We start from the raw sequence: 140,241 nt of genomic DNA on the forward strand, positions 1-140,241 counted from the left end.
CTTGTCTCGTTTGGTCCCTGACTGGTGTGGTGGGACACCCGAAGCTCGTGTGTGGGTGTGTGTATGTGGCGTGCATGATTTTAAGTAAAATTAGTTATTTACCCAGATGTAGAATACATGACAGCAACATGCGTCAGTGTCTGCACTTACGCACATAATATTGTTCTTGACAAACCTCTCCTAAAATACATTTTAAAAAACAAGAATGAATTTGGTTAAAAACTTTATGAGCGGGGCCAGCCTGAGCCTTTTTGAGGCCCGGATGATATTTGGCTTCGGGGTCAACATCTCCATCGCCTCAAACTGGAAACTTTCAAAACATCTCTGTGGCATTGGTCTGGTGTGTGAGTGTGTATTGGAGGGCATTTCTCTCACACAGCTATGTAAAGCCCTACAGTGAAGAAAGCAATGACTATTTCAATTGTCATGGGGGATAAAACTGTTTTTAAAAGGCCCAGGGTGAAAATAACGTGAATTGTCCTTTAAGGTGGTTCTTCAGCAATTTAGCATAATAAAGTTAGGGGACCCGCAAGAGAGACTGATTACGACAAGAATGTTCAAATTTGAAGGAGCAGGGGTGAAGATGTCCTGACTTTAATCCCCAGTGTGGGTCAAGCTCCAAAGATTATGGATCCTACATTTCCCATGATGCAACATGATAGCATCTTTCATGAAACCCTCCCTGTATGGTAAATGCCCACTTCTTTCAAGTTTGTAAGGCAGGGTTTCTGTTTTTGTAGTCTCTCTGCTGAAACTGAAATAACATCATCAGGGTTATTTTTTTCAGACTTTGAAGCAGTGCCTATGTACAAATGTTTTCACAGCTGGATCAAAATAAGGTCAAATGTTATAATTATTAAACACTTGAGTGGGATTCATTATACGCTGGAGGAAGAAACACACTGTACTTTATTTTCTATACTTGTATGTGTCTTACAAAACAGCGTTTACTAAATTGTCCTTTTGAATTTTGAACTCAAAGAATATGTCATGTCTCTTAGTGGCGTTTCCCCTCCTACTCAAGAAGGGCTTGAAGAAAAGCTTTATGTTTATATTTATATATACTTAAAAATGCATAACCACACCGTGCCAGTCCAGACTTCAAGATGAAAAGAAAGCACGTGCACACAGTTTTAGATCTTACTGGAGTTGTTAGTTTCCCTGCATGCCTGTGGAGTTGACTAGTGCCTTTACAAGCTGACAATGATGCAGGCTTTAAAAGACTAGGGAAAAAAAGACCCCTCAAGCTAGAGACCCTGTAGCGGTTCTTGTTCACTTATGCAATGTGCCAGCCCTGTCCGTGTGTACACTTAAATGCTCGATTCATAAATATTCTATATCCTCCTATTTCAGTTGAGGGACACAGTTGGAGGTTGGCTTCTATCCCAGGGCAAACATATTCACTCTCACACCTAAGGAAAAGGCTGTGAGACACTGGAGCACTGGGAAATGCACCAGAACACGGGAGGAACAGTGAGCCGTTCGGATGGTGGCCTTTGAGCTGTGTTTAAGGCCTCGCTCCTTTCTGTGTGGATTTTGCAATAGATGAAAACAAAAACATGTTAAAAACACACACAGTCCAGGACCCAGACTTCTTGCAGTGAGGTGACAGTGGCAATTATTGTTATTGTGATTAGCAGCTACTCATTATTCATTACTGATTCTCACGCCAAAATAAGTATGCAAGATGATATCATCATCCTCTTTATTATGTTTCCTGGTAAAATTGTTTTTTTTTGTTTAACCCTCTTCATTTGAAGGCTCAAAGTTCAAGATCAGCAACAGGAAAGTGGCCTTAGACGGCCTATAGAGTTCGGGTTGAAGTGCAACCAGAGTTGCATGTCACTTTGGCTTTATTTACAACCTTGGAGGAGCGTTGTTGATATTCACAAATATTGGTCAGGCTGCCCCTGACAATATAAATTCTTTAACTGCACGGTATTCCCCTTGAAAACAACAGCTATTCGTCCCAAATTGTTACAAAACTAGGTTGAGAAAGAAATTAAAGTTATGCAACATTGTTTAAAAAAGCCAAACATTTTATGGTTTGGTGGTATCCCTCTGGAAAAGGCAAGATGTCTCGTAAAACAGTACCAAAAAAGACGTTCATTTTCTGATTTAAATTCACAAAGTCTCCTAAAAGCCACCACCTAACCCTTTTTATAGATGACTGCATAAGATTAAAACCAGAGGATGAGTGATTTCTCTTCCATTATTGAATTGTTTACACTCGAAAATCTATCTTGTGCACCGTACAGTCCCAGTTAAATCAGTCTCTAAACCGCCTGTTTTCATGGACACTGGAGAGTGTATTTAGCTTCGTCTGGTACAAGTTAAATGGCCCTTGTCTGTCTGGCACTATTCCTTCCAGTGATATTTTTTTACACCAAAGGGATGGGAGATAATGTTTAAATCTGTTCTTTATTGGTGGGGAAGTGAAAAGTCATGCGTGTTCAGGCAATCCTTGTCAAGACACTTCAGAAATTTCTGAATGAACCAGTGGGATAATAACCACCATTTCAGATAGGAAGCCAATAGAGAGAACACATTCATGGCCACCTGACACAAGACTGTTTAAAGGAAGCATGTAAACAAGCTTGGGAAAATGAGTCAAAAGTACAGCCTAGTCAACAGGAATTAGACGTACCTCAATGGCAAGCTCAGGCACATCAGCTAGTTTATCTAAAGAAGGTGTGCTCAGAGAATTAAACAAGAATGGTGATCAACCTGAGGAGAAGCTGTGTTCGCTTCTGAACAAAAGGGCCATTGCTTAGTATAGAGTCATCCCAGCTTTCACATTTACAGCGATTTTCAAACACAGAGGCAGATATGTTTGGGGAAACAATCCGTTTCAAGGGTGTGATGGGAAGCCAGGCCGCCCTTCATTTATGAAACCTGTCATTTAACCAGCATTTCCTGTTCGCCACAGGATGTGGCTCTCCTTGCTCTGCCATCCCGGGCCTTTGCTGTCCTATATGGTTTTCCGGAAGTCATGTTTGTGCTCTCTGATTTACAGAGTGCAAACTGTGGGTTACCAGCGTGTGAGTACATACTGCAGTGCAAATGGTTATGTAATAGGAAGTTGAGTGATGAGTGCTACTGTTGAGTTTTGGACATGGCATGTGGGCAGAAGCATGATTTACTGTATGTGTATGGAGCTCATTTTCCAGCATTTTTATGGCTGAATTTAAATAAAGGAAGATAGTGAAGGATAGTATGAATGATGTCATGTACTTTAGTTGGTTTTTAGGTTGGGGGTCCAAGTTCAAGCACAAATATGAAAACAATAAGTATATTTCAGGGTCAGTTTGCTGCTGGGATGGTGACCAGCAAGCACATGTTGACGTTCTTTGTTGCTGTTATTGTGAAACAGCCATGACTCAAATGAGTGCTAAACAGCTGGCAGCAATCCAAAAGACATAAAATAAGAAGCGAAATGGACCCAAATTTAAGGCTGTGGCTAAATTCTGTGGTAGTCAGAACACAGAAATGTGATTTTATAACAACAGCAGAAAATCTGCTGGTCATACTTCATCATTTTACCACATTGTGCTCATCCCATTTGTTTTCCACCCTGAGAAAGACAATGTTTTTACAGCGCGCAGGGAGTGGATGATTCCCTAATAAATGTCACAACCACAATCTTGGCCTCCCCCTCAGTTTTTCTTGGTGATATTTTTAGAGGGGCTCGGTCCACAATCCTCAAGGGAAAAGGCGAGGGATTGTTTTTGTTGATGCTCGTCTTACCACTTCAGTGTGGTGACTCGTGATGAGCTGGTGCCTCTTTACGTCACAAGAGGCCAGAGTGAGTGGGAGTCAGGCTCCAGGCACTATTAAGGGGGGAGCCAGTCACCCAGGTTATTGGGCAACTAGTGACGGGGGACCGTCCCGTGGATTTCCACTTGCTGCTATTTTGGGGTAGCAGCAGGTCTGTTTTGAGTTTAGAGAGAAGCCACAATATCCTATTAAGCATTGTTAAAGTAATTGGGCCGTGTTTATTCAGAGGGCCTGCCTGGTTAAACTGAGGCTCCTGAGTCTCTGCAGATGCTACGCAAGACAAATCAAGGCTGTGGATGGATGGATGGATGGATGGATGGATGGATGGAAGGATGGATGGATGGATTTCAGAAAAAAACAAACAGGAGCGACTGTAAGTTAAAATGTATTATTAGGTTGCATTAATGTACACCAGTTGTGTACTTTACACAACTTCATATGTTTATATTTCAAGGCAAAAAATGTTTTTCATCTGTAGTTCCAGAATTGCACCGGAAATGAAGCAGTATGAGAGTTAACCTCTGATTCCTTGCCTGCAGCTGCAAGAGTCCAGCCATGCTGTGGCCTCCTGGCTCACATCCAGCGTCTCCACTTTGTTTAGAGGCTGTCTAAGCCTGGGTGGACTGTGGCTGGGTCAGCTGTGAGGCACAGGCAGGTCAGACCCAACCAAAACTCACCGCTGGTTGACACATAAAGCACAGCTACCCAGTGGCTTGAATTTAGTCCTAAAAAAAAATAGGCCCTCCAAATTATTCTGAAAGAGTGTGCAAGTTTTGATGCGTCACCTATTTTGATTCAATTGGCAAAGTAAATGCTGGTGAAAATAGAATAAAAGCAATCCGTCACATTCCTGCACAATTAATATGTTGATTCCATGTGAGGTGTGTCTGACATTTTAATATTTTGACATTATTTGAGGGGTTTATCACTGGAGACCTGGAAAACATGGCTGCCTTCCTACTGTAATAGAGATGATTAGTCATTACATGTAGAAATAAATAGCTCCTGTCAGTTTTTAGGAAGCTTCACGTGATTTATTTTCAACTAGCAGAGCCATTATACTGACAAAACAGATGACTTTTGGTCAATAGAAGGAAATACATCAGATAAGCTTCAGTCTCTCATCATCATCGTGCACCTCTGTAGACTTTGTCTTTGCTGTATAGGAGGAAATAGATACGACCTTTAGAACTACAAAAACTGAATGAACTCATCACCAGATTTCTTGAACTCAGACTTAGGGAAACACATGACACAGGGTGATGATGGACTCCAAATGGCAGATGTATTGCCAAACAGGTCTGGGAATCTATGATGAAACTCAAGAAGAAGTGGAAAACACACATTATTTTTGGGGAACATTCATAATTTCAGTGATGACTGTTTCTTTGCATTTCCTCTTCTTGACAGTGATAACGTCACAAGAAGTCATTATACTTGTAACCAAGCAACCAACACATTTCATGCTTATATTTTTATACAAACACAATATATTTTCACCCAATAATCTTAGAGACCTAATTTAACTCTTTTGTTATCATTCAAGAGTTATTTGTTTGTTGAGAGGAAACTATATGCACCTTCCGATTGGTGAGTTTTTAACATATATGCACATATAAACAAGTACAATAAATGAAAAAATATAACTGACATTGCATTGGTTATTTACATTGTTTGTTTGAAAGAGGGTGCTCCAAACCAATCCTGAGCCACCTCTGCCATTCCTCCGGCTGGCTGTCGTCCCGCGTGGTTTTCCTCTGACGGGTAATCACAGCTCAGTCTCATTCAGACACCTTCTGGTTCCAGGGCAGTTGAGAAAATGATGCTAAGCCATCTGCTGTCTGAGGAGAAAAAGAGCATCTTTACTGTGTCTGAGGTTTGGAGATGTCAGGTTGAGATTAGAGGCACCAAAAAAAAACAAAAAAACAAAAAAAACGGGCCCAGCAATTACCTTACTAATTCTAAATTGGTTATGCAATCGAAGTGCCTCATGTTGCGTGGGGCAACTAAAATACAGAGTAAACATCATTTACCCTGAGAAGAAGAGAAGAAGGCGAAGGCCAGATCTGTTGAGACTCGTCGTCCATGTAGCATTATAGAAACAAAGAAAGTTCAACATTTTGGGAAATACACTTATTTTCTCTTTTGCCCGGGAGTTAGTAGAGAAGATCAAGACCATTCTCATGTCTGTCCAATAAACATACATCTACAGCCTGTTAGCTTAGCTTAGCATAAAGACCGGCTATTAATGAAGAAGACCCATAAAGCCTTGTTAAAATATTTGCTCAAATATTTTCCTCTCGCACAGATACTTCTTTGCCTCAGGTTGTGCCACCCTGGGTGAATTTAGTGCCCATCCCATCATTCCATTGACTTTGTATGCAGTCGCGCCTCCTGTAAAATTTGTCTCACGTTCTGTTATATATTCTCCTCTAAATTTCAGCAAGAAAGCAAAATACACTTATTTGTGTGTCGAACCATTTCTTTAACATTATGTGAGTAATCAAGCTGAATATTTGGACTTCTTATGAATGACTCCTCAGCAGGTGCCAGGGCAGCAGGGTGATAAATACCTTTGGGCTCATGTCACTCACAGAGGCATGTGAGACAGGTCTGGAGTCTACAGACTGAGGAAACAGGTCTGACACAGACAGATAGTACTCGCACAGTACCTTCCCCATCATATCAAGTAGATGCACATCACAGCAGTCCTGCTGACAGACAGGAAGCAGGTCAGAGTCAAAGGTCAGTCTCAACTACGGAGCGAAGCAGTGACAACAGATTGAGATGGCACTGTGAGGGGAAAAAAGCGGGAGGGAGAGAAGCGGAAGACAGAGCCAAGTTATAATTGCTTGCGTAGGCTGACACCTCTGAATTTACAGGCTGCACTGGAGCTGCGCCACTCATTTAAGATGCTTATTTAAGAGCTGAGAGAGAGAAAAAAAAAGACACAGCAGATATTTTGTTCACTTGTTTCTTAATCTGTTTTAGGCCCCTCCCTTTGCTTTGCTGTTGCTAAATTTGTCCAACCAAATGTAAGAAGCCAAAATGACACCATTATTTTGACTAGACTGTTTTTCCTCCCGGGGAGAGAGTCCAGAGGAAGTGTAGGTGACCTAGACTGGTTAACCACCGCTTCACCACGGGTTGGCTGGGGCACTGCCACCCCCACAGCTGCCCTCTGCATCCACCGCCTGCCAGGTCCACATTACTACTACTACACGCCATGACCACAAGTGGCCTCGCTCCAGTGCCAGCCTCCCCCATCAGGTCCTTGCTGGGTGCCTTCTTTCTCCCCATTGGTGTAAACAGTCTACCGTCTGGCCATCGGCTGACACGGAGCTCATTTGGGTCGTATTCGCAGGCCAAGCGCGTGTATGTTTGTGTATGTTAGCCCGTCTTGGCCTTGTACCAGCAGTTTGCACAGCTCTTGCTCTTCATGTCGTGTGCACGACTCTGCATGTGTATATGTTGTTTTTTTGCTACTTTTTCTCCATGAATTACAACACCTCCAACCTCAAGCTCCTGTCTGGGACCCATCAGCTGAAGGGTCTTGGCTCAGAAGCTGAAATGAAGTTTATTCTAGACGCAACAGGGGAGATATTAAAATCTCTCCTCCGAAAACCCATGCAATATACATATATATGCACATTTACTAACAACCTTTATGGACAACATTTCCAAACACATTTCAAGACAGCACGTGTAGACTTGGTCCTGGTCCTGGGGAGACCACAGCACACAGGGCCCCTTTCGAGAAAAATTCTCACACACCCCTAAAAATGTCCCCCTGCAGCCAAGCGCCAGATGTTGTCTGTCTACTGTTGATTAGAAAATGCAAACACACCCAGCCACAGAGATTCAAGCATGTCAGCTACGTGAGTAAAAACAGAATGGTAAGTCTCTTTCTCTCCCAGTGTTTGGGCCCCGGGTATTATTTGGGACAAAAAGGTGTACTGTAAACACTGTGCTACAGTCACACACACATACACACACCGCCCACCGCACTGGTTGTGGTACACTGCCTGAGGTGTTTCAGACCATTTCTTGGTGGTAGCAACACTCCACTCAGGCTGTGGGGCTGAGACATAACACAACAGTCGGTCAGACCATGGGTATCTTTTTTGTTTAGATCTGTCTGACGGCTACATTAGGCTTTCCACACTAATTCATTTTCTCTTAATCTTCCGTCGGTTAACGCTGAAGCCAGCAGGATAAACTTTGGGGACAGCCAGAGGTCATTTGGAACTTTCTGACCTTCTGACCGCACCTCATAACAAAGCCCACCCAACACACACCAGTTCAAAATATTTATTTGACCAATATTTTTTACCACAATTATAGTTCCAGTTTCCTGTCTTAATGTCACCTCCGATTGCGCCACAAAACAGCACGCTCAAATCCAACTTTTGAAAGAGTTTCACATTCGAATGAACTCACGTGTCATGTTACATAATTCTCACCATTTTGCACCAGGAGCAAGCTGAAGCGCTGAATAAAAAAGCACTCGCTGGAGGAGCCAGGAGGAGCAACATAAAGTGATGACTCATTTTTAAAAGAATAATAATCTCATATTTGCACATGGCGAGACACAGGACCTGGTGGTGGTCTGCCTCTCTGCCGAACTTTCCATGTTTCTTCTCTGCGGCGATGATGGAGGTGGTGGTGTTAGTCCCAGTCGAGACGGTGTCATACTTTCCTGCACAGCTGCTGTGCTGAAGTTTTCCCCTGTGTACTTGACCAGAGTGACCATCATCGCGCCATTCGCTGATGCCTTTCAGCAGACTACAAAGAGCTTTAAGGGCACACACTCTTGTTTTTGTGTGCTTATACAGTGTGTGAATATGTGTAAAGACAGATTATGCTGTGTTTTTTAATTCAATGAGACACGTATGTGTAAACTGTAGACTGTGTACACATGCCCTTACACACATAAACAGCACTGATAACGTACTGTTAATGTCACTGTACTCCATCTTCAGCTCAATAATGATAAAAGTCCCTTCACTAACAAAATGGCCACAGAGTTTAAAACTTAACCCCTCTCTAATTCAACATGGCACTTTGTGACAAAGTTCCGGGATGATTTCACATTTTCCACTGACTGTGCAAGTTTCAGCCCAATAAGATGACTAATTAACTAAAAACATTCTCTTTTTTTCCTGTGTCAGCAAGTTTGCTGCCATACTTGGGGAAATGCATGTGATGCTTTGCGCCGTGGAGTTGGCTCTACATTTTTATATATACATAAATATACATGCATCTTTAATGAATAACATAATTTTGTGCGTTATAAGCTAGTGCTCGTGTCCACTTGCAAAGGGGTATCCACACATACATGCTAATTTGCTCAGCTTTGCACGACACTGGTGATACATATGAATAGATGTCACACAGCAGTGACTAGGGTTGCTAATATCTGGGATTAGAGTATAGCGAGGGTCTTAAAATCATGAGTGTTGCTGGTCTCAGTTTAAAAGATATGTCTGTGCACAAACAGACAGTGTGTGGTCAGACGACTGGTGGTTTGGGATGTGGGAGAAGGGGGGTGGGTGAGAAAGGAGGTAAGGGGCAGTGAGTGAAAGTGGGAGGAGTGTGTCTGGGTGTGGGACTGTCATCCCATTGAGGGGAGTAGCTGTGGTGTTTTGATCGAAATCCAGCAGATGTGGGAGAGAAGAGAGGGGTGTGAGTGTAAAGAGAGAGAGAGAGAGAGAGAGAGAGAGAGAGAGAGAGAGAGAGAGAGAGAGAGAGAGAGATATTTCCACCCACCCAACAAGGAGACACACTCATAAACAGCAGGCAGACAGAGTGAGAGTCAGAAAGACACAGGAACTCAGGGTAGCAGCAGTTCAAACGGCAAGGCAGACAGAAACAGAGTTTCATTGAGAGAAGATGTTTTATTAACAGGGAGGAAAAGTCACACAGACGCACTCAAACGCACACACACACTATTAAACGCAGAGTGTGCCACCCAGACAGACAGGCAGGAACCGGCTAAACACAAGATATACTTCCATTAGCTAGAAAGGGAAAATCTAATAAGGACACACATACTAAAGTCTTTCTCCCACACACATACACACACTCTGAGTGTGTGCTACCCAGCGTGAGGAGCAGGGCTGATCGACCCCAACGAGTGGAGCATCAGGGAGGAAGGAGCAAGCGAGTGGATGGATGCCTTTTGCAGACTCAGTGGCCTGGACCCTCTGTGGGTGAGTTTGTGATGTGTTCACTGACCCCGAACTCACATTTATTTATTGTGTTAGTGTGTGTGTTTGTCATAATAATATCAATAATGTAGAATCATAGTAGAAAGCAAGGCAAGTTTTATTGTCACAAAATTCATTCTCATTTGATATAAGCCGATGTCAATTAATACATATTTATGTACAAGTTTAATAATGAATAATGAGAATACACTGCTGTTTATGTATATTTATGCAAAGATATCTTTTGCTTACTTCCTGACCATTGATGTGATTTAGTGATTCATTCCATTAGCTTTAGCCACATTAGCATACTGTTCGTGGGTCCTTGGCCATTAACTATGCTGCTCATTAGCATTAGACAATTTTTTTTACTGTCCATTAATGAATAATAGAATGAAATATATAATAATAATATGCTTCTGTGTAGAAGAGGAAGAGGGCAGACGGGTTAACCTAAAGTGTTAGCTGGCAGCACTCAGCAGTACAGACAGAAAATCACCACAGCAAACACTGACTTTCACAGTTTGCAGCCTGCACGCGTGTGAGTGCATTAGAAATCGAATCTAAAGCAAGCCTGAAAGGGAGAATTTACCTTTGATGTGAGTCAGAGTTGATTTACTGTCACTCTGCTCTGTGATTAAGCACAGTGAGATGCTGAGAGGTGGAGATGCGTCACACTGAGGGAGCTGCTGTTGCTGGAAAGGCTTATATTGTATATTAGCAAACCTCCACATTCTGAATCCCGGCTCGAAGCAGAAGAATGGCCGCGATCCAGCTGGAATGCCAAAATCACTTTCCCCCTCTTCCTGTCTCTACCTCTACGTTCCTGTTTCTCATTACGTCTCTTTCTCTGTTTTTGCTCCTGCAAAACCTCAAAACAATGACCATCAAACTTCAGTTATTAATTGTAGTAATCAACCTTTCACATTTTTTTGGAACAGCGTCATTACTCACCCATTGGTCATAGCCCTGGGGTAGCATTGGGGGTTTATGTGGCTTTAATATTGAACTGAACATGCACAATCCAGCGCAGCAGAAGGTTGATCCAGAAACAGATGCAAGCTTTTTAGGGTGGACAAATCTGAAAAGGCTCAAGTTAGGAGGTAGCAGTGTATTTAGTTTCTTTCTCTTTAAATCAAGCCGTCCTGTAATTTGAAAAACAGAACAAAGTCTAGGTGAAACTTTAGGGAAAGTGATCTGTGCCTTCTAAAATTACAGAGTCCTTAGTTCATATACGCCGCACTGTTTTGCTCACAACCCAGTGCAAGATTTCAATTGTTTAACTTGTTATTAGGCACTGAATTGCTCTATCAAGTCTGGAGAATTTAAAAAAAAGGGACACTCAGCAGATTTGCAGCACAGTTAAAAGTCTCTACTACTTTCACATCACTGTGTTTGTCAGGTAAAAATAGACACCTTGTGGCACCCAAGCTGTTGGCTAGTTTACTGCAACCACTTCAGCCGAGGGTGAGAAACAGGATAAGTACTGAGCAAAATGCACAAGAAATTTCTTGGAGAGGGTTTGACATGTTGGACTCACATTTTTACATAAAAGTGCTCTTTTCATCCACCTGCCATTGACCGCAGAAGTCAGAAGGGTCTGTGAAAGAAGCCTCCCACTCACATGCCTCTCAGAAGATTTATCACTTAAATGGATTTTGGTACATCAGTGCTCACAGAGACCACTAGTATAAAGTATACGTGCAAAATAGTGCATCCATTACATAACCTAAACCACCTATGTTATGAAGATTTATGTGGGATTGTTTTTTTGGGACCCTGTGGCGAGGCAGGTAAAGATGTGTGCGAGCTCTGATTTGAACAGGTCGCCTACAGTCAGACCATGATTCAGACCCTTGTGGCTCCAGAGGTGGCAAACAGTAGCGATTGATGGTAAACTTGAATTAATCACCATTCATGCTGAGACATGGAGCAGCAGCATCCATCTGCATATCTCACCTTGCTGTGGTTCACTGGCAGGGCTGTTGGTGGACAATCATTACATAATGATCCTGCAGCTGCCACCAATTGTGGCCTCTCTCCCTTATCCCAGTTGGGAGTCTACCAGCAGGGCCAGACTGTTCCGCCATGCGAGAAGCTTTAAACCACTTCCTGTGGTGACTCCGCAGGGCAGCCTCGTTAGCCCAGCCAGACACCCTGCCCCTCATTAGGCCAGTGAGGTGATAAACAAGGGCAGCAAGACAACAACAAGCCACTTAGCTCCTGGTGTTTCTTTTTTAAACGAAAGACAACCCATCCTGCTTCTGCTGCTGTTGTGTAATCTCAAGCTTTTGGCAGCATTTGCCAAACACACCTCGTCTGCATGGACTTATGTTGTTTATAAGCGTCATTATTAGTACAATCCTTGACCTCACATTTTAATGTGTTGACAGCTCACATTGTCCTACTGAAATTAGGAGACAAGCCAGAGACGTGGTCAGAAAAATTCCAAAACGGACTCTGCTTTTTAGCAAAAAAAGGGCCTCTTCCAACTCACACTCACAGGATTGGGCACAGACACATTTTCTGTTGACTTGCTGTGGTTTCGCTCTCCACTGCCTTGATGGATGAAACGCAGGACCTGCACCAAGTCTGGATTCTCTGGACTTGGCCCTCGCCTGCTCTGTCTCTCAGATGATGGATCTAATCTCACAGTTCTACCTTTTCTGACTCTTACCCATATTGTCTTGATCTGAACTTTGGACTGTCTTACTTTCTCTCTGTTTTAGGACTGGAACCGTACATGGTACACAGCCAACCCAGACCTGACCCAGTGTTTCCAGAATACAGTGCTGGTGTGGGTCCCCTGTATCTATCTGTGGTTGCTGGCCCCTTTCTACTGCCTTCACCTCTACTGCCATGACCGTGGACGCATTCGAATGTCCTGCCTGTGCACCGCCAAGATGGTGAGACTTTCGCCAGTCTGTTAGTTTGTTGTTCAAGGTTTTTCACATGATTGAAAGCGGATACAAATTGATATGAACAGAAATATGCTGGCAAATGTGACTGTAGATCCAGAAAGTTTCTCCAATCCGTCTCCCATTACCTTCCTGTCCTGTTCAGGTGTTGGGTTTCCTGCTGGCCTCCTTTGGATTTGTGGAGTTCTTCTACATCCTGCTGGAGAGGAGCCAGGAGATCCAGCAGCACATGGTCTTCCTACTCAGCCCCATCATACGCAGTATGACTGTGGTAAATACTGTGGCTCTTTCCTAATTTTATGATTTTTTGAGCTGTAAAAGCTTAGGGCCTTCTATGACACACATCAGTGCATCAAGTGATGAATCTATAAATCAAGGTCCGTCTTCAACATGGATATTGTCTTGAGTCAGTTTGTGGACTCAGAAACATTGTAATTTGTGACTTGTACGTGTACAGACAAAAGTGCATTTGCTACATTTGCAACAGTGAAATCTAATAGTGATCTAGAAATCTAGTGTATGAATTGTTAAACCCATAGATGGTGTAAAACGACTGACGGTCCCTAAATTGAAATTGTTCGCTGTTTCAAAGCAATTTGACAAGTCTAGTGATAAGCAAATGAGATGTCAAGTTTTAAGGCGTAATGAAATCAGAGTGTGCAAGCACAATACACGGTGAATGCCAAGGAATCGTGTAATTGTGTTAGTTTTACAGTCCCAGTGCACCCATGGTTTGTGTGTGGAAAAAGCTTTAACTACAGAGCTATGCCGCTGATTTGTAGCTCAAATCGCACATCTGACTTCCCTCCTGCACTGCTCGGGGTAACAGAGAGATTTGGGGAATATTTCAGCCTGCGTCCTGCTGACTCACATGTCAAAGTGCAGACAAATGGAAGAATATATAGTCTATGTTCAGTATGTTGGCCAGACACTGAAGTGCAAAGATGCACAACCAGGGAAAGATTTATAGTGTTGCAGGCTGTACAAATATTACAGAACCCTGCAAACACAGCCTGTATTTGACCATCACTCATCAGTGTGCAGAGCACATATGTAATGACATCAGGTGCTGTTTGATGTGGAATCAAAGTACGTACATATGTGGAAAGTTTCAGTGCAATGAAAAATGTGATTGGTAGGTGCTGTGCAATTTAGAGACCATATGTCAAAGGAAAAAAATGTATATAAACCAAATATATTATTAGAGGCCCACTCTTTTCCAAAGTATTTACTATATAGTTTTCCCCACATCACCGGAGGTTACTGGCTGATCGGTTACAAACTGTGAGGTGGACAGTTAGTGTTATTGTTTAAATCAAGTTCATATGAATCTCTTCCAACCTTTTGGTTTGTCTTTAAAAACACAAAACCGCCGAATACAAAGGTGATGATACACAATTGTAGCCTATGTAAAACCTAATTACATAGGAAGGTTCAGTCTTTATATAGGCTACAGGTGTGCTGTTGGACTGGACGTTTTGACGCCAGTTCCTTCTTTGAGCGCCATTGTTCTGACCAAAACTGTATTTAAGGTGCAACGTGTTTAATTGCAATGCCTCTGCAGAACGGAAGAAAAGATAAAGGACGAAACATTCATCCAATTTACGTCGGAATAAGAACCTGAGGTTTTGAATAACCAAAACCCAAAACCATACCCCAGATCCATAGTATGCACATTGATTTGCTCAGGTCTGAAGGGAAACAGCTCAAATGTTGATCCAAATCAGTGCAAGATCTGTGCAGATGTATGCAGGCTAGATGAGATCTTTAATCTTTACGAATGTTGTTTGCCTCTTCTCCCTCCAAACACCCCCCCTCGCTTGGACCAGGGTGGCATGTAGGGTGGGTTACAGAACATTATTTATAGAGGATAAGGGCTGGTGTGCAATCAGACAAATGTTTTCCGTGGCTTGTGTTGATGGAAACAGCCCTGAATGTTTCTCAGAACATTGATCCCCCTCATTTTCGGCAGATTTTAAATGATACTCAGTGCGGAAGCAAACAGAAGAGGGGTGCAGCTCACAACATGGGTGGCATGGCAAGCTTAAAATGCTGTTTATCCTCAGCAGGACTGGTGTAAGAATTACAATGCAGTACATGCAGGGCACCGAGTCCAGATAGGAAGGGAGCCTCTAAAGCTGACCCACAGAGCCGTATAGCTTTACTCACAAAGCCTCCTCTCTCTGCAGCCTCATACAGGTCCTGCACAGTCTCACTCTCTCCAAGTCAGACAGCCTTTCCCACCTGCGGTCTTTACAGACTCCTGAGCAAATACCAGCACGTGTTTGGGTAAAAGTACACTGAGACGTCTCTTGTATCGAGGGATGCATTTCAAAAAAGTGTATTTATTTTGAGCATATGATTTATCACACTGGGGGTTACAGACAACAAACTGCTGCTAAATCATATTAAGAGCTTGTCAGCAATCTTTTAATCTATTTGCCAGACCTATCTTTATTAAAGGATATAATTTTCTTGATGATTGTAGCCACCCACCACCGGCCGTTCCCTGGGTGCAGGCCTGGAACACTGTGCTCTTGTCGCTCTGACCAACTTGTTGCCCTTCAACTCAAGTCAATGTATGGGAACCAACAGTTTGGCCCGAGTCAGTCAGCCCACGAATGAATCGTGGTCACTACTGAAAAGTACACACACGACACTGACTAAAATCAGCATTACCATGACGTAAAACTCCTATTCCTTCCCCAGCACTGCACACTTCCCATGTAATTATAAGGTAGGGTTTTGATTCGGGGCTAAGTGATGAACTTAGTTCCACCCACTGACTTGTACAAACAGATGGGATGATGGTTTGCAGCAGTATGGCGAGTCAGAGCGGAAGGCTCGGAATAGGACGGTCCTTGCCCTCAGATGCTGACCCAAGTTCAGCTTTACGTTTTCCTCACTTTTGTGAAGGTTTGGATTGAGGCTGATGCAGCCTCAACCTCATACGTTTAGGACTTAAAGTACCAGCAGTCGCGGCGATAAAGTTCTTACCATGGGCTTGTTACTACTAAATGTAGGAGATATGTGGTCCCATAAATGACGTTAGAGCTTTCCCTTGAGTTGATCTAAAGTAGGGGGAAAAATTAAGATGCAGTATTGGAACATAGAATTAGCTTGTAAAAGCTGTATTTTAGTATCATAAAGTGCTTAATATATTTAAATATTATTTAAAGTAATCAATATTTTCAAATCAACAATGACTATATGTAATGCGTGAGGTTGCTCATTGTGATGAACCCACAGAGTATTATCACCCGACGCTGCAGTTCCCCTCGGCTCTATTGAATGTTCTCAGCATCTTTCAGCTCATTGTGTTGGTTTTACGGTCCGCAACTTCGCTGGTTTTGGTTTCGCCGCCGTCGTCAACCTCGTTTCCAGACTCAGTGGCAGCTGTTTTTAGAGAATGAAAATAAAAGCTCTAACAAATCCACTGTGCGCCTCCTGCTCAGCACCAAACAGCAGGCAGACAAAGTTAGCAACTCGCTGGTGGACGTAGTGGAGCATTTCGCAGCTAAATATTTCCCTCGGGAGCTAGTGGAGACCAAGTTAGTGCTAAAAGGAGAGTGATTATTGGACTTTACATTCGTCGGGTGGACACAAACACATGTCAGCTGGATGTGTAAATACGCAACTGTTTGACAGCGTGTTTGCAATATCAACTTTATAAGGTGATAATAAGGCAATATTTTGTTTACAGCTTGTTGCACTGCCCCCAAGTGGCCAAAAATCAATTCATTCAGCTTGTATTGAAAACTAGTCAAGTAAAAGTATGAAGGTAAAAGGCAACTCAGTTCCTAACTAGAGCACTTATAATCAGGACATTTTCAACCCTAAAGCACATCAAATTCTTGGACGTTCATGTGCTTGGAGTTCGCGAGTTGTACCTGTGTTTACATCCCCTCTATAGGTGTACCTTTGGCTCCAACATCCCAAAGACATTCAAGTCAGGTAAATTCCCCATAGTTTGTAGGGAAAATTAATGAACAAAGAATAAATAATCAGTGTGCCACCACAGCAGAACCCCAGATGTTGTTTATATCAACCAGAACACATAAAGATGTTCCCCCTCTTGGCCACCACACAGATGTCTGTACACATAAAGTGTATCAGGTTGTTGATGTGAAAAACGTATATAATTAGCAGACCACTGTAGTTTATACCAGGACAGTGCTGTGGCTCATCCCAAAGAAACCAAATGTGGTACTCATTATGGAACCTAAACCCGCTTTCTCCCCACTTGGTGATGAGCTGGCATGAAAAAGTGACGTCTCACTTGGCCAACCACTCAGAGAGGGACCAATTACAGTGCTTCAACTGCAGATGCGTGACTCCTCTGAGGACAGACAGACAGCTGTGTCCAAACACTGAATCCGTCCCATTTTTGAGAAAACATCACGGTATAGAGTTTTGTTTTGTTTCTTTTAAGTATATAATAACACTAAGCAATGTGTGCAGGGCATGCGGCATACCATACATGTGTCATCTTTTACAGGCGGAAGTCAGCCAGATCCCATCTGCGACTGCGGCCAGGGAAATCCCAGAAGTTCTTTCTCAAAACCACCAGCGGCTGCATTAGATCAGACTAAATCTGATTATACCCTCTATGCTCGGTTGAAAACATTGGCAGTGACCGTGGCAGCTAATGCGGGAGGGATAGTGGTTTATTTCCTTCAACAACAACAAAATTCACCACAAAAAGAAAATAGTTTGGTTTGTTACGAACAGATTAGAACTGATAGTAACTATAATACAAAGCTCATTGGTATATAAATACGTTTTGTTTGAGTTCAAAAAGTCAATTCATTCGCTCCAGGCTGTTCATAAATGTTGAGTTTTCGCTGGTTTCTGCCTCTGGGATACAGTTGTTTCCTCTCCTGCGCTGTCACACATGTGAAGTCTTTCTGTGTGTGTCTCCCTCTAGATCTTGGCCTTATGCATCATCCAGCTGGAAAGAGTAAGAGGCTGTCGTTCCTCTGTATTCCTCTTCCTGTTCTGGGTCTTGGCTGTTGTCTGTTCCCTGGTGCCTCTCAGAGCTAAGATCCAGCTGGCCATGGATGAGGTATGTCTTTAGCCTATTCATTAATATGGAATATTAGCACTACACCATACCTATTAATAGAAATCATCACCATGTCCTACTGTTTGTATTAACACATGATGCTGTATAAGACTCTCAATAATACTCTGTATGTTGAAAATAAGGAGTAATTCAGAGCTAAAGAGACTGTGTTTGTCAGGTTTGAACTCGGTGAACCTGCAGTTTCAAAACACTGTGCAGGGATATCTAATCAGGTCTAATCCTACCCATAGTCTAGACACAAGACTCCAGCAGCACAGCGTGAGATATACCCTGTGTCAGCAAAGAGTTTCTATTTCATCCCCCAATTTCAACCAAGGTAACCTAAAGTTAACCAAGTGTTGGAGGAAGACACTGCCAATTCTGGTCAAGCCTGTGTGTGTTTAAGTTTTCCTTTTTCTTCCTGTGTCTCCTGTCAGACACTGCAATCATTGTTGTATGGGCAAGTTTCTATTTAAGCGCATGCAGCCGTGGGGCAGTCGCATTTGCATTTCTATAAAAACACACAAACACACACACACATACACACACATCCATATTTCTGTTTTATCGTCCTCGGTGTGACATTCCCACACTGCTTGGGGGAGAGTAATGATGGCCCTGGGATAAATGCTGGTGAGACATGGCAGCCCAGGGTCAGACCAGAGGAACGTCAGCGCTGTGTTTATGGGCCTACACTGTTGTAAACACAACCAGATGGAAATCTATGCATCCGCACATAATGCAAGGCCATTTATAATGCAGACACAGATGTTTTCATTTCATACAACCACACGCGTGCACATAGGATACACACGTGACCACCCATATATTTCTCCACCATATCGTATATCTACATCTTGATGAGCCAAATTCATATGCCCAGATTCTGTTCATCAATTTCTCTAAAGATTTTACGACCATCCAGTGTATTTTTCTTGGTCATGCAAGTTAATGGTAGCCTACCATGCGTTAGGTAGATCACTTTTAAAGACTGAAATTGAATGGTATGCTGCAGAGTCACACAGTCAAAACTGGACTGGAGATAATGACGACAACTACAAAAACGAACAACCTCTTATGATGGAGCAAGGGCCGCTCACCACACCCTAAAACCCGCAAAACAAAGTTAACTTTCACTCAAAAGCCAATGATGTGACTCCTGATAGGAACAACATTTGGGGGAAATATGCTTATTCACTTTCTCGCTGAGAGTTGGGTGAAAAGAATGATACCACTCTCATGAAACAGCGGGAAATAGCTAGCCCGGCTCTGTCCAAAGGTAACAAAATCTGCCTACCAGCACCGTTAATCATTTGTTCAATCAAAAATGTGTACAAAGATGAAGTGTAAAAAGAACACTTTGTGGTTTTACATAAGGTTGTGTGTCTGTCTAGTTTTCGGCCAGGTGCATTAATGTGTCATTTCTTTCACTTTTATTTGTACGAATTGAACAACCAAGACTTAATGTGTTAATTTTGGACAGAGCCAGGCTAGCCGTTTCCTCCTGTTTCCAGCCTTTGTACCAAGCTATGTGAAAAAGTATTCTTTTCTTGGGATGGATGAAACAGGTGAAAAAGCGTTTTCCCCTGTCTACTGTGTCAGCCCACATTTACATATTGTACTGACACATTTTCTAAATATTTATAAAGAAAGTGTCTAATTCACATTGCAGTGTTGATGGCTCGAGTTGACAGAGTTCATGTTTGTGGACCCTTGGCCATTCTTAGTCACTTGACCTACATTTTTCCCACCCACGCTCCGGCCATCCTCACCCTGTTTTTCACTGTGTGGCCGGATCCGTTTGGTCCCTTCATATCTCCTTTCTGGGCACAGCACCACAATTTTCAGAGAAAATCGTTACTGTTTACCATGGCTCTGACTCTCATGCATCCATACTGCTGCACAACAGACTGGCTGTGGCAGTGGCATTGACCCAGTAGTAAACAATGCCTCTGCCAAAACCCACAATTTCTGTACGTCAAGAATAACATGCGAGTCCTACATTTCACAAAAGTCTCTGAGTGGTTAATATCACAGCTGCTCCCTTGATTGAAAGTAAGGGTGCTGGTTTGTAAGACCACAATCTCCCTATTTACAGATACAGGCTCTTAGCGTGACTGAGAGGCAGCTTTAACTATCGCTTCATTTATATAAAGTACACCATTAAAGACTTATGGTTTTCACCCCGATTTAGCTTAAAGGTCCAAAATACTCTTTATTGTGTCTGTGATCTTGGTGTATAAACCATTTCCTCTGCTGTACAATGTGTAAGCATGGGAAAAGCTATGTAATGATTTTTTTTTTGTTATTGTGAAACTACACACTAAACCACAGTATACCACAGGATGTTGTGTGATTTGCTAAGTAATGTCGAAAGACATGAAACAACCAAAGCACATTTTGATCCTGTTGGAAACCTTACGTCTCGATGTAAGGACAACGTTGTTTTTCTGCGGCATGTGCTCGGCCACAAAGCCAATTAATTGTGTCCCTGGTTCAAAATAAAAGTCTAACTTGTGCAACTTGTCTGGAATAGCTTAAAACAAATAAACTGCAGGAGCTCTAACTAAAAGATTCTGGTGTTTTCAGCCCTGTGGCAGCTTTTTAATATGTGTTTTCTCATTCCACAGGGCATTGCCTCTGATATTGTGCGATACCTCGCCTTCTTCTCCTATTTCACAATCCAACTGGCCCAGCTCTTCCTGTGCTGTTTTGCTGACCAGCCTCCAGAGGGAAAACCCGTCTTGGAAAAGGTAGGCAGAGGACGATGTATCCCACCTCCGTCAAAAACATCCACTATGATCTGGTACCCAGGAAGGAAAATGCCTGAGCAGCTATCTTGTGGTTTTCAACTTCTGTTGTCAAGACACTTTTACCCTTTTGGAGGAAATGATGTGATTCACCTCCTTCCCTCCCTCCCTCCTTTCCCACTCTCACTTCACCACTTTGGCTTCCTATGAGGAGAGTGCATGAGTGTGTCTGTGTGTTTGTCATTGTTGTCCTGCATACCACCAACACGACTCACTCACTTCAGCGTTGGATAACATCAAGACCGCTGCTTAGAGTCTGCGGCCACACAACACACAGGCATTACTTAATACGGCTCTCACTATCCCGTCAAACACGAGCCTGACAACATTTTTCAAGCTCAGAATAGCATGTTGTTGTCAGGACAGCTGGCAGGTGAATGAGAATGAGCTTCTAATCAATCAAACAGACAGCGTGATGTAATATTTCCCCGGTGACAAACAATCAAAATAGCTGGAAAAGTCCCTAACAAGCTCTTGGCCGGCGGTGAGGAGGCTGAGGGTGCAGAAGCCGCAGTCTGGCGTGGGGGACACACCCATTGGTCGCTCCTTGGTGTGTCCTCCTCTTCTTCCTCCACCTCCTCCTCCTCTCCACCCCACGCTCTGGTTAGAGTTACTCACAGGAAGAGAGGAAGCGAGGGGATGAAAAGCAAGAGTGCTGGTAATGAAGAGAGCAAACAGCCTGGTGAGGGGGTGGCAGGGTGGAGAGATGCCATGAAGAATGCGTGAGAGGACAAACTTTGTGTGTGTGTGTGTGTGTGTGTGTGTGTGTGTGTGTGTGTGTGTGTGTGTGTTTGTGTATCCACTTGTTGGACATTTTGTGATGACACATTTCCGCTCTGTCTGCGCTAGACTTCAAAACGTCATCTACACCCTGTGCTAACACTGAACTCTATTTATTCTGTCCTGTGGGAGTTCATGGCCTCTGCTCTCCACAATGGACCACCTGACTGTACAGCGCTGTTTACACACATTCACATTCTTAAACACACTCCTCACAAGTGCACCATTCAACCATCAACGAACTGCCTCTGTGAAGCCATGCACGTCTCGAAAGCCTTTAAGCACTGAGAGATTTACTGCGAAAACAACAGTGAGTCTGGTCTTTAATCTCTTGCAGAATCCCTGTCCAGTCAAAGATGCCTCTTTCCTGTCAAAGATTCTCTTCTGGTGGTTCACTGGGTAAGATGGTTCTTCAAAACCCCTTCATTTCTAGGCTTCGGCTGACTCACTACAGCAACAGTTTGTACTTGTTTACAATAATTTGTGTGTTGTGCTGACGATTATGTGTGTGTGAATCATCTCTGCGCTCCCCCCTCAGGCTTGTTGTGAAAGGATATCGCACCCCACTGGCAGCAGAGGACCTGTGGACCCTGAGGGAGGAGGACACGTCACAAAAGATCATCTCTGAGCTGCAACAGGACTGGACGGCTGAATGTGCCAAACTTCAAAAGTGAGAACTCCTGATAATTGATATCTGGCAGTTTACAGGGGTATCCCAGCAATGTAGTATTGCACTTTCATAAAGTCTCACAAGAGACAGATTAAAGACTTTACTAAGAGTCTATAGCCGTGCAAGTTGCTCTGTGACGTTGTCACAACGCTGCTTTGGTGCTTTTTAAATGGTACCATGCTTATAATGACAATGCTAACATGCTGGTGTTAAATACGTATAAGGTTGACCATGTTCATTATCCTGGTTTAGCGTATTAACATGCTAATATTAGTTAATAATCTAATTATGGGACTGCCATTAGTTTTGCAGGTAGTTGGTCATAAAATTAAGTATTGGACAAATTTTAATTTTGACCTGATGATGGTGCTAGAAGTTGTCGAGACATTCTACTCAAAACCGCAAATGTCAACCTCATGGTGGCGCTAGAGACAAAAATCAGTCACTAATCACTAAAGTCAATAGAAGTCATCATCTGGGGACCATGAATGTTTGTATCCATCCAATAATTGTTTCGATATTTCAGTCTGGACCAAAGTGGTGGATGTCTCTGGCATGGCTAAAAATAATGGTCAAAATTGATGAAGCAGAGGTCGAGACATCCTGGCTTTCAGTCCCTCTTATGGGTCAAGCTGCAAAAACACTCAGTCCTACATTTCCCACAATGCAACCAATGGCATGATTTCATTTTGACCCTCCCAGCCTGATTAACACACTCATCTTTCAAACTCCAGTTTGTTATGTAGACTTTGTGTTGTGAATTTTATGAATATCCAAGCCCAAGCCAAGATGACCCTCATGACATCATGACCCTAATAACACCCTCTGGGTTATTTTAGTAGAAAGCTCCATCTAGAGCCACAGAAGACATTTTAAGGAGAAGCACTCATACTGACTTTAATGCATAAAGTCTGTGTGCCCCTTCAGAGAGCCTTGTGATTGGCAGGACATGCACATGTTGTCTTTCATGTTTCCTCTGGCTCGTATGGCTTTCTCTTTTGACGCAGGCCTGTGATCTACCATGCAGCTCTCACTATTGTCACAGCTTAACAGCCAATTCCATTTTATTGCAATGTGGCCAAACGTCAGCATGGTGTTGGTTGAATTAACGACCCAAGTAGAGCATGACTTAGCCATGATTGCGGTAAATTGAAATTCGGGACGTCTCATCACCAGCATTTTGGAGCCAAAAATAAGTCCAAAGTAGTCCCTTGAGGACATACAGTACCATAATTTCAAGAAAAGAGCCCTGTGTCGTTTTCAAAGCTTGTTAAAATGATCCAGCGCTTTGAAGAGGCGTCGTTAAGTCCAATAATTATGTCAGTGAATAATGCTTTTGACTGCTGCTGGTGAATTCTTGAGTCCATCAGTGATGGTACGAATAACAACAGGTTTTATTTTTTTTCGTCTCTGACACAGCTGTCTTGTCTAACTGCGTTTTCTCCCCCTGGCAGGCAGGAGAAGGCCTTGGCGTCGAGTGTGGCGCTGGGGAGTAGACTGCCAGACCAGGCGCAGCTCCTCAGGAAGCTGCAGAAGGAGCAGAGCTCTGGCTTCTTCCTGCTCAGGACGCTGGCACGCAAGTTTGGTCCATACTTTCTGACCGGCACCCTGTGTATCATATGCCACGATGCTTTCATGTTCGCCATCCCCCAGGTGCTCAGGTGAGACTTCAAGGAAGAGTGCACTAAAACCTAAACCTGCTCTCACCATGAGTGCAATCTGGCAATAAATAGTTCTGGTGTGATTTGCCAATGTTTGGAGACATTAGCTGTGTCTCAACCCAATAAGCTCAGGGGTATTTGGTTTGTGGTGCAGGCAGCTCCCCAAAATAACAAGATAATCCGCAAAATGTTCTCATGTGTAGTTTGCTCATTCGGCATGAAGGTGGAAATCAGGCAGTTGTTCTTTGATAACAAGAAGTTCCCAATGAAACTGCTCATAAGAAGGTTACTATCACAAGTAACCGTGTCATTAACTTTGGAAAGAGATGTTGTTGTTGAGTTTTTCAGATATAACTTTTTCAGTGCTTGGACTCCCACAAACCAAATGGCATTGAGCGCACTGTATTAAGGAAAGCTGCAGCCAGTATTTCCAATCCTCAGCTCAGACTGAAATTACCTGGATGGACTGCAACCCAGGCTAGAGTAAAAAATTGCTTTTATTGTGTTTTTTGGGGTGAATCGTCCAATTCAACTTGGAGATTTAAGTGAAAGAAGTGAATATTTTAGCAAAATAACACAGGCTAGATAGATAGATATTACTGCATAAACAACTCCTTGGCTATCATCTCAGATATCACTTTCATTGTGCTATTTTCAATGATTTGGGACACCGACAACCAAACAACAACAGAAGCTGGCAGCAGTGAAAACAGGTCATGGCTGACCCGCCACCCGCCGCACCATCCCACTAGCCAGACTGGAATGTTGTTGTTGATGCACAGCACAGAATCAGTGGAAGTGTTAATTACGGTCACGGAGCTGTGAGCGGGAAAAGTAGACGAGACCACAGGCCTCTGTGCTCCAGCAAGGAGGACAGGCAGAGAGGGAGAAGAGGCTCTAAATGGCAGAAATGTCGTCGGACCACAATAAGGGAGCCGCTGGCCAAGTGTGAGGGCAGCCCGGCCACAAGCTGAGCACTGTTGTGCAACCCGAGCTACTTTGTGTGGACCAGTCAGCCAGCAGCCACAGCAGAGCTCAAGGCCATTGGTTTAAGGCACACAATGAAAGTCAAATAATACCGTACTGAATGAAAAAACACAGTAAAAAAGAATCATGTTGACAGAGTAAAAACCTGTCTGCTTTGATTTGTATAATTCACTACTTTCCAGGGAAAATCATACATGGAAGTATGGTTTTGATGCAGTATAGCCATGGTGCCTATTAAGTAGCCTGATTAAGTAATAATCTTCTACTTCTCCTCCTCCACAGTCTTCTTCTGGGTTTCATGAGAGACGAAGATGCGCCGCTGTGGAAAGGCTACTTCTATGCCACTCTGATGTTCCTGCTGTCCTGTCTCCAGTCCCTCTTCAACCATCAGTACATGTACACTTGCTTCACAGTGGGGATGAGGGTGAAGACAGCTGTTATGGGCTTGGTTTATAGGAAGGTGGGTAAATCTGTATCCCTGGACATGTAGCCGCTAACCTCTAGACACGACAAAAATTGCGTCGCAAATGGCAAAAACAACAGCTCCCTCTCCTTCCAGACAAGGAAACAGTACACAGCGTATGATGAACAGCTTTTACCCCGAGATGAATGATTGTCTGAAATCTTTACGAGGGTGTAAATTTATGTCATACACAGTGCACTGAGGGCTAAAATGTCTTTGTCTCTTTTGTTGTCAATCCAGTCTTTGGTGATAAACAGCGCTGCCAGGAGGACTTGCACTGTGGGCGAGATTGTGAATCTGGTTTCGGCAGACACTCAGAAGCTCATGGACTTTGTGGTGTACTTCAACGCTGTCTGGCTGGCTCCTATTGAAATTGCTCTTTGTCTCTTCTTCCTCTGGCAGGTTTGTCAAAATGTCATTTTTCAGTTTTTCACAATGCCGCTCATTCATGCACAACTGCCCATGACACCATTGTATTCTCTGTTTTATTCAGCATCTTGGCCCATCGGCTTTGGCAGGGATCGCCACTGTCATTCTCATTTTTCCACTCAACGGATTCATAGCAAAGAAAAGAAGCAAGCTACAGGTAAAAGCTGTTACAGGAATCCTTCACGCTTTCACTCCAGTAGCCCCGACATCTGGCATGTTACTGTAGGTCAGGGATGCCACAGCTGGTTTAGATAGTGGCTGAAGAGCCGTGTGGGTGTTTGGCCTGGATGGTACATTCTCTCTTGTCCTTTTGATGTCTGCCCCATATAACGTGTTTGAAAAACAATGAAAGGAAAGGGTGGGCAGTAGGAGGACATAATTTTTCATTTCTTTGGAAAAACAACAGAGGGCTCTGTAAATTTGGATGCCAATTTAATCGAACTTAGTCTTGAATGCTGTGACCGCATCCCTGGCCCTTTGTTGTTTCCTTGTCATAAAAATCACTAAAATGTAACAAGCAATAAATTCTTTCAGAATTAAACAAGTTCCATGATGTTCAGGAAAACTACAGCTGTAACAAGAGCAGACAAACCCATGTTCACAAATGCATGTATCTGCTTTGGTCTGGTAACTGTCACTGTGCCCCAGTTTCAGCTTAGGGCAGTTAATAATAAAACTTAAAAACGTCTTTGTCTGGTTGACAGGAGATTCAAATGAAGTTCATGGACGGCCGCATCAGACTGATGAATGAGATCCTGAATGGAATAAAGATCCTGAAGTTCTATGCCTGGGAGAAGGCCTTCCTGGAGCAGGTTTTAGGCCACAGAGAGAAGGAGCTCAAAGCCCTGAAGAAGTCTCAGATCCTTTATTCCATCTCCATTGCATCCTTCAACTCCTCTTCTTTCCTGGTAAGAGCATTAAACTGAAAGAGCTACAAATAAAAAAAAGTCACAAACCAAAGTATTGGACGAATTTAAAATTTGACCTGTTGGTGGTGCTATATTAAAAGTTAAGGAATCACCAAAGTTTTAGAGGTCATCCCGAGGGGACCATGAACCAAATTTCATGGTAATCCATCCAGTTGTTGTCAAGACATTTCACTGAAAACCACAAATGCGAACCTCGTGTTGGCGCTGGAGGAAAAGTCGGGATCACCGAAGTCATTAGGATTCATCCTCTTGGCACCATGAATGAATTTCATCTTAATCTATCCAATAGCTGATGAGATATTTTGTGTCTGGACCAAACCGTCGGACCAACACGACAGACCAGCATTGCCATGCTGCTAGCGTTATATACTTGTTTTTAAAGACTCATGTCTTCAGTGCCACAGACAGGTCGGGGAAATCAGAGAGTACTGAGAGACATTGCTGTTGGTTTTGGACTTTTCATGGGATATATTGTCAATTAGAGAAATAAAGAATACCACCAGCCTTATCCTTTAAATTGTGTCCCCAATGATCACCCATCACACATGTTTGTGCCTGTAAAGGTAACATTTAGCATCTTTTTCCCCCAAGATTGCCTTTGCCATGTTTGGAGTCTATGTGACACTCGATGACAGGAACGTCCTGGATGCACAGAAAGTTTTTGTATCAATGGCTCTGATCAACATCCTGAAGACTCCACTCAGTCAGCTTCCATTTGCGATAAGCACGACTATGCAGGTAGGTGACGTTTTAATTTAATACTCATGATTGCTCTGAGCTGTTTTCTCCATCTATGGTGCCTGATGAGGAATATTTTCATGGTACTATATGATGGATATCGGTCAGTTAACTAACCACTGACTCTGTTTCAGGCTATGGTTTCACTGAGACGTCTGGGAAAGTACCTGTGCTCCGAGGAACTGAAAGTGGACAATGTCTCAAAGGCTCCATTGAGTTCTGGTAAGAACCCCACCCATGTATAAACTATTACATTGAATGAATAAGCGACTGTACTACTATACCATTTCCACAATTTGTTCCCCATACTGTCTGAAATCATAGGCTGTCATAATCAATACAGGCAGCCCACAAGATTTTGTTGTTTATATCTGTGGAGTACCACAGCCTTGTATGGATCATGTGCACTGTCACTTCCTGGGTCCCGGGCTGACTGGTAGACAGGGTAATTATAGGATGTTCCCATTTAGTGGTTGAACATAAATCACAGCATGAATTCAGACATATGATTCAGAGAGGAATAAAAAAAAATACTGCACTCCTCTGTCTGTAATCTGTCAACACTTCCTAAGACAGCTTGTGAAAAAGCAACAGCTCTGTAATTTGTATGATTAAGTAAATTCACTTGTAATTACGCCCAGGCTGCACTCTGACGAGTAACTTCAAGAGGGAATTTTGTTTTGAAAGTTTGTTTGTCGCTCAGGTTGAAAGAACATGTCCTGTCTTCAGTGTTTATTGCAGGTTTGATTCATTTTGCTCAATCTTTCTTTCTTGTTTAGATGGGGAAGACGTGGCGATAGAAAACGGCACTTTCAGCTGGTCTGCAGAAGGCCCTCCATGTCTTAAAAGGTATTAATTATGCAAAAAAATAAAAAGAATGCTAAATCTACATTGAAAACAAAGGGAGACTTACAGAATAATTACTTTCTTTGTTGACAGGATCAACGTCCATGTGCCACGAGGTTCCCTCGTTGCTGTGGTCGGACATGTGGGCAGTGGAAAGTCCTCTTTGTTGTCCGCCATGCTTGGTGAAACAGAGAAAAGAAGCGGCCGTGTCGCTGTTAAGGTACTGAGCTTATGTTCCATCTGTAAGCTCTATTCTTAGTTGTGGGTTTCATTTAATAAATACTGACAGTCTCTCTTTTGACATCTGTCTCTGCAGGGCTCTGTGGCGTATGTGCCCCAGCAGGCCTGGATCCAGAACGCCACAGTCCAAGACAACATCATATTTGGCCGTGAGAAACTGAAAACATGGTACCACCGAGTGCTGGAGGCCTGCGCACTGCTGCCCGACCTGGACATCCTACCTGCAGGAGATGCTACAGAAATTGGAGAGAAGGTATGGAAATGGAGATTATATGACGTGTTTTCTCGCCTCGCCCTCTGAGTTTTATCTAAACTACTAATTGCCTCCATGCAGGGATTGAACCTCTCAGGCGGGCAGAAGCAGAGGGTTAGCCTGGCCAGGGCTGTCTACAGAAAGGCTGATGTATACCTCCTGGATGATCCACTGTCTGCTGTTGATGCACATGTGGGTCAACACATCTTTGACAAAGTCATTGGACCAAAAGGAGTGCTTAGAGATAAGGTAATACACGTAACAAAACCCGTGCAACTCCGCCTGTTCAATTCAGCTGCAAAGAGCCAAAACATGGTTTCACAACACCTAAACCACTTACAGGCACGTGACCTGCGCTATTGTTATCATAATATGGAAACCACCACTTTGCTGACATTTTTTGTTTTCAAGAAAGCCTCAATTTAGTGTTGGATTGTGCTTACATCCTATTTTTTGGACTTGTGTGGCTTGCTATACAGACCCGCATCCTGGTGACCCATGGGATGAGCTTCCTGCCGCAGGCTGACCATATCCTGGTCCTGGTAGATGGAGAAATCACAGAGAGCGGTTCCTACCAGGAGCTCCTCAGCCGCCACGGCGCCTTTGCTGACTTCATCCACACCTTCGCCAGCACAGAGAGAAAAGAGAGCGCTATACAGAGAGGTGAGGAGACATTTCAGCAATAATGTTCCTCTTTATTTGGGTTCTTGTCAGTTCTTATTTTTTAATCATTCTATTAAAAAAATGACCAACCCAATACATTTCAGTGTGTGCAGTAAGGAGGACTAATATGTAATAAACATCAGTCTGAAAATGAATAATGACAATTACAAACCAAAAAACTGTCCTTTTCTTATAGCTGGTTCCAGGAGGTCCAATGCTCGCCTGAGCATGGTCGACTTCATGCCATTCTCCAGAGACCTGTCACAGGAGCAGCTCATTGGGTGCGTTAACAAACATGTAGATTGTAAAACTCTCAAAAGGATGTTTGGCATCCCGAGCATCTTTTCTACGAAACTGACCTCTGGTCTCTGATTATTCTCCAGGGGTGACACCACTAATACCAACCTGCAGAATATGGAGCCCGTGTCTGAAACAGACCAGGAACAAGTACCAGAGGACTTGGGCAAACTGACTGAAGTTGACAAGGCCCGCACTGGAAGGGTGAGTCTGGAAATTGCTCATTACTTCACTTCAGTTAACGACTAGCTGGTGAACACAGTAGAGCGTTTAGCAGCTAGAGAGCCAGATGTTTCCTTCAGAAGTTGGTGGAGAGCAAAACCAGAGCTAAAAGGAGAGTACATTCTTGACTTAGCAAACTGATGCTAATGTTGCTCCATATATGTTTGATGTCTAACTAGGAAAATAGTTTGCCAAATCAACTTAAAAGGTAATAATATCGCATATTGCAGCCTGTATCCAAGGGCCAAAAAAGTCAGTTACTGCAGGTTAAATGAACATAGTTGATAGAAAGACAAACCAAGTTATCTAATTCCTTGGGATCGAATGGTATATTTTGTGTTTTCCTACACAGGTGAGGTTGGAGATGTACAAGAAGTACTTCAAGACCATCGGCTTGGCCATCATCATTCCCATCGTCTTCCTGTATGCCTTTCAGCAGGGCGCTTCACTGGCCTACAACTACTGGCTCAGCATGTGGGCTGACGATCCTGTTGTTAACGGCACTCAGATCGATGCAGACCTCAAACTGACCGTGTTTGGCGCACTGGGCTTTGTGCAAGGTCAGTTAGCATTATAGCATGAGAAAAAAGATAAAACACAAGGGATTTAGGAAGCTCTGTTTGACTGAAATGCTGATATTTATTTGTGGTTTTCTTCTACAAGATCGGACAATTGAGAGCATTGAGTGATCCTCAGCTCTGATTTAATCAAACATCTGTCCCCTCTCTTCAGGTGTCGCCATCTTTGGTACAACAGTCGGCATCTCCATCTGCGGCATCATCGCCTCCCGCCACTTGCACATGGACCTGCTGATCAACGTGCTGCGCTCTCCGATGTCTTTCTTTGAGTGCACGCCCAGTGGCAACCTACTCAACCGCTTTGCCAAAGAGATCGACGCCATTGACTGCATGGTCCCCGATGGCCTGAAGATGATGCTGAGCTACGTCTTTAAACTCATGGAGGTCTGCATCATTGTTCTGATGGCGACGCCTTTTGCAGCCGTGATCATCCTGCCCCTCGCTTTCCTTTACGCCTTTGTCCAGGTACATTTTTTCCCCCCAACATTTAAACTCACCTCTAATGATTCTTTCTGTGAGAGCATTATGTTAAAGGCGCCGTGAGCTGGGTTCCATTACGGGGTGTTATTGCAAAAGCTCTGGGCTCCAAAACCAACGCTGCTGATTTTGCTGTTCACTTGTGTTTGATTCCCCACCTGCTGACATAGATATTACACACACTCACTATGAATTATGGGAAAGCCCTCAGTGCTCCCTCTTGGTTTCACTCATTAAAGCTGGCGTTTTACTTTTCCACTGTGGGCTGCAGAGCTTCTACGTCGCCACATCCTGTCAGCTGCGGAGGCTGGAAGCTGTGAGCCGCTCGCCCATCTACACCCACTTCAACGAGACAGTGCAGGGCGCCAGCGTCATCCGGGCCTTTGGCGAGCAGCCCAGGTTCATTCTGCAGGCCAATGAGAGAGTCGACTTCAATCAGACCTCCTACTTCCCCCGATTTGTGGCCACCCGGTGAGATGATACGTGATGATTATAATGGGCTTTAATTTCATTTATACATCAATTTGCTCAGTTTCACTTCATGAGAGATGGTGATGATTCACAGCACCACGGTTAAACAAAATGACTTCTGGCTTTAGTGATGAGGACACATTTTGGAACTTGCCGGCCCACAGCTAAATCAATGTTCTATCTACAGGTGGTTGGCAGTCAATCTGGAGTTTGTTGGTAATGGTGTGGTCTTAGCTGCTGCCATTCTCTCTGTGATGGGAAGAAACACTCTGAGCCCAGGCATCGTCGGTTTGGCTGTGTCACACTCCCTCCAGGTAAGAGGCTCTGGGAGGTGTCCCAATACCCGACTTATTAAAATTCAAGACAGCCAATTTCATACACCACACAGCATTTTGGGACTTCACTCCAGTTGCATGCTGCATGTGGCAATTAGAGGTTAAGCTGGGAAAAAGTGAAATAGAAATGCTCAGTCAGCAGATGCCTTTTCAGTGCAGGAAAGAAAAGGCTTTAAAGTAAACCTCATTGCATTGGATATTTCAGGTGACTGGGATCCTGAGCTGGATCGTGAGATCCTGGACTGACGTAGAAAACAACATTGTTTCTGTGGAGAGAGTCAATGAGTATGCTGATACTGCTAAAGAGGTCAGTGTTCCCACCACACACACATACACGATACGTTTTAGTTTAGTCACTGCTCAGGACATTAAATCCAACGCTGTGCAACAAGAGGGCTTTTTCTGTTCTCTACTCACCCTTTTGTTATTGTCTCACTCAGGCCAGTTGGAGTATCGAGGGCAGCTCCTTGCCCCTGGCCTGGCCCCAGAGAGGTACTATAGAGTTCCAGGACTACGGGCTGCAGTACCGTAAAGGCCTTGAGTTGGCTCTGAGGGGCATAACCTTGCAAATTCATGAAAGAGAGAGGGTGAGTCATTGTTTACTGTTTGTCATTGCAATCTTTACCAGCCTTGATCCTGGATCACCTAAGTTGCAGAATTATGTCTTACATAAATTCTGACTAAAAACCTCTTTTCCAGGTTGGAATTGTGGGTAGGACAGGAGCCGGGAAGTCCTCACTCGCCCTGGGAATCTTCAGGATCTTAGAGGCAGCAAAGGGAAAGATCTTTATAGATGGAGTCAACATCGCCGACATCGGACTCCATGACCTCAGATCCCGCATTACTATCATTCCTCAGGTGCGACAGTAGTAATAACAGAAACTGAGGCCTGGCTTTCATCACATAAACTGTTTGCAGTAGCTGCAGTCCGCATACAATGTAAAATAAGCCGTTCTTGGGTTGTAAAAATCCTGTAACCAATCGGGACACTTTGGTGATGAATAACATCTGCTGTCCTCTCTCCCAGGACCCTGTGCTGTTCTCAGGCTCCCTCCGGATGAACCTTGACCCCTTTGACACCTACACTGATGAGGAGATGTGGCGTTCACTGGAGCTCGCTCACCTCAAAAACTTTGTCTCTAATCTGCCCGACAAACTCAACCATGAATGCTCAGAGGGAGGAGAAAACCTCAGGTACACACTGATACGACACATTGCAATGCAGATAAACTACTAGCCATTGTTTTGCCCTGTCAGTCATCGATATATTATTACAGGGACATCCACACAAAGCTGCAAGATGCATACAGGATAGAGTCTAACATGTGATTCTGTCCCTCTCTCTCCAACTCTCCTTTGTCTGTGTAGTCTGGGTCAGCGCCAGCTAGTGTGCCTGGCCAGGGCCTTGCTGAGGAAAACCAAGATCCTGGTTTTGGACGAGGCGACAGCTGCTGTGGACCTGGAGACAGACACACTCATCCAGTCAACAATCCGCACACAGTTTGAAGACTGCACTGTCCTGACCATTGCTCACCGCCTTAACACCATCATGGACTATACTAGGTACATTACAGTCCACTAAGGAGACGTTATTTTTAAGTAATTTATCAAGTAAAATACCAAATATTTGATGGTTATAGCTTCTCAAAGCTGAGGGTTTACTGCTTTTAACTGCGTCATCACTGTGACCTAAATACTTTTTCTTTTTCTTTTTACTGTTGGTCAGACACAATAAGCCATGGAAAGACATTACTTTGGACGCATTTGTCATTATTTCTGACATGTTATAGACAAAACAATTATTATTTTCTAAAGAAAATGATTTCTTAGTTGCAGCCCTCCAATCCACTTAATGTATTTGACCAGATGCTACTTACATGCTCAACTAAAGGCCTGGACACCCCAAAATCCACAGCTTTATATTTACACATGTATATGTTAGATCAGGTGTAATAAAGAATGCTGGGTCTAAAACCTGTCTTCCTCCTCTGTTGCTGCTCCACAGAGTGATCGTCATGGACAGAGGCCACATTTCTGAGATGGACTCTCCAGCCAATCTCATCGCACAGCGGGGACAGTTCTACCGAATGTGTCGGGAAGCAGGGCTGGTCTAGGTCTTCATTAGACTTCGTACCATGGAGCTGGTGCCCTGGTGTACAGATGTGGCACCTTATTTATGTGGCTCTCCAACACACGTTAAACCGGGCCACTCCAAGCTTTGTGGCAGCTCAGAACGCCTCTCCACGAGGGCATTGTCAATGAATCTCTAGAGCAGCTGCTGACGCAGCCCCCATATGTTGGTTTTTAAACACACAGACACGCTGTCCTAAGTCAGGAAAAGACATTGTTAACCTCAGATGATGAACATTCAAAAGAAAGCTACAGTGGATTGCTCAGAGTCTCCAAGCTATAAATATTGTATGTAGGGTAGTGGAGTCCGTTTATTCCATGAAAGGATTAAGCCAAGAGCTGGAATGAAAGAGTACCACAAATCTTAAGGATTTTCGTTCTCGTTTTGAATGGGAGCTATATTATTTTTGTAGTTTTTGTAAGTGTTATAAAGCACATGACATATTTTCTGATGTTGTCTCAGGCTGAAACGTTGATGTTTACTCACATTTTTTTAGCCTTGTATACCAAAAAAAGAGGCAGTTTTGTAATTGTAAATTGATAGAAATCTATTTTGTCTTCTTGTCCCAGAAACTGGGACAGGAAACACTCTGACACACTAACCTTCAAAAGGTTCACCCTGGCAAACGCAGGGGAAGTGAGGTTTTCTCAACCCTCAAAATCTGAGCTGGAAGCAGCCAATTTGGACTTTTTATATGTCAGAGAAAAAGAGGAAAACATTGAAGTGAGCCAAGACGTTAGCTATCGTCCAACTATGTTGTGGCTGTTGTTTATTTCTGTCAAAGTAAACACATAAAGTCAATAGAGACCTTGCTGGTCAGATTTAACCTGACGCCGGTAGTGAAAACCACCATGAATGAAGAAAATGCTTCTTCAAAACAATGGTGATAAATCTCTGAGTGATTGTCTCTCTGCCTCCACCACACAACTCAGGCCATACGCAGAGAAAAAAAGAATCAGTATTGTTCTTCTGGTGCTGACATGACAGACTGTAAATAGTCCACGTTGACCTTTACTCTCGATTCAAAGAAAGAACCCTATGAACTTTTCAAAGAGAAGAGGCATTTACTGTTTTTGTCTTACTGGTTTAGACAATATATTTGTAAGAGAAACCCTATAGTTTATTTATGTCATATGACAAAATGTATTAAGTGTCCTTAAAATTCTGAGGATTGTATTATATTTATACTTTTGATAACAAGCTTGTTCATTTTTCACTGACCATTTACTGTTAATGTACTGTCTTGATCCATACATCATGCTGGATAATAAAATGTATTTGAATTTACAAGGCCGTTATGCTTGAATTCATATCCTTGTAAATGAGTCTGGGGACAAAACTGATAAACATAAATATTTTCAGTCAGCCCTTTCAAAGCACTTTTAAATAAATATAAAGAGTTATCAGAAAGATGTGCTCCAGAAGGACCAAGTTCAAATGACAGCTGACAACTGTAATGATAATTGAGCTGTATGCATTAACATCAGATCTTGACATTGGGACATTGACATCAAGTCTCAAGTCAAATCTGCTGGAGGGAGTCTCAAGTCTTCATAATCAAAATAAAATACAAAAAATAAAAAATTAGCTCAGCTGAGACCAAGTCCTAACCATGCATATGCCTAATAATTAAATATTCAAAGTGTGAGACAAGGTAAATAAAAGTATGAATGGCCATATTTTGATGCACACAACCAGGGATGTGATTGACTCTGAACCCACATACATTCAGCTTGACTGTCTTCTAACAATCATAATCATATACGATAAAAACAGTGCTGATGCTCATTATTAAGGGACGTATACAGTAAATCTTTAAATATTAATGCATACTACACTGATCCAGTTTGTAGTATCAACGTGGTGGAAGATGCATTGTGTAAGGACAAAGAAGTGAAATATCAAAACAGTGGATGTGATGTTTGGGGTCTCATGAACAAGTTGGTTGTAGTTACACAACTCCGTCACTAGATGGCAGAAGTCTATGATATGAACTGTGGCAGACAGTCATTTGTTTACACTCGTTGCAATGGCGACCATCACTGAACTGAAGTGCGGTAAGCGCTCTCTATCATTCGTAATTTTGTCTACTTATTATATTCTTAAATCAAGCGAGAGATCATTTTACTACACGCGTTAATCAAATTGCACATAGCACTGACTAGCTAAGTTAACGTTAGCTTAACCACAACAACATGACGTCCTTGTGTGTATGTGTCTCCATTCAAAAATCAAACAATTTTGATAGCTAAGTGACCCTAGTTGTCAACAAATTGACACATTAAAGTGGCTCAATGCTTTCTTAAATACTAAAATCTACATTTCAGTTCGGCTTATATAGACTCAACCTATGTACCTTATAATTCTAAGTTTTCACACTGCTCGTCAACCTTACAGTAACCTAGCCTAGTTAACATTAGCAAGCTAGCTAGCTAGGTTAGTTTTGACCGAAGATGATTGTTGGAATAAATGGTAAAGTACATTTATTGAAATCCAGACAGTTTGAATAACCGATTTAAAGAGGGTTAGGGTTGGTTCTGCTACGATATTGAGTCATATTTGAAGAGGTCTATATCTTTGTCAACAAGTATGGAAACATTAAACTCGCAAATTAATGTGGTGTACGGCAAATATTAGGAAAAAAACGCCAGTTTGGGCAAACGTTAACTTAAGTAATTAGCTGAATATACTAAGATACCACAACGCTACGTAAGCTCCCAGTCATATGGTCGAACAGTCAGTTAACAAACCTAATACCTGACTTCATTTTAATGCATTAAAACCTGAACATTTTAGCCGTGAGGGAAACGCTGGAGTCCCGTGGTGTGCTGGGCCAGCTGAAGGCTCGTATCCGGGCAGAGGTGTTCAGCGCCCTGGATGACCAGCGTGAACCTCGTCCTCCGCTGTCCCACGAAAACCTGCTCATCAACGAGCTCATCCGGGAGTACCTGGAGTTCAACAAGTACAGATACACAGCCTCAGTACTGACAGCAGGTGGGTGTAAAGATACCACAGATATCGTGATGCACTCATGTACCACATTTACTGTGTCACGCAAATGATTTGCGTTTTGGGAATATGCCCTTCAGAAGCGTATTGGACTGAACATTTTATGGTCAATGAGTAAAAACAATAGCAATTTTTTTTAAAGTAGAGAAATGTTTTCATGCGAAAGCAGGAGTATTATACTCTTGGTTGGATTTCAGATTCCAGCTGCAAGTGCACAGCTTCTAAACTCAGCTCTGTTTGTTTTCTCAGAGTCGGGCCAACCTGAAGTTCCCTTGGACAGACAGTTCCTGGCGAATGAGCTGAAAGTCACAGAGGATATGAGCTCCAAGTCTGTGTAAGTTCAGTACGCTCTGCTATCCAACACAATGTTCAAATATTTACTGAACTCTCTGGGGCTGTGATCAGTTACGGGATAATAATTTCAAAAGCTCTGTGAATCACCACCATCATCATACTACCATCTTGAAATACCTAAAATTTCATCATTTCAGCTTGTTCCCTCCGCTGCTCTGGAAAAACATGACTGTGTTGTGAAATACAACATTTCTCTAGGGGGTCTTAGTTGAGCACACATGGCTCAGCAGATGAATCTTTTCCTATTACATATCTCTGTGTACCATCAGGGAAAACATAAAAAGACATCATTAAAATAATTATTGGTGAGTCATTTGGATAGAGCATGTACCAATGTGACCATAATGACCTGGGTTTGATTATCTGGTCCAGGACTTTATCAGTCAACCCATTTTCTCTCAGTCACACTCCAAAAAAATGTTAATCACTGAATATATTTTTTCACATTTTACTTTCCAGACCTCTTCTCTATGGGTTGGTGTGCCACTTTGTGAACAGCAGTGATAATGGTGGAAAGGTGTTTCTCCGGGGTGCCTCTCTGCCAGCTGGCATGAGTGCCAGCAACACAGTACCTGGACCTGATGCCTAAAAGTTAGCTGACACAGCATGGACTTAAAAGACGCTTTTACACTCCAATAGATGATCTGATTGTTGTTGGATTTTAGTGACATACTCTTCTCCATAGTTTTTCACTGTGTTCTCACCTGAGTGTAACCTATAGGCATTACAGCATTTGAATTGCTTTGTACTGCAAGTTGCCAATGATCCCAGATGGCCTTGTTTTGTTTAAGTTTTTAATATCTGGCTTTACCAATAAGTTTATCATCAGTCATGGTGGTACTGCCAGCAATAATCCATATTGCTTGTTCTCGCAATAATTCAAGGAAAAAGTTGAAATAACATTCATTATTTAAATTCACAAATGTTTGATACTTTTATATTGTCTTTTAGCTGTTGAAAAATAAATGTTTTATATTTATACGCTACATTGAATCAGTTATTTGTTGAAGTGCGATTTTACTGGCTACCACATGGTGGCAGCCTCACCAAAGATAAAGCTTGAGACTGCTGCTGCCAGAGGACTGAATAGTGAGTTTGTTGTAACCTGCTGAAACCTCATAGTGCATAAAAACAGGGTACTCTAATTTCATATATTGTGCTTACAGTGATCTTACTGCTTACATTGTCAGTTCAACAGTATGAGCATATGGAGTTAACTTTTTATGTGAAACTTTTGTAAACTTAAAAGTGTATTGCCTGCAATCAGAACTGTATTTGTAAGTGCAGCACATACTTTTGAGCATTTGCTTTATGCAGTTTTCATCACCATACAGTTAAAATAGTGCTGAATAACCTGCGCCTGAAGGATTTCTAAATTGACATTCAGTTGCTTTCCTGTGATTGTTTTAACATTTTGGCACTCATTGTGTTGGTCTGTGCAGCCAAACCCACCCATGTTGCCCCTGCACCCTTGCCTTTGAGTTGGTCTAAGATATATTTTCCTATCCTACTTGACCCTTGTGTGTCTGTAATAGTCAGATACCTCGTGGTTATTAAGACGTTTTATCTTGATCTCACATCCCTGATAAACCATTTTTATGCTGAGTTGAATGGGACATCCTCCAGATTTATTTATGTAGCTTATTCACCTCTTTTGCAGCTTAGGAACCTTATGACCTCCTTAATGCCTATGATAACAATATTAAAGTTATATTAACTGTGCAGCAAAGGAAAGAGGGTCCTTCCTTTGATTTTGGCAAGTCATACAAGTTACACCAACACCTTCATTCAACTGAAATATATACACAATAAAGAAACAACAAGACAAACAAAGAACAACCACAATATGTAGACTCCCACACGCAAACATCTACTGCAACAAGCCCAAACTCTGCATTTCACTTCCTTTCTCACCATTTAAGGGAACTTGACGTTCTTATCTCACACGGCTTAAAGCCCCGACTTTCTGGAACTGATTATTTACGGGGGCCAGCCATTTATTTCTCAGCCTGATTACTGATGCTGGACACTGAGCTGCACCTCTTCTACCATCTGTAACGTAATGTCTAATTCATTAAATAAGTCATATTTTTAGGTTTTAGAAGTGTATTTACTCTGTCTCCTCTGCCAAATCTGCATCTCTCATTCTTCATTGTAGAGGCTTTGATAGATGAGATCATAATTCTGAAATTAGTTTGTTGAAAGAATGAGGTCAAAATATGTGGCACACGGTGTATTTTGCTGAATTTACCTGTGCCTGTGATGGAGCGAGTAGCTATAAAGATGAAATGTAAACATTTACAATCAGCTCAGATTGTAAAGTACACTTAACATTATGCTGTGTCATAATTTATTGCTTCTTATTCCCATTACACACGATAATGTGTTGAAAAGAGTCACAGCAAGCCTCATCTGGGACATTGGGAGTCGTTTTCTTGGAGCAAACCTTTCTTGCCCTTAAAGGCTGTGGCCCTGAGGCTCCCAGTTTATTGGCACCACATATGAGTGTTCCTCTTGAAAATGGCTATATAAGCGGAGGAAGTTGAACAATGGCACATGATTGTTCAATTGGCAGTTTGCCCTATAATAGGTAACATTTCTCCTCCACTGTATAAATGAGTTGTGTGTAAAAGAGACAGCTGTATAAATACTATTGGATCCAGTGGTCTTTTGACTGCAGCAGAGTGAACTGATGTTTGCCCCTGGGCTCAAATTAGAATGCAATTGCATTCCACGAGGGTCAAACATATCCATAAACATATTTTCTCTCCAATAGACGGCCATCTATGGACATGAGGGTGGAGAAAAACATTAAACATACTGTATGTAAGAGACCTCTGCATTACAGTTCATGTTTTTATTGTATAGTTATTTTACAACATTGTGTTTAAGTACAGTCCACATATATGCTGTTTTTGTCATTGTGGCTGGTTTGGTCGTGAGTGGTGAACTGTATAAATGTGAGTCATGCAACTTAAGTCATTTGTTGCAAACATGTAGTTGCAATTTCTTTTAATATAATGCCTCCTCCCCTCCTCATCTCTGCCGACTTTTCATAGGTTTATTTATTGCTCTGAGGGATCACTTAGAGATTATTCTCCATCTCAGACAGACCAGAGGGAGGACGAATGTTTTGGCCAAAGTTTAGGCTCGACTCACTTTGTCAGCACACGGTGCCCCCATACTTCCACTTCAAGTTTTTTAGGTTCCTGTCCTCCCTCCTCCTGGCATGGATCACCGTACATTGCATTAAAGAGAAATATAGATGTGACCTTTTCTCTGACAGCGGTGAAAGAGTAACGATCTTGTAATATACCTGTGGGGATCAGCATAGACTGCAACGTAGGGACACAAAGTTCAAAAACCATCTGACTGTGTCTGTATTTAATCAGATCAAGAGCAGGAAATATTTCATACTTCAACAAGAGAAACATCTTACTTATTATAAATATTAATATACTGTGTAGTCTTCCTCTTGGACTGACAGCATATTCCCTTGTTGCCTTGGTGTACTGTAAACCATGAACCATTTGTCTGTCACAGCTAACTACAGGTAAAGAAACAACTTTGTTTGTTTGAACAATGCTATTGCTGCTGGACCATATTTAGTCACTGGGGCTCGGGGTGCTTGCTTGTGCTTGACTTTGAAAGTAACACAGAAAGCTGCCGAGATTCCATACAGACCCCACTGTCCTTATATGGCACACACTGCAACCTCTCTGTTCAGTGTATCTGCTGCTTCGTCTCCCGCTCTCCTCCTCCTCCTCCTCCTCCTCCTCCCCGTCTCGTTCTCCATCCCTCCCTTTGCCTTGTGTCTCTCCCTGTCTCTCCATGAGTTTTTCATCCCTAGTTTCTCCTTCGTTAACGCCACCCCGCCTCCTTGATGTTGGCCAGAGGAAGCCCTGAGGTCCTCCATGTTGGTCTTTGGTCTGTCATCAGATTTCACACACACACACACACACACACACCAGTGCAGTGCTGTGGCTGTCTGGCACAAAACAGGCCCCGGCTATCAACCAGCAGCTTGATTTATTGGAGCAAATAGATCGGTGTCCTTATATAGGAAGTTCCATTGGATAGAAGCTGGAAACAGGAGGGATGGAGGGGGGTAGGGCTGTTTGTGAAAGTGGAATGCGATGTGCGTAAGATAGAGGACACATGTGTGGGATGTACACACACACACACACAGAAAGCCTCACATTCATTATGTGAATTATGAGTTATGTATTGGGGGGGAATCTCTTGGAGTGGTTTCAGTAAAGGGGGATTCCTGTGCTGGGAACAGCTTGCCTTATGAGGAGTGGGAGCAGATTGCATAATCTGTAAACCTTACAGGGTGCGGGACTGTTGGGACTTTATTTTTAGTGGTTGTGTCTCCATCATATAATTGTGATGCCTTTTTAGTTTTTTTTTTACTGAATATTTTGCCTGAGATGTTGTATACTGTATGATGCTGAGCACAGCAAAAAAAAAAAAGACTATAGACACTAACACTGAAAGTACAGTATGCACCGTGATTCACAGTTTTTGATGAGATATACTTTCAACTCAACAGGGAAAAATGTACAACCTCACCTGTGAGGGGAAAAAAATACTCATTAGGCCTTTTCCCCAGAAGACATTTTGGCATCAGAAAAAGCACAGGTGTAAATAATAACATTAACGATGGCTGGATTCCATTCTGCATGCTGTCACACTGTGGCTTACTGGGGCACTTAAATACAACAGAGTCCTCGTTAATGTTATTAGTAACACCTGTGCTCTTCCTACCATGAAAAATCTAAATGTCTGCCGTGAAGAAACTACTACTATTTCAAGTAAAAGTCCTGCATTCAAAATGCTACACAAGTAAAAGTGGGAAAGTATTAGCAGCAAAATGTATCAAATGTACCAACAGTTCCCATTAAACAGCAGAGTGAACCCCGCTGTGTAATGTTAGTTATATATTTGATTATTTGATTATTATTACTGATGCATTAACATGTAAGCAGCATTTTAATGTTGTAGTGGCTCATGGTGAAGCTTATTTTAATAACTGCTACACACAAAAACACATTATATTTCATGGTTTTATGATACACTTTGCAAGTCAAATATTAATCTAGGAGGTAATAACTTTGGCATATGTAGTAGCATAAAATGGAAAATAAAGTGCAAATACCTCAACTTTCTTTTTTTCAGTTGGTACATTCTACAGCTGCCATACGGAATTGACATTGTTTCCTCTTTAATAGTATTGACTTTTTCCATTGTTATCAACATTTTATCAGCAGCACTCTCTACTCCATTCACATCCCCTTTATTCACATCCTGCGACTCTTGAAGCCGCAGTGCGCATGTCCTCTGCCTCCTGCCCCGCTCATGGATGCTGCCTGCAGCTGGACGATGCTGGAAGAGGAGGAGGGCCAGCTCGTGCAGCTCCACCCTCGCGCTACAGTGCGTAGTTGAAATGGTAAGGCTCTTAATTTGACGGGGGTCATTTGGACTGTTGGTTTTTTGGAGTACCTCGTCAACGCCGGCAGCTCCAAACGATAACTTTCCAAACCCGAAGCTCCCATCAACGCATATTTCTTCACATCATGTAAGTATTATATTTAGTGTAGACTCGTTTTACGACTGCTGATGCTGTAAGTTGGTGCACTTGTCATCCCTCTCACACTTTGCTGATGGAACTTTAATGTTACTTTACATGAAAAATAAATATAAAACTATAAAAAGGACTAGCTTTAGCTCATTAGTTAGCTTACATTTTTGACAGTGTGCCTTTGTTTGCATTTGCATCGATTCTTTTAGGTACTCATTGAAGACCATTTGGGTCCCAGACAGGTGCTCGGGTCTACAGTACTGTATGTACTGAGTTTATTAGTACTTGTCATTTGTACAGAACTACATTTGTGTATTTAATATAGTGTATTAGACAGTGAACTGGTTGTTAAACACTGTCAAAATCATGCTGCTTTCAGGGCACCGCGCTGCAGAATGTAGTAAGGAAGTGAGGGGAAGTTCAGTCTGAATATCTCAGTAAAGAAACAGGCAGGACTCTAACCATGGAGTTTCCTGTTCCCCAAATATGGTTGTATAAAGCTGCTTGTCTGTCAGACTGTTGTGGCTGAAGATGCAGACACTATAGTGAGAAGTGAGTCCTGACGGTTTTCTCACACGTCACCAATGAAATCTCTCAGTGATGGTTTTGAAGGAGTTTTTTTTTTACCTTTCTTGATAGACTGATTTCATTTCATTGTTTGTCCTCTCCACATGGACATTAACGACTAGTTCAGTGATATCCACATTCATGTCGCCCAGTCTGCATATGAAATGTTCATTTTCCCAAAGAAACACTAGCATTATCCTCATTTAACTTCATTACACTGACAAGGACTTCTACTACCCAGAAAGCACACTGACAGGGTTGCTCACCAGACCATGATAAACTGATTCAGGCACAGATGCCCACAGTGTGCCAAAATGCCTTGATAAAGAATGTTTGTGCTGTAAGCTGAACGCCTTAGACTTCATCATTTTTAACATCAAGGCATCTCTGAAAGAGGAGGAAGTTGTGTGATGAGAGTTTATTTGGCTGCCACATTTGTATTTAAATGGACAGTTCTGCAGAGACCAAGTAGGACCTTTTCTCTAACGGGACAAAACAAGAGTCATCATTAGTCTATTTTAGTCCCCATGATTGAATTATTTTCATGCTGTAATCCTCATCATCGTACAAAGGCATGGAAATGTGTCAGGGTTTTATTAACAAGATGATAGCAGGGAGAATGTTTGTGAAACAGCCAAGAGAGGAAATGAGTAAAATCATTCACAGGCCCTGCAGGTCGACCTCCTTCACTGACAAATAGAAAGGTCACTTAGTCTCCTGGGTGACATTTCCACTTGTTTATTATTATTCTAAATTGAGACTCTAAAATAAAGTAATTGTTATTGGACACATCATAGGTTTGCATAGGTTTTTTTTCTTCTCAGCGTTGCTGTGATATGTGTAAGAACTGTGGCCAACATCTAGTGATAGTGACGGAGTTGATCATCTTAACAGAAATGTGATACTGCTTTGAGTTGATGATTTGCTCTGAACTAAGTAGGTCATTGAGTCTGCGTGCTGCATAGGGTGTTCCTGTGTTACTGTGAGTTAAAATTGAAGTGATCTTTTCAGTAATTTATGGTATGACTGTGAACACATGAATTATAATGGAGAATGGGTCGCTTAGTCTCATGGCAAATGATGCATGTGGTGACACACAGAGCCTTGCGATGGCTGTGAGCCCTTGTCATCCTTTGAATTCCCAGTAAGTCTTAATCAACCGGTTATCTTGTCGACCCCACTTCAGACAGCTGTCTTCAAGATACACTGGGTGGGTACAAAGCTGTGTTGACACAACAGAGAGAGAGAGAGAGAGAGAGAGAGAGAGAGAGAGAGAAGGAAAGGTATTAAGCCACAGTGGTGAGGGAAGTTAAAGGGGGTGAGAAGGAGGACCTTCATTGGCTGCGTACATAGCAAACAGGAGGGGGAGTGTCAGGAAAAGTCTGTTTACTTTTATCTGCAGAAATAGCTGATCATCAAAGCATCAGCTGGTCCCTTCCTTGTTTCCTCAGAACTATGCGCGGCTCACTGGACTTATCCGCCGGCTCTGCAATTTCTGACAAATAGGAAGTGTCTCTCTGTGTCTCCAGTTAATATTTATGCAATAACTTTCAGTAGTTTCTGGGTGGTTTGGTTTGGCTGGTCCCTGGGGTACATTTATAGGCTTTCTCAGGAGGCTCAGTGGCTTTTTTACATAGTTCCCACTCAATTAAAGTGTGTGCCAGTCTCAGTGTGCAGAGGGATGGAGAGGGGGTGCAGTGACAGCCTGTGCATAGGAGTGACTCATTGTCTGTGATTCAGGAACCAGTAAGTTTAATGCTCTGTAGTTCAGAGGCCAATCTAATTTGCCACATCATGATAGGGTTTAAGTGTGTTGGACTCACTGGACCAATTTAGTTTGGTGGCAGATTCAGACATAATAGTGCAGAACAAGTTAGGTTCAGGTTTTCTGCACCTATTCCTGTTTGCATTTCACAGTGCCTCCCACTGCAGGTACTACTCCCAGACATGGCTGAGTTCCACACACTTGTTCATAATTGAGCCACTGCCCATTGCATTTAAAAATGTATGCCGCTAGGGGCCCATTTGTAGCATGATTGTTAAAACCCCGGGCCCCCCTCAGACTCTCTGCCTCGCTGTTATCATTTTGGAGTAAACGACAAGGCCAGCAAGAGACATACTATTCCCTATATGGGCTTTGTTTGGGAGTTCACTTGCCTTGCTGTTTAGGTCCGCAGAAAAAAGTCCTGCTCCAAAGAAGGGGCCCATATATGGTCATCACAGCACGAGACTGAAGCCTCCTCGCAGAGAGACAGGGAGGGAGAGAGGGAGAGACGGAGGGGGAAAGACATGGAAAAAATGGATGTTGTCAATTAAGCACTGATTTAATGATTGAGTATGAGTAAATGCCGGTGAGCATTAATGGTTTTTAGATATTTCAGATAAAGCTGTTGACAAAATGTACCGGCCTTTGTTATATATTTGAGTTAATTAGTATCAATTTCCCAGCCTCAATCTTTTCTATCTAAATTAGGGAGGGGAATTGTTTGTGCGTCTCCCTTGTGGCGTGTGTGAAAGTGTGGGGTCGAGGGGGGGTGGGGTGGAGGTCTGTGAGAATGACTGCACTCTGGAACTCCCCGATGGATGAAGCATGTTAACTCTTTGAGTTACAATCACAGGCAGGAGGCATCTTTAGTCGTACTCATCACTTACTGCAGCGTTGAGTTAACCCTGTGCAAAAAGCGATTACTAGCTGCAGGGTTTTTTATTTATCAGTGATGTGTATTATAAAGTTTGAGTTGTGAAATGTTTCTCTACAATATTGTAATGTTGACATTCTGTTGAAACCTAATGTCTTTCTCTCTCATGTTTATTTATTTCCTGCCTTGCTTTGTTCCCTCTTGCCTCTGTTCTTTCCTTCATTAGTTCCTTCCTTCCTTACTTACTTTCCACCTCCCTTCTGTCTTGGCTTCCTTTATCGTTGGCTCTTTTCTGACGTTTATTTGTTCCCCCCAACAGTTGGCCCTCCACCCTAAACCAAGATGTCCAAGAAGGCCCCAAGCGAGGACGAGAAGTTCCTCTTTGTTGACAAAGACTTCCTGAACAGCCCCATGGCTCAGGCTGACTGGTCGGCCAAGAAGCTGGTGTGGATCCCGTCGGAGAGGCATGGCTTCGAGGCGGCCAGTGTCAAGGAGGAGCACGGCGACGAGGTGCTGGTGGAGCTGGCTGACAATGGCAAGAAGGTGACGGTGAACAAGGATGACATCCAGAAGATGAACCCGCCCAAGTTCAGCAAGGTGGAGGACATGGCTGAGCTCACCTGCCTGAACGAGGCCTCCGTGTTGCACAATATCCGCGAGAGGTACTTCTCTGGCCTTATTTATGTAAGTATACAGTAAAAACATGTAAATATATCCACAATCCTTTACTGACACCCTACCAACGTGTAACTACACACAGATGTTTGTATTTATATATTTGAGTACTTTCTTTCAACTTGATTCCCTAACCAATAATCCTAATTTGAACCTAATCTTCTAATCCTAACTACAATATAGGAATAAATATTTATTTAAATACTGTCTCTAATAAACCTCTTTTTTGCGGATTTTTACAGTATTTTATTATTATTATTATTGCTTTCTATCCCTGACTTGTTGAAGTCCTCCCAATTATAGAAATACAAGAAAACACACTTTTTTCCCACACTTGCTCGTCTTCCTCGTTGTCTTTTCTCTCAGACGTACTCTGGCCTGTTCTGTGTGGTGGTGAACCCCTATAAAATGCTGCCCATTTACTCGGAGAAGATCATTGACATGTACAAAGGGAAGAAACGACATGAAGTCCCCCCTCATATCTACTCCATCACTGATAACGCCTACAGAAACATGATGCAAGGTAGGATGTTTCCGCTTTGTGGCGGTCCTTCTTTGTGGAGTTCCTGATATCCCAGTGTTTGAAATATAAGGTTTCAAATTAAATATATGAATGATATCAAACTGAGGCAAGTGATTTCTGACTAACTGAAGCATGTGCTGGTAGCTTTAAAAGCTTGAGCTGTGATATCGACTGTCTTGCTTTTTGATGGCAGCTGGCAACATCTAGCTCTGTCATGTTGCGGTTAATAAAAACTGGCCAGTGCTCTCAGGCTGATAGTTTCAAATGCAGAACTGTGTTTATTTTTATGTACAGTCCAAAATCAACCTCGTAGCTCCACCTGTCTGCTGTAAGTTCATTACAAAGTTGGTAATGAACTTGGTTACAGAGTATAAAAAAATAATCAAATCTAGAAGGGTGTGTTTTATGGCCTATTTGAGAGTCAGCGTCTTGTAGAGGTGACGATAGTGTCCTTGTCAGAGTCGTGCTTACAGTAAATGGCTTTTGGATAACCCTGCAGTGGCACGACTTCAGAGCAGCTGGTTTCCCACAGAATCTGTTTTGCGTGCTTCCAGGGGGTCGTGCCCACTGGACTCCATGTTGACGTGAGGATGTTCTCTCAGAGGAGTTGACATCTGGATTGAGAGATGGGTGGAGGGCAGTAAAACATTTCCTGTTTCAGCAGCCTCTGCTTCCTCATTCAAATCTTCTAAATGTGTTTCCCCCCCCCCCCTTTTGGTCAGTGTAAATACAGAATTCGAATCCGAATCAGAAATACTTTATTGATCCCGGATACAATTATACAAATACCAAAAACTATGTCTTGTGTGAGAAAGGAGAGTTTAAAGGTCCTATTAAACGGGTTTGAGATTGTACTTCTCTCCTTTGGTTTGATGAGTTTCCCAGTGAAGCAGGATGTTTTGACAGGACTTACAGTAAAGTTAGGAAGTAATTGTTTAGAGAGTTCGCAAAAAAAGTGAGATTATCCAGTCTTCCAAAACCATACCACCCAACCTCTCTGTCTGCACAGAAAGCTGCCAAAACTAATAGTGTAGTAGTTGCAGACGTCAAATACACACCTCAAACTGATGATAATGCTGCTAATTCCAGCTAGCCAGCTAATAACGGACATGACAGACGAGATTGGATTGATCACTCCAAAATCAATGGTCAGATTCTCCTGAATGTAATTTTTGGATTGATTGATTTACACTACACAAGAAGAGATTGGGATAATTAGATGTAGAAGTATCTTAAAAAATGTTTACCATATATATGGCACACATCCTTATAGATATAGCAAAAGAAACGGTCCAGGGATATAAGATAACAACGGGGAAAAGGCTTCGACTCATGGGGCTTTTATTGAGAATGTAAAGACAGCATAAAGAAGAACAAACTCTTAAGTGCTTCTCAGGTCACTTATCTTTCCATCACATGCCCATGATTTCATTTTTACATAAAATAGCCACATAACAAACACTCAAGTTTGCTATTTGGTCAATTTGGCATCCATGATAACTCATGTAATCACAGATGGATACTTTTACTACCTACCTACCTACTGTGAGCCTCATGCTGCCTCTCTAGTCAAATGGACAGTACTAGTGGAAATGCTCATGAGCACTGAAACTGATATAACTGCTCACTCATTTATGTCACTCAGTCAGAATAATATGACCAGAAGAAAAACATAAACTCACTTTTTCAATATACTATATCAATATACTTCGTCAACTCAGTTCTCTCTAGTATTTCACCGTCAAATGAATGCACATTCCTAGTTTGAGAAAAACACATTATTATGCACTCCACACTGATCATTGATCTAATACACTGGAATATGTTGTTGCTACCTACTGTACTGATGTTGGCACTTCCCGGTCATCTTAAGTATTTTAGCTACATCACACAAGCTATGCAGGTGCCTCTAGAAACACTATGAAAGCTAACTTTTGAGCCTCAAGTTCTATTTTTAGGTGGTCTCTTAAGTTAATGTCTCTGTATTTTAAGGGAATTGATACCTTAACTGGTGCTAACATCTGGAAACTCCTAGAAATGACTGATTGATGATGAGTGATCAGATTGAATGTTGAAGATTGTGTTAAATTTGCTGAATTATTTTGCCATTATAAATATCCTAAATCTCTTCTGATTTTAACAATGCAGCTGTCACTAATGTATGTGTACATTGGAGGATTTTAAGTTCCACCAGACCGGTACACAGGAAATTATTGTATTTACCGCTACAGCTATGGTGTGTAAACATGGTGTCACAAGTAAACAAGAAGGGGCAGGATTGATGTGTTTGTGTGGGTGTTTGGATTACACTCCTTTAGCTCATCCCTCCAGAACAACCTGTGCAGCTGCAACTTGGAGACCATTTTCAGATTATGGGAGAATTACACACTTGTTACCACCCAGGACACCATGTGTGCATAAAAAAATAGTGTGTTTTGATTTGCCGCATTTATTTCAGACTAAACAAATCAGACGTTTGCGTAGGCTCATGATATTTGAAATGACAACTGACATTTAAGATCGTGGACCACCCATTCAGTTTTAAAATGTAAAACAAGGCTTTAAAAAAGTTAGTCTTACTGCAGTATACATGTTTTTATGAGTTCTCAAATACCAAGAGGGCGAGACTAAAACTGTACATCTATGAATCCCATTTGAGCCTTTATTGTATAATATTGTGGCATGCAGGGAGTTGTTATTGTTGATGCATTAGTGGGATTTCCCATGAAGTCATGTCTAATGATGTGCGTTAGTATGAACAGTTCACATGCTAGAGTGGAAGTGGTGCATAACTACAGCAAATCCAGATAACTCTCTCTAAGCTTTGAAACATTCTTCCTGCAGTCTTGGCTGAAATCCCATTTCTCCAAAATCGTGCCTCAGCCTTTTGATGTCCAGCAGATAAAAATGTGAAATTCCCGCAGGGAGTTTACTGTCCCCTGAAATGTCTCACTGCAGAAGATGACTGATGTGTTGTCTTCTGTGCACACAGTGTATTTGTAGTGATAGGCGCAAAGACATTGACATTCCCATGTAATCAGATTTTGGGTTTTACTTTACATGACTGAATCAGTGTCACAAAAATATTCCTGATATTTTGCAGTGGCAACAAAAACTCTGTCTTTGCTCTTGTTTTTGGATCTTTTACAAAAGCTCACAACTCTGGCCACCTTTCTCTCTCCATCTGCCTTAATTAGGAAGTGCAGAGAGGGAACAGGCTGCATTTTGTGTGTGTATGTAAGGAGTGGAACCAGTGGAACAGCAGCCAAAGTCAAACAGAGAAACAGCATCCGTGCTAGTTTACAGTTCACTGTAACTGTGTGTGTGTGTGTGTGTGTGTGTGTGTGTGTGTGATTGTCCTGCACACACACACACACACACACACACACAGTGATAAATCACAGTATGAAAACGATGACGCTGCTCATGAATGATGCTCTTCACTGTATGAAGATGAAGAATTGTTGGTAAACGGTCTGTGTTGTGTCTTTTTCCCACATTTTTGCAGTAGAGCTTCGGGGTGTCATTTACTAAAAGGTTTCATGTCGAAAACTGACAGCAAAGTTATCTTTTCTTTCTGCAGTAAGGGAGTACCACTCCCCCAGGGGTGGTTTGTATTGAAGGATACAGTTACAGAATAGCCTTACATGGACTCTCCCAGCAGTATTTTTAGAGACATTATAATGACTCATTGCTCAGCACATTCAGAGTTGATTTTCATGGTTAAAAATCAAAGTATTTGTGGGAGTTACATGTTTCTTTAGGCACGAGGGGGCCTCTGCAGATCACACAGCCTCCTCTAAGGTTTGAACTGAGTCCCAGCTGGTGTCTTAAGTTCAGCACGAGATTGATCTTTGTTCCTGGAGAAAGGCTTGTGGTTTCACATGTGGTATGTACAGTAGTGTGCTGAGCTATTGTGCATGACTGTACACATATCCTCAGGGCGGATGTAGAGCTTGTAATACATAATAACAGTTACATATTTGTACTTTGGTTATTGCAGATTCCTTTGGTTTACCACATCATTTTTATGCCTAAGTGATCCAGACACTCACATACTGTATATTTGTGAATGAGCCATAAAATGTGTCTAACAATATAAACTTTCTTTGTTTCTGCAGATCGTGAGGACCAGTCCATTCTCTGCACGTAAGTCAAAATCTGTCACCTCCAAACTCATCCGTTATCGTCTTTCCTAGACGTCACATTAATGCTAGAAGGAAGGCTGCATGTGTATATGTGTGGAAGAACAGTTACATAATGCTTGTGTAAACACAGTTAGTTAAACAAATGAGATACCTCTCTGGTCTCTCAGCACTCAGCCTCAACCAGCAAGAAATCATTCATAATATAACAGATGTTTTGCTGGCTAGAGGCAGAATGCTTTAGTTTGTCGGGTTAAGTTGCAGCGAATTGTGTTGTGTTCAAATGGAGCCAAACTGGATCAGCGTTAATGCGTTCGCAGCGGTCCCAGAGGGCTGTGGCCTCTCTCTCCTCGCAGACCCTCGGTCAGGAAGTATGCCCTGCATCCTGATGGGAGAACCAGATTAGATCTCCAAATGTTTGGGCTCCATTTTGTTTGTTTATTTTTTTTTCAAACTAATTATTGAGAACTTTGACTGGGGCATCAGGCACCCAGGGACAAACGGCCTCCTTTTGTCTGGCAGTGAAAGCCTAATCTTTGGACTGACCTGAACTTTACTTAAACTCACAGACAAAAAAGTTATTTAACTAATTAATCCATTTTTCGTCTCGTGTTTTTGTGGCCTAATAGGCTTTGCATTTTGTATAAAGGTTGTATGTATGCTGAGGTCATTCAATTCACAGTTTTTGTATTCCTTGCTTTTTCTAGGAACTATTGCCACTTAAGCTGCTGTCTACAAATTCATTTTCCACTCTCACATACTCTACATCCCACTGGCTTGTGTTCTATGTTTATCTCTGTCCACTTCCACTAAAAATGTACTGCATGCTTACGTCATCGGGATAACTTCGGAGAGGGAGGACTTTTATGCACTAAATCAAACAAGTACAGCAAAAATAAAACACACATACCATTGTGCACCTTAAATGGACCTACAGTGTAATGTGTTCCTCTTCCACTGAGTCCACTACAGTCATTTAAATTGGCTGATTTGTGTCAAAGAGCTGGTACAGTTTAACAGACATATTGCAGTATTTCCAAGCACCTTTGCTGCTCAGCATCCAGTGGTCCCAGTGAAGGAAATGAAAGGAACGCCTCTCCCCCATCAAGGCTCTAAATTGACAGTACTGATGCCAGGATGCAGCAAATTCTTTGATCACATCAGACCATTTCCTCAACGATCAAGCTTTCTTTTATCTGAGGGAAACTTTGGAAAAAGTTTGGTAGTATTTACCCCTGCCATGAAGATGTAGACACTAATGTGAGAAAACGCACATGAAGCATTATTTAAAACTGTTTAAAGTGGTAAACTGGAAGTTACATTAGAGCTTACATGTAAAGTGTGGAACCTCACTCAGGTCCACACAGTCACTTGAAGGTTTCAGTTTGAGCTACAGCTGGTCTCAGCCTCAGCAGGCCTCTGGATCCATATATGGTAGAAACGTTTCTGGTGCGATACATGGAATGTCATGTGTGACACTCTGCTCCTGCATGTGTGTGTGTGTGCACGTGTTTAACTACACTGTATGCTCTTTGGCACTATTGTTTTTACAGCAATCCATCATAGAGGCCTTTCGTCTTAATAGTTTTAGTAGTATTTGTTAATATGGAGTCATGGGAGACTTGTGTAACTGTGATTTTAGGGATTTCCTGTTCGCTTTTAAGGATTACATGCTTCTGCATTGACATAGAAAAGTCAACACTTTTCAGATTTAACCAGATCAAGAAGATCAAGGTGGCAGCAAGGCTGTTTTAATGTCACTATGGTACATTATAGGAGGCAAATTATGACAAAATGCACAGTGTGGCAGAGTTGGGATTTCTGGCATATAACTCCAGCAACACTTGCTCTTTTTTTGACCTCTTCAAATTATGGCAGCATCTGTTACTCAAGATAAATTATTTATTTGTATTATTATCATTATAACACAAGGACTAAAGGACAAACAAACCAACGTAAAACAACATCTTTTAATAACTACTGGCTTCATTTCCAATATCTGACCTAAATCTCTCTTTAAACCTAACTTTATTAATTTTCGGAGTCAATGAAAATTATGTTAATAATCTATTCTATCTATTCTCTCTAAAAATATAACAAAATTGAAGTGACACCTCTCTAATACAGTGTCAACAGAAATGTAAACATGCATTGCAGAGCTGCTGTACTGGATTGCATTAGCGTTTACAGGGGTTTCTACTGTATTCTTGGTCACTGAGTGTATTCTAGTGATTATAATCCTCAAATTCCTCTACACAGTAGCAATGATATGCCATGAGAAATTGCTGGGAGCCCACTAAATCCATTCTTGAGATGTTGACATTTCATCTCAGCAGGGTCACCAGTTTCCTTGTTCTAATATTCATTGTGTGTGTGTGTGTGTGTGTGTGTGTGTGTGTGTGTGTGTGTGTGTGTGTGTGACAAACTGGACTGATAGTGGCCATAAAGTGGCAGGATGTTGCTGAAGAGTGCAGATTCACAACATTTTCTGGCCCTGCTGAGGGCTCGGATGCATCACATGTATTAATGGAGGAATCCCCTTGATGTAGCTCTCTAGACTGTAGGATAAAGAGAGGATAAGTGTTTACAACAACTGTTGTTCGCAACTTTGTGTGTAACTCGTTAAAACATAAAGTATAAGTATAAAGTATTGCCTCCACAGACAACAAGGTTGCACACTTGTAGACAGTTAAATCAAAGAATGATTTCTGTTTTTCACATTTGTTTTTAGTAGAAAAGTCTTATGATATTCAATATTTTAAAGGGCAAAAGCAAAGATTTCATAAAATCCTAATTAAACATAGTAACACATCTGAATATTAGCAACATGGTATCTCTGGCGAAATACGATCGCATCCATTCAAATAATTATATGATGGCGAGAGAAACTTGTATTGATGGTCAGCAGGACGAGACAGTTTGATAGACCATCTGGAGGAGAAACTAACACTAGAATTCATTCTGCACGAACAGTTCCCCACAGTAGGAGCCTGGATGTCATATGTCCTTACCAAACCTGAACAGGACAGAGTAATTAGATTCCTCTCAGGGCTGCCAAGCCCTAACACAGGGAGCATCCCATGCCTTTTATGGACCCCATGTCTGAGGATGTGTCTGTGTGCTGGACTGCTGGCTGGTGGCTCTGGTATCGTTCATCTTTGTCTTTCTAAGTAACCGAGATCATTTTGTGGAAGTGGAATGTGTTCTTGCTTCTGTTTGGAAAAGTTTGAGTTATACATTTCTTAGGTGTTTTAAAAGTAAAAGACAGTACATCTTTTACTTTTAGGTCTCTGACTAGTTTGAGGGAATCTATCATTTAACTCCTAATAACTTGTAAATGTCATAAGAGGTTTCTTCCAACTATGCACACACTGATTTTGTTGTCACTACGTGTCAGGCCACTAGTTCTGTGCTGCTTACAGGCAGTCAATTATTCAAAGGAATAAATCAACATTTTATGAGATACACTTATTTGTTTTCTTGCAGCGAGTTAGATGAGAGGAATGTCATGACATTCATGTCTGTGCAGTAAATATGAAGCTCCAGCCAGCAGCCTGTTAGCTTAGCATAGCATAAAGGCTGGAAATGGGGAAAAATCAAGCCAGGCCTAGCCTTATGGGTAAGGTGCATAACACCTTTGTTGCACTTCACACACCCTTCTCTCTCGCCCCATGTTTCCTGTCTGTCTCTTCACTGTCTAGTATCAAATACAGGCAGAAATGCCAAGAAAAATCTTTAAAAAAACAGCCAGCCTTACTGTTCCCTCTTGTTTCAAACTAGTCCTCAAAAGCTCCACAATAAGTAGAAGTGGAGAGGGTTCATTTTCCAATTCTAAAATCACATTTTCCCCTAGATAGGAATGGATTATGAACCTGATAGTTTGGAAAAGGATCTGGAAATACAGGGATCAGTAGACAGACTGAAGAATAACATTATGCTTTGTGTCAGACGTTGGTGCAGTTTTCTCTGCTGCACATGATTTCCATTCAATTAAACTGGGTTATTGAACTGTGAACTGTGAGTACCTGTCAGTGCTGCTTATCATCTTGTTCTCTCTCATTCCCTTTCACTATCTCTCCTCGACATCTTTTAATCCCCTTCTCGCTTTTTCCTCTCTAGCGGGGAGTCTGGTGCTGGGAAGACGGAGAACACCAAGAAGGTCATCCAGTATCTGGCTGTTGTGGCCTCCTCACATAAAGGCAAGAAGGACAGCAGTGCTGTAAGTATCCGTGTGAAGAAATCATGTTGTATGAAAAGTTCGTATCTATCAGCCAGTTCCCTCACTCTTCAACATATGTAGGGAACTGCCCAGTTTAATCCTGTATATCGCCATTTCCTCCAAATAGCAACAATCAGGATCACAGTTTGCCTACGTGAGTAAAGGGGGATGCCTGGAGTGTGTTTTTGTGTGTGGTGTTTGTGTGTGTTCCTTCTTTAGGTTAGACGTAGTGCATGAAGGAAGTATCACTGAGTTACTCAAAAAAATGTTTTCTGTTTGTAATTATTTTTCTTACACCGAGGGTCAAGATCCTGAATCTGACTGTTCTTGAGTTAGAAGGTGTTTATCCTAACATCCGTCATTTCTGTGTCTTACCCAACAAGAGCTGACTTAGACTGCATGACCATCATCATAGTGCTGACTCGCAGCCACTCGAATGTTCAGTGAAGGACGTGTAGTGTTGCATACTCCTGAACTGGTTTATCATGTTGAGTTTTGTGTCATCCATCTTCTTATGAACACCCTCTCACTGCCGGCGGAGATGAGATCGGAGCCTCTCTGGCAGTGAAAGGGTCTCTCATAGATCAAAGAGCACAGTGTGAGCATGCCCATCTCCTGTTCTTATCTATCAAACACAGACCTCCCCCCTCTTCCCCTCCCCTCCCCTCCCCTGCTCCTCATCCTCCCACCTGCCATGTGCCCTGAGGTGCGGCATTTGGCTGTCTTGTCCAGTAGCGTTTACTGGACCATGTGGTGTTTGTAAAAACACCCATGTCGTGAGGCTGTATGGACTTTTCAACACCCTCTGCAAGCCTTGATTTAAAAACTCTCAGACAGGATCACGCCTGAGTAAGATGACGTCCCGGCTCCTGCCTAGATGTTGATGGTTTGTGGTGTTGCCCTGGCGTTGGTGTAGGTATCAGAAGGATTCATTCGTGGGTCAAAGCAATGCTTTCCTTTGTCACTGACCCTCAGTGTCTTTCCCCCAGAGGAAACGCTGAACTGTATTCTGTCCTCAGTAAGACCTGGAGGCTCCCATGGACCTCGCCTGAACAGAAATAGCATTGGGTCGATCTCTTTTCTCTGCTCTCACTTTCTCTCCTCCTCAGGCACTCTTTCACTCAGCCAACTGCTCCTTAGCTCTCTGCTCGAGTCTTTTATTTAAACTGTATCTTCAGAACAATCCTATTTATCAGCGGTCACTTTTCTTGCCATTTTGCTGTGCTCTATTTCTCTTCTTTTCTCTCCTTTCTTTCTTTCCCCCAGTGACTTAAGTGACAAGACCCTCCTCTCTGCTCTGCCAACTCTGAACTGCACCTCTTCAGCTGGTCTGTATCTTTCCTGTTTTTCTTAAAAAAGACTTTTGACGACTCTATTAGACTTTTTTTTTGTCAAATTACTGCCTTGTTTTTTAAATTAAATTGAGTTATAACTCGAAAACAAGCTTGGTGAATATACACAAGCTAGCAAATGTCTGAACATGTCCGTCATAAATCTTCAATATCGTTTTCATCTCACCATCTTCATGGCTTTAGCTCGTTTACAGGGAAGCTGAAGGGAGTGTTCTTAAGCAAGAGAGTATTTAAGGTAGAGATCTGCAACACCTGACCTTGATGCTAGGCTGACACAGACCCCTTTGATCAGGTGGATTAGCTCGATGCAGAGTGACAGGGTGTCTGCCCCATTTACCGACCATCGGCCGGCTCCACCCACCGGTCTGCAGGCCCTGCAGTCACGCTGGAGGCAAATCGCAGCTGTTTGTGGATCAGAATCATTTTAATTTGCAGACACTTTGAATGCAAAGTCTTTGGCAGGATTCATCAAAGGTTTTGTAATGTTAACATCATTCGGATGCCTCACCTGACCCAATATAACCTCACTCTTCCATCTCCCTCTCTGTTTCCACATCATCAACAACAGCTCCTCCTCTTTTGAACAATTTCTCTCAAAACCGATGGAGAAGTCTGTAGGTCATGTGTTACGTAACATACTGACGAAAGTAAAAGAAGATTAATAAGGAATTATGTTATCATCTTACAGATGGTTATAGATTTACCTGTCAGGTTATTTATTGATCACTAAGGAGTTGATTTGATTATTTTTCAGCCAGTTAAGTCCTTCATTTTGTCAGTGATAATATTCTGATGAACCTTCCCACTCCATGCCCACCCTGAACCACTTCATCCCCACCGATCACCGCCTACTGCACCCCACCTCCAGCCACCAATTAGTGTATCATAGTGATGTTTGTGTGTATCACTGTTGTCACTAGGGGGAGCTGGAGAAGCAGCTCCTGCAGGCCAATCCCATCCTGGAGGCCTTCGGAAATGCAAAGACCATCAAAAATGACAACTCCTCCCGATTTGTGAGTTTGCTATTTTCTAAAAGTAGAAGTAGTTTTGATGTTTTGTTTCTGATATAATATGATTCTTTAGGACAATGCATGTTTTGTTTCTCACACCCTTTCATCCTGAAACATTTTCTTTCCTTTTCTCTCTCACAGGGTAAATTCATCCGTATCAACTTTGATGTGACCGGCTACATTGTTGGAGCCAATATTGAGACTTGTATCCTATTTTCTTGTTGTGTGAATAGTTTTTGAAAAAACGCAAAAACGCACATTCATGAGGGAATTCAAAGACTCAATATTTTCTTCAGCTTTAGTTTAGTTTAGTTAGAATTTGACCTCAGTTATTGAATATTTGCTTGATGTTTGTGTGTGCTGCCAATTTCATGTGACAACAGTTTCTGTGATGTGCACTACAGATTATTATTCTTATTTATTTGTCTTTTTATAGCAGATTAGACAAAAAATGGCATTGAACTCTGACTTTCATATGGGGCTGAACAGAGGTTTATATGCTAAACCCTCTCAGAGCACAGAGTGTGTATGTATTCTTTAACAACTGAAACTCTCAGACCTGCTGGAGAAGTCTCGCTGTATCAGACAAGCAAAGACAGAAAGAGCTTTTCACATCTTCTACTACATGATTGCCGGTGCCAAGGACAAAGTCTGTGGTGAGTTAAAACCTACTGCTTTTCTCTCCTCCATAACTGCAGGTTAACACATCATCACCGTCATGTGAAGGTCTCACATTTCTCAGATCAAAACTTACAAAGAGAAAATAAAGTCAGTCTTTGTTTCAGATTGATTGTCATGCAAAAGTCTTTTTTAGGCCATAAGGTTTGTAGATTTTCCTCAACTCATCAAGGTTCATGTAATCCTTCTACTGATGTTAAAATATTGAAGCTGAGAAAAAGTGCTCCTGTGCGTTGCTCACCAATATTGGTATTCTATGGCGGCAATTCATTCAGAGAATACTGACCAGAGCTATGATGATAAGTCACAAGCTGTTTAACGTTGTGTGTTATATTTTCAGAGGAGCTTCTTCTGGAGCCCTTCAGTAATTACCGCTTCCTGAGCGCGGGCCACGTTCAGATCACCGGCCAGCAAGACGATGAGATGTATGAAGAGACCATGGAGGCCATGAAGATCATGGGCCTCACCGACGAGGACAGAATCGGTACCAGTGCTTGGCGAGTGTAGGATAGGCTGCTTGGAGTGGGACTAAGTGAGGTTGCTGTTATGTCTGTTATATCCCTGTGTTTCAGATATCCTGAAGGTGTGCTCCACAGTCATGCAGCTGGGAAACATTGAGTTCAAGAAAGAGAGGAACCAGGAACAGGCTACTATGCCAGACAACACCGGTTAGACACCACAACTATTAGACACTTGTTACCATATGGTTATCAACTTTTACCAATTTCACAAATATAAAATTCACTTCACCTTGTTTTTATCTACAGCAGTGAAACAAACTATAGAAAAAGAAAAAGAAAAAACACACTTGTGTTAAGTGTACCAACATATTTCTTCTCTCTCTAGCGGCCCAGAAGGTGTGTCACCTGCAGGGCATCAATGTGACAGACTTCACCCGAGCCATCCTCACTCCTCGAATCAAAGTGGGCAGAGAGGTGGTGCAGAAGGCACAGACCAAAGAGCAGGTACTCCAGGGAGTGCACTGTGTGAAAGAACAATAAAACAAATACTGCATTGAATGAACACTTCCCAAGCCTGTCATCTCAATCAACTTCATCGCTCTGATCTCTCATCAGATATTTTCTGCGTGTGTGTATTTGTTAGGCGGACTTTGCCATCGAAGCCCTGGCTAAAGCTGTGTTTGAGCGACTGTTCCGCTGGATCCTGGCCCGAGTCAACAAGGCCCTGGACAAGACCAAACGCCAGGGGGCCTCCTTCCTGGGAATCCTCGACATTGCCGGCTTTGAGATCTTTGAGGTATGGACATGTTGATCGCTGATGAGTCAGAAACCAATAAGCTGTTGTGTAGCTTATTAAACACAAAAGACAAACATTTCCATGCATGATTCTGCATGCATCTTCAGTTCAGTTTCTTGGTTGTTTCAGGACAACTCCTTTGAGCAGCTGTGCATCAACTACACCAATGAGAAGCTGCAGCAGCTCTTCAACCACACCATGTTCATCCTGGAGCAGGAGGAGTACCAGAGGGAGGGCATCGAGTGGAACTTCATCGACTTCGGCCTTGACCTGCAGCCCTGCATTGAGCTCATTGAGAGACCTGTGAGTGGCCTTGTCACAATAAAAGCACAATGTGATTTAAACACACTTCATTCATAGGTCAAGCCAAGTAAGTTCTCCCGCCTAGCGCAGATATTTTGTGATTTCGATTTATATGATGTGTCTAAATTAGAATTCTGGTCAGACTTAGTAATCACGGCATATTCTCTGCAGAACAACCCTCCAGGCATCCTGGCCCTGCTGGATGAGGAGTGCTGGTTCCCCAAAGCTACAGACATCTCCTTCGTGGAGAAACTCATGAACACACAAGGGAACCATGTGAAATTCGCCAAACCTAAACAGCTGAAAGACAAGACAGAGTTTTCTATTTTACATTATGCCGGGAAGGTGAGTATGAGGGGACATGTATAATATGATAAAAGCATGATATGGTATCCCTTGTTGAGGACAGCACGTTCGTATACTCTCATGTTGAGTTATAATTTGGGTAACATTAAAAACAATTGCTGTGATGATTGCTGACAATTTGAGAAAAACAAAGATGTGTCAGTGAAGCTTAAATAACATTGATGTTGTTTTGTTTGTAGGTGGACTATAACGCCACATCCTGGTTGACGAAGAACATGGACCCTCTAAATGACAACGTCACAGCGCTGCTCAGCAACTCCTCCAGCCAGTTTGTGCAAGACCTCTGGAAAGATAGTGAGATGTTACCAACAATGGGTTTTATACATACATTATATATAAAAAGATTTATCAATGAGGATCAGTTACAACCAATTTCCTATTTAGAACGTGCATAGGAAACATGTTAACGTACTAAATCAATAAATTAACTTTTTGGTGAAGCAAAACAAAAATTTACAATAGGATCCAAACACATTGGATCCAGCGCGCTTGGACCATTCTAAGTTGAGCAAAAACACTGTTTTTGCCATTAACATAATGATGTGTTGTCTATTTCAGCGGACAGAGTGGTGGGTCTTGACACAATAGCCAAGATGTCAGACACCTCCATGCCAAGCGGCTCAAAGACCAAGAAGGGAATGTTCCGCACGGTGGGACAACTCTACAAGGAGTCTCTGACCAAACTTATGACCACACTGCACAACACCCAGCCCAACTTCGTCAGATGCATCATCCCCAACCACGAGAAGAGGGTAAAGAAAAGAACAATGCTATTAACACTAGTGTCTCTTATGACAAAGCTCCTTTCAGGATGTCGTCTATATGACACTTTGAGAAAAAAGTCAGTATCTAAGGTGTTAAAATAACAAGTCATGTTGTTTTAGAGGAGGGCAGCTGTCATCTGTCTAAATGTGTTGGCCTCTGCGGAAGACTGGTGATCTGTCCAGGGTGCACTTAGTCTCTCTAGCTCCCTGTAACCCTGAAGGATAACCAGTTCAGATATGGAAGTATGTTTTGAAAGAAAATCCAGCACTTTCTTCTGTTGCCAAATTGCACAATCACACTGATATTTGCTTTTCTGACTGTTACATTGACAGCATGTATTCCTGAAGACATGACATAAATCATATAACATAAAAAACAAATATCCATATAATGCAGTAGCTATTCAGTATTGAGTGAAAACTAAAATCCCGTTCTCCATAGGCAGGGAAGCTGGATGCTCACCTGGTCCTGGAGCAGCTGAGGTGTAACGGCGTGTTGGAGGGGATCAGGATCTGCCGACAAGGATTTCCCAACAGAATCGTCTTCCAGGAGTTCCGCCAGCGGTGAGTCTGATCTGAAGAGACTCATTAACTTATAAAGTGCTGCTAGAGGTTATAGTATTTCTGTAAACCTTTCTCACATACTAAACATGACATGTCTCCCTCTGATAGTTATGAGATCCTGGCTGCTAGCGCTATCCCCAAAGGTTTCATGGATGGCAAACAAGCCTGTTGCATCATGGTAAACACATGAGTTCAAAATTCCCATCCACAATAATAATAATACTCATACCCTGTGAGAGCCTCCTTTTTCTCACTGATCTCCCGTCTGTGCAGATCAAGCATCTGGACTTGGACCCCAACCTGTACAGGATTGGACAGAGTAAGATCTTCTTCCGCACAGGAGTGCTGGCCCAGCTGGAGGAGGAGAGAGATCTGAAGATCACTGTGATCATCATTGCTTTCCAGGCCCAGGCGAGAGGCTTCCTGGCCAGAAAGTATGAATATACAAGCCTAACCTCATATACTTCACCCTCTAATGTCTGTTACACTGTTCAAAAGTTCAGTTCATCAAATTACATGGCATCTTGTATTTTGGCCCTTTTACTTAGAGGGAGGCTTTCATTTTTGTTGTTTCGCTATAAATTAGAAAATAGAACACTTTGCTTTATATTATACACAATGTATTGGTTTCACTGTTGTATTTTTAAAGGGCATTTGCCAAGAGGCAACAGCAACTCACAGCCATGAAAGTGATCCAAAGGAACTGTGCTGCCTACCTCAAACTAAGGAACTGGCAGTGGTGGAGACTCTTCACAAAGGTCAGCTCACAGTACAACCTTGTATTGCTTTTTTAATATTTGTAATGTTGTCTTAGAATGAATTCTTCATGTAGTTTTGCAAAGTACAAACTTGGCCTTACTTTGTCTTTAGCCCATTTTACAAATGTGATGGTGCCCATATATCTGAACCGCAGGTCAAGCCTCTGCTGCAAGTGACCCGGCAGGAGGAGGAGATGGGTCTGAAGGATGAAGAGCTGCAGAGAGTCAAAGATGTTGCTGCAAAGGTTGAGTCTGAGCTGAAGGAGATCACCTTGAAACACACATCGGTAAAGGACGAATTCTGCAACAATGACACAAACACATTTTTTGATTTCACTTGACGTCACAGCAATTTAAACTGCGTCAAAGTTCCCATTTCATGTCCCTTTTCAGTGGTTATTTGATACATGGGTGAAACCAAGCCAATAAGAATAAGCTCCTGTTAAAGGTCTACCAGGAATCTACAGACAATGATGCTGAGCCCAATGTTTCCTTCTCTGCCTGCTTCAGGTTATGGAGGAGAGGAACGCACTGCAGGAGCAGCTTCAAGCAGAGACAGAGCTGTATGCCGAGGCTGAGGAGATGAGGGTTCGTCTGGCGGCTAAGAAGCAGGAGTTGGAGGAGATCCTCCATGAGATGGAGGCGAGACTGGATGAAGAGGAAGAACGTGCTCAGGCGCTGTTAGTGGATAAGAAGAAGATGCAACAGCAGATGCAGGTCTCTGTTTCTTGTCCATAAGTTGTTGTTTCTTGTTGCTGTTATACAGATAAGGAGCTTCACCTCTCTTACATCCACTCTCAGCTATGTACGCTCTGATAATGTGATGAAATAGCAGCAGAAACTGAAACTACAGCATTCTTCATGTAGGAACTGGAGGAACATTTGGAGGAGGAGGAAGATGCCCGCCAAAAGCTGCAGCTGGAGAAGGTTACCTGTGAGGGGAAGATCAAAAAGCTGGAGGACGACATCCTGGTGATGGAGGACCACAACAACAAACTGCTGAAGGTAAGTACAGACAAAAAGTATTTATCAGAGAGGCCCTATTGGTCAGTCACTTATTAAGAGAGTTACTGTATCGAAAAGAAGGCAAATTATATATTTGGTGTTTTGTAGGAGAGGAAGCTGATGGAGGAGAGGATTGCAGACTTCAGTAGCAACCTGGCAGAGGAAGAGGAGAAGTCAAAGAACCTCACCAAGCTCAAAAACAAACATGAGTCCATGATCTCTGAACTAGAGGGTAATCATCTGATATGGATTGTCATGCATTAACACCCTCGAAACCATTACTGATGTCACCAACATTTATGCTAATTGTTATCTCTCTGCTTTACTAGTCCGCTTGAAAAAGGAAGAGAAGGGTCGACAGGAGCTGGATAAGGCTAAGCGTAAGCTGGAAGCAGAGTCGAATGACCTGCAAGAGCAGATAGCTGACCTGCAGGCCCAGATTGCTGACCTCAAAGCCCAGCTCGCAAAGAAGGAGGAGGAGTTACAGAACGCCTTGGCCAGGTAAAGTCCTGAGAAGTTACCAAAATGCAGATTGAATCTCCAATACACCTGAATCTACAAAGCCCGGTAACACTTCATCTGAGGCAGAGTAAGACCTCCTGTCTACCACATCAACCCTAACCCTTGCAGGATGCTATTTCTATCATGCTAACAAATATCCTCCTCGATGCATCTTCTTCCTCAGGTTAGAAGATGAGACAGCTCAGAAGAACAACGCGCTGAAGAAGATCAGAGAGCTGGAGGGACACATCTCCGACCTGCAAGAGGACCTCGACTCTGAGCGGGCGGCTAGGAACAAGGCAGAGAAGATCAAACGGGACCTCGGGGAGGAGCTGGAGGCCCTCAAGTCTGAGCTAGAGGACACTTTGGACACTACTGCCACACAGCAGGAACTAAGGTCGGTCGTACAATACTGACATATATATATTTATATATGTAATATATATAGATACGTAGTCAAAGGGATTTTATAGTTATTACATATTAAGGATTTATGAGTAAGGTACAATTCATTTTAGAAAAAAATTAATGATAATGAGGTGACCAACACTGCAACAAACCAAGAAATATAAATATTCCCTTGTTCTTAGAAAGCTCGTGTATGATAGACGTGTAAGACAGAGGTGAAAGCTCTGTCATATTTACACAAACGTCTGCATGATCCGTCCATCCAGGGCCAAACGTGAGCAGGAGGTGAACCTGCTGAAGAGAGCCATCGAGGACGAGAACCGGACCCACGAGGCCCAGATACAGGAGATGAGACAGAAACACACCCAGGCTGTGGAGGAGCTCACAGACCAGCTGGAGCAGTCCAAACGAGTAGGCCTGCATCATCATTTCACACAGTGTTATAAACACCCAGTTACCATTTAGCTTGTTTATTTAAGTTAATACTGTTTCTGGAAAGCAAACTTCCTTTTTTTTTTTCTTTCTAACACACAGGATGTTGATCTTGTTTTTTCTCTCTTCTGCTCAGGTGAAGTCAAACCTGGAGAAGGCTAAACAAGCCCTGGAGAAGGAGACGTCAGAGTTAACCATAGAGGTGCGCTCGCTCACCCAGGCCAAACAAGACGGGGAGCACAAGAGGAAGAAGTTGGAAGGCCAGGTGGCAGATCTGCAGTCACGCTTCAACGACAGCGAGAAGCAGAAGTCCGAGCTGGGAGAGCGCTGCTCTAAGATCACTGTAAATGACTATCAGTAGTTACAGCAATACTGTGCATAAAAACAGGTGCATTTTTAAAAGCCACCACACTGATATGCTGAAAATTAAAGTCCCAGCAACCTCATGCCTGTCTTCATACAGGTTGAACTGGAGAGTGTGACAAACCTGCTGAATGAAGCAGAGGGCAAGAACATCAAACTGAGCAAAGACGTCTCCAGCCTTACCTCCCAACTCCAAGACTCACAGGTAACTGGACTTTTAGCAGAAATTTTAGAGCTGACACACTGATGTTATAACCCCAATACAGTCTAGATGTAACCTTTTCTTTGATTACATAATGCCTGCTGACAATAGGTCAGAATTACAGCATTGATCTTTGACTTGGTGTGCTGCCACAGGAGCTGCTGGCTGAGGAGACACGTCAGAAACTGCAGTTCTCCACAAAGCTGCGGCAAGCAGAAGACGACAAGAACAGCCTGCAGGAGCAGCTTGAAGAGGAGATGGAGGCCAAGAGGACCGTGGAGAGACACGTGTCCACCCTCAACATCCAGGTCAGAGTTCAAACTAGGGTTCGCTAATTTACAGGTTAATCTACAAGTTGGTGGTGAAATCATAAAGAAAATGTCATGAAAACAAACAGTAAGATGTCAGAGAGAGATTTCAGTGACGTTTTACTGTAGGTGAGATGAAAGTAGGAGGACATTGGAGGATGAACAAAATTCAAAAGGAAGATTTATAATTAGTGCCTTAACAAAGTCTTCTGTCCACAGTTGTCAGATTCGAAGAAGAAGCTAGAGGAAATGACGGGAAACATTGAGCTGCTGGAAGAAGGCAAGAAACGTCTGCAGAGAGATTTGGAGGCAGCAAACACCCAGTTTGAGGAGAAGGCCTCTGCGTATGACAAGTTGGAGAAGACCAAAAACCGTCTGCAGCAAGAGCTTGAGGACACGCTGATGGACCTGGACAACCAGAGACAGAATGTGTCGAACCTGGAGAAGAAGCAGAAGAAGTTTGACCAGGTCAGTCAGAATAATTAACTCTCTATATACAACATTTTTAAAAAAAGACTAATTAATTACAGAGTAAAACCTTAAAAATACTATAATTACTATTACATTACTTTGGCATTACACCATAAAACGTTATCCACGGTTTTCTGTCCTCTCTGGTCTCCAGATGCTGGCCGAGGAGAAGAGCATCTCCAGTAAATATGCAGATGAGAGAGACCGTGCTGAAGCCGAGGCCAGAGAGAAGGAGACCAAGGCTCTGTCCCTGGCGAGAGCTCTGGACGAGGCCCAGGAATCCAGAGAGGAGCTGGAGAGAGCCAACAAGGCCCTGAGGATGGAAATGGAGGACCTGATCAGCTCCAAGGACGATGTGGGAAAAAATGTGAGTGCTGGGAACATCGTTTCATTTGAAACATCACCCAACATGTCACACATGAGACTGTTATGACTGGACTGACCAGTAGATTTTTAAGGCTGAAAGTTCATGGTTCGACTGGTTGCCTTTCTTTATGCTATTTACACCAAAATATAGAAGTGAATTTGACAATACACTGATGGCAGGTTCACGAGCTGGAGAAGTCCAAGCGAGGCCTGGAGGCCCAGGTGGAAGAGATGAAGACCCAGCTGGAGGAGCTAGAGGACGAGCTGCAGGCGGCTGAGGACGCCAAGCTGCGTCTGGAGGTCAACATGCAGGCCCTGAAGGCCCAGTTCGAAAGGGACCTCCTGGGACGAGATGAGATGGGAGAAGAGAAGAAGAGACAGCTTGTCAAGCAGGTAAAGCAACGTAAAATATCTCCTCCTGCAAATGAAAGCATGTGATCTGATCCCCCATCAGAGACTGTCACACCGCCTGCATCAGTAATCTAAGCAGTGGTGCATTTTGACTGCAGGTTCGTGAGTTGGAGACGGAGTTGGAGGATGAGCGTAAGCAGAGGGCTCTGGCAGCTGCAGCCAAGAAGAAGCTGGAGACGGACATGAAAGATCTGGAGGGGCAGATCGAGACAACCAGTAAGGGACGAGATGAAGCCATCAAACAGCTCCGCAAGCTCCAGGTGAGAGTGAAGGGATGGACGAGATGCTGCAGCAGGTTCAGCACAGGAGAATTATTTAACACTGCAATTTCAGATTTTATTGATTTTAGATGCACATGTTTGCTTTTAGCATTTCCTTGTAAGCTTGTAATTAAAGCGTTTATAGTACCATCTTCCAACTAAACAGGTGTTCAAATGCTTTTGTCTCATCGCTCTCCCTATTGCTGTCTCTATTTCTGTTTCTCTTCGTCCCATCAGGCCCAGATGAAGGACTTCCAGAGGGAGTTGGAAGACGCCCGCGCTGCCAGAGAGGAGGTGTTGGCTACCGCAAAGGAGAGCGAGAAGAAGGCCAAGGGTCTGGAGGCTGAGCTCATGCAGCTGCAGGAGGTAACGTGTTTGACTCCTAACGGGGCAGCAACTTATTTGAAAGTAGAGTCTTGGAATAAAGGATTCATCTCTGACATGTTTCTAGGACCTGGCTGCGGCTGAGAGGGCACGGAAGCAGGCAGAGGCCGAGAGAGATGAGCTGTCTGACGAGCTGTCCAGCAACTCCTCTGGAAAGTGGGTGGAGATTTCACTCCGCTGCTTTGTCTGTGAAATGAACGCCGAAGACGAACGATGCTTACATGTTGTTGTCCGCTGTGCTCCTTGCGTGCAGGTCGGCCTTGGCAGATGAGAAACGTCGTCTGGAAGCTAAGATCTCCCAGCTCGAGGAGGAGCTGGAGGAAGAGCAGAGCAACATGGAGATCCTCAACGACAGGCTGAGGAAGAGCACGCAGCAGGTGGCCAGATAGTAGCAGCTACTTGAGTCATGAGAGGGGCTCATAAAGTGCAGAGGCCTCATCCCTCTGTTTTTGTGCCTTCCCTCCACAGGTGGATCAGCTGAACAACGAGCTGCAGACTGAGCGCAGCACCTCCCAGAAGAACGAGAGCGCTCGGCAGCAGATGGAGCGCCAGAACAAGGAGCTGAAGGCAAAGCTGCAGGAGATGGAGAACCAGGTCAAATCCAAGTTCAAGTCCTCCATCTCCGCCTTGGAGGCTAAAGTGGCACAGCTGGAGGAACAGCTGGAGCAGGAGAACAGGTCGGGGGCAGAGAAAGAGTCCAAGATTATGTCTGATAACATTTATTTTCAAATGGTCATTACAGTCACGACATAAAATGTCCGGCAGAAGGGACATATTCATGGAATGAATCTGCATGTTCCAGTAATGATATTATTGTTAGTTGTCACTTTAAACAAACTGTCCATATAGTGCTGGTTTCTATTTTTCACCTGGGAATGTTTTCTGTCATTGTAGTTATACTTTCTATTCCTCCCTGTCCGTCTTCAGGGAGAAGCAGACATCTGCGAAGAGTATGCGCCAGAAGGACAAGAAGCTGAAGGACCTGATAATGCAGGTGGAAGACGAAAGGAAACAAGGAGAGCAGTACAAAGACCAGGTACGATCACTTAATGCACCCATGTTTGTCCATATTTGTGAGAGCATGGATGTTTGGAGTCCACTTACTTTGGGATGGCCTATTAAAAGAGCACTCAGTTTGGATATTTCCTCTGTTCGCTCGCCAGGCGGAAAAGTCGAACACCCGCATGAAGCAGCTGAAGCGGCAGCTGGAGGAGTCGGAGGAGGAGTCTCAGCGCGCTACAGCCGCCCGCAGGAAGCTGCAGCGGGAGCTGGATGAAGCCACCGAGGCCAACGACGCCTTGAGCCGCGAGGTCAACTCTCTGAAGAGCAAACTCAGGTAGGACAAAGTGCCAAAGAGACTGTCCACCTGTATGTCTGTCTTCTTGGCTAGGTTCTTGGTTATTGTTTGTTTCTCTTGTCTCAATCACATTTTTATTTCTGTGACGCCGCGACAGGAAACAGATACTGCAGTAAGAAAAGTAACAGAGTGGTAAACAGGCAGATGTCTGTGTATGAGTAAAACAAGCATATTACACATATTGTACATCTTTTCACACAAAATAAATCAGCTCAAACTGTTCTCAGCTACATTTTAGTGCGAAAGAGCTCATTGTCACTACAGTCATCTTCAGATGATTATTTCAGTTTCAGAAAGCTTTAGTTCGGTGGCCTTACTGAGCACAAGCACAACAATCGTGTCCATCTCTATTTCAGAGGCAACCCTGAACCCAAGGAGTAACACAGCAGGTACCTCTGCGCCTAAAAGTTACCCCATCACCATTTCTTATTAACTTACCATAACTTTTCATTCCCCCATGCGCACTTTTAATGCTGTCATTTCTTTCATTGGGCCTAACTGAGAGAAATATGGCTCGTCAGCCACCACGATTTGCTTTGAAAAAAACAAAAATATTAGGAAGCAAGTGACCTTTCCATTGCACCGATTTCTAACTGGTGGCCATATTTTTCTCAGTGCTTGGTTTAATTGCCATAAACCAAACTCATTTTTCCTGAGCCAGGAGTCAAATGAGTTACAAAGATAACCAGCGTGCTTATCCTGTAACCAAAGCACAACCTGTACATTCTGTGTTTCATCAACACCCGAGTGGTTTTCAAACGCACCTGAACCAGCCCGGAAACGGTCACATGACCACTCCTCTCACTGCGGGGATGTGTCTTTGTGTTTGTGTCTCTGTCCGTTCTATCTCTGTGGCACTTCAGGCGTGGAAATGAGCCCTCCTTTGGCAGCACAGCTCGGCGTATGGGCGGAGGCCGAAGGGTGGTGGAGGATGCCTCAGAGGAGGAGGCCGACTCCCAAAGCGACTTCAATGGAACCAAGTCCGCGGAGTAAGGGACGGCAAATAATCCGATATCAGAATTACCTACCAGGGAAAGCTCCACCACTTAAACAGAATAATTTCAAAGCCTGTTATGCTATCTAGTTCTTCCATATCACTTCAAATATATATTTTCTCCCATTCCCAACAGTGTACTGATCTGTACTATCTTCTTGTTCCAGAGCACCTTTTCTTGACACACAATAATCAGAAGGACTTGATATCAACTAGGGGAGTTGTTTTAGTGGCTCTGCTGATGTGTGATTTGCTGTTCCTTTTATTTTATTTTTTTAAGTTACACTGTTTTGTACTGCACTGAATGACACAAAAATAGGTGCCTCTAATTACCACGCTGACCTGCCAGCAAAGCCTCGGGTCTCCACAATAAGTCACCTTAGAATTCAAAGCAGAGACATCCTGTAAATCTGTGGATCTGTAACTATTATCAGCGACTGTCGTCCTGTTGCCTGTGACTGCTGTTAAGTGTTTCAGAGCAGCACTGAAGTGGTTGAACAGATTGGATTTGTCTACGCTCAGTCTGCATCCAGTCAGTGCTGCTGTTTGAACCCCAACGAACAAGTATTTAGCTGTTAAACATTTTCTAAAGTCACCGTTTTATATTATTTGCACCTTTCTTGTGTCCAGATATGTTTAGATTACTTTTACTCAAGCCCAGTAATGTCAGAATGTTTTAGGTCAGATAAGGTTTCGGGTAACTATAAAACCACGAGCCAGATTTCAGTATTGGGCACTTGGCAGCACTCTATTCTTCCCCCCTTTTGTCCAGATTTACTGTACATGTTCAAAAAGCCCCTGATCACCTGAAACCAGCTCATTCTCATTTGATCATGCTATATGTAATCAACCGATGTTTACATGACACCAATCGTATCTATTAATTGTTGAACCACCTGCACAAGAAATAAAGACCTTAAAAAAAAAACACATTCATTTTCTCCTTTTAATGTTTCTGTCTTGGTCAGTAACTTCAGAGATCAAACTGGATCATCACAACAGGACCTTTTTCCTCATCTGTTCAATAGAAAAACAACTGGAAACCAACAGGATAAAAGTTGGGTATAGTACCTCAGGCACATACAGTTTAAAGTCCAAATACAGAAGCAGTTGCAGAAGGTGCTGCACACAAACAAACACCCAGTACACAGTGGTCGTGGATTACAATTAAAAGTTAGTTTGTGTTAGTTCAAGGAAGGTTACACAGCAAAGAGAGCAGGACATCCAGTTCTCAGACGTATTAACCACAAGTTGAATCCTACACACAGGCTACACTGCAGTATAGAGTGACGGCCACTGAATAAACGTGATATTTAGATATGTATTTGCTTAATGAGCTGCTGGATGGCAGTAGTGACAACTCAAGATTAACCAGAAACATTTCAGGGGGAAAAAAAGACATGAAGACTGTTAATCACTCTATTTCCCCACTCACAATATCTTTTACTAAAAGGCAGGAAAGGGGAATTCAATATAGGCTCTATATAACTACACAAATATACTATGAAATGTGCTTATCTTTGATCTGTTCAACTCTATTATTGCTTTTTTCATATTCGGCCACCATATAACCCTTGGACAGGTCTCACACCTATTAGGGAATTATTACTATACATTCAGCAGTGAACATGTGCCAGTCTAACTTCTACAGTCAACTAAAATCAGTATAAAAGTTATTGGTAGCACTAGATCATAAAATCAGCCGCATGACAAATTAACATCTCATCTCTGAGGAAGAAAACATATTCCTAAACTTCACATTCATAAGCCTCGCATACCAGAGAATAATTAGTCTGCTAAAACAAGTCTGTCCAATGGCAGGAAGGAGGTGATAGAAACCGAATACCATGCGAGATTAAACTAGACTGGAAAAAAAAGTGATATCACATTTCTACTAGCCTGGCAGCATGAGGAATAAAGAACCCATGCCACTTATTTGAACTGGCCAGCAAAGCAAAGTCTGCAAACTGAAGAGGTAATAAGATTGATGAAGGCAGCGATGGTTAAAATACTAAACACCAGTTCCTGGCAGCGACTAATTCATTCTCGACTTGAAGCTTTTGTAGCAGTGGAAAGTATTGAGTCTCTTCTGGACAAAAATGTTGGGTGGCTCAGCTTGGAAAAAAATTTTTTAACCGACAATATCTAGCTCCTCCACAACAGTTCATGCCAGTGTTGTTCAGTGCTACATTGTTCGAGCCCACAATTCAAATGAAGAACAAAAACAGACTTGTTATAGAAGTTATTCATTTTTACCATGTTTTTCATATCAGATTCAAAGAGAAAAAAACAACCTAACCTGTTACCTTCAAAGCTTTGGTTTGGACTTGGTCGTAAGCGATATTTGTACCATCGCACCTTTTTAGAAATGACACTCCAAGTACTTGGTCCCTATGTCAGGGTCACATCCAGTGGCTGTTATTAATATAACTGGCGCATTTGGGTCCCTACGTAATAAATGGGCAAGTGCAGCAAACCCTCCCCAACCCCCATAATGTGTTTTCTGGGAACAGTAATGTTTCAACAGCCCTGTTGTGCTTGATCCACCACAGAAAGCAAATCAGTAGACACGAGGAGTTTTTGACATGCTAACCACCACAGAGTCAAAAATACAGCAGAAGACATAGTGTGAGGAGTAGGCTCTTTGTTCCTCGACTTTACACAAGCTGTAGTGCTGCTTCCTGTGACAGATATGGTGTGCTACTAGCCTGAGGCAGCAGACGTCCATGCGCTGATTATGTGGGGCATGGAGCGAGGAGAGTGGCTTTCTTGTTTCAAATAGTTCAGCAGGGCACGTGGCGACAAGGGAAGACAGCTCAGTTCAAAGTCCCATTGCTGCAGTTTATTAAAGAGGGAGAGGGGACAGGAGGTTCGGCGTCAGGTTACTGAAGGTGCGTTGCCTTCTTTTTCTCTCATAGCAGAATCTTGACCCCTCCCTGTGGAGACTGGGCGCCCTGGGAGACTCCTCTCGGAGGAGCTGGTCCAAACTCTAACCGCTTCACCAAACTGCAAGACAAGATGTAGCACATGCATTTATAAGCAGACAAAAAGTCAGAATACTTCTTATTCCCAATGTTTGTTGGCTTTACAGACATAACAGTAAAATGATGATTAAAACAAAGCTCTGTATAAAAATGAGGACAAAGGTCAGGTGAGTTCACATGGTGGAATTAACAGCAGTACAGCATATGTTGCAGAATGCAGATGCTCAAGGAGTGAATAATTCAATTTTGTACAAACAGCACGTTACTGTATTGTACTGCATGCCTTACTTTACATATCAAAGAAACATTCCCTGAATTTCTTTTTCTTATTCCTGGTTCTTATTTTCATAACTATGTCCAAGTTCATGTATTTTCACAAGTTTCCGCCTCTGTTGTAAAGGAAAGGAAATGTGGACTCCAGCAAAACAAGTACAGAACCAGGTTGAAAACAACCAAAAAATGTCACTGTAAAAGAACACTGTAAGTTCACATGTGGAGAAAGGAAGCACAGTGGGTTGTAACATTAAAAAAAAGTTAGCATCTACATGACTGAACCTACATGAAGATCAGAACTTGTGAAAAAATTAAATAAGCTTTTACCATGTTTAACTGACCTCTATGTAACACTTAAGACTGTGCTGCTGTTGTTTTCCTCACCTGTCGTACTGAGGAGGAGGGCTCATGCTGGTAGCTTGGACCTCAGGGCCTCCGTCTAAACGAGAAGGACTACCCGGGCCAGCAGGAAGTGCTGGTCTGCTGACCGACGTGTCGTACACAAAGTCTCGACAGGAGGCCAACTTTGACTCCAGATTCTGGCAGGGATATCAATATAACAGTCAGATACATGGAAAACCCAAACTTGTAGTGATTCTATTTAGTGATAACACAGTTCCGTAAAGCATGTATTCACTGGGTACTATAGTGGTATCATTTTTAAATCTCTTACTCCAACTTTTCGCAGCAGCTCCCCTACAATGTTGAGTGCAGATATTCTGGCAGACGTAGTGAGGGGAGTCCCCGTTAGACCATCACCTAAAACAAAACAGATATGAGCAGGTAAACACATAGTGTGTTAATATATTCACCATCACTGTATTTATTCCTGTAGTCAAAGTTTTTCTATTTACCGCGTCGGATACTGGAAGCGGGGGGCGTGGCAAATGAGCTGATGGGTTTGGAGGGTGTGACAGGGATGGACGGGTTTCCAGCTGAGGGGCATGGCAGATCCGATCGATCTGTGTCTTTGCCCAGGCTGCTGGACGGCCGTCTTTCCTTCTGACGTACAGCCAGCTCCTGGCGAAGGTCTGACACAAACAGGACACACAGATTTGTAAATAACAGAGATTGCTACATTTTTAAAAAGGACAACAATGTCGGTTTCTATTACGTTCCATATAGTAAAGAAGTAGACAAGAAATTGCAGAGACTTGAAACTACTTCAAATAGGTCATCCATGAAGTCATGTCAGCTTTGTGGAAATCAGGTGCATACATGATCTGAACTGAAAACTGCATTTCCACTAAACAATAATGCAAGTGTCCTGTAACACCAAGCCAACGTCAAAGACCTAGCACACACAAAGATCAAGATCAAAGATATAAATACTGTTAACTTCCACAATCTTGCATGAAAACAGACATCTCTTCTTTGTTGTTATTGCACCATCGCAAGGCAACAGGGGGCGACAGGAGCAGATGGACTTCAGAGCTCAGTGTCTTGGTAGTGTTGGGGGCTCCGCCTTCCGCGGCTACAAGTTCGTTGAACAATATGATTGGATAATATTTTCACAACGTCATCGCTATTGTCCAATGGCGTCCGAGAACCCAAACTAACTGTTAACTGTTACTGAGCACAACACAAAGTGTACAGCCAACAGCCAGCTGGCTGCCAACATGTATATTCTGCACTTGCAGGAGAGAAAATCTCTAGTTTGTAGTCTATAGTTCTAATCCAAAAAATGTCAAGGAAAGACAAACCAACAATTTTCCCACTCACTAGTGTGAATCAGATTCTCATCAAATGCTAAAAACACAAACTGAGAATGTCCAATAACATTTGCCACTAGCAATGTATAGATTTGCTTTCCTTTTCTTTGACCTGGCATTGTCAGCCTGTCAACTTGTCCTTTGCTTGTGGAAGAACAGAGTAAAAGACAAAATAAGGCAAAAAAATAAGACAGTAAGCTCTCGTTGCTGACTGCCTCTGCCACCAATTCAACCTGCTCAACCAACCAAGCGGCGACTGATGACAGTTAACTAGGGCCAAGAGCAGCAGATGCACAGCAAAAACTAGCTAAGAGGCGATGGCCAGCCCTGGCTGATCTACAAATGCCCAACGGTGCCTGATGAACGACTGCTGGCTCGGTGAGTCACAGCCCTAACATTAACAATAAAATCAGATATGATATTAACTTTGATGGATTACCACTCTTTAGCCAGTTTCAAGTTTATGCAAGTTCATTTTCATACCACTGGGCTGTCTAGAAGGAGGGAAAGACACAATTCAAAACTGTCAAGTATATTTGATCAGTATTAAATGAGCTCAAACATGAAAAACCTTAGGTACAGCCCTTAAGTATCTTTTTCTAATGAACTTCGGCAGTACAACTATATATTAGAATACAACTAATCATTCGATCAGATGCAGGGTAAACAGGAAGAAGAGAGTGGGCATAAATACACCCAAAATTTGGAGAACTAAACCAGCTATCAAAATTCGCTGACTTAAACATAAGTGTCAGTTTGTAGAGAAATCAGCAGTTCCTGTAAACTTGAGAAGCTACAGCGAGTGCAGGTTTGTGTGTTTACCTCTGGCTTCATCCTTGAGTCTCTGAACAGACTCCAGCAGGTTCTCTTTCTCATCCAACTCACTCTCAAGAAAGGCATTTCTCTCGATGACATGGTTCATCCGCTGCTCAAAGTCCTCCAGAGACATGATGGTAGCCCTGGGACATGCAGAGAGGATGGGCCAATAAAAATGAACAATACTGGACTTAATGTGCATGTTGGCTTTGTGTGTGTATGTGTACTAAAGTCAGAAATAGCCAGTTTGTTTGACATTTGATGATGAAGCCCATGGGTGAGACAAAAACACAAGACCTCTTAGACACTGACCTTTTGGTCCTCTCCAGGTCATCATTGGACTGCTCTAGCTCTCTGATGTATTTCTGCAGGTGATCTCTCATTGCTTTGGTTTCTGCCAGATCTTCCTCCAGGGTTGAGATGTGCCTAAAAGCATCGGAATGCTGAGCCTCAAATTTCTCCTGCAAACAGCACACAGACATCAAATTAATTGACATTGGCAATGCCAGCTTTGCAGTGTCACGGCAGATTCATCGATGCAGCTGCCAGCATGTTTTAGAGGAGGAACTGTGTATTTCATAGACATTAGTTGAGAAAAAAATCCCTTTGAATGTTCTTTGTCCACCTTGTCCCCAACAACCTTTGAGCAATTTGGGTTTTTTAGCACAATTCTGCATTCACTTCTTCCATTAATGTTCTCTTCCCCATGGACCGCTGAACAAAAATAGCAGTCAGCTGCCTTCCAGCTAGGCAGCAATCTTCCTACTGGCAGCAGCAATGACATGCTGAATTTTGGTTGGCTAAAGGCCGTCTGTGTGTGCGGGCGTGTCCATTTCTCTGTCTGAGAGAAGGAACAGTAACATCACAGCTCTGTTAGGACCAAGGCCTGTTTAGAATCAAGGTGCTCTACCTTTATGCTTTCCAGTTCCATGCGCAGTCGGTTGTTGTCTATAAGCAGCTCTTTGTTTCTGCCCTCACACTGCTTCAGCTCGGTTTCCAGTTCTGCTTCATAGTCTCGACTCATCTGCTGAAACTCCTGCAACTCCTCCTGAGCCTCATCAGCCCTGATGATAAAACAATGTTCACCACCAAAAAACAACTCACTCACCATGTTGTACAATATGTGTACAGTTATAATGTAAGATTAGTTATTTGACGTTAAGTTACCCATTAAAGAGTGTCTAAGGAGTAGTGTTTGCCTAATGTTACCTTTGCTGATGTCTCTGTGCCTGCTCCTTCCAGAAGCCCAGCTCCTCTTCTAGAGATGCAAACTTTCGTGTTGTTGGCTCTACCATGTCTGTTGCTTTGTGTCAGGATGGCGGGGATGGGAGACCTAAAAGTAAAGTAAAACGTAGTATAGCTTTTAACACTGCCCTGATCTGCCATAAGAGCACAGACACCCTTACCATTCAAACCACACAACTGTTACGGTTAGCTAATGCTAAGTTAACTAGGTTAGCTAGCGTTAACGTTAGTCTAAGGCGCTATGCATTTTGTCACGGCATACTGAGGCTGGGAAAAGTAAAAGACTACAGAAATATGTTTTTGAAATTATTTCTATCAAGAAAGAAAAAGTACGCGTTAGCTACTTTAAAGCTAACTCAGCAGCGGTGTTGCATATACCATGGCTAAGCTTTTCAGCTGAGCTAATACAGCTAGCTCAGCGGCGACTTAACCAGAATATTATCCCAACACAGTGAAAAACAGATACTAGGCAGACTCACCTGCATATAAGGGGACGATTAAAACATGCTATAGCTAAGGGAATGTACTTCGAGGAAAGGCTAAATTTCCTGAATTTGTGCAACAAACGTATTGTGATTGCACAAACTAATCTCTCGTTACGTTAGGACGGTGCTCGACTCACCAACCAAATACAAACGAAGTTTGGGTTCTCGGACGCCATTGGACAATAGCGATGACGTTGTGAAAATATTATCCAATCATATTGTTCAACGAATTTGTAGCCGCGGAAGGCGGAGCCCCCAACACTACCAAGACACTGAGCTCTGAAGTCCATCTGCTCCTGTCGCCCCCTGTTGCCTTGCGATGGTGCAATAACAACAAAGAAGAGATGTCTGTTTTCATGCAAGATTGTGGAAGTTAAAAGTATAGTTGTGTTTTAGAATTCTATTATCATTTTTTGTAAGGTGTTTCTAATATTTCATATTAGAGACACTTACAATGCAATCCAATACAACATTCCCACTAAGTAAAGCACCATAGATCAATACACAAACAACTAAAGTAGAAGTTAACTTTTTATGTATCATATTTATTTGGGACAGTCATTTGCATTATATTGTATTGTACAAATGTTTCTAGTTGTCTGGTCACAACTTGTCAACAGTTTGACAAAGCAAGTGAAATGGAATGCTCCTCCATTTTCATCTCATCATCCCCATGAAAGGTTTATGAAGGGAAAACATCTACTATACTGTTACTATGTGGTACTTAAGACTATCATACATAAATAGTTAGCATTATATCATATTATTTATTATATTCTAATGTCTAAAGGTTGGTAATGAAATGAAAGACCCCGTAATGAAATCATTGAGAAAAACAATCTTTAATTGTATAAGAGCCCATGTAAGCCTGAAAGGCTGTACCTCTGACAATAATTGATATTGACATTGTATTCCCCCAAAGAATTCATTTATCTTTCATGTAAAATGCAGAGATGCCATCAGTCCATGAGTTTAGACAACCCAGGGTCTTGTTATACTTTCAACATACATATACAATATACCACCTGTTGTTAACAGCACATTCATGTACAAGTAATCACATGCTTTACAGTCCAGACAAGGCTAGTCCAGTGGTTCTTATAAGACCTTGCAATTCATATTAATTTTATGCTTACTTTGGATGGACACACTTTCACAGGTCACTACACCTTCTCATTTCTCCGCCTCAACTATAAATACATCTAAAACCTGTGTTCAGAAACGTCTCTCACTCTAACGCAAAGGGCAGGAAGTCGGCTCTGGCACCTGGAAAATTAACATACAGATTTCAGCCCAAGGAACATGGCTTATATTATGAATTGTGACTGGAAGGCATTTAAGATCCTGAGAAAAGGTCAGGAGTGCGCAGCAGATCGCCACTTGTCCTTGTAGTAAAATGTCTGTTGGCCAAACTACAGACTGTGTGAATGAGTATAAACCTCTGATATGAAATACACCACCAGAAATTCAGATAAAGGTAAGTGCACAATGGTTTTCACACAGTTCTTCTTTTCCACCACAACCGGGCTTATCCTCATCAGGTCAATCATTCAGTGACAAAGCAGAGAGATCTGAAGGAAAATAAAACACATCCAAGGTTAAGTCCACCACACAGTCAGTTCATTTCACAAACGTTACACAGCCTCCATCAGAAGACTAAATGTTCTTCCTTACCTCAGAGGGATCATTCTTCGGCTTTACTTGTTTCTTTGTTGTTCTTGCGTGAGCATGTCTTCTTACTGTCTAACACATCTGTCTTCACCTGACCCAGAGTTTGCAGTAGGCACATGGTGTCAAACCCCTCATCATTAGCCTCTTGCAACAACTCAAGCACCTGTAAATAAGACATGTTACGTCTTTTTCAAAGCAACAGCAAACGCAGGTGACATATTTTAACCACAGTATCTGTGCTGGGACCCACCTGCAGGCACTTAAATGATTTTAGTTCGCTCAGGTTCTCCTGCAGGAACAACAGATAGATGCTGAGGTCGTTGTAGAAGGGCGTGACCACACCCAAAGCCCCAAAGCCCGGCAGCATCTCATAAGGCCGGAGGAAGCCGGAGCTCTGGCGAGCCGGCCCGAGAGCAGCGTACACCACCAACGGAGCAAGAAGCACATACACCGCCAAGTTGATGTAGCTGAGCAGCCTGAAGACGCCCACGGCCACGAGCTTACACTGGACAGCAGATGGCACCATGCTGTCGTTCTTCAACACCCCTGTGCGCAGGTCACAGGGAAACTCGTCAGTGAGAGAGGCCAGGCCGATGTAGTAGCCAAGGTAGAGGCAGGCCAGCAGGAGGATCAGCAGAGTCAGGCCTCGGCATGCAAGGTACTTGACCACGAGGCAGCGAGAGAAGCGTTTGGTCTTCAGATACTGCTCCACTAAAGGGTATTTGAAGCAACCCTCTGTCAGGTCCAGGGCACTGCTGCTGAAAAACATGGGCATTTATTTATGAGGTGAAAAGACCTCTGTGTTTAGAAAATGCAAAGGTATTAGTACAAAGCTGTTTTTTTTCCCCATCAAAGGATGGCTCATTCTACTTTTTTATACATGCGGTCTGTCATGTATTATTCCCTCTCTGACCTGTGGACCAACATTTTCAATATGGCAACAACACACTCAGGAAACATGAAAAAGGCTTTACATTAAAGCCAATCTTTTTAAAACAAGTATACGTTATTGTCACACAGTCACATCTCCTGCTAAAAACAAAAAAAGAGTAAATGAGTGAGTCGATCTGGTGGCAGGTTTAACAGAAGTTTACCTCTGGGTGTCTTCAGGTGCAGCTTTGCTATCCAAGGATGCCAGATTCTTGGCCAATCTGATGGCTCGATTGTAAAAGCGGTCCAGCTCCTCCATGATGAAGTTGAGGTCAGAGGAGAGGTGCGGAGCGGCAGTGAAACGCCAGAACAGGGCCGGGATATACAAGAGGATGGCCAGTAAGAGCAGGATGTATGGGAAGAACTGAACAGAAAACGGAACAGAAAAAGGCTGCATTAGAAAGAAAAGACAAAAATCCAACTTTGATTTCTGGACTTTATTAGTACAACTTTAGCCTAAGAAAGTAATCATTTAGCTTTTTTTAAACTGTATGAGAAATGTGTGGTCAGCTTCAAGCCTGTCTCGTTGGTCAAGGGGCTACCCACACAATCACACTGTCAGCACTGATGTACCTTGTGTAGCCATAGTGGCGAACTCTCAGCTTGTTGCTGTACTGCTGCCCAACAAAACGAGTCCACATACGCGGCCTGTCTCCACGTGAAGTTAGTGGGAGCAAAGCAGCTGATCTGGGTGCCTGGATGAGGAAAGTGAAGAATTAGTCGAGAGCTGATTCAGCAAAGAGAAACAAACACCACAGCAACTGTCAGCCCTCCCTCCTCTGCACTCATGGCCTGATTAGTTGGTGGGTTGTTTTCAGCATACTTTGTGACGTGCCCCTATTATGGTGGGTGTACAATGGGAAGTTCAATCAGACATGTACAATTCACAAATGACCCACATAGTCAACAGACATATTTGGCAGCACAAATATTATGGACCGATGCTTCAAACAAACTGAGCTCCCCACAGAGTTCTCGCTTCCTGTCTTTTCCATCTATGACATATAATCTGTCAATCAATTATAGTATCAGTCACGGTAGTACCAGTTTTATAAAGTAAGTCAACTTCTGTTTGAGGCTGGAGCATGAAGCGGTGGGCTAGGCCAGCTAATTCTGTCAACTGCCCCCTAACTGTTACCTGTTTTGCATGCAAACGTGAAAATGTCGAACACAGAATGCTCAATTGTTTGACTAAAGTTAGAATCACATCACATATGCAACATACATGTTCAGGCACTTGTTATTAGGTAAGATACCATAGCATTAATCTAAAAAATGAACAATGCTATCATTTAAAGAATGCAGCTTGGTTACAGACATTCCCTTTCAGAGTGCGCTGGGTTATTTTAGTGTTGCCACACTTTAGTTTAGCCACCATAGTTTGCTCAACCTGCATAGTTTTATATGAAATGGAGATATGAATAGAGTTATTTACATATAGTATACTGAGCAGCATCCCCCTTTAGTACAACAGGCCTTCCACAGCAGACGTGTTGACGTGTGACAGTAGGAAAAGCACAGGTGCTTTGGTTTCATGGCTCACTGTCACGGGGATGTTGTTATTAGTAACACCTGCACTTTTCCTACCACGACATGATGTCTGCTGTGGGAAAGGCCCATCTACATCTAATACTCTCTCTCTGTATCTCCTCCTTTGTGATTGCTACAGATTTGATAAGGAGAAATCAATGTGGCATTTTGTCTTTCAGTCATAGCAGCACAATAAAAGTTCTCTCAAGGCTTGCAGCGTTATGGATCCATCCTGTCTGAGTATCTGGGGTGTCCAGCAGTACGAGCAGATAATGATAGCAACAACAGACTGTGGGCATTATGACCTAAGAAGATTAGATAGATTTGTTACACTGCTGATGGAGCTGGAGATATCTGTTTTTTACACTTAAGGGGAGTCATGAGGATAACCGGGCAGATGAGCTATTCTCCTGTTCTTTACAGTAACCAAGTCCAGATTGCACCAGCTTATCTTTAAAGTCTTGTTTACAGTAGGCCTGCATGTACAGGTGTCTGTCAGTGTGTGAAGGTGTCCATGCCCATGTGCGCAGCAGCAGTGTATGCCTGCCTCACTGTCTGGGGTGGAGGCTGAAACCACACCTTCTCCAGTATTCACACCTCTTTCTTTCTGGCCATTGACTGAATGCAATACATATCACATTGCTTCACCCACCACTACATGTAAGTGTTGTTAATTGAAATAATGTGCTACAACAGGGAGGGAGACAAAGAAGCCCCGATAGAATCTCCTTCGACTGGCCTATGCATTGTTATTCTACATGATGAAAGGGTCCAAAGGGTTATAATGACCTCAGATGATGAAGGCGCAAATTCAGCAACTCACCCACTGACACCTCTTGAGCAAAGGCGAGCGAGATGAGAAACAAAGGCAGCCCCACCGCGAGAAACGTCACTATTTTGTCCACCGCCAGCTCCAGACGCACCCCTTTGTACTTCGCCTCCGTGGGGTCCTTCAACAAAAAGTCGGAAAAAACGTACTCGGTGGCTACGTGGGCAATCGCCATGACGGACGGGAACAATGAGCCGGTGTTGTCTAATTGATGGAAGAGTCCGTCTCTTTTCAATTAGCCAAAAGCGAACTGCGTCATAGGTTTAAATTGATCAAATATATATATATATATATCCCGCAGTGTTGATATGTGAATAATTTCTAAAACACTGAGCCGTTATTGTTTACCCATCTCCGTTCACTACTGGTAGTGATGGTTCAACCTGCTGTCCCGTTACTGTCTGTTCCCCAACGGGGGGGGGGGGGGGGGGGGGCGGACCGGCTGCGGGCCGCTAGAGGGCGCCACTGTGCCTTTAAGTGCACCTACCAGGCAACATTTGCCGGATAGATCCTCATGGTGGGACACTGTTGATTAATAGTCAATAATATGATAGCCAGTAAGTCATTACGGTAATGAGTGACTTTTCTCTGATGAAATTAGTAATTGAATTTGCTATAGTTCGTTTTGTCTCATATATCTCCTTATTGGCTTTTAAGGGAAATGTTTTAATATAGTAATTTTATTCAGTGGTGGAAGAAGTATTCAGCCAGTAAAAGTAATGTAAAAGTACTCGTGTTGTTAATTTCTTCTTCATTCCCCAGATGTAGGCGATGATCCGATGATGGAAGGAAACTCCGCTGATACTGACTTTTTACATAATATTGTTTATTTGCATCAAAGATCAGGATCAACAGGTATGCGCATCTTGACCTGTACAGCACCCGTAGCCAAATCAGTACTGCTGCCTCGAACACTGTTCAAGCTCGTCTTTTATACCTTTAGACATACATGGGGTCCTACTATAACACACGAGTATGTAAACTTCCGTTCCCCATCCAGGGGTCAGGAAAAGAGACCTCTCAGAATGACCTTTCACATACCAAGGAAGACCACGCCTAAACAACAATAAATCTTATCTTTATGGGCCCCAACATCTGCTAGTTGTTTACCTGGAACATTTCATACGTGGCAACTTTGTACTGCATATCATTTTATGAAAAGACTATTTTTTATGATATCAAATAATACACATCACTCACAAGTGAGTACATACATTCAGCATAATGAGTAATTTTACTGCAGAATGGCTCGCGCTTCCCTATAATATTACTGGATTATTATCGATGATGCATTAACAAATATCCAGCATTTCAATGTTGTAGTTAGTCATGATGGAGCGAATTGTTACTACTTTATATACTATTGGATGGTTTAATCTATAACAAATAAGATTTGAAATTGTTTATTTATATGTTTTGTATAAAAAAATCTTAATCTGTAAAAGATACTTGAAACGATAGCTGTCAAATAAATGTGGTGGAGTAAAAAGTGCAATGTTTCCCTCTGAAATACAGTAGAAGTAGCTCAAAAGTGTAGCATTAAATGGAAATACTCAAAACTGTACTTAAGTACAGTGGGTAACTTGAGTAAATGTACTTAGTCTCCACTTGTTCTATTGATGATTATTGTAATTTCTTTTTAAGGAATGGCAAAATGTGCAGTTCAGAGAAAGGGAAGGTAATTATTCAACCCCAAGACTCTTCATTTGGGGGCTAATAGAGAAAAGGTATGACGTTAAGGGAATGCTACTTTGTACAACCATGAGGTATTGAACAATGTCATGCCATAAAAGAAATCAAATCGCATTCAGTAAAGTGGCTGAGACCGACACACCAGAAATCCATCTGCAATTGATACATGAATGACATATTAACATAGCTACTTCATTGAGAAAATGCATCACTTCCACATTTTGTAGCCCAATATAAAACGATAATTCAATGTACCAAATGTATGCAGCTAAAAATGATTATTTCAGGATTCATTAATTAACTCATTAATATTAATTCATTATATTTTGTTAAAACTAAAAACAACAACAAGTTGTTTGTTTAGTATATTGCAGCTAGGTCTAATCTAACCCTTATTGTAAATATCAGCCAATTTAACATGCCAATCCCGGTGAGTTATCACTATCACATGTATCGTTCTTTAACAATAACATTTGCGACAGCTGTGCGTGGTTTCTGGCAAAATTAGGTTACAAAAAGGTGCGGGTTTCTAGGGCGACAGATAGGGGGGGAACAGTCCTATGAGGAAGATGTGAAAGACGAGACCTTCTCAGGTAGCGAAATAACCAACTATTTTGGAAATTTCTCGCCATTACCAAATAGTGTTGATTTTATTGTAAGGACAATGAACGATAGCATGTGGGGCGGGGGAGGGGGGGCTATGTATCTGTTAAACAAGCTAACTAATGGTGCCTGTTGTTAGCTTAACTCTCGGGCTAGCTCCAGGCAAACAGTTATCGTTAAATTAGCTATATTCAGGTAGCAGTTTAGCTAACTTAGTTAACCAGCAGATACCGACATAAACATAAAGAAACGGCATTAACGTGAGCTAGCTTATAGCTAACTTCACGTCGGTTGTTTTACACGATTCGCGTTGGTAAAACATGACTGTGGCGTCAGTTAGCTTTAGAGAAGCAGTCCAAACTTGCCAAGCGTGTAAATGTTATGTACGCAGACGTGCCCCCTTTATTGACTTAAACTGCCATTACGAAACTGTCTTTCGTAAAACGCGCTTGCCCGACCGGACCTTTGCTATCATAGATAAGCCAGTAAAGACAAAGGTTTTAACAGTTACCGGGGTCAGTAAGAGGTTATGTAAGCGCAATTAACTAGTGTGAACTTTTAACTTTCGTTTTCCATTCACAGGAAAGCATGAGAGAGAAGAGAGATAAAAGTATGGTGAAAGACCTCTCTGGGTTGAATGATGGAAGGACTGGGAAAGGAGAGATCCATATGCAGCACTAGACCCTTCCCATGGCTCAGTCACCCCAAAACAGAGGCCTCAACCCTGCTATGGAAACTTAAAGACTGCTTTTCCACCAATGAGACAACCTCCCTTCATCACACTGATAAAGAAGTAGGTATTTATCCTGTCCCACAAATGGGCAGTACTCAAACATGTAGGGGAGATTGGAGGAAATTGAATCAATTTGTATTGTGAATGCTCAATTCTTGGCAACAATCCTGTGGAATTTGTTATCTCAGATTTAAAATCTATACATTTTAACATTAGTTGTTGCTGTCTCTTAGCTTGAAGTAACAGGAATGCTGTGAAAAAAGTCAATTCTGATCCTCAGCGGCTTGTGCTTGTACATATGAGCTACAGAATGACTGTAAACACAGTGAGTCCTTTCTGCACTTGTCACCTGCATGATACCCGCAGGTATGATATTGAATCTCTTATCAGCTGATAAGCAAACAGCAGCAGGTTGGGAGATGCTGTGGTAAACTTGAAATTCAGCTTTACAGTGCCTTTTTTCTACTTGGATTTAACCACGACAAACCATTTGAAATGTGTTTTTAATACTGCTCAGTGCAGTTATCTCCTGCTCTTATCCACAGAACATTGTTGTAAAAGTATCTGCTTGTTTTTTTATGTTCCAGAACAATTACATGGGCAGCAGAAAGGCCGTGCTGGAATTGAAAGATGTCCCCCCTCCTCCTCCGCACCATACTTCCTCTTCCCAATCATCCCAGCCCTTCTCTCTGGCTCCTCTCCCTTTGCCTCCTCCCTGCTTGCCTCCTCCTCAGCTTACAGACTCCCACCAACAACAGCCACCACCCCATCAGCAACAAGAGGGGGCTAGCCCCAAAGTAAGCATTTGCACTCACTGTGAATATTGCAGCACAGATGGCTATGGGTTATTAGGTGGAGGAGGAGGAGGTGTTGTTGGTAGCAGTAGCAGCATTGCTGGTGTTGTCTCGCTCTATATGGCCCCAGGCTCTCTGGGAGCACCCAGCAGCAGCAGCGGCAGCAGCAGCTGTATTGGCGGGTCTGGCCCTTGCTCTGTAGCTTCTTCTGTTCATCAGTATAAACATAACCTGAGCTGTGGAAGTAGAGGTGAAGCTTTTGATCCTTTGCTCAGTCTTGGTTACAAACCTCAGCTGCTCTCTTCTGTTGCTACCTCTCAGCCTATTTCATCACACCCCTACCTCACCTGCTGCACGGGGCTTCTCCACACCTACCCATCACTACCTCTTCCATGCAGTCAACCCAGCCTGTTTGCCTCCTCAGCACCTCTGGCTTCCTCTCTCCCATGTGTTTCCTCTCTACCTGCTCCCTTGCATGGCTCTTGCCTGGCCTCTTCTGGTTACTACACTTGTGGTGTGGACTGCTGCCCATCAGCCAGAAGATCCCAGAGAAGCACACTCGGTGATCACCCAGCAACCACCACCATCACCACTACAACCACCTCAGCACACTTCTGCTCTAATCCTATGCACCTAAATGTAGAACGCACGGTTTGTGTGAAGGGGGCACACTACTGCCAGGAGTGCCTGTTGAAGGTTTGTAGAGCCTTTCTTTTGTAGTTGTGTGCCATGAAGATCACTGTAGGTACCTTTATTCCATGTGCATGTGTGACCTCAGCCATTTAAACTGAGACTAGTTTTTGTATTTGCGGTGTTTATAAAATGCATTTGTTCTGGTACTGCTTGTTGTCTGTTTTTATTTCTGTTTTCCTTGACAAATGTATTGATGTCCACTTATTTGCAGCCTATGAATGGTCTGGCGTTGGAGTCAGACAAGGTGTGGCCCAATGCTCCTGTTCCCCAGACTGCTCCTATCCCCATCCCCATTTGTAATGGCTGTGGCACCTCCTCTGATGGCATGATGCTCATGCCATCGACCAGCCTTGGCAAGACTGGCCAGAAGTATGGTTAGTGGACTCTACAATACAATTTTGAATTCCTACATGTATACAGTTTATTAGAATTTTGAACTTTTGAAATGGCAAACTCTTGGAAATTTGAGTGAAGTGGATATGAAATGTTCTTCCATCCAAATTAACTGCAACAACAATGAAATAACTTAATTTGAAGCTCTTAAGATGTTTTAAAACTGTTGAGTGTATTTAGAAAGATTGTTTGCCAACTGTCTGCTAGGTTCTCCAGAGAACAGTGGTCCTGAGAACATCCCTCCGGTGGGTGTCTTCTGGGACATTGAGAACTGCAGCGTGCCCAGTGGACGCTCTGCTGGAGCTGTGGTCCAGCGTATTCGCAGCCGTTTCTTTCAGGGCCATCGCGAGGCAGAATTCATTTGCGTCTGTGATATCAGCAAGGAGAATAAAGCTGTCATCCAAGAGCTCAACAACTGCCAGGTACCAACAATAATAACTTTTATTTTCTCAGAGTTGATCCAGTACAACTAAAACAGGAGTACATTTACCATAAGTTGTGGCGTATTTACCTTGAGTGATAGACTTAGCTGACATGAGGCATTCTCATTGGAGCCTTCAGAAAATGCTGTGAAATTACCTTATGAACGTGTCAAGTAATTCAGCGCCAAAAAAATAATGAAAATTCAACAAAGTGGGGCTAAAGTCTGAAGCTATGTGTACATCATTTTTCTTCATCAGGTTACGGTTGCACATATCAACGCCACAGCCAAGAATGCTGCAGATGACAAACTTCGCCAGAGCCTACGACGCTTTGCTGAGACCCACACTGCACCTGCAACTGTTGTACTAGTATCCTGTGAGTTCAGCTCAGATTCACTTTGATCAGTTACCACCTTGATACAACAAAGGATTTTGTGATAACAATTGTTCCCTTTTCATTGTTAAAAGCGGATGTGAACTTTGCAAGTGAGCTGAGTGACCTCCGTCATCGCCATGGTTTCCAGGTAATCCTGGTCCATGGCAGCCATACATCTTCAGCCCTACTGCAGCACGCCCACTGCCATGTGGCCTTTCAGGAGATCACAGCTGATCTGCCACCACGTATGCTTGTCAAAGCGCAGGTATGCCTCACAAATGCTTCATTAGGAAATAATTTGGGTACTCTGTTGTAAATAAGGTAAGATGGTGCTGGCAAAAGTAACCATGGAGAATTTAATTTGAGTGTGGACTTAACAAGAGGGCAGAGAGTGAGGCAGTTGGAATGTGAATTTGATCATCTTAACAAATATTTATTTACACAATTTTCTTTTAGAGGTCATTACAATTTTTCCTAACCTATACCACTCTCAGCCATTCTCCAAAGTGTTTTTCAACTAAAGGGAAGACTACTGCATTCAATTTTTTTAAGTGTAAATTATACAAACCAGACAGAAGCGCTGTCTCTTCCTCCCCTCCCTCAGCCCAGTTTCAACCTCCTCTATGTGCACAACCTCCCTGTCAACTGTGACAAGAGCCTGCGGAATGCTGTGAAGCTCAGGCTCCGCCGCCTGTCAGACAACTGTGGTGGCAAGGTGCTGGGCGTGTCGCAGGGCACAGCAGTCCTCCGTTTTGGCAGCCCTGAGGCAGCTACACGTGCCCGCAAGCGAATGGAAAATGAGGATGTGTTTGGCCGCCGAATCAGCCTCTCCTTCTCCCCGCGGCCCAGAGACGATGCAAGTCCTGAGCCTGAGCTTCAGTCTCGGCCTCATCACTTGCCTCAGACTCTACCCCAGACCTGTCAAAACCAGGAGTCAATGTTTGACCCTCCCCCATCGCTATCCTCCTTCTCTTTTCTGCCCCTGGAGAAGCCCAGGTCACCCAGGAGGCCACGGCGAGCAACCCGCCCGTGCCACACCCCAGGCCCAGTGCCTGAAAGGCCCTACAGCCCCAGGAGGGGGTGCAGTGGGCCTCCCGGTGGTGCTCCAGCCAAGCCCCGTCAGGTCAGCAGACTTGTCAGTGCCTGCTTCCCCTTAACCTCCATTGCCCTCTATCCTTGTCTGGGCTGCTATTTAAAACACAGTAGCTTTTTTTTCCCTCCCAGTGTCCTTCTAATTGCTGCTTTGATTAACCGCTTGTAGCTGCTTGCTGAGCTTCATTTGTCTGCCTGTGCTAGCATGTAGCATGTATTTGCTGTGTGGTTAGTGCTCCATGTATCCCCTATTGTCCTGCACGTTCATTCGTCATTCATCATATTAATGCATGAATTAGCCCATAGCTTTTGAGTTTTTCTGTTTTGTCCAGTATATCAGTGCTGATATACTCCTTCATGTGAGAAGCCGCTTCATCCAAAGTCTGCTTCATGCCTCTATTTATTTTTGTGGCTGAATTTGGCACATGCAGTTTTTCACTATGATTTAAAAACTGACCTCTGGTGGCTGGAGTGACTGACTTGGCTTGTCTTTCTGCTACTGTGTTTCTTCTTCGTTGTGACTAAACAGACCAGTGTGGAAGACTGGAGAAAACTGACCCATAAATGTATTACTGTGTAGATGGACTTAAACTAGGGATGGGCATTTTAAGCTTTCTCTGTAGTTGGACAGTAAAGAGAAATTTTCAACTCTTTCAGCACCAAAATAGAAGGAAAACATCAAAACACGAAGAATATTAAAGAAACTGACAGATTTCTATACAGATTGAGGTCCAAATGACTAAAAACAACCTGAAGTGTGAAGCACACTCTCATGGCTATATCATCAGCTCTGTGCTATGGGTCCAAGAAGTGCAGTACTTGTCAATTACAACAAGACAAGTAACTAGCACAAGTCTGTTGTAAAGCTGTCTCTGCAACTGTGGTGGCTGTTTCAGCTTGGCCTTGAGCTTCTCAGCGTCTTTGCCATATCACTGTTTAATCTGTGCATCTCACATTGTGTATAATACAGTACTTTCAAGTTCACAAGTCAATACCTTCCACAGAACTAAGATGCAAATATTCAGCTGGTGTTGACTACTGCTGTTTTCTGCTCGGCTAGTTGATTTTAAATGCACATCCCTAGTTAAACCTCAGAACATCACTTTATGCCCTTCCATGAGTTTTTCCATTGTGCTTGACATACGTACATGCATGCACACAAACACATCAACAGTATCCGGCCAGTCCACAGCTACAGTTTTAACATCTGCTGACTCTGTCTAATCCAGGAGCTGGGTAGTGTTGAGGGCAAGCCCCGAATGGGCTTCCACCACCTGGAGAAAGGACGTGCTGCTTCCTCTTCCCCCCACAATAATGGTGAGACGGGAGCCCTGGAGCAGCTGTCCAAGCCTGGCCTCACTGGAGAATCCTTGTACAGGAGGAGGTATATACAGGGAATTGGGACATTATACCGAGAAAAATGTCGTTTGATAACAAGCTTTGATAATTGGCTCCATATACTTGGTGTATATCATACTGTTATCTGTTATTTTCTAGCCTTTTCTAAACTTATTTTGGTTGGATATAATTCTATCCTTTTCCTAAAACAAATGAAAAAGAAAATAATTGAGCATCATGACCAGCAACAGTGCAGCAAAGGAAAAGAAAGCATTTGGAAGCCCTACACAGCAAAGGATGTTGCCCTTACACGTGTCCCCCTCTCTCTTTTTTTCATCTTTCCATGTAGAAGAGAGGGCTCCAATCCTCGCAGTGCAACTGAATCCCCTGTAGAACAAGGGGACAGGAGCTCAGGGGAGTTCCAGATTAGCACACCCTCAGCCTTCAGCAAGTTGAACCTGCACAGGAGCTTCAGTCCCTTCGTCCTGTCCCAGGGCTCCTGGTCATCCAGGTGACATATTGGTCATATTTGACTAAGTTGGCCTAGAGCATGAATCTTTATGGAGGTGGCACACTGATAATGCTACATACAAATTATCCTGATATTAAGTGTAATGTTGGTTATTAATTGAAATTTGTGTCCCCCTTGAACAAAAAGGAGTGCATCCCCCTGCTTGTCCAGCCGGTCCTCACCCCTCCTGGCTGCTCCTCGTCCTGAAGGTTCTCCTGAGCCTTTCTCAGATGGGGCAGAGGTCCAGGTGGCCAACCTGGACTACAGAATGTCCCGCAAGGATTTGCAGCAGACACTGCATGACACCTTCTCCCGATACGGGCGGGTAAGGCGTATTCCAGTCATGTTATTGTATTGATCAAATAGCCTGCATCCTCTTGACATCAGAGTCCAAAATAACTCTAATCTCTTAAGATGAAATGTTTGCTTGCAGTACGGTTGTATTGATTGTCTGCTTGAAATGAGATTCAGCCCCGTCTCAAAACATCTCCCTGTGGTGTGGCTTGTTTTGTATAGGTGAAAGCTGTGGAGCTTAGCCCCCACACTGACTATCAGTTGAAGGCCACAATCCAGATGTTGTCCCTGCAGCAGGCCATAAGTGCCGTCAGTGGTCTGCATCGTTATAAGATTGGAGGCAAGCGCATTCAGGTGTCTCTGATCACAGGTGGCAGCAACAAATCCCTTGCCATGCTCAGGTACAGTCAAGCGTCATTGAGTGGGGGGGTTCATGGAATACATATTTTCCTCAACTGTTCTGGTTTGTGGTGCTAAATTTCAGCTTTTTCATTGTACAGCTCGGAAATCATCAGCATTCTTCAGGATGCACCTGCCAGTTGCCTTCCCCTCTTCAAATTCACTGAGATCTATGAGAAAAAGTAAGAAGCTTTGTCTCCACTCATGGCTTACAAACATGAGAACTTTCATCGTACATATTTTGTAGTCGGAGTATAGTGACAATATATGCATTTCAAAGCAATTCGCGTGTTTTTTTTTCTCATCCAGATATTCCCGTAAGCTTGTGGTTGGGGATCTGTATAGGCTACCTGAGGTGGTGGCAGTGCGGGAACAGGGAGGCTCGAGGCTTGTGTGCCTTCTGCCCAGCAGCCAAATCCGTCAGAGTCCACTGGGATCTTCCCAGTCCCAGGAGGGCTCATCCTCAACTAGTGGCAGCCCCGTGGTGTTTGAGGAGCTGGAGTACCATGAACCTGTCTGCAGACAACACTACACACAGCAAGACTTCAGGTTGTAGAATTTTGCATAAAATGTGCTTAGTATATACAATAATTTTGAATATTAATATTTAAAGAAAGAAAGAATGAAAATGTATGTGATTTATGTATTAAATTCGGGTTGTAGCCCAGTTAATAGTAAGCCTGTATTGTTGGCCCCTTTGTAGCTCCTCTGGAGCATCTTGATCTGTCATGTACCTCGCACTCTGTGAGAATTAAGGTTGATGATTCAATTGCTCAAGCACTGTTCTCTGAACTGTACAACTTGAGCTGACTGTCACCTCTGTTTCAATCTCTGATTGTGTGTCTTCTCTACCTCCTTTTTCTTAGTGAGGCAGACTTTGACCCTGACTCCTATAAAATACCTTTCGTTGTGATGTCTCTGAGCACCTTAGCCTCTGAGGTCCACAGTCTGTTGCAGTCACATGAGGGAACTCTTCCATTACTCAGGTGACAACCAGCTCTTCAATTCATGTATAAAGATTTATTTTTTATAAAACAGAGCAAACATGATTTCACACATTATAAAGTCAATAATGTAGATTTTTTTCTGTGTAGTTTTCCAGACTGCTATGCAGAAAAATTCAGCCCTCTGCAGCTGGGGAATGAGACACTGGAGGGTGGTGTTCCTCTGGAGCACCTCATTACCTGTGTTCCCAGTATCACAATAGTCACGGCTCAGAACGGCTTCAAAGTCATCAAATGGATCCACAACAAACCACCAGCACCAAACTCCGGTAGGAACATTAAAAATCTCAAAACTTTGTTGGAGGTTGTTGACATTTTAATGCAAATGTGTTCATTTCCTACAGTAGCTACAGAGTGCTATCTTTACCAGTCAGATATACCAGGCAAACATTTAATAAAAAAATCTTTTTCATGCAGAGCCGTGGATTCAGCGCTGCAAGAGTCCTGTTGGCAACCCACAGCTCATCCAATTCAGCCGTGAAATTATTGACCTCTTGAAGAATCAGCCTTCTTGCCTCATGCCCATGAGCAAGTTCATACCCTCATACCACCATCACTTTGCCAAGCAGTGCCGTGTCTCTGACTATGGTTACTCCAAGCTGCTGGAGCTTCTGGAGGCCGTGCCACATGTCCTGCAGGTATTGAGGATAATGAGGGTTGCACATGATTGCTAAATTGCAAAATATGTCGTACTATCAATCCCAATTGTTGTTCTACATATTGTTGTTTGTTTTTCATATTTTAATCTTCTTTACCCACAGATCTTGGGAATGGGCACCAAGCGTTTACTGACCCTGACCCATCGAGCTCAAGTGAAGCGCTTTACCCAAGACCTGCTCAAACTGCTCAAATTTCAAGCCAGCAAACAAGTCGCCATTAAGGACTTCATGCAGGCATACCATTGGTCAGTCAACGTTGCTTGGAGCTGTAGATGATGTCTTCACATTAGCTTTGTGTGGTGTGGATGTTAATGTATTCTTCTACTTTTGTGTATCAGGTGCTTCTCCAGAGACTGGAGTGTAATTGACTATGGCATATGTGACCTGATGGACCTGCTGACTGAGATCCCTGACACCACCATCACTATTACACATCAGGACATGGACACAGTCATCTCTGTTCCCAAGAGAGGTCAGTTTAAACCAGTTACTAACAAGACTTATTTGGAAGTGAAAATGAAGCTGAACGTGAATTATTAGATGTCCACTGCAGTCCAGAGTTCAACAATAAATTGCTATACCTTCAGAAGCTATGTTCACCTTCATTTTTTACTTCCAAATAAGTGTTTTAGTTCATTGATTAAATCTACATGGTCTGATTGCTGGTGTTGCTGTGCCCTGTGTAGTGATGTTCCCAAATCGAAGTTGAAAACCCCTACAGTATGAATGACTATAAACGGATAATTTCACGTTTTATTTTAATTGATTTCATGTATTTACCTACAGAGCGTACAGTGGAGGAAATGGAGCGCACTAAGCAGTTTGGTAAGGAGGTGGTGGACCTTCTCCGTCACCAGCCTCACTGCCGAATGCCCTTCAGTAAGTTCATCCCCACCTACCACCATCACTTCGGTCGTCAGTGCAAGCTCAGCTACTACGGCTTCACCAAGCTCATGGAGCTCTTCGAGGCAATCCCCGACATACTGATGGTGAGTGAGGAAGACTGCTCATACTGTATAATTACTTATAGTCCTCTGTTCTCCAGCACTTAACTATGAGGAGTTTACTGACCCTCGGGACATAAGGGAAGTAAGATGTAATAAATTATATTGAAGCAGTGGTATCAAAGTGTATATCTGGTGTGTAATGATGGTCCCTCTGTGTTGGGCAGCCAAGAGAAATGATGGCAATGACCTAGGATATTCTCTCGACAGTGATTAAGTATTTGAGTCATAGATTTCTATTTGCTTCTTCGAACTGACCTGCTAATTCAAACTGACTCAGCATTAGGTGGCTCTCGTGGTATTTGCTCCTCCTTCATTTGTTAACACAGAATACTTTCTGGGTCAGATCAGGCTTCTCTTGGCCTCAAAGTCATTCTCTTGGATTGAACTGGGTCATTGAATCCACCTTTTTAATCAAGCATAAATGCCTCTTCCTTTGTCTCTGCCTGAGCACTAATTTAACACCTGTCCCCTACCTTCGTCAGGTGTTGGAGTGTGGTGAGGAGAAAGTGCTGACTCTGACAGAAGTGGAGCGTATCAAGGCTCTGGCGGCTCAGCTGGTCAAGCTGCTTCGGGCTCAGAAAAACTCCAGCCTTCCTGTCAGCCAACTGCTCACAGAGTACAGCAAGACCTTTGGTTATGGTCTACGTCTGCAGGACTACGACGCCAGCTCCCTGCCGGCTCTGCTGACCAAACTCTGCCATGTTGTCAAGGTAAAGAACACCTTAAAGGATTCGTTTTGGTTTGGGTTTTTTCTATTTCGGTTGTTTTCACTGCTTTTAGATAGCATTTGTGCATCTTAAACCTACAGGTAATGACTGCTAATAATTCTTAATTTCTCCCAGTGAGAGACTCAAATGTGTTTAAAAACAACACATTTTATTAATTGAAAGTGCAATATTAAATTATTTATGCTATATTTGGTCTAGTTAATTTAATGGTTAAACAATAGCATTACTGCAATTTTACAATTGATTCAACAAATAATCCACTGTTGCTTAGTTTTCACAAAATGCCAAAAATGGAATGGCATCTATTCATATACCGCTGTGGTCATGCATGCGTCAGATAGAGCTGAGATGGCAAAGCACACCAACATAACCATCTGCATGCAAGTATGATTTTGCTGTTAATGTCCCCAATGACTTTTTGAAGTTGAGCACAGTAGGTGATAGTTTATAGATGATGTCTGGCGATGGGAAATTAATTTCTCAGAAACTGCACTGTTGGTGATGACTGATCATAGAAAACCTTGGTCTTACTTCTGACTCCTTAGTAAGTTACCAATGAACAAGCAGCCACTTTCTTTCCGTTTCCAGGTGGTGGATGGCTCGGAGGGTCGAGAAGTGCAGTTGATCAACAGGAAGTCTTTGCGCTCGCTGACCTCCCAGATTCTGGGCCTGCTCATGTCCCAAGAGGAGGAGCATCTCACCAAGGGTCTCAGAGTGGAGGTGCTGAGTCAGCATTACCTGGTTGTTCATGGAGCCCCACTCAACCCATGTGAATATGGGTTTCTCTCCCTCAGCGAGTTGCTCAAGAGCCTGCCCTACCTCGTGGAGGCGAGTGGAAGAGTTTGTGCTTTTTTTCGTCTTGTTATAACTCCCTCAGACTGTAGTTTACCTGTACTCCCACACAGAGCCAGACCTGACTGTGTTTGATCTTTCTTCTTCCGCAGTTGTACCACGAAGAAAGTGATGACAACAGTAAAGTTGGCAGCACTGCCAGTGGCCGTGGTGACGAGTGGGTGAGGCTGACCAGGCTTTACCAGTTTGCCCGTAACGTGCGCGCCCTGCTCCACACCTACCATTACAACCAGATCTTCCTGACGGAGTTCCAGGGGGCTTACAACAAATTTACAGGCTGCAGCCTTGAACCACGTTCCTACGGATACATCAGCACTGATGAGCTGCTCAGCGCTATTCCACAGGTGGGAATTCATTCATTCATTCATTCATTCACTTACTGCAGTACGAGTAGAAGTTAACACATTGTCCATAGATAAGGTACAAGTGTGACTTAAGTCCTGGACATCCCATAGCTTTAACATAATGCTGCGTCATGAAATCTTCTCCAGTCCTTGTAGTTTGTTGTTCTTGTCTCTGTATATTTATTAGTTTGTTTTTGTGGCGTGTCGTCATCAGGTAGTCTGGATCAAAGGGCATGGTCACAAGAGGATTATCGTTTTGAAGAACGATATGAAAGGTGATGGGCATCTTTCTCATAGCATGTTTCATTTATTAAAGTCAAGCTAATCATCAGTTGCTATCATTAGCATGTACACAGACTGTTAATAAGGTGTGTGTGTGTGTGTGTGTTCAGCAAAGGCAAATTCTTCAGTCCCCAACAGCCCCCTGCCAGGAGAGAACATGGAGAGCCCAAGAGACAGCCCGATTAGCAACGCAACTTCTGGAGCCCAGAGTCCAGGTAACATAGGTCACACCAGCATGTACATAGTATTATGCACCTGTTTTTGTTAGTCGTGATAAAAAAAAATCTAGTGACGTAATTGAAATGAGAGGGCAAAATAAGATACTGTTTGACTTGCAATCAAGCCCGGTTTTAGAGAAGTTTCTGCTCTGTCAGTCGTTCTCAGATAACGTATAGATGAAACAAAATCATGTTTCACAGCAGAGTCGGAGCTACTGTGTCTGACATCACCAGTAGACCTACTGTGTGGTCCTGTACCATCCTGTCTACCGTCACCTCAGCTCCATCCCGACCCCGTTCTCCTGCAGGAGGCGGACCTGATACACTTCGAGAAAACTCCACCGACAGGTCCATTTTTTAAATGTTTCAAGTTTCACGTATTTGTACTGCATATAAACCTGTATCAGTTAATGATCAACCCCCGTTTTCTTTCTTTTTGGGCCCTGGGATCCTGAACAGTAATGTTCACCCAAAATGATGTGTGCCTTTTTTTTAGCCAGCCAGCCCGTCTATCACTTGTGTATTTTGATGCTGATCCAGATGCTTATTTTTAACTTTTCAGATTTCAAGGTTTCCTGGATCACTAGTTTTCAAAAAGTGTCAGGTAAAGTGATGCTGTCTTAGGCAAAGCAAGGGAGCCAAAAATACATTTTAATGAGTTAATCACACTTTTATTTGCAGCTTTCCTGTCTTTCATTAGGTGTAAACTCAGTCTGTACTCGTGTGTGTGATTTCAGTGAGTGATGAACCTGAGGTGGCAGCTGCATCATCTGATCCTCCTGAGGAGCCTGGCAGCACAGAAGCCACCGCAGTCTGCAAACCTCCACCTGACATGAAGACCCCCTTGTCCATGGACAGTCCCAGCAGAAGAGCCACACGCAGCAGAATTAAGCTAGCTGCCAACTTCTCATTCACAGCAGGCCTCTGATCCTTTTCACACATGCACACAAAGCAATACTAGTTCACACATAGTGTAACTCTAAATGCAAGAGTTGACCGGCTACACTGAACACACCATGCAGAAGTGACCCCAGAGAGCGTTGGTATTGTCCCCTCTACACCTCAACAGGCTGTTGCATTCTTCTGCTTTCTTCTTAGTCACTCATCAGCCATCTTTGTTCTCTTTTTTATTTTTTTATTTGCCGATTTCACAATCGGTGTGTTCTTCAGATTTTCACCCAGCTGTGATTTTCTTCTTGCAGGTTTTCTGCAGTTCTTTAATTTGCCAAATTCATCTACTGTAACCTGTGTTTGATTTAATCTCGAGGGAAGTTAAATTATATGTCCATGAATGTGCATCTTCAGTTTTGAGCCACGTCGTGTCAAAGAACACTTGCTGGCTTGCAATGAATGCACAGTCTCAAGATGAGTTGGTTGTCACTGTATACAGAGAATTAGGTAACATTGGGAGAAATGCTGGGGATGAGTAACTAAGTCTTCTATGTTAAATCCAAGAAATTTAGTTTCACATTCTCTGATTATAAAATTGACAAATAACCGAAGGTTTATAGAGAAGTTTTGTTCATGTACCATGTTGAGAAACCTTCATGTATACTTTCTTACTGTATCCCCCAAAGATGGAGCATTTCATTTATGACTCATTCATTTTTTAACTCATTTCAAATTGGTACAGATTTTGCTTTGTAGGTTAACCGTAGACATGTCAACCGAACCGCCCGTTAAGCACTTGCCTGTTTCATGCTTTCTTGCTTGGGTTAAAGTACTAAAAGATTTCTAAAGAGGTAGCTTCTCTTTGAGGTACATTCTCGACTTTTTGTCCCTGTTGTAAAGTAGCCTAAGGACAGTATTTTCAGTTCCTATTATATGATGCAGAGTATTTGGTAGTCTGTGGAGGAGTTTGGCCTAAATGTGTGGTGTATTTGGTAGCGATTGAAGAGATGAACATTAGGGTTAATTGTTCAGATAGTGGCTTTTGTTAATGGGAGCTAACCGTCTCTGAACAGTTTGAGCATGGATGGCAAGGTTTTGATATTGCAACAAGCACTGCTCTCAGGAATTTTTATTCTTGTACGACTTTGACTTAATTTATAGCAAAGATTTTGGCTGGTCTCTCCAGGGCCACTGAAGGCCTGAAAGGGGGAAAAGGGTGGCTCTTTTAATACTCTGGCCAGGTGTGTGCTCAGGCAGCAGGAACTGAGATGTACTTAGATTGTTGGGCTTCAGCCAGTGTTTGTTTTCTTTTAGCTGTGTTTTGTCTGTGTGTGGTTTACACTGGAGTAGGTGGTGTGAAATATGCATGGTGTGCATAAATGAGTTTATGCATGGTGTAAGCCCGGGAGGAGCAGACAGCAACAGACGATGGTAAGACATTCTTTAAGATCGGTCTTTTATTTCCACCATGTTTTAGGGATCTTAGAGTTAGCGTCACTCTTGCTGTTGCCACATAAATGCTCAAGGTTTTTTGGTTTAACCTTGTTGCTGGTGAGCAACTGTATCTGTGGTGACGTTCATGCTGCCTGAGTTGAAGTGTTCGAGGGGAGCAGTGAGCACTCCTGAGTTTTTGATTTTTAATGACAGGGTGAATGGTTGTGAGTTTTTTAGGGAAAAGAGATGAGACGGGAGGCGGTAGGCTGTTTGTGGAGCACCATGGGGGCTCGGGAAGCCTCCTGAACAGACTGTGACGTACACACAGGACCCTCTGCGGCTCTCTGGACTCTACCGGGCTTTTACAATGGCTTGTATTTGCCACGGTGCCAAAGGAATCGCCATCGTACATCCCCATTCCTCACATCTCACAGGAGTTTTTACTTGTGCGTTGGTTTCTCTGTTTTCTGTCTCAAAGTGACCGCTGGCTGCTGAATTGCCACCAAATCAGGCGCCACTGAAGTCAAAGGGTTGTTGTAGTTGTTTGTGTTCAGAGAAAAAGTCCAAAGAATGGGTAAGAGCCCATTTTATCAGTTTCAGTGTTGTTACATGAGTTCCTTTTGTCAGTATTGATTTTGACTTGGTGTGAAAAGCTTTTAAGCTGAGAGATTCCACCTGCCAACTCACCAAAATGTCTGAGATGTCAATCAAAACGTTTTTTAATTAGAGCTGTGGGGGTTCAGGTCTCTCCTGCAATGTTTTACTGACTGTCTGGAAACCTCTTTGATTAAGGAATAAGCAGTTCAGAATAGATAATGATTTAGAATTGGTATTTATAGAAAGGGCCTTTAAATGCTCTCAAGAAATGTCTAGATTTAACTTTGGCAGTAAGAATGTATTACTTTTTGTGAATTTGAGCAAACCCTAGCTCTTACTCAGAGTACTGCAGTGGCAACTAACTCACTGAATACATTTAACTTCCCTATTTAGCTTTCTCTTTGTTTTGGTTACATCAGTGAGAAGCTATTGTACCTGTCAAAATATGCACTTATGCATAGTTTTGGTTCATGAAATGCATGCGAGATTAGTTTGTGACCAGAGAGATGTTGAAACATGTTATTGTGTCTTCTGTTTAACTGTGTCTGACCTTGTCTTGTTTGTTCAGTTTTCACGACAGTTTTTCCTTGATTCAGCAGTGTCCTTATAACTCCAGCCTCCTGATTTATTTTTTGTTTACCTGGTCAACATGTCTTACTGACGTGTCCTCTCTACATTCACCCACCCCCCCCACCCCACTGTTTTCCTGCCTCACTGCACCAGAAGTCGCTGTAACAGTCTAACGTTGTTGAAGGGACCAAAAAGATTTCCGTAAATAAATTTCACAAGCATCATTTCTGCCTGGTCTCGATGTTTTTGTGGTTGTTTTGAAAAGAATCAAATGACCCGATGAAATCACCCAGCGTGTTCCTGAAAGATGCTCTTTATTTAAACATATATGTACAGGTATAGGTTTTTTTTTTTCTGCATATTTGTTCAATATTCAACATTAGGACCTTTTATAAATTCACTACTACAGAACGCTAAGTTATCAGAAGGGAGGGGAAGTGACGAGGAGCAACACTTTGCTTGACATGAGTCACTAAAGTCCTAAATACACTCAAACATACACAGTCTATTGTAGGCATTTACAAGAGAGTTGCATTCATTTCCTGGTGTTAATCATAAAAATGCAAGACTAAATTCAGAGGATGCAAGTTGTTTGTCAGAAATATCCATAATAACTATGAGAGATGTCACACTACCACAGTCAATAGTTCCTGGTAGCTGTTGGCTGAGATGCTGTTAGTATGGCCAGTGATGATGTGACTCTGGGGAATGAGCAAGCATAGAGGACCATTTAATAAATAAATCAATAAATAAAAGCCCACTATGTTGAATAAAACTGTTTTGTCAGCATATACAGGGGTTAACCAAAACACAGAGGGTTCTGAGGTTACAAAATCACCACTTGAAACATTGCTACAGAAGTGGGTCATATGAGATTGCATGCCAGTTAGCATTAGCCTCTATAGAGTGAGATGCAAATGTCTGCACACGTTTCACTATTGTGCTATATAATGATCTTAAAGTTATGATTTTGTCTGAGTGTATTTCTCTATATATATTTTCGATAACACTAAATTTGGAGGATTCTGCCTTTTTAGCTTACAAAACCTAGCAGATGTAAAGAAACTTAAATGATCATGCTTTGCTTTGTCCACTAGCTGAGAAGATGAACACAGCACTGTATACTGTTTATGTCCATCATATTCCTATTGGTTTAACCACTGTTTCTCTTTGTCTATGCAGTTTGGGCATTTTTAAGGAACATAAGGCACCTGCTGTTGAGATGTTCCCCGTCTCAACAGCAGTTACAGTTGGACGTTATTAATTATTTATCTCGTTTTAATGATACTGATGCACCGGCAGTTTGGTCTCCTTGAAGTTCGATTTATTGCCTTTTAGATGTACTGGTTGCCAGAGTCTTTTAAAGCAGACAAATGCTATTTATTGGCATTCAGCCTAATATGACCCAAATTTGTAGCAACATTGCAGTGGAGTTTTAGTCAATTTTGGCACCGAAGTCTGTTTTCATCGCAGTGCTTCTGTGCAAGCTTTGGCATTTTTGTTAACTTTCAACGGCCACCACAGGGGTTTTTTTTTTTCACTCGGCCAAAACTTTCTATCCAGTGGAGCAGAATCACAGATGGAGAACATGTGTTCGTCCCACCTGGGAACAAAGGTAACAACGCAGAGTGGTGGGTCACTGGTTGGTGTTGAAGGGCTGTAATGGGAGAATAAATACCCGTTGTCAAACTTGACGGCATGATAACAGATGTTTTTTCCTGTCAGACAGAGAACATTTATAGCATTTATACTTCACTTTGTGGACATTGTGCTTGTAGTTCTGTAAATGCTTGTTCTGTTTATCACATGATCACAGACCATATTGTCCTCTTAAAGGAATGTTACATGATGGAATGACCCAATCCAATTTTAATTTACGACATATTTATTTACAATACCTTTTACAGTTCCCTTTCCTGCCTATACACTGTGAACAAGTGCCTACTCTTACTTTAATGTAAGGTTCCCCTCGAGTACTGATTAGGGATCAGTTCCAAAACTCTAGGCTGAAACTTCATCTGCGATTCCAATTACAAACCTGATTCCTGAACAGTTTCGAGGAGAAACGCAGCTAACTGAGGTTCTCTGAGTCACAGGAAGTGATGTATGGCATGTCATGTGATGTGAGGGTGTTGTATCCGACATGTGGACGGGGTCACAAAGAGGTCAGTTACATGACGGCACACTGGGTGGCTCCGCAGCAGTCCTTAATGATGGCCACTCCTGACTTGGTGATGGATGGCTTGTTGGGAGGCGGCTCCGGGATTTGTCTCTTGGGCTTTGGAGGATCTTGTCATAAAGGAAGAGGAAAGAAAATCGTGGAAATGAAAGTGGCCAGTACTCCTGCCTCTCTCTGTATGTGTGTTAGTGTAATTTTTATTTAAACATGGACACTCACTTTGTGTGACTTTGAGCTTCTTCTCCAGAGGCATCAGCTTCAGTCTGAGGAACTCAGCCATCTCCTTGTCCTCCTCTTGCTCCCTGAGTTTAAGATACAGTCACATAGTCAGCCATTTGAATACAATACAATCAGGATTGGGCTCAATTTAACATCAATATGAGATTTTCTTTACCACTTTCGCACACTTCTTAAATTCAGCTCCTGAGAAATAGCCTTCTTCTTGTCTCAGCCTGATCCTATTTTAAGATCTTAAAATGCTCTTTTTCTCTCTCATCGCACTCATTTTTATTTGTCTGAAATAATCATCTCTTGAGAAACAGGTCAGAATTCAGTCATCTCCAAATAAGAGAAATAAGAGGATGATTTATTTCTGATGAGACAAAGAAAAGACTACTGTGAGCACCAAAACGTTCCTCTGGGTATTTATTTGAATCAAAAGATATTCTGTACATCATAAAGAATAATTCTGATTAAACTGATTTAAAGAAATGTAACAGAAGCATATAAGATAGTCCACTTTCAAAATGAAACCTTTGGAGTTCCTCAGAAACACCTCACCATTTGCTCATCCAGTGTTTTAAAACCAGCCTTTGACTTGACATCATTTTCTTTTCTCTGAAAGTTATCTCTGTGTCACACTCTGTGGGTTATCGGTGGGAGCAGAGGAGGAGGAAGTAGAAAATGACAATGCAGAGCCACGGTCATCAGTCAGCCTCCCACACACACACACACACACACACACACACATACCACACACACAGCAGGCAGTACTGTGATGATGAAGTGACCCTGTCCCCCGCCTTCAGTCATGCTCACATTTGCTCCACACATTTACACTAATGAGTCTCCTTCCCGCTGTTCCTCAACGTCTATCCTACTTCTATCAAATGAAGAAATAAACAGTGGATGCACTTCAACACTGTTTGAGTAAACAAACATGCAGTCAGCTCCCGCAGACGTCGTCCCGGATATTAACTGTGCCTGCATGTGGGAGCGATCTACCTTAATCTCTCCACCTCGGCATCGTCGACCAGGAAATCCCTCTTCTGCACCAGCTTATGGATCTTCAGGATCAGCTCCTCTTCCCGCTGCTTGTGCTTCTTGGTTTTCTCTTTCTCTGGGGGAAGGGAAGAAAGAAAATGAAAGAAAGTCATAAACAAATAATTAAATGGATGGCTAGGGGGACAAGCACACTGAAGTGAAACCTTAATATTTGACTTCCTCGCATAAAATAGAAACGCAGGCTCTGTACATGTAGTTACTTGCAGCTGACCTTAACAAGCTGACCTTACAGCAAAGTCAGCTGGCTCTTAAACACATGAGTCACATCACAAACAGACCCTTAATTCTCCCCTCATGTATAATTTATAACAAATAAGGCATTGACTTAATGATGCAAATGCTAGAGAGCTCTGTTTCTGGTTTCATTTGCATTCACAGTCAGAGATCCGCGAACGCAACATCCTCTTTGCTTTGTCTCACTTTCCTAACCTTCACACTCCAAAGCACAGCGAAAGATACACATAAACAGACCAAACAAAGTGGATTCACACACACACACATGCAGACGGCTGCAGATGTAGGTAGTCTGACACTGCTGGTATCTAGGCTAGGTGGGGAAAAAAGGGTTTGAAAAACGACTGCAAACATCAGCTCTTTCTCCCATCCGGAAATAAAGTGGAGCAGTGCAGCTACAGCATGTGCCCCCCCCCCCCCCCCAGGGCAGAACAATCTGAGGGGCGCATGGCTACAATCCCAATGTCAGAGGAGCAGGAGAGGCAGCAGGGTGTGTTTGTCACGTGACTCATTGTGTTGGGGTGAAGTAATGTGCTGCCAGAGCCCCCAACAACTGCTCACATGAGGCCCCGGAGGCTCATGGGAATGTCAACGAGGGGCATTTTTTGTGTGACAGTGTGCAGTTTGTATGACCAGTAATCCCAAATGCATGAGGGGTGGACAAAATAAACAAGGAGGCTTTACAATATAATGCAATCCAATCATAGCTGAAGCCACCATTGAGGACAGTGAGGTCACATCCTCTGGATATTTTTTTTCTTTCTGGGAATGTGGTGGTTTTACCAACCTGGGAGACGTATTCTCTCTACAATTACAAACAAGCACGTGGTGCATATTTTATGGGAAGATTCCAGTCAAACAAACAGTTTTTAACTCAATATATTATTTAAATTTGACTGCATGCTGGCCAACAAAAGCACATTAATAAAGGATTCAGCATTTCTCCAACAGAATTTTACTATACAAACTATACAATCAGTGTAACTTATATTACTGAGTCAGTTCTCTGACCCTCTCTTTTCTACTTATGCTACAGTTAAACTACATTTTTGCATTGCCACACGTTGCCACTATTACCGCTGTTCAACAAAACTTACATAGGATCGCTGTTATATTGGATTTCGTTACATTATCAGGTGTTTCTGTTATTTTGTCCTCTCTCTGCACACTGCAGGTTTGCCATGTGGTTAAAAAAAACACGCTGTGATTGACAGGTCTCTGGTTCGTTTCCCAAAACAGCTGATGAGCATCCACGAGTCTTGTTGCTGTGTGTGTTTCCTTGAACTCGACACCAGCCCCTCTTGCTCACACATGATGTAAATACTCACTGAGGAGGCGCGTCGTCCTCCTGTTGCCAGGTTCTCTGTATGCAGAGCTCCATGCATATGTTACTATGTGTGATGCATCTGACGTCAGTGAACCGCTTCAGCACAAGCTCACCGTATTTCATACTTTATCTTCCTGACAGCTCTCTGTAGCAGCTCTGGTGGTTAGATTATCATTTCACTGCTGTGTTTTTGTGTTTTTATTTGAATATTCTTGTGTGTTTTGTATGTGTCGTTTAAGCAACTGGACTGTGGAGTTAAACCAATATTTGATTCATCCGGGGAGTAAAAGTCAGTGCTTACTGATATTCATTTTGGACACCTTGTCTGGAAAGCTTCCCTCAGCTCATATTGCCTTCACAGTGATGATGCATGTGTGTTTGTGTGTGTATGATTATCTCTACCTCATAACGCCACCACATCCCTGAGACTTACGATCAATCCTGCGTAGTTTAGTGTAACAACACCTCCTATAAATCATCATGACGCCTGCTGAGCTTATGGGACTCTGGCGAGCTGCAAACAGAAGCACTTTCCGCCAGGAGCCCAAACAGGGCACATGGACAGTTTTGCAAATAGAGGATCAATTCTGAAGTGGTTTATTTCCTGATATGCTTACAGCTGCTTTTCTTGATGACAGAAGACAAAAGCTATATATGTGTGTGTGTGTGTGTGTGTGTGTGTGTGTTTGAGCTGTACCTGGTACTGCGACAATCTGTCTCAGCTCCTGCTTTAAACTCATGATGTCTTTGCAGAGCTGAATGTCATCCATCCTAGAAGGAAATTAGAAAGAAAACCGTAAATCACTGGCTTCCATCAGATTACAGAACAACAGATAGTATTAGCTGCTTCCACTTCCACTTGGAATGATGTTAGGCAGAAATATATATCACAATGAGCCCTGGAAGAAAAGCAGACATGCTGCAGCTGAAGTGGGTAGGATCTATAAAATGGTCTGAAAATGACCTGTCAGGCACCAATTTGATGTCTTGATGAAGTGAAGATTTCTATCAATTTCCCAAAGCACAGATTAATTTCTAAACTTGAATATTACCCTGATTATATATAACACAGATGACATGAAACATCCCAACTAGACTTCACAGATCGGTAGCTCTGGTCCGTAAGAACAAAATCAGACCCCTCCTTGCGTGTTGTCATGGTGATCCAAGCAACATGTGCACATCAGAGTTTGGTTGCGTCCCATTCTCCTTAATGGAGAAAGAGGCTTTTCAGCATTTGAGGATGTTGTAAGATGATTTCACTCATTAGCTGGAGTCTGTTCTGCAATGAGCTAGCGTATGTGACACCTTCAGATTTCTAAGAAAATGCATTTTGTAACTCTACATACAAGTAATTCATCATGAAGCTTAAATGCAATTACTCACATCAAATATTTCTTCTGTTCGAATAATTCTGGTTATTCTCCAAACAAACATGTGCCAAACATCCTAATTTGAAGCTAATAGACTAATAGCTAAGTGACTTTGAGAGGCAGATCTATAGAAGCCTTAAATATACAACTGATATAAATCAAAGAAAAGCATCAAATCAAAGAGAATGTTGTGAACTGTTGTGAATTAATTTTCGAGTCGGTTGAATAATTGATTAGTTACTGTAAAACCCACTCGTTTGACATTAAGACATCACAGCCTCGGGCCCTGATGTGTCACTCATCAGGAGAGCATGTGCAGATGGAAAACATGCAGCATAAATCAATTCACGCTGCTTTCTGAGCGCGCTGCAGCCCTGACGTCTCCGCCTCGGGGCCTCGACATTTTCCCCTCTTCTCCCCTAAATCCCCCCCTCTCTCGCCCTCTCTCTCTCTCTGCGGAGCAGTGACAGCTACCACAGATTTAATTCTCCCTGTGATAGATCAGGCCGATGACTCATCCACAGCCTCCTCCTCCTCCTCCCTCTGCATTTATCCCTGTTGCTCCGTTTTACACCTCCCTCCTCTTTCTTTCTCCCCCTTTGACCCCTCCCTTCAGCTTCTTTCTCTCCCTCCGTCTGAGTTTTTCTCCCTCCTTCTGCCTTGTTTTTCACTCTCTCAATGCTATCTGAGGAGGATTCCAGCAGCTTCTGCACTCTGACACTCCATCTGCTAGTTTGTGTGTGTGTGTATGTGTGTGTATATGTGCCGTCTTGAGTCACACAGAGCCTGACAACAGACGTAAGCAATAAGCAGCGTGGCGGCCTAATGAAGCCTTTCAAGTGGGCGTGTGAACTAACATTATCAACTGAGTGAGCGCTCTGAGATATGTATCAGCTTCATCCGACACCTCAGCCGTCACGCTGCAGATGTTGGGGCTGTAATGACCCGCGAAATACACTGTTCAGTCCGATGTGTTACAGTGGTGACGCAATTTGATATAGAAAAATAAACCGTGCCCGAGAGAGCAGCTTGTATTTCCACTTTCAATTCAGTTTTATAAAGGCGCAAATTGGACACTTCATATAATAAAGCAATGCAGTTGTCCCTGGTTCATTTAGAGAGGTGTTTGAAAAGCATAGTGTGTGTAATCTTTTCAGCTCGACAACAAAACTGCACTGCTGCAACTGCTCGTTGATTTGCAACATTGCCCGTTGTGTTTTAACACAACCAAAGATATTTAATGAGCAAAATCTGTGAAAAAAGTTATAATTGATTCATTATTTGAGTCATTTTTCAAACAAACATTTCATTCAGAATTTGCTGCTGTTAGTAAACTGAATATCTTGGGGCTTGGACTGTATTTGATGAGCAAGTTCTGCTGCCTGGTTGACAATATCTGACAACGCTGCACAAGCAATGAATGACAGGACGTTAAGTTGGGACTCTCGTTTAATTCATGTTTGCTCACATGCTGTATGTGAGTTTTGCTGGATTTTCATTTAGTCTTCCACGCAGTTGGCATGAGCGAACATTGGAAATACATGGAGAGACTGCTGCTCGGATTATTATTGTAAGACGCCCTTTTAACCTCTTTTTGCTGACATCACCGCAGGTTCTAGGACATTTTAGGGCCATTTTTTTTTTTTTTTTTACAGTTTTCCGATGTCCTACAGACCAAACGATAAATTGACTAAATGAGAAAATAATGAAACTAATCTAGACACCAGATTGGGGCTTTATAAAATGTCCTGCAACAGTATTAAACTCAGTGTTTGTCCGATCGATTTATCAGCATCCAGCCCACTCCCTTGATAAAGGCAGCGAGAGGAAATAATACACTGATCCATGATCCTTGAAGCTAGTGTTGATGAGGAGCCAATGAGTTCATCATGGTGACTCATTCAACTGCTATTGGCAAGTCTGGCCCTCATAATCAATGGACAAATGGGCGGCCTCTGTCAGTACAGAACAGCAACTTATGTCAACATGAGAGTGTCCCCTGCGTCATGGCAACGAAGACGATCTCATTATCCACTCAAGGACAGCAGTAGGAGTTTTTATGAAACTGTATTGATTAAATCTTGGTCACGCTCTATTACGTTTGGTCTTACTAAAACACAGAAATTGACCATTCAGCAACTCACATGAAGCGCAGCTCTGACTCCCGGCGTACCAGGACCTCTCGCAGGCGCTGGATACGAGTCATCTCCACCTCGATCTCCTCTGGAGCCATGGTGCTCTCTGCCATGGACACGTCTGAATGACCTGGGAGGCAGGGGGAGCAAAGGCATGGATGACAAATGGAGTAAAAGATAAACACGAGACAGCCCAGTGGTTTAAAGTACAGATAGGATTCTCACTACACATGACCAAATTACAGACTGCAGCTGCACAGCGCCTATATCTTATTTTATTGTACATTTGTTTTTCTTTGTTTTCACGTGACGAATGCATCCAAGAGTTCCTAACTTTTGTCTTTTTATCCTTGAAAACGCTTTCTCATAGCGCCAGCGTCTTGGCAAACACGTTTCTCACCTCGTCTCCCTGTGACGTGTCACCTCACATCAGCCAAGAACATGACATTTGGAAAGAAAGCAGCATGTTTAATTGAGAGAGGCGATTCCACTTTTAAAGTTGCAGCAATGCTTCAGGCCCAAATTCCTGCTCTCCACTGAGAGGCTTCAATCGCTGATGATGTGAAAACACATGTGACGCGTAGAAAAGCAGAATTCCTGCGTGTGATACAGGTACTTTCCACAGTAGATGGTTGTTGAGGTGTGTGGAGATGAGTGTGGAGTTTGAAAGACGAGGACGTTCACAAGGCAGCTAGGGTCTAATGAAAGACAAGCTGCATTATGGGAAATGAAGGAACTAGGGCTTTTGGGGCGTGACCCATACAAGAGGCTAAAAGACAGGATTTCACCTTATTTATAATCTCTCCCAAGCCCCACATTATGGAGACATAATACTTAATCACTGGAGTACATGTATAAAAAGATGAAAATGAAAGTAAATCTAAGTCTCAAAAACATTGCACAACACTACAATGTAATGATATACCACCACTCACATGTCGAACTTCACTTGGTGTCTCTGCAGGCCTGAATCGTTACCAGTTATCTTCCACTTTTGTGCAGAACATGAGTATTTCACAGAGCCAGTAAATGCACCAGAGTGAGACTGGATGCCAACACAAACACTTGCAGTTGGCACTGATACCTGCTGTCAGAGTCCTGTGAAAATATCAGGGCTGCAAGTAACGATTATTCCCATTATTGATTGATATGTTGATTATTTTCTTGTTAAAAGGATTAATCGTTTGGTGTATAATATGTCCCAAAGAATTGTGGAAATTTTTTGTACATTACAATTTCCTAGAGTCCAAGGAGGTGTCTTTGTCTTGTTTCAGCCAAGCAAAAGTCCAAAACCCAAAGATATTCAGTTTATACTCACAGAAGCCTCCAAACCAGCAAATATTTACATGTCAGAGGCTGGAGGATTTTCTTTGGCACGTTTGCTTAGATTAATTACTTAAAAGACAGGTTAACATTTTTTAGAGTCTATGTTATCTATCCATTTGGACACTCACTTGTCCATATGGACATTAAAAGGAGTTACTGGTGTCTGTAATAAGTCCTCCCACCCATACCGGCTGTGAAGTGATCCCTTCCTAACACGACTACACTGTGCAGTCCACAAGCTGAAAGGTCTGAATAAACAAACCATTTGCATGTTTAATCCTGAGCTGTCAAATGTGACATTTATCCACAGTGCGTCTTGTAACGTTAGAGGACTGATCGTCTCTCCGTCCTCCTGCAGCAACATAAACTGCAGTGTGCGTTTGTGGTACTTTTCATGGGTGCTTGCTGAGGACAGGGCTGACTCACCACAGCAGACAGAAGTCTGCACAGGAGGGCCCGGTTTGTTTGTGCCTCGCTGATATTGAATCATCATCCGACGTGTCTGCTGACAAAAGACGCTGACGCCAAAAGCAAACTTTATATCATGGAGCTGCAGCACAACACCAAACGCAGCCGGAGCTAAAGTTGGAGAAAAGTTTTCTTTATCTCTATATCTCTATCTTTTTTCTCAATCTTGTTTTTCTTTACACGCATCTCTCTCTCACTCACTGCCACGTGCTCACCATCAATAAGACCAAGCTGCATTAAGTCCCGACTGGTGGCAGAACGCCAGCTCAATAATGTCTTAACAGCTCCCTCTCATCTGAGCAAGCTGCTCACACATACTCAGCATTAAAAACATTAGAAGGAATGAACAGTGCTGATACTTCCTAATTAAAAGGAGCTTGTCCACCGGGGACAGGTGAGATTAACTCGGAGGTTTCAGGCCAACACAAGCAACATCACCTGCAGACGTAAACCAGTCTCCTCACGCGTATAATTAATCAGCTTGAATTAACCCAGTTTCATTAAAACAAACTGGCTCATCAGTGTACTTTGGGATTATGATTTAATGAGGAATAAACAGCCTGGAGAGCCCAGAGATCATGCGTGGTGCAGCTGCCACCTGGGACTCGACAACAGGGAAATGTCAGCATCTGTATGACATCCAATGCAGATGCCCCCTGACACATCCTGCAGTCACACTGTATATACACTGCTGCTGCCTCTGGACCACACCCCCTCCCCACCCCCCTCGATCCCCAAAGCTGGAAAATGGAAAATACAAGATAAAAACAGTATTTGTCTTTTTTGTTTTTAGAAATAAGAGGAGATAAACCTGGGCAGGGGGGGGGGGGGGGGGTGGGATTCGCTCTGCTTTACCTCTGCCTGTATGTGTGTGTGTTGGTGGTAGACACACAGACAGAGAGACAGAGAGAGCAATGGCTGGATCTGTGTCTAAAAATATCCACTGCATTTTTTTCTTCTTCTCTGACTTCATCTGGAAGTTTCTTCACACTCTGCTCTCCTGTGATGAGTTGTCCTCAGTGGAACGTTATCACTTATCAAGCTGCTTCCGTCAACACTTGCGTCATTTGTCACCCTTCATCACAGGCTTTTGATAATTGGACAAAATAATACACATATTATTGACAAACATCCACTACAAAGGCTCTGCAGCTAGTAATGTTTATTTTTGTCGAAACTGTGTTTGTTCAGCTTTATGTCATTACTGATAATAGTCCATTGGCAGACAATGAATTTCTAATTATTGTCATGCATCAAGCAAAATGTAAAACATTCTCTACAGATCACTGTAAACGGAATATCTTTGTGTTTTGGACTGTGGGTTGAAAAATGAAAGACGTCACACTGGGCTCTGGGATATTGTAACAGGCATGTTTTCAGTATTTTCTAACGTTTTCACAGACCAAATGATCGACGGATGAACCCAGACACTAATTGTTAGTTGCAGCCCTAAATAGGACAAATAAAATAGATGCAGGACAAAATATTAGCAAACATCTACTTCAGGAGCTCTGCAGCTTAAGATGTTCATTTTTTAGCTGAAACTGTGTTGGAGAGGTGTTTTGTTCAGCTTTACAGTCATTTTCGAGGCTGTAATCTGAGGTGTTATTTTTGTGCGCAGCCCTGTACAAGTTAAGGTGATCTTCAAAAATAATCATTCTATACTTCATGGCATTTTGAAAAACTGTCCCTCAAACTGCCAACTTTCACTCCTTTTGCCATTAACCACTGATTGGAGCAGAGGACCTGCTTGGTACTGACTCACAGCTGCTCTTGCTTCATGCCTCTGCATCAGCTCAGACTGAATCAAATGACCACAAGTTTTTCTAAATGCGCTGGGCTTGCTGTATTCGTGGTGTGTTGCTCGGGCCAAATTCATTCACAAACCGCGCAATACCCATAGCGTGCACGTAGGGGAATTAATAGGCCTTTTAGCACCGAGGCAGCGCTACTGATACATCCCAAACCTTTGTGAGTCACCATTAACCATTTAAAAGCTCACCGCTCACTGGGTCTTCACAGAGTGGAACATATGCTGGGAAGACTGAGGCGCTAACTTGCTATTTCTTGCCCTGCAAGCGGTGAAGCGGCATCACATATTGAAGCATGACGCTCACCTTTGTCCGTTGTCCATGCCGTTTCCGACACGGCGCCGTAGCTCCTGAGCGCGCGCTCGGTGTCCGAAATAGATTTCTTCAGTTCCATGTCGGTTGGAGTGCCCGCGCGCATAAACCAGGATACAACGAGTCGTTGGGCTAAATCTGCACGCTTCCTCTGAGTACGTCCTACCAGATAACTCAGTTTCACCCGGTGACGAGGCTCCAGCGACCCGAGACGTTGAGCATCTTTATTCAAGCTTTCAAGTCCCTCGACGTGTGGATGGAGGTGAGGATGTAGGGAGCATGCGCAGTGCGGGCGGGGATGTGAAGATTTGGGAGACACCCACTGGCACCGAGATGACGTTAAAAATAAAACAATAAGCACACAGTTGCACTTGAGTTTATGTTGTCAGCTTATTTTTAGTACACCAAAATATGCCAGAGCTCTGCCTGGATATGTGCCATGTATCGATTATTAATAAAGGGATATAAAAGCCAGCAGGGGGTAACAGCTCTTTAAGCATTTTGTCTCTGACGTGTACCTCTGGTTGTTATTTGGCAGGCAGACATAACTGCCAAAGGTTAAGTGGCAGATGTTTCCACATAAGGGGGTCTGGTTGTGTGGCAAGATTAGACAAATGGAATCTGTGTGAGCAGCCAGTTACAAATTTAGAAAGGACTTTATTAATAGGTGCCTAAAGCTTCATTTTTGAGGCCTTAGAAGCAAGGAGAGATAGTCTGCGTAAGTAAGACAGAGTGACAACACAGGCTGCATGGGGAAAAAAAGCCATGCTGCAGCAGGCAGGCCTTTCAAAGTACATATTGTGCTCTATATATTCCCACAAGAGGTGGAGACAGAGCTGCAGTTGCATCTAAACGATGAGTAATACAGAGTGAGTGAGTAATATTTCTGTCTGAACACAAGCCAAAACACACCCAGGATGCACCTTTGATGGCAGCATATCAGAGGTGCATGTGATATTTTAAATCAGCTGTGGGCATAAGAAGAAAACTGTGGGTCTGTTGTACAATTCTGGGTTCAAGCGTGTAACCCAGGTTGGAAAGTATAGCTGTATGCGCAGTAAACACCCACACAATGATTTAATAGGATGTTTTCAATTTATTCAACAATAAATATTATTTATCTCTACCACAGTTAGTGCAAAATGTGATCAAATCATTTCTGTCAATACATTACAGTCAATGGCACTGGTCAAATTGTTGTTCTTTGTTATATCAAAACCAGTCAAAACATAACTGAGATACATACATTTGTGCTAAAGCAGCATACGAGTCTTTGAATCAGTTAGTATTATTACCGACTTCAGCTGCTGATATGAACAAAGGGAATATCGATTGACTTGACTTTCAGTTCCAGTGCTGCACATCAGAATACAAATGATAATTAGCAAACAAACACTTTAATACTACACTAATATTAAGTTATTATAATTTAGGATGCAATTTAAAAGATAAAAGGGATCAAACAGCTGCAGTGTTTTTCTGTACCTCAATTCAAACACTGTAGTATTATTCATTTGTTATTCACAGTGTTAATTCAGTTATGTGAGACAGATCAAATAATATAATCACACAGCGTCTCTAGCATGTGCTACTTCAAAATTCCCAATTGCAAACTACATTTTGGACTCGACCATATCAGAAAAACAAAAACAGACGCATCTCTCTGTGACACCAGGAATTTCTGAGGCGGACATTTGGCCTAAACCTTTCAAATCAGTCAGTCTGTCTTGTACTGAGCTGTACTCTATTTATAAAAATTACCTCTGTAGAAAAGTAGCTTGGCGAAGGCATCTGACATTACATTTCAAGAATCACTGCAGGCGAGGAAACCCATAAAGTAACATTTTCAAGAGATCAAATAAAAACAAGGTTTAGGAGAGACAACAGAGGGCACTCCACAGTATCACATTAACATAAAGTACAACAACAGGCAAGCAGCATTTCCACATTCAAGTAAATGGATGTTTGAGACAACCCTCATCAATCATTATTAGACAAAGTAACCTTCAGGAGTATCTTATTACCACAACATTTAGATGTAAAGGGTTAATGGTTGAAAATGTGGAAATGAAAAATGTATTTTCAGATATGTGTTAGTGTTTTGCACGATGCACTGTTCTCTGTATCTCCTGTTTGCTCAGCTCATTATGGTCCTTACGTATTAAGTACCTACCTACACATTAGTAGTAAACAGATATGCTCTAGAATATAATGGGTTATTGGTACCTGCGTGCATCTGTATTTGGCACTTCTTGAGTGTAAACTGGAATCAAAGCAGATAGTGCTTAGAGATCAGGCACAGTCACAGATAACAGTCTGAGCACTTGTGCTAACAGAGAGTGATATTTAAATGTTTAGGAAGTTTATGAGGTTAAAAGTCTAAGCTAATACGTTAGCTGCCACTCCACATTGTGGAAACCACTCTTTCCCACTCTCACTCCAGTTTTAGATCATCATTAAGCATGGTCCAATTGAATTGTTCTAAATGGCAGAACACAAAACTGCATTTATAAAAACAAAAAAACAAAACCTGATGAGAAATACAGCATGACGTGACAGTTCACTGCGGGATGGAAACGTAGGACTGAATTACATTTTCCCACTTATGCTGTACGAATGTTGAAAAATATACTGTATATACATTGCATTTGCTGAACGCTGTCTCCTAAAGCACCTTGCAGCGTTATGAGGGTGCATATTTTTAGCTTAACCCCAGTGAGACTTTGAACTCAAACTGTGGCAGTGATAGTGCAGCAGTGCCAGTGTCCACTGGACCAGCTGTCTCCAGTTCAGACCACAGCCTTTTCTGTTTACACTTTGTCCCTGATTCTTAATACTTCAATTCTGAGTAGGTTTAGATGCTACTGCTGCGTCTTTGGGAGCATCTGTCTTTTCCTTAGAGTCCACTGTCTCCTTTGTGGATTCTGCTTCATCCTCTTTAGGAGGGAACATCCATGCCAGAGCAGCCGCAGCCGTTCCGTCGCCGCTCTGACGTGAGAAGCAAAGGAAGGTGGCCCAGACGAAGGCACAGCAGCCGGTGAAGGTGGTCCGCACGTACAGAGGCACCAAGGCAAAGTTCAGAAACTACGGGAGACAGATAAAGATTGTAGTATATTGACATCATTGTTCTAGTGTATAACACGGTTACATATCAATAAAGAATTCAGATTTATTATTTGAGTAGTAGTTTCTAAAAAGAAATCATTCCTATGCACGTATTATTGTGAGATGTCATACAAATACTCAACTCAAGTCTAAAAATGTTTGAAGGGTTGCTCCACAGCTTTGCATTTCAATATTCATCATATTGCAAAAATACCAACATTAGGTCACTTTAAATATTATGACAGCTATTGAAATTACTGGACATGTGAGGAAAGTGTAGATTTTAATAGTGAAGAAAATCTATACTCAGTCCACTTACTAACCCACACATTAGGTTTATCATGAGGCTGTGAGATGTGATTGAAAGTAGTAGGTGGACCTTTGAGCTTTTATTTTCTTCAATGTACATTGTTCCCAAAGGTCAAGAATTAACATCTATGCCTGGGAGATGTTAATATTTACCTGCATAAATGGCCAGAACATCAGCCCCGTCTGAAATGAGAGAAAGCACACAGACAAAATGTTTAGAAGAAAACCTCTATTGACACAGCTGAAACCTATGATGACGAAAAATAAACTTTATCTTTCACTCATCACTTTAGTGACTGAGAAGCAGGTTTGGATACGAGTGCACACTACAGCTTCCCCTCCGTTTTAACTCAGACACAAGTTACCTGTCACGGCATATCACAGCGGACACTACATTTCAGTAGTGAGGCACTTGAAGATGCTGGCAACATGAGCATACTGTGACAGCCTGTCTCTGCTCCCACTCACCTTGTATGTGTTCAGGAATTTTTCTCTCCAGTCTTCCATGATGTCCTCTTTGCCCTCCAAGAAGCTGACACCTGGGTGACAAACAAGAAAAATGACTGTTCCTTCTCTGTCAGCTGGAGAATGATTGACAGCGCAAGTACTCTTTGAAGACACCATAAACACAGCACACATATTGCAACACATTATCTTGCAAAACATGACCAGTTTGTATGTGTTTGGTGTTTGAATGAAAGTCCACCTACTACTTTTTCTAATGTAATATAATAGGAATTTTAAATGGAGTATTCAGAAGTACTGCAATCTTGTGGCATAAAGCCTAGTTTAAAGGCTTGTATATCAAATCTAACGTTATCTGCTTGGAGCATATCATCTGCTCTGTGATGTCTTTCGTGTGACCTCTGCTAGTCTAGGCTTGTTTCACCGGCCAATGAGCAACTGCAGATCTTTACTCTACAAGAGAGGAGCACGGAGAGGACCTGGGTCAAGTTACAAATTGACTGATATGTGATCTTGTTTGAAAGTTAACCACTGACTGCCCAGTAGGCAGACTCTGTGTGGTGCTGTCCTGGCCCTGCCGTCCTACTGCTACCCACCGACCTGTGTAGAAGACACTGGTCGCCAGGGGCGCCGCTGTTGTCTGGTCCAGGAACAGCTTCCTCATCACCATCCCGGCGGAATTCCCGGGAAACCTCCGCTCAAGGAAACGCATCCAGAAGAAATTGAAGTTACCATGGAAACTGAACGCGATCACGGCGACGTTCCGTGTGTGGCTCCAGTCCATTTTCTCCTTCTGCGAAAACCACTGGTGGACGAAGTCCCCTCCGGCGAACAGACAACCGTACAGTGTAACGTTGGTGACCCACGGAAACCGACGGACATGTCTCAAAAACGCCTTTCGCATAATTTTACAGTTAACGTAACTGTCGCCCAGCGGAACGAAATATAATGTTAGCTCAATGTAACAGTTAGCTTAATATGTGACTACGCCGGCTAAATGTGACAAATTACACAAACGTCATCCCTGTCTGGAAATCTAATACTGTACATTTCGGTCCGGATTCCGATGGAAAAGGCTCATAAGGCTTATCGACGTTAAAGTGTATACGTTCCTCGTATAATGAACGTCACAAAGTAAAAGAATCTCAGACGGGATACTTGCTTGTCGTGCACCATCCGACACCCGGCACGGGACTGCGAGTGTGCCACCGGCCGGGTCCGCTCACTCTGAGTAGAATTACTACGCCCCCTTTACGTCAAAAAATACAGTAGGCCACAGTTGAAGGGCGGAGCAAAACCCTGACCTAACCGTCGCTCAATGACAGAGTACCTGGAACTGTCAGAACATGGTGTCGGTTTAACCTGAGATGATTTGGTTTTGCTGAGAAAAAGAGAGAAGAAGCCTTGTTTAAATCCGCCATGATATTCTCAGTAGAAGCCATTCAAATGTGTGTGCCAAGTTACATAAGTAACCGACACGTGACGACACTACTAATATTGATATTGGACAGTTTTAAGGATATTAATTCATTCATTTCTTAGTTCATTCATTTTACAGCTGAAAAATAAACGTATCAGTGGTCCCTGATGGACAATGGAGACACTGTTTCAAAATTACTTCAGATATATCTTTGGCATATCTGTACTTGTACAGTTTTTGTACATTTCTTGTTATTCATCAGCTAACATCGACACCAACACTGAAGTACATGCGATAAGCAAATATCGTCCGGTGCATCAGCCCAACCAATTTATTGGCCGGGTGTTAAAGGGTAATGTGATATATAGTAATACCCACTAATGACAATGTTATCAAATTGCTTTCGACCAAGTAGTTAGAAAAAAACTCTATTCTTCTATTGAAGTGCTGAAAAATGTCCACCCTTTCAACATCATTCACTCTGAACACTCAATAGACATAGACACTCCAAACTAGGTTTGATCATTTACATTTATTTAGCATCCGGTGCAGTATGTTACAGTAACAAGTTGCACCAATGCTTTAAGCACCTTGCAACCTTCTGAATAACACAACTGATGAAAAGGCCTTATACAGTATATGGAGTTTTCCTTTTTAACAGTTTCAAAAAAAGACAAAACTAGTAAAATCATATTTTGTCTGCGTTCAACAAGAATCATCCATATCATCCCTTGCAGAAGATTACTAAACACATTTACACATGCAGTTTCCTAAAACATGCACATAGCCAAGTATACAGCAGTATGCAGAGTATGCAATGAAATATTATATTCCACTCTCATCAGGAAGGTGCATTTGTAGAGAAAAATACATTTTGCTCAACTGTTCAACAATACAGAGCTTAGCATTAATTGGTATTCTTTTCAATGTTGTAAACAAAGTGCCAAAATAAATATATTCCTCATTGTTGTTGCAGCAATTCATTCTTAACTGTAGGTCAGGCTCTACATTCAAGGACCATTCACGTGGTTTTACACGTTTTAAGCCAATAAATTACATATTGTGCATATATTTCCAACGCATGGCTACGTTTTTAGATTTATTTCACACCTCCAAGAAATTTATTGATTTTCAGATCGGCAAGGTTTGATTTTCTTGCGACACAATACTTGACAACATTAACTGAAATATAAAGGCAATTAAATGAAGTTTGAATTCTGCAAATTGATTGACTGCACTAGTATCAACTGAACAATGGATGCACGCAATGTAGGAAATTAATAGAAGAAAAACTTTGGAAAAGGTGCAACAGTTGTACATTTTAGGGCTAAAAATCTTACGAAAATTTTAAGTATGGTCCTTTAACTGGACATAAGACAACAATGTTAATTATTTCCTTGTATAATCAAAACAGTATAGTAGGACATTAACTTCGACTTGTGTAAGATGCAGACAGACACCTCTCAAGAGTGGAAAAATTAACTGTTACAGGCATGGACAGAATCATTTGTACTTCCTCTACACTCTCTACTGGACCAGCCAGATGAGTCAGTCAACATACATATGGTCCAGTCGGGGGGGGGGGGGGGGGCATCTTCATGTTAAGACACGACGAAAAAAAAAAGTGGGTGGATGGGTCACAGTGTATCCATTGAGCGGAGAGGCAAAAACAGTCAGGCTCCATGTTAAGGTTGAGTGAGAGATAAGAGTAGGGCTCTATGACTGGACAACCCTCTCCCAGTCCCCCCCCTCAGTCCTGCGGTAGAGCTGTGGCTGACCCCCGGGGAACAGGCTATCGGAGCTGGGGTGCTCTAGAAGAAACTGGATGGTGGACTTCATGTGCTGGACAAAGTGAGGCGGCTCGGCCAATGGCGAGGTGGACAGGTACTGGGCATGAAAGAGAAACACCAGAGTCAAAGTCTGCATTATGTCACTTTCTGGACTGCTGTTCACTCTCACACTGGGACATAACAAAGGGCTTGAATAAAGCACGAAAAATAGTATGAAGCAAATCACCTATATAGGACTACTAATTACTTCCACAATCTTTTACCTTTAAAATTGTGTCATCATTTTGTGACAACCAGAAGGCAATATCCAGATTTGGAGACCACTTGCAAGGGCCAATTTTAACAAGTCCTCGACTTGAGTCATATATGTCAGCCATCTGCAAGACAAAAAAACATTTTACTAATAATCTTTGCCTTGATTTTTGTTTGAGATTGTGCCCTCGTAGTTTTACTATTATATAAGTATAAGTATATATACTATAAAATGAAACAATTACCACATCATTAATTTAAAGGAAATAGTGCTGAAGTATTCTTTATTTATTATGATTATAATCCCAAAAAAATATTTATACATGAGCTTTTGTGCCACACTTGGTCCAGTAATGTCTAGCATTCACACAAAAACATTTTATGTGTTATAGTACCTGTCCCCCAGTGAAGGTCCTTGCTGATCGCAGCTCCTCTGCAGGTCCTTTATGAGGGAATGACGAAGGGAACAAATCCCCTGTTTTAACATTTACACCTGTGCAGAGACAGACATAATATATAAGAGGTCACATGCCATGAAAGTATTGCATCCCTCTCATTCTGTAGCATATTCATTACTTACCTATTCCATATACTACAGGCCTATGAGTTCCATCAACAACAATGTCATTTATTTCTATAAAAATAGAAAACAGAAAGGTTGATTTGATGAAGGCATGACTGGTAGAATATGTATAAATAGTAAACAAGCAGGTGTCAAAGTTACCTGTGATGCAACATGTTTCCAGATGAATATCCTCTTTCTGTTTCTGGAACGCTGCTGTAAAGTGAAAAGAGTCCTTCTAAGTATTACAAAGCTCAAATGCTGCCAGCGCAATATTACAATGAGACATGAGGTCATTTCAAAGACTATACCCAGTATGTTAAGGCTGAGGTCATGGGATGTTTTTGACTCATCGTTAAATCCCCCGACAAGATGCAGCTCAAGCCTGCATAAGGGAAAGCAAAGGAAAGGAAATAAAGGACATCTGAACAGGATGTGCACTTTCATTGTTTGTTTGTCTGTTTCATACCTGCCCTCCTTACTGACGTTACTCAGTGACATGACAGCTTTCACAAGGAGCGGGACTTCAGACCTGGTGCTGGAACCATCACAGTGAGCTAGGCAAACAGCTCCACTTCCTAATGAAATTCAATCATGGCAGACATTAAAAAATGTAATTCCTAACTACATACAGAGGCAGATTAAGGCACACAGCATAAATCTAATGAAAGGAACATTACCAGTGTGTCGCAGCACAACCAAATGGCAGGTGGTGGCATCATCAGATCCAATTACTGAAACGCAGTCTAGGTAAGATAAAAAAGCATGTATTAACTAACAAATAACAACTGTTGTAATAGTGGTATTTCATACCAAACAAAAAGCCCCCAGTGCTCCTTATTTAAATGACATGTATTGTGACTGGACCTACTGCATTAAAGGCTACTGAGGCCTCTGTTGGTGTAGACACAGAAGGCTTGATATGTAGGTGATCTTTTCCAATCATCAGGCTTTACTCACTGTCTGTTGGTGTTGTTGCAGCAAACTCTCTTTGTTGGACATACAAGAGGCACTTTGGGTCGACATCCACAAGCGGCTTGGAGCGAAATGTTCTTCCATTTTCCTGTCACATAACAGTAAAAGTGTATTACTTACAAAATATCAAGTTGACCCTGGGCTTTGTGGATTGGTTGCATTGAAATCAACCAATATTGGGCTGTGATATTCATTAGTGTTACTTAATAGCTATTAATATAGACTGCAAACCTTCATTTTTGAGATCTTAATACTGTAATGTTTTATTACACCATTTTGTTTGATAGTTGTCATAGAGAAGGAGAAGGTAGCCTAATTAACCCTTATATTCAAACTGATGAAAGAAAGGACCTACTGGATTTCTGTATGTGTAAAAAACTATAAACACCCCTTGTATGTCAAAATTAATTTCCACAAAGACAGGAATCATCAAAAGTTTCAAACATTTGACAAACAAGTGATATTTTATTTTAGGGCGCATGCCCAGAATTTACAATTAGTTAAACTTCTTTAGGAAAAAATCATGACAGTTTGCTGTATCATCCCTGACTGATTTGCGTCTGCCACCCCACCACAGCCACTCCTGTTTATAAATGTAACGCTAATTACCATTTCTCTGTAGCATTAACTGTCATAAACTGATTCCTTACAAAAAAGGTACTGATAACTAGTGACGGTAGCTAGCTCAGCAAGCTAAATTTAGCCACACTTTCTGGAAACAAACCTGCAAATGTGGATATTTGTCGAACAGTTCCGCTGTCGAGCTTATGCGGCCAAGTCCTCTATTTTGAATTAACAAAGGCATTTCCTTAAGCGAGGTCCACCTTAAAATCAACTGGTTACCATATTATTATTGACCAGTGACTTCATATTATTATTATTATTATCTCATACTATAAACATATCGCAGTGACTGCAAAACCTTGGCTTGAACTTCCTGGAAGGCTTTCTTCTTCTACCGTTTCAACGAAAAAGAGGCTCACAGTTTCCCACACACCGCCACCAACTGTTAAAAAGCACGAAAGTGTACACGAATCAAATTCGCCATTATCACTTAGAGAATATGTGTACGTGGTGTCCGTTCCATCGAGACGAAGCTACGTAGAATTACTAGTTGACGTTACGTCGCTAAAGAAGGCAGGGAGGGAAGGTGCGAAGCGGCTGTTTAGCTACGTGACGCATACAACAAATATTTAACAAAATCCTTATTTAAGCGTAATTATCTACTCTGTCTAACATGCATATCGTTTTGCAGGCGTAAATTGAGCTTATTTTGCAGTTTATAATAACGCACAACGTAAACAAACCGTAGTCAAACGTTAAAGCTTACGTTAACGGTACAGATACTACTCGCCAAAATGAGAGGGGGTTCCTCCTATGGTGACAGAGACAGGGACCGCGGACGAGACAGGTAAGTTTTTAGTTCATATATGGAAACAACACACACATCTATCACTGCATTAGTGTTGCATAATATCTAAACATCTCAGAAAGTTTGACTAAGGCCATGACTGTTTTGTACGGAGCCTCCTAAGAGTCACGGCGAGATTGTTTTTTTTGCGTTACCTCGCAATATGTTTTGCGTTCCCTTGCAGTAAGTTTTGCGTTATCTCGTATTAAGTTTGCATTCATCCTGTGTGTTGTTCTAGTCCAGCTATACCACACTGTCAGTTTGGGGAAACACTCTGCAGATACTACAGAAATGTACGGAGCCCCCTAAAGGGTCACGGCGAGAATATTTTTGAATACTTTTACGGATCTCTGCTTTTTGAAAGGAGAATAAATGCAGAATGTGAACTGTCACACCATCTCTTCTCACTGTGTTTTATTGCTGGACTGGACCAACACACTAGCTGTTTGTTTCTGTTATCAAGGGTAACGCAAAACTTAATGCGAGGTAACGCAAAAGTAGTCGTCAAAAAGATTCTCGCCGTGAGCCTTGTGGGACTCCGTAGTTTTTAGACTCCAGTATTCTCTCTGCAGTGGACTGATAAATGCAACACGATAGCAGAAAAGCTTAAACCTCTTCAAGGCCTCTCTTCGGTTTGTTGTCACTTTCACAGTAAAGAACCTTGTTGTGGCGACGCCAGGGTAAAGGCCATGTTATCGCCAAAGTTTGTAGACTGGAGCAAACGTTTACTGGTCAGGACTTCATAACTAAGCTGCTCATTTGAACATGTAAATATTGGCTTGATGGTGAAGCAAAGGTCACCAAAATGAGTTTGTTTATTCTTCAGGACTGTGAAAGTATCTAACTTCATTACATGATATGCACTGATAGATAAGAAAAATAAATAAAAGGATAGAGACTTTTAGGCTATGTAAATTGTGTATAACTTTATATATCTGTAGAGTGGTAGAGATCTGTAATAAGGCATGATGGTGAACTTTGGGCATAGGGATTCAGCCTTAAATATATTTTGCCACAGACGAGCCCAAAAGACAGATAGAAATGATCATCACATGCCCTCTTTCGTGAAGGTAGTAACTGCAGTGTTGACACAGCAGCTGTTGATAGGCAGTCACTGGCATGGTGTAAGCAAACATGTCAAAAATAAACAATACATCCCTGCAGCCTGCCTTGCTGATTCCCCAGTGCTCTTTACCTCTTAACCCTTACCTCTCAGGCCACGGTTTGGGGCCATGGGCGGCCGCAGTGGACCCCCACCAATGAAGTTTGGGAATCCAGGTGAGCGTCTCCGCAAGAAGAGGTGGAACCTGGACGAGCTGCCAAAATTTGAGAAGAACTTCTACACTGAACACCCTGAGGTCCAACGCATGAGTCAGGTAAATCTTTATATTTCTCTTTCTCCCTCACACTTGCAAACCACAACTGATTCATAAAACCTATATGCAAATTTGAGAGCACAGAGCAACAGAATTTAAACCCCTAACTGATACAGTACAGTCATGCCTGATGTAATGCCTCGTCATAATCATCATCATTTCTTTACTAAGTCAGAGTCATTTCAGGAGAAGGTATTCTAAAAAAGTCCAAATGTATGTTTTCTTTTTTTTTTCTCCCCTCTTTCGCTGTTATATCTAGTTTGAAATGGAAGAGTTTCGCAGAAAGAAGGAGATCACCATCAAAGGCTCTGGCTGTTCAAAGGCAGTCAACGCTTTTCACCAGGCGCAGTTTCCTCGTTAGTAAACCATACATTCCACAAACTGCAATGTCTGCAGAAATGATTTAGTTAATCACAAATATTTTCAGATGTGATGAAATGACTGAAATATAGAAACCAAAGTAACAATCCAGCAGTGTAACCGTATCGTTGATTGTCTCCTTCCTCCTTCTGGCAGAGTATGTGATGGATGTGCTGATGCAGCAGAACTTCAAGGAGCCAACAGCGATCCAGTCTCAGGGCTTCCCTGTGGCCCTGAGCGGCCGGGACATGGTGGGGATTGCACAGACTGGCTCTGGAAAGACACTGGCTGTAAGGCTGCTTGGCCATCATCCTGCATGATGATGACACTCTATTCGACGTTTATTTGGAAAAGTTCATTTCACAAGATATAAAATGGTGACTGCTAAAAAGAAATACATAAACCAAAAAAGAAATACAACATAAAGTCTGAGTTTTGTGTTTTGTGTGTTTTTGCTCCCGACAGTATCTTCTTCCTGCTATTGTACACATCAACCACCAGCCCTATCTGGAGAGGGGAGATGGTCCAATTGTGAGTGCAAATTCCACGTGTGTTATCATGTTGGATAGGAGCGTTTTATCTAAAGCACTACCTACCTTAGTGTGTTCCTCATTCCTCTTCGTCCTCTCTTCATAGTGTCTGGTGCTCGCTCCAACCAGAGAGCTTGCTCAGCAGGTTCAGCACGTTGCATATGACTATGGCAAGTCGTCCCGTATCAAAAGCACCTGTGTCTATGGTGGAGCACCCAAAGGACCACAGATTCGAGACCTCGAGAGGGGTGGGTATGGTTGTAGACGGGCACATGCGATGGATTATTCAAAGTAGTTTTAAATTAAAAACCTTTTACGTTGAAAATCAATATATATGTGTTTGTACTTTTGACTACTTTCCCAGCTTTGGGTGAGGAATTAAGTTGACTTTGAAAACTTGTTAATGAAATTCAACAACACATAGAAAAACACAGAGCTATATCCTGGTATGTAAATGAACTGCACACACACACACACACACACACACACACACACACACACACACACACACACACACACACACACACACACACACACAACTCTTTCACATGTGATTTCCACAGCTGCTGCCTGGTATTTCAGCCCACACGGCGTCTCTCTATGAGTTGTGGCCTTTTGGTCAGACAGTACTTGTTGGACTGCTCAAACAATCAACAAACAATCAAAGAACACAACTATTTGTGAGATACTCTGCCTGAGCACCTAATAATGTATGTCTTTTTATTTATTTACTATGTTAACATGTTAATTTTGTACGACTCTAGGTGTTGAGATCTGTATCGCCACGCCTGGTCGCCTCATTGACTTCTTGGAGGCTGGGAAAACGAACCTGCGGCGCTGCACCTACCTAGTGCTGGACGAGGCTGACCGCATGCTGGACATGGGCTTTGAGCCACAGATTCGCAAGATCGTTGAACAAATTAGGGTAGGACCAAGGCTCAGTCACCATGACTGCTGATTTTAAAATTATCACCTCGACTTATTCATGTACAAGTATTCTCCTGTAAAATCAGTCGTATGCTGTCTCTCAGCCTGACAGACAGACCCTGATGTGGAGTGCAACCTGGCCGAAGGATGTCCGGCAGCTTGCCGAGGACTTCCTGAGGGACTATGTCCAGATTAATGTTGGCGCTCTGGAGCTCAGCGCCAACCACAACATCCTGCAGATTGTCGATGTCTGCATGGAGACTGAAAAGGACCACAAGTAAGGGTAGCCAGTGAGAAAATGTAACCGACCTAAAAGGACATTATGTCATGAGTATCTCATTAACCGTTATAATAGTGTTACAGAACATGAGCTTATCCTTTCACACAGTTCAGACTTAGTTTAGTACTGCTGATGTGCTATGATTGTCCCTCCCTGTCTACAGACTTTTTCAGCTGATGGAGGAGATAATGGCTGAAAAAGAGAACAAAACCATCATCTTTGTGGAGACTAAGAAGCGTTGTGATGACCTTACCAGGAGGATGAGGCGGGACGGGTGAGAAATTACTGTCTGTTATGACACAACGTGATGACAGTAGTTCTAGGATGGATTATGCAAATGTTTGATAGACAGAATAGCTATTCAGAGTGTTCACTAATCTCTCCACTTCACTGTGGTTTTGTTTTCTAGGTGGCCAGCCATGTGTATCCATGGAGACAAGAGCCAGCCAGAAAGAGACTGGGTACTCGCAGGTAAGAATACTTGTAATACAGTGCCAGCACTTCCCTCCTGCCCTCGTTTGTAGATAAGTTTCTCTTGTCATACCTGAGGGGACAGTGGACGATACAGAATAGTCAAAACACTTCCCTCCAAAGACTGCTGATCACTTTGTATTTTCAGTGTCTGATTCTGTTAATATTCCTACCAATATTTTGTTCAATCCTACAGAATTTCGGAGTGGTAAAGCTCCCATACTGATTGCTACTGATGTGGCCTCTCGTGGTCTGGGTATGTCTGCTCACACATACTGTTAATGCTGCATAATCTCTCACACAATTGTCTCTTTTCTCATTATTTCTGCATTTCCCTCTGAATTACACATTTCTGGTAAATAATATTAAGTGTGTTGTACATTTATAGAGTAACACAGTAGTAAGTAAACAGTCACCACAGTGAAACTGATGTGTACAGTATAACTGCAACTGTTGTTTTGGGCCTCTATTTGCAAAGTTATCTTGACCAATAGGTAAGTATACTACAGATGAGACCAGCTCTATCAGGCAAAGTCTGACAGTGAAGTGTAGAATTGTCTTCCTTTGACTGTTGTCAGATTGATATTGTGACTGTTTGGTTTTAAAGGATTTTTCCATAATATACAGCTGGTAAAATATGTGGCATTGCTGTGAACCAGAAGTGTGAAAATAACAAAGAGAAACGTGTAATCCATTTGAATGTATCTATATATTTATATGTAATTTTTTTTTTATTATAACCTGACAGTTTAATGGACTGTTAAGTCCAGTATGGAGGCATCAGGCCTCCTGGTCTGTTGGGTTCATAGTCTGTTTCTTGTTACTGCAGTTAAAAAGCTTCCTTCCACCGGGGCTCTTTGGCACGCTGTCTGAAAGGAGGGGTGTGTGGGGCAGATGCTCCTGCGCACCTTTTCTCATGTCTCCTTTATGGTGTCAGTACAAATTAAATGAAGATGCTGCTCATATTACCCGTTCTTCCACATGGGAGATAATAAATTGTGTAGTTGTGACACTGACATTATGTTTTGCAGATGCATTTGAATAGGACAGTGACAGCTGAATTAAATCTGGTCCACCAACAGGACGGCTAGGATGACTAGTTTGATATCTAATTTGTTGGCAGGATAAATGTGAGAAGGGGGGATAACTGAAGTGTCTTTGACTTGCCTAAATTCCTATGACCGTATCCTTGTTCTTTTTTCCCCTCTTCTCCTCTCAGGGTTTGGCAGCACATGGCAGCTGTAACAGTCTGCTGTCACTGCCCCCTCAGTCACGTTAAAGTGAGTAGCTCGGCTAGTTTTAGAGGGATTAAAGCCCCTCTTATTCTTCTTGGGTAACTAAGGTCCCCCTGCCGAGTATTGTCAGAGTTTGTAAATCCAACGAGCCTTCCTTGGGAGAATGTCTGCCCATCGGTCTGTCCCAAAAAAGCAGACAGACATGGGAGAGAGTTAGACGGGCTCGTCTGGATCCAGTCCTGGCCAGGGTCTGAGGAGGGTCCTGCAATGCAGCGAGAGAGCATCAGAACCAGCCGCTGTGTGCGCGTCTCTTGAGGTTTAGCGGTTCTGCTCCAGTCTGACGTTGCTGGTGTGTGCAGAAGGTGAGGGATGAGTCCTGTCTCCCTCCCCCTCAGCCCCTCCCTATAAACCAGGACTGATCAGGGGGGACTGACTACCTTTGTAAAAACAACACGAAGGGGGTAAGTACCTCACCGCCCCTTTCTCTTAACTCCTCCATGAGCTCACCATACATTCAGGTACTTCCATCGTGCTCATATTTTAGTCAAAAGAACAGCACAGTTTTTATCCCAGGACATCGTCATTCTGTCATTCAGTAGCTTACGGTAGATGAAATGGCTTCTCTCTGTCATGATGGAGGGGAAAAGGTGGACTAATTGATCAGCAGTGCTGTCAGAGCCCCACTTCTTCTGTAATGAGAAACAGACTCCTTGTCCTCACACATTTTGACCAGTAATCACATTGATGTGAAGATTATGAAGCCTAAACATGGTTTCTTTACACCTCGACGTCATGCTCACTACATGTCAAGTGAGCATGAACACCCGTAGTCAAGTTCAGTTTTAACTGTGTTTGATTTAAATGAGTTACAATGGAGGTTAACTGAAATGCATCTTAGGATGCGGATATTTGCACGGTGTCTGATAAAGCAGGTAAGTTATTTGTTTTGATTTTTAACCTAAAATATTAAATTATTAAATGTACAAAATGAAAATATTTAATTGATCATATATATATATATATATATATATATATATATATATATACACATCATATATGTTTATTTAAATATAAACCATCAGCTCTTGAGGTGGAATTAAAATGATCAATTATTGCTCCTGAAGCTTTTTCCCCCCTTGAGATCATCATCTTTTTTCTTTGCCCCATGCTGTAAACTCGATTGCTTTTTTCCAAAAGATGTGGAAGATGTCAAGTTCGTCATCAACTATGACTACCCCAGCTCGTCTGAGGATTATGTCCACCGTATTGGACGTACGGCCCGCAGTACCAATAAGGGCACTGCCTACACCTTCTTCACCCCAGGGAACTTGCGGCAGGCCCGAGACCTTGTCCGGGTGTTGGCGGAGGCCCGGCAAGCCATCAACCCTAAACTGCTTCAGCTGGTGGACTCTGGGCGTGGTGGAGGAGGAGGCGGTAAGAGGGGCTGTCACTGTTTTTTCAATTTAATATATCACAGTCAAAGGTAGTGGTTAAAAATGATGCTGATTTTACATTTGTTCGCTACAGGTGGCAGAATGCGTTACCGTGGCAGCAGCTCCAACAACCCTAACCTCATGTACCAGGAGGAGTGTGATCGGCGCTTGCGCCCCAGTGGTGGTGGCGGCGGCAGCAAAGACAGCTGCAGTGGCTTCAACCGCAACAACCGTGATGGAGACCGGTCCACGTCCTCCTCCTCTTCCTCCTACAGGGACAGAAGCCGGGATCGCAGGAATAGCTACAACTCTGGCTCAAATCAGTACGAGGGATACAGCAGCAGCGGGGGCTACAACTCCCGCAGTGGAGGCCAGTCCGGTGGAGGTGGAGGTCAGAATCAGTCCAGCCAGCCACAGGGTCAGTTTGGCCAGCCGCCTCCTCCTCCTCCTCCTCCTCCAGCATCAGGGGGGCCGCAGCCTCTGATGGCTCAGCAGTTTGCTCCACCACAGCCACAGCTCATGGGCTTCATCGGGCAACAGGCTTATGCTTTTGCCTCTCCACCCCCACCTCCTCCTCTTGGCCCTCCACCACCCCGGAAGTAGAATTATGAGAAATAAGCACTGAGTTCAGTAGTGTGTTCACAGTGTAACTTTGTTTTTACTCTCCCACTCTTGTCATCTCCAAGAGGCGGGGGTTTTAAAGGGCATATATCTAAGATGGTAAGGGCTTTTTTTTCTATTTGTTTCATACTTTTAATACACCCCACACATATGGAATTGAACTTTTCCCATAGAAAAGGAAACCTAGAACGTTTGCCCTTCAAATTTTCAACCTCCAAAGTCTCATACAGTTGCTCTCAACCATGTACCAAGGAGGAACAAGTTGGTTGTGTTTTCATTTCAAACACTCTCTAGTTTAAGCTGTCACATTCCAGAGTCAGGTCTTGCTCTAGCTTTATTGAAGTTCAAAGTCTGACTTATTTTTGTTTGAGGGAGACTTCACTTGCAGTATATTCTAATTATTGCATTGATTTTGGGTTTGTGTTATTAGAAACACTGATGATTGCATCCAAGTGGTGAATCTCCTCCCCTAGTTGTGATACCATACAACCACTATTTGTTTTTTTTGTGTGTAATGGACTGTCGCATGAGATTTAGATATGTAGTCAAAACTGATGTGTTTCTATTTACTTGTAACTGTTTAACTCGCATATCGTTTTAATAAGCAGATCAGCTAATGGAATGTTGAATTGTTGCTTGTTTCCTCTTTCACTCCTTGTGTTCTTTTTACAGCACTTTCTTAATAAACAAATGAATCAAAGCTGTATTTTCTACTTTGCAAATGATTTATATGTCAGGTGAATTCTCTGTACAAATGACTTTATTTGCCTTAAATACACATTTGTTGTACATTCTCAATTCATACCCAGCAGTATGTACATATATGTCACTTTTATTGGTAAATAAACACAATGGCATGAAGCTTTTATTTACATTGTGAGCACAGATGGAAAGGACGGTTTCCCTCCCTCACAAATACATCTGTATAGGCCTGGTCACAACACTTAGGTCTGCTGTACTTTTTGTTGTGTATCAATCTTTAAAACCTGGATCTAGTTTAGTTGATTAACACATTTTGGGTCTTAAGTTGCATGTTTTTAGTTTTGTTGTTTTCTTCTAGTCAGTCCTGGTTAATGTAGAAGGTCCAATCTGATCCATGCATTTCAAAGCTGGACGAGGGTGACAGCATTGGACGCACGGTGCTTGATCATGACTTCTTGCAGTGTACTGCAAACTAGGTTTTGTAAAGGGGAAACTCTGCAATAACTTGCGACTATGTAGTGCACCCCTAAATGCACCTCAATGAATACCAGACCCAGACATGAAATAGCATGGCTACAAGACATGAGTCGCCGGTCTCACGTTTCAGGCAATTGCATTTTTCCTGGTCGTGGGTGGATTGGTGCGATAGCTGACACAGTAACTCGGGTTCCATCAGTGCAGGTAGGGATGACACACATCACAGATGACTTACTGAGTTAACACCTTCAACCAAGACCTCAGTCAAGAAGGAAGAGCTATAGTCCCATGTCTTATAGAAGAAGCCAGACTGGACTAATTTGGACATCTACTGATTAAATGCTACTCATCCTAAAGAGGATGATACTGTGGGGAAGATGGAGGCTGCAATAAACTAGTTCTTGTGGAAATGACAAAGAGAGAGATGAACTTGCACAAGTCTGATCTGAATCTGACGATGTAGTCAACCTGTTACAGCCCCCTCAGTGCATAGTTTACAATACATCATGCTGGGACCTCAAATGTTCATTATTTACAATATGCTTGAGCCTAAAGGACTAAAAGGTGGTTACTGAGGCTATTTTTTGTCTCATTATTGCTTTTTTTCCTTCCAGCCCTAGACAAGTTAGTTGAGTAAATGCATCTGTAAACAAATAAAAGCTCAAATCTCTATGGAAATAGCTGGTTTACAGTATTACAAACCAGCCAATCAGAATGATTAATGGCACTGTGTGATGGCTGCTTATTGATGTGGGTTGATCCCTGTGAAATGCAACACTTGCTTTCAGGTAAGTGTATTACTGAATCAATATTACTCAGTGGGTATTTCTTAATTGATCCCTCATGATATTATAAACGGCATCTCCAGCTCTATCCTTACTGCAGTTACACACATTTGGAGTTTCACATGTATTTCAGAATCTTATTTCTCAGATGGAACCAGTCTGCCTCCAATCTCATTTTATTTTAGTCTGTTTGACCCTAAGAAGTGATCATAGATCCGTGCTCCAATCAACTTGATGAATATCAGGATGATTCTGTAACAACCTTGTGTCTGTTCTGACATGAAGGACATGAACAAACGAAAACAAAGATCAAACTAGTCATTTGTATACATATATGTACATAGCAAATGAAAATCAAACGTTTCATCTCAGGCACATGTGGTAGAATCAAACCAGATGTCAGCAATGTCAACTCTGGACTTCACAGGTCCCTCTTTGGGTCAATCAATGGTAGAAAGGCAGCAAATGAGAAACGATTCTCATTTGCCCATCTTTTCTATTTTACAGTACAATGTACTGTAATAGGGAATGGTTTCATGTGCAAAATATAAACAAAATAAGTGCATGAAAGTTCATGTGTAAAAAAAAAAAAAAATCTCCAAATCAAAATCCTGAGTGAAACAGAAAAAAGGTCCCAATCTCTTAAAAAGAAAAGTGCAGAAATTAAAAGCCAGATTTGAGCATTTTAAACAAAGGCAGAGATTTAGTGCCCTTCCTTCATAGTCCCTTTTCACCGGAGACATTTTGAGACATGTCACACAGGAGGAAAGCACAGGTGTAAATAATGAAATCAATGATGGTTGAATTCCATTTAGCTGCTTCAGTTTCAGGGTCCAGGTTCACGCTGGTTTGCCGGCCACATCGTCATTACTTACTGGGACACTTGAATTGTACATGTTAATGTTATTAGTAACACCTGTGCTTCTGATTTTCCTGCTATGACACGTCTGCAGTGGAAAAGGCCTGATGTCACAGCTTAGACACAAACACACGGTCCAACTATGATTTTCCAAAGCATGACACAAACATTGAAACCAGGACAATACTTAAAAATGACGTACCAGTTCATTATGTATACTCCCTGGACACATCTACTTGGTTTTCCTGATAGTTCTCCAGTTATTACAGCATTTCAGATCAACTCCTCATACTCTGAACCGTCTCCATTGGATGAAAGGGAAAACCACTTCAATGATTTCAGTGTGTTTACAGTTACATTTAGCTTCATCACCTCCCTACGCAACTATGTTTGACGAGTAAACAACACAGCTTTCATTAAGGGGTAAAGTGGAATTGGTTTACAAATAAGATGAGCAAGATGCCATTTGACTAATAAATCCACTGCTGCTGCTCTTCCTTGAACACCAAAGTAAGGCTGAAACGATTTATCATTTGATAGGAAAACAAAAATTAAATTTTCTTTATGTTATCTATTCCATATCATAAGTTGAGTACATTTAGTGCTTGGGCTGTTGGTCTTACTGTAAACACATCTAAGATATCACTTTAAGTATTTAACTGATTAAAAAGAAGCATTGTTAATGGACTGAAAGAAAATATTAAATCCTACTCTGAACACTCAGATTAAACACTGGACGCACAAACTGTGACAATACTCTGATGCAGTCCTGACTCTGGACAACAGGAGTAAAAATGTCCCACATTCAGACTTTTGCTTTAGGTTGAGCATTGGGGTTTTGCAAAAGAAAAAAAAAACAAAACAGAAATAATGCGCAACACCAGCTGTTACATGTAATTCACATGACATGGGACATCCGAGAGGATTGTTAAACCATATGTAAAGCAGGCAAATGCACACATTCGTTTTTTTTAAAAGGCTCAACTTGTTTCCTCAAAAGTCACCGCACTGAATCAATGTTTCTGACACTTTGTTTTACAGTTTGCGTTGGACTGATTGTTGGAAGAAGAAAAAAGTAGCTGCGGGAACACCGAGATGATCGAATAAGGACAGGAAGGCTGCGAAGGAAGGCACAAGGTAGAAGCTGGTTCCCGCAACTGGTCTCGCGTCCGTTTGCATTACCAAACCGGAGTTTGAAACCACTGAAGTGTAAAGAGGCCGCCTTGCCTCAAGCCAGCGATGACGGACAACTTCAACCTAAATCTAAAAAGAAAGCAGCACATGGAGGTTGGTCATTCTCACTAAAGGTTCCCCCAGGTGTTTGGAGGCGGGAACTGGTCCACATCGCCAGATTCATCGTGAGATTTGTCCCCCAGGTTGAATGTCAGCTTGTACCGCAAACGTACTTTTTCCTGAAACACAAGCAAAGAAAACATCAGTTCAATGTTACACATACCATTAATGATGTAACGAGTCTCAGTTGCTGCTTAAAGGTGCGCTGTGGAGTTTTCTTGTCAACAAACAAGGAAAGTTTACATTCAGTGTTTATTACCAAAACGCACCGTGCATCCTCGAGGTCTAACAAATGCATTGAATGCATTTTCTTCCTCAAAAAACACTTGCAAAGACAATTTTTTTTACAAGATTATAAATCGTGCATTGTTTACATCCATGTTTCTAGCAGTTTTCTTCACTACCTTTGTGGGCGCACTACGTTTGTTTACGCGTTACTGCTACTGTCTGTTACCAAAATAGTGAAACCAGCGGCAGGATGTGGCTAATGTCGCCTGCTTGCTTGCACACATGTATGTGCATCCAAAAGACAAACAAAACAGGGCCCACTCATAAAAAATAAAATTCCCAATACCGCTACTGGTGGTCGAACACTTCACAAGGTACCTTACACATTTATGAGTTGATACATTACATTGCATGTACAGTGCAGTTTGCAGATGTTTCACAATCAATGCCAATGTGCCGATTTAATTTAGAGCTTCATTGTCTCTCCTGACGTAACAGTATAAGAAAGTAATTATGTCTCACAGTCTTATTAGCACCAAAAATGTCCATGTTAATAAGAAATCACAGGGACTCGTCAAAGCTACTGTTTCAAAAGTGTACCACAAGATTCTGGTCTGACCCTCAGATTTTATATTTATTATAAACTCTTAATATTTCTAAGGTTTCCATAAAATTTGCCATACACTTCTGTCAGTGGCATTCAGGGAAATGTGATAAAAATTACGAATACAAGCTGATACGTCAAACAATTGTCCTGAACTGCGGCCCACTCTGACAGACCCAATGAAAACTGAGGGGTCCAGTGGCAGAGTACCTTGTGAGGGTTAGCCAACAGCAGGATCTGTGTGACAGCGGCTGGAGGCAGGATGGGATTGAAGGCTGGGAGCTCAGTGCTTGAGGGAGGCTGCAGCTTCACTTTCATCACCTAGGCAACATAGACACATGCACACAGAAACCATATTAACAAGAGATATCCAGAAATGACAGTCGATAGATATGGTTTCCTCCTAGCTGAATGTTACATGACGCTCTATTAAAGATCGCCTTGATCTGAGGAGGTACAGGGTTTCATGGAAAAATAAAATGCTATCAGTATGAAGAGCAGACACCATGAACCTACCTTTGGTACAGCTGCCTGAAAGCGGATGTTGGTGACAGGAATGGGGGCCGAGGACAGCATGGAGATGATCACCACCAGCACGTCAGGCCGAGATGGAGGACAGTCGCGAGCAAAGGTGAACAAAACCCGGAGACTGTGCTTGTCGAATACAGTCACTGGTAATAAGCTGCCTGAAATGTATTTGCAGAGAAAAGGGGAAAAACATCACAGAATGAGATGTAGAGAAATAAAGAGAGAAAACTGCACCTAAGACCACGCCCAGTGTCGCTGTTATGTCTCACACTTACTAGGTTTGATTGCTTCCAGAGGCACAGTAACGTCAGCTAAAGAGATGCTATCATAGGGGTCAGCAGCAGCTAATGAGCCTTTCTCATGAGCTGTGACACTGACGTTGGACAGGAAGAGAGTGTCAGGCTGCTCTGACGTGGGCCCCAGAGCAGGAGGGGGACCAGAGGAGGTGGTGGTTGCATTGGGAGCAGGTCTAGAGTTGGCGCTGGACTTCTGCAGATCTCGTAAGGTGACTCTGGACTGAGGTTGGAGCTTATCCCTTTATGTAGAAGAACGGGAAACACAAATCACATGGTGGTTGTGTGCATGTCAAAGAAAAAATATTTAACACATAAGTGATCATTGCTGCGTGTTACATTCCACATAAGCTCAATTCCTTGTAATAGAAAACACAGACATACATCTTTCCATTAAACAATAAACAACTTTTAGGTTAATAACTCCACATCCTCCAGTCTGTTATCTTACCATTTGACCTGCTGGCTCTCTGGGGGTAGAGACTGCTGTAACAATGTCTTCCCCAACATGTCCAGCTCTTCCATGGGTTTAGGAGGAGCACTGGGGCCCCCTACTGGTGGAGCCTGCGGTGTTTGGACCACAGCTGGTAGCAGCACTGCAGCAGGGACTGATGCAGCAGATGATTCTGTGCCATCAGACGACTGAGAGAACAGACAGAGGGTGAAAGTTTGCATGTTAAAAATGGTGACATTTGACAATAAAATCAGTATCAGTATTAAAGCCTCTATGTGTAGAATTTGTATGTAATTATAGCATATTTTAAATGATTATGATGATTATGGCATAAGTTTTTGTTTGTAGAAGAGTCAGTTATGAAACTTCCACTGGGTGGCGCCAACGTTAGACATTTCAAAAATGGCATTAATGTGAGTAGTACAGTATCATCTTACAACTTGTACCTGAACAGCGTTCAGAGAGTCGCAGTTTTCCGTTACATTCAGTCCTAAGAAACACAAAAAAGGTTAATTAAATTGGATTCCAGTTTTTGGTGGTTATAACACATTAAAATGTAATAATGTTCAAACTAATCCTGAACGCAATTTAAAAGCAATTCACTGCTAATGTCAGAGTTTGTGACATGTTAGGCTGAATTTGGAAAGGCTGTGAATGTGTAGCTTTGTCGTGGTCTAGCCAGATGTGGTCTGCTTCTGAGGATGCTGGGTTTCAGCCAGGTAGCCAACAGGAGGGCTGCACACTGGCCAATGGAAATTAGACATAACGGCGCTGTGCAGGCTGACTCATGCTGACTCGTCCTTTTTGGCTTGTTAAAAAGTTAAGCTTAGTAATCTACCTCTGTGTTTATAAGCCAGAGGAGTTCTTTTGTGCTTACCCAGTGACATGAGTTCATCGTCCAAGAGGCTGATGCCCATGTTCTGAGTCAGAGTCTGTAGGCTGGAGGGCTCTGGGTTGGCTGATGCGTTAAGTCCCATCAGGTCTACGAGTGCTGAGCTACTGCTGCCTGATTTGGACAGAGAATACAGATCTATAATCTTATAGTGTACAGAGAAGTAGTGTTTGGAGACTCTGTCAAATGAATCAAAGCTTAGTAAATCACATTTTTTTTACACATTTTCAGCAGCAAGCTTGAAAACACACACATGCACCTACCTGGTTGTGCAGGCATGCTTATGTCATCCTTTGTCACATCCTCACCCTTTACTAGCTGCCTGTAAAGGTTGATGACCTGTGTCAGGCTGTCATTGGCCTGTAAGATATCCGCTGCAAGCAGAAAAAAGGCTCATTGGCAACACCAAAGTGGTTTTCAAATGTAACACTTTGGAATGAGCCTGATTCCATGAAATTTCTATGTAGGTTAGTGACTTCATAAATGCCTTATATAATATGATATAGCTAACATACCCAAGGCTTCATCACTGTCCTCTGTGTCACTTGCTAATCGAAACAGTGTAGGCCTCATCTTTTCACAGCGCTGATAAAGATCCTGCAAATAGACACGTGTCAAAAACACTAAAACCACTCCTCTAGTGAGCGGTACAAGCAGAACTATGAGCCTGTGGCTGCAGCTGGTTTGAATGTGCTAAGCTGTGCTAACCTTAATGAGCTCCTGGTTGCTCTGGGAGCAGCTCTCCTTGCTGTAGCCCTCCAGCAGCTGGCTCAGCAGGCTGACACTCTCCTTCACCTCCTGGATGGCATTCACTCGCTTTGATACCTTCTCCACGCGCTTCTGGTCCTGGAAAAAGAGCGATAGGATCTCACAGGATCAATACACATTTTCCTTCACAATTAATCTTGAGTACCATTTGAATGTTGATGACAAGCAGTACCTTTTCTTTCATAATTAAATCTGTTGACAACTATTTAGCTAGATATGATCATGATCATGATGACTTTGGGAATAACCTGTATTTATTACATAAACAATTTTGATAATATTCAGCAAAGTGTTGATCAGAGAAACAATTAGTTTCAAGATCATTAACTAATTTATTATTAAAAGTAAAGTCTGATGTTTGATTATACCTACATCAAAACTTTGATTATTAATTGGATATTCAGCTTTCCACATCTGTTGCCAATGTAAGAGGAGATTGAGAACACATCTCACACCAAAGTATTAATGACTAATAATAATCAAAATATTAGTTGGAAAGGCCCTGAGACTACTATTCAGGTGCATTAAGGTTATCATTCTACATAATCAGGTGTGAATTTTATACACAGATACAAATGCATGCAAGACCACATACGGTACAGCACAATGGTAAAGGAAACCGATGACACACCTCCTGGACCATTTCCTTAATGAGCTTGTTTGCTGCTCGTAGATCCTCAGGGTGAGGGCTGTTCAACAAGCGAGACAGCATCTACAACAACAAAAACAACAACAACAGGATAGGACAGGAGAGGGAGAGGAAAGAAAAGAGGAAGAGAACTTTGTAAACTGTTGGTCCCTCAATGATTTTCACAGGAGTTTCACTTCAAAAAAGGACTTGATTGGAACATTTATATGAATCTCACATGATAGTGATACAATACACAAGTCTCTCCTTTTCAAAACCTACTCAAAGCGATTGGTGCATCTTCATCACCACTCATACTTCATACCTTGGATTTCTCCTCATCCTCAAAGACGGCACTTATGACTCTGGGCGGAGGGGGTGGGAGAGGCTTGTCGTCAGGAAGCACAGGATCCAGCTTGACAATGCCTGGAAGAGAACAAGGACACCTATTAACCTCACATGTCAACAGTAAAGCTCCCGTGTTATATATTTACACTGTATGTTAGATCTCTTGGAGAATCTTGGTCACCTCTGACTCAAGAGTACTGTCCATGACATGTGTGATACTCCTGGTGCTAAAGTATACCATTGTACTTGACACCTCTTTTAGATAAATGCATGCACATTATAATATGTATTCAGTCAAAATACACCAGAAATCAATATAGATATGGTTCATACACCCCTATATGAGTATTGACTATACCTAGGACAACTACTCTACTTTGGTGGAAACTGCATTTTTAAGATCATACTAGATTCAACTAAGCATGACTAAGGACATTAGTCTCATGCTTGTGGCTCATCACCATAAAAAGGGGAACTGATACTACCTTATACAAAACACTATTTGTTAAAACAAGGAAAATATCAGGAACAGATTACCAGTGAAATATGGGAACTAAAAGAAACACTGTATGTCAAAAGTATGGAATAACAAGCCGATACGAAATAACGTGAATATAACGGTAAAGAAAATGAGAAACCTCGATCTAAAAACAGTTAAGTCCTTCCTCTTGATGGTTTCTCAAGCTTCTGGAGTGCTCACCCTGTTTTTTCAGCATCTGATAGGCGTCTGCTATCTTGGTCTCATCAGGCAGCCTCATCGTCCAGCTGTACACCATTTCTAACACCTTCTTCTTCACTGGCTCTGGAGCCCGGGCACCCAAATACTGCAGAG

The 140,241-nt window shown here is 42.5% G+C and overlaps 10 protein-coding genes across 15 annotated transcripts in view; 5 read left to right on the plus strand and 5 right to left on the minus strand.

The window, feature by feature from the left end:
- The first annotated feature begins 9,947 nt into the window (after positions 1-9,947).
- On the plus strand, positions 9,948-33,932 carry abcc6a (ATP-binding cassette, sub-family C (CFTR/MRP), member 6a). Its single transcript, XM_070918335.1, has 31 exons — positions 9,948-9,989; positions 12,716-12,892; positions 13,050-13,175; positions 17,832-17,969; positions 20,600-20,722; positions 21,897-21,958; positions 22,098-22,229; positions 23,684-23,890; positions 25,160-25,337; positions 25,581-25,742; positions 25,834-25,926; positions 26,474-26,677; positions 27,290-27,436; positions 27,571-27,658; positions 28,216-28,285; positions 28,376-28,502; positions 28,599-28,775; positions 28,857-29,024; positions 29,255-29,438; positions 29,635-29,719; positions 29,822-29,939; positions 30,310-30,517; positions 30,690-31,000; positions 31,284-31,483; positions 31,671-31,797; positions 32,024-32,125; positions 32,259-32,405; positions 32,518-32,676; positions 32,846-33,012; positions 33,187-33,381; positions 33,824-33,932. Exons 1-31 carry the CDS (start codon positions 9,948-9,950, stop codon positions 33,930-33,932), a joined length of 4,533 nt encoding a protein of 1,510 aa, XP_070774436.1.
- Positions 33,933-35,945: 2,013 nt separating this feature from the next.
- Positions 35,946-38,190, plus strand: cep20 (centrosomal protein 20). Its single transcript, XM_070924258.1, has 4 exons — positions 35,946-36,006; positions 36,746-36,943; positions 37,208-37,292; positions 37,772-38,190. The coding sequence occupies exons 1-4, from the start codon at positions 35,979-35,981 to the stop codon at positions 37,899-37,901; spliced, it is 441 nt and encodes a 146-aa protein (XP_070780359.1). The 5' UTR covers positions 35,946-35,978; the 3' UTR covers positions 37,902-38,190.
- Positions 38,191-42,798: 4,608 nt separating this feature from the next.
- On the plus strand, positions 42,799-71,108 carry myh11a (myosin, heavy chain 11a, smooth muscle). 3 transcript variants are annotated; one of them, XM_070916558.1, is made up of 42 exons: positions 42,799-42,893; positions 46,422-46,786; positions 47,144-47,300; positions 51,422-51,449; positions 55,565-55,664; positions 55,792-55,818; positions 57,937-58,029; positions 58,168-58,231; positions 58,584-58,682; positions 59,045-59,188; positions 59,277-59,372; positions 59,551-59,669; positions 59,809-59,961; positions 60,091-60,264; positions 60,436-60,609; positions 60,810-60,924; positions 61,189-61,382; positions 61,837-61,958; positions 62,067-62,136; positions 62,232-62,392; positions 62,608-62,716; positions 62,872-63,003; positions 63,227-63,433; positions 63,584-63,721; positions 63,830-63,953; positions 64,051-64,222; positions 64,407-64,619; positions 64,897-65,041; positions 65,199-65,405; positions 65,526-65,630; positions 65,783-65,935; positions 66,155-66,403; positions 66,561-66,773; positions 66,953-67,165; positions 67,282-67,443; positions 67,681-67,809; positions 67,895-67,983; positions 68,081-68,204; positions 68,296-68,504; positions 68,755-68,863; positions 68,991-69,163; positions 70,048-71,108. In XM_070916558.1, exons 2-42 carry the CDS (start codon positions 46,445-46,447, stop codon positions 70,175-70,177), a joined length of 5,937 nt encoding a protein of 1,978 aa, XP_070772659.1. In that variant the 5' UTR covers positions 42,799-42,893; positions 46,422-46,444; the 3' UTR covers positions 70,178-71,108. The 3 variants fall into 3 exon arrangements, with proteins under 3 accessions (XP_070772659.1, XP_070772664.1, XP_070772672.1); XM_070916563.1 differs by lacking the exon at positions 55,792-55,818; XM_070916571.1 differs by lacking the exons at positions 55,792-55,818; positions 70,048-71,108 and having other exon boundaries at positions 68,991-69,167.
- Positions 71,109-72,540: 1,432 nt separating this feature from the next.
- Positions 72,541-77,786, minus strand: LOC139296510 (nuclear distribution protein nudE homolog 1-like). Its single transcript, XM_070918927.1, has 9 exons — positions 77,688-77,786; positions 77,173-77,296; positions 76,874-77,027; positions 76,276-76,424; positions 75,970-76,106; positions 74,290-74,466; positions 74,109-74,194; positions 73,820-73,974; positions 72,541-73,184 (listed from the first exon to the last, which is right to left on the minus strand). Exons 2-9 carry the CDS (start codon positions 77,256-77,258, stop codon positions 73,091-73,093), a joined length of 1,038 nt encoding a protein of 345 aa, XP_070775028.1. The 5' UTR covers positions 77,259-77,296; positions 77,688-77,786; the 3' UTR covers positions 72,541-73,090.
- A 1,591-nt stretch (positions 77,787-79,377) lies between these two features.
- Positions 79,378-82,828, minus strand: LOC139301102 (pannexin-1-like). Its single transcript, XM_070924399.1, has 5 exons — positions 82,648-82,828; positions 80,868-80,989; positions 80,459-80,658; positions 79,615-80,122; positions 79,378-79,527 (listed from the first exon to the last, which is right to left on the minus strand). The coding sequence occupies exons 1-5, from the start codon at positions 82,826-82,828 to the stop codon at positions 79,378-79,380; spliced, it is 1,161 nt and encodes a 386-aa protein (XP_070780500.1).
- A 2,701-nt stretch (positions 82,829-85,529) lies between these two features.
- LOC139294792 (meiosis regulator and mRNA stability factor 1) lies at positions 85,530-98,152 on the plus strand. The gene is made up of 26 exons (XM_070916722.1): positions 85,530-85,741; positions 86,269-87,171; positions 87,380-87,542; positions 87,769-87,983; positions 88,242-88,359; positions 88,452-88,624; positions 88,964-89,482; positions 90,681-90,835; positions 91,139-91,300; positions 91,448-91,625; positions 91,817-91,995; positions 92,095-92,175; positions 92,303-92,542; positions 92,860-92,979; positions 93,088-93,266; positions 93,415-93,635; positions 93,759-93,901; positions 93,995-94,128; positions 94,443-94,645; positions 95,146-95,373; positions 95,980-96,219; positions 96,336-96,587; positions 96,802-96,862; positions 96,980-97,093; positions 97,289-97,435; positions 97,825-98,152. The coding sequence occupies exons 1-26, from the start codon at positions 85,586-85,588 to the stop codon at positions 98,013-98,015; spliced, it is 5,475 nt and encodes a 1,824-aa protein (XP_070772823.1). The 5' UTR covers positions 85,530-85,585; the 3' UTR covers positions 98,016-98,152.
- Positions 98,153-102,749: 4,597 nt separating this feature from the next.
- LOC139302921 (uncharacterized) lies at positions 102,750-117,811 on the minus strand. The gene is made up of 10 exons (XM_070926577.1): positions 117,508-117,811; positions 116,911-116,981; positions 116,596-116,625; positions 115,870-116,112; positions 113,002-113,224; positions 109,121-109,232; positions 106,301-106,374; positions 103,983-104,097; positions 102,974-103,060; positions 102,750-102,849 (listed from the first exon to the last, which is right to left on the minus strand). The coding sequence occupies exons 1-10, from the start codon at positions 117,809-117,811 to the stop codon at positions 102,750-102,752; spliced, it is 1,359 nt and encodes a 452-aa protein (XP_070782678.1).
- A 1,038-nt stretch (positions 117,812-118,849) lies between these two features.
- ntan1 (N-terminal asparagine amidase) lies at positions 118,850-122,719 on the minus strand. Of its 2 annotated transcripts, XM_070920410.1 has the most exons (10): positions 122,631-122,719; positions 121,892-121,994; positions 121,612-121,677; positions 121,401-121,509; positions 121,243-121,316; positions 121,094-121,147; positions 120,950-121,003; positions 120,765-120,862; positions 120,381-120,494; positions 118,850-120,214 (listed from the first exon to the last, which is right to left on the minus strand). In XM_070920410.1, the coding sequence occupies exons 1-10, from the start codon at positions 122,709-122,711 to the stop codon at positions 120,044-120,046; spliced, it is 924 nt and encodes a 307-aa protein (XP_070776511.1). In that variant the 5' UTR covers positions 122,712-122,719; the 3' UTR covers positions 118,850-120,043. The 2 variants fall into 2 exon arrangements, with proteins under 2 accessions (XP_070776511.1, XP_070776501.1); XM_070920400.1 differs by having other exon boundaries at positions 120,950-121,147.
- A 331-nt stretch (positions 122,720-123,050) lies between these two features.
- LOC139292341 (probable ATP-dependent RNA helicase DDX17) lies at positions 123,051-131,254 on the plus strand. 3 transcript variants are annotated; one of them, XM_070914671.1, is made up of 13 exons: positions 123,051-123,317; positions 124,534-124,693; positions 124,953-125,049; positions 125,210-125,343; positions 125,519-125,584; positions 125,690-125,831; positions 126,348-126,508; positions 126,615-126,787; positions 126,954-127,064; positions 127,200-127,261; positions 127,458-127,517; positions 129,694-129,939; positions 130,024-131,254. In XM_070914671.1, the coding sequence occupies exons 1-13, from the start codon at positions 123,265-123,267 to the stop codon at positions 130,530-130,532; spliced, it is 1,974 nt and encodes a 657-aa protein (XP_070770772.1). In that variant the 5' UTR covers positions 123,051-123,264; the 3' UTR covers positions 130,533-131,254. The 3 variants fall into 3 exon arrangements, with proteins under 3 accessions (XP_070770772.1, XP_070770764.1, XP_070770780.1); XM_070914663.1 differs by having other exon boundaries at positions 129,694-129,930; XM_070914679.1 differs by having other exon boundaries at positions 129,694-129,927.
- A 3,188-nt stretch (positions 131,255-134,442) lies between these two features.
- Positions 134,443-140,241, minus strand: part of LOC139294468 (ADP-ribosylation factor-binding protein GGA1-like) — a 6,163-nt gene continuing 364 nt past the window's right edge. The window contains exons 2-15 of the mRNA XM_070916379.1: positions 140,110-140,233; positions 139,387-139,487; positions 139,065-139,145; positions 138,374-138,511; positions 138,181-138,262; positions 137,925-138,039; positions 137,651-137,772; positions 137,220-137,263; positions 136,771-136,961; positions 136,430-136,561; positions 136,298-136,348; positions 136,015-136,180; positions 135,709-135,819; positions 134,443-134,785 (exon numbers count right to left, since the gene is read on the minus strand). Coding sequence (XP_070772480.1) covers positions 134,675-134,785; positions 135,709-135,819; positions 136,015-136,180; positions 136,298-136,348; positions 136,430-136,561; positions 136,771-136,961; positions 137,220-137,263; positions 137,651-137,772; positions 137,925-138,039; positions 138,181-138,262; positions 138,374-138,511; positions 139,065-139,145; positions 139,387-139,487; positions 140,110-140,233 — 1,569 coding nt within the window. The 3' untranslated portion in view covers positions 134,443-134,674. The remainder of the gene's footprint in view (positions 134,786-135,708; positions 135,820-136,014; positions 136,181-136,297; positions 136,349-136,429; positions 136,562-136,770; positions 136,962-137,219; positions 137,264-137,650; positions 137,773-137,924; positions 138,040-138,180; positions 138,263-138,373; positions 138,512-139,064; positions 139,146-139,386; positions 139,488-140,109; positions 140,234-140,241) is intronic.

Source organism: Enoplosus armatus, chromosome 2 (genome assembly GCF_043641665.1).
Source record: "Enoplosus armatus isolate fEnoArm2 chromosome 2, fEnoArm2.hap1, whole genome shotgun sequence".
Lineage (NCBI taxonomy): Eukaryota > Metazoa > Chordata > Actinopteri > Centrarchiformes > Enoplosidae > Enoplosus > Enoplosus armatus.

Coding starts and splice junctions, on each gene's coding strand:
- myh11a (XM_070916558.1), top strand. CDS start 46,445: ATGTCCAAGAAGGCCCCAAGCGAGGACGAGAAGTTCCTCTTTGTTGAC. Junction 46,787..47,143: donor ACTTCTCTGGCCTTATTTAT/GTAAGTATACAG, acceptor CTTTTCTCTCAG/ACGTACTCTGGCCTGTTCTG. Junction 62,717..62,871: donor GGTGGAGACTCTTCACAAAG/GTCAGCTCACAG, acceptor TCTGAACCGCAG/GTCAAGCCTCTGCTGCAAGT.
- LOC139302921 (XM_070926577.1), bottom strand. CDS start 117,811: ATGCGAAAGGCGTTTTTGAGACATGTCCGTCGGTTTCCGTGGGTCACC. Junction 116,982..117,507: donor GACCAGTGTCTTCTACACAG/GTCGGTGGGTAG, acceptor TTTGTCACCCAG/GTGTCAGCTTCTTGGAGGGC. Junction 113,225..115,869: donor CATCTAAACCTACTCAGAAT/TGAAGTATTAAG, acceptor GGGTCGCTGGAG/CCTCGTCACCGGGTGAAACT.
- LOC139301102 (XM_070924399.1), bottom strand. CDS start 82,828: ATGGCGATTGCCCACGTAGCCACCGAGTACGTTTTTTCCGACTTTTTG. Junction 80,123..80,458: donor GCACCTGAAGACACCCAGAG/GTAAACTTCTGT, acceptor CATGTTTTTCAG/CAGCAGTGCCCTGGACCTGA. Junction 79,528..79,614: donor AATCATTTAAGTGCCTGCAG/GTGGGTCCCAGC, acceptor TCTTATTTACAG/GTGCTTGAGTTGTTGCAAGA.
- ntan1 (XM_070920400.1), bottom strand. CDS start 122,711: ATGCCTTTGTTAATTCAAAATAGAGGACTTGGCCGCATAAGCTCGACA. Junction 121,995..122,630: donor ACAAATATCCACATTTGCAG/GTTTGTTTCCAG, acceptor GTTATGTGACAG/GAAAATGGAAGAACATTTCG. Junction 120,863..120,949: donor GCCTGTAGTATATGGAATAG/GTAAGTAATGAA, acceptor GTCTCTGCACAG/GTGTAAATGTTAAAACAGGG.
- LOC139292341 (XM_070914671.1), top strand. CDS start 123,265: ATGAGAGGGGGTTCCTCCTATGGTGACAGAGACAGGGACCGCGGACGA. Junction 123,318..124,533: donor AGGGACCGCGGACGAGACAG/GTAAGTTTTTAG, acceptor CTTACCTCTCAG/GCCACGGTTTGGGGCCATGG. Junction 125,585..125,689: donor AGAGGGGAGATGGTCCAATT/GTGAGTGCAAAT, acceptor CTCTCTTCATAG/TGTCTGGTGCTCGCTCCAAC.
- LOC139294792 (XM_070916722.1), top strand. CDS start 85,586: ATGATGGAAGGACTGGGAAAGGAGAGATCCATATGCAGCACTAGACCC. Junction 94,646..95,145: donor CAATCCCCGACATACTGATG/GTGAGTGAGGAA, acceptor TACCTTCGTCAG/GTGTTGGAGTGTGGTGAGGA. Junction 96,588..96,801: donor TGCTCAGCGCTATTCCACAG/GTGGGAATTCAT, acceptor TGTCGTCATCAG/GTAGTCTGGATCAAAGGGCA.
- abcc6a (XM_070918335.1), top strand. CDS start 9,948: ATGGATGCCTTTTGCAGACTCAGTGGCCTGGACCCTCTGTGG. Junction 28,776..28,856: donor CTACAGAAATTGGAGAGAAG/GTATGGAAATGG, acceptor GCCTCCATGCAG/GGATTGAACCTCTCAGGCGG. Junction 29,025..29,254: donor AAGGAGTGCTTAGAGATAAG/GTAATACACGTA, acceptor CTTGCTATACAG/ACCCGCATCCTGGTGACCCA.
- cep20 (XM_070924258.1), top strand. CDS start 35,979: ATGGCGACCATCACTGAACTGAAGTGCG. Junction 36,944..37,207: donor AGCCTCAGTACTGACAGCAG/GTGGGTGTAAAG, acceptor TTGTTTTCTCAG/AGTCGGGCCAACCTGAAGTT. Junction 37,293..37,771: donor GATATGAGCTCCAAGTCTGT/GTAAGTTCAGTA, acceptor TTTACTTTCCAG/ACCTCTTCTCTATGGGTTGG.
- LOC139296510 (XM_070918927.1), bottom strand. CDS start 77,258: ATGGTAGAGCCAACAACACGAAAGTTTGCATCTCTAGAAGAGGAGCTG. Junction 74,195..74,289: donor CGCTTCCAGTATCCGACGCG/GTAAATAGAAAA, acceptor GTTTTGTTTTAG/GTGATGGTCTAACGGGGACT. Junction 73,185..73,819: donor CCTCCTCCTCAGTACGACAG/GTGAGGAAAACA, acceptor CTTGTCTTGCAG/TTTGGTGAAGCGGTTAGAGT.